Source organism: Pristis pectinata, chromosome 13, assembly GCF_009764475.1.
Source record: "Pristis pectinata isolate sPriPec2 chromosome 13, sPriPec2.1.pri, whole genome shotgun sequence".
NCBI lineage: Eukaryota > Metazoa > Chordata > Chondrichthyes > Rhinopristiformes > Pristidae > Pristis > Pristis pectinata.
Window position 1 is genome coordinate 40,919,753 of NC_067417.1, and position 144,179 is coordinate 41,063,931.

Sequence of the window (144,179 nt, forward strand, 5' to 3'; positions counted from 1 at the left end):
GTGTTTTCAGCATTATGTTTTAATTTCAGATTGCCAGAGTCTACAGTTCTTTTTGATTTTTCACATAGTAAACCCTCCTGGGAGATGCAAAGTGCAATAAAAAAATGTGAAGAAAAGGTTGTCATTTCCAAACACCGCTGTTTTGTTTGAAACTCATACCCAGGAAAACTGCTAATTGGAGGGTGTAGGGTGTTGCTGCATATTTCCAAGGAACATGGACAAAAGTCTTGTGTTCAATAGAACACTCTTTATTAATTCCTTCTGAAGCATTCCTTCTGCATGATTTGCCAAGGAAAACAGCTGGCTTATAAATTCAGGTCACGGGGGAAAGAATTTTCCAGGAAGTTGGGTGGTGCAGAGCAAAGGGATGTGGGCCAAAACAAGAGCATGGGTCATGTATCAGGGGACTCTGCAGTCTTTGATAGGAAGGGGAGGGGTGGTCAGGAGGTGGGGGCTTAAATCAATTTGGAGAGTGGGGTTTGGAAGTAGGGGCAGATGTGGTGGGGCCAAGAGATTGCTACTGTGCGAGGTAATTTTTGTTTATAAACAAAAGACCTACCTGAGATAGTTTTCCAGGGCAGTCGATGCTCCATTTTGTGTTTCACAGAAGATGATGTCACAGGTAACACAGACCAATGTAGACAAAAGTAACAAAGCCACGTCAAGGCACAACCATACAGGACCTGGCACCTTTATGCATCAGTGCATCTGACACAGAGGATCCACAAGGAAAATTGCAAATCACATGCCATGGTGTAGATCCATGATTAGCTTTTCCAAATAGTTTTTTTTAAGAACTTCAATCACGTGCATACATGCACGATGCTAATTGATAGATTTTTTAGTAACTTGTTCCTGTTACATTTGGGTTTGAACTTTAGTTCACACCAATTATTTTCAGAGTTTCAAAGATACTGATTCTTGCTGGCATTCATGTCCGCAAATATCCTTTTCACATGTGAGACTATTAAGCCTCTATAGGGGTGGTGCTTGAGGCTAGGATTACCTGAAAACTCAATCCTGCCTTTAGCCAACACCTAGGTACCAATGCATCTCCCACCAGCAGCACTTAAAGAACTCAGCAGTAAGCCATGCTGAATCCCAAGTCTGCAGTGGACAACTGCAGCAATCTAATCAATGTTTGCAGGGCAACAACAAGGCAGCACCCCTTCAGAATTGCACTGAAGTGTCTGATTCAGCAGGGATAGTAAATGCAACTGCAGAAACTCTGGAGGGCAATGGATAACAAGTTGAGCAAGTGTCCTCTCTGAAGGCCCAGTAGTAAGTTACAGCACTTCTATCCAAGTGTAGAGTCAGGGAATCATCAGTTTTGGCTTCTCTTCCTGCACCTGCAAGCGGCCTTTCTGGTCTTCCTGAAGCATCCTATTTCTCATTGTCACGGTGGCTTCCCCACCACCATCCAGGAACGCGGAATCAGTTTCTGCATGTAATTAATGGCTCGCACATTTTCCTCTCAATCTTCCCCTGCAACTCCACCACTACCTCCAATTTGTCAGACTGCTTTTGCCCTACTGAATACTGGTAGGCTTCTCTCTTTTCTGCCCACCACAAGCTTTGGTTCCAAGCCAATGGCTATAATCTGCTCCCTTGGCACTTTCTGAGACTGAACCAGACCCTATGCACACTTGGTATCATATTTGGCTTCAAGGTGAGCTTCCAATCACATTTCCATGTCATTGGAGAGACTGTCTAGTTCTACACTTGTTCTGTACCTGCCTCACCTCGTCAGCTACTGGAACTCTCATCCAGGTATACATTACCTCTGCTATCTATTCCAACTCACCTGCAGCCTTCCTCCCTTGTTCAAAGCTGGAGGTCAGGCAAAGCTCTGCCACCTGTGTCCCATAAAGCTGTGGTTCACATTCCGCTCCGGACCCTGGAGTGGGCAACAGTGGGTAGTGCAGCAGGCTCAGAGCTCCAGCTACCACGTTTCAATTCTGACTTGCAGTGCTGTCAGTGTGGAGCTTACAAATTCTCCCTCTAACTGCGTGGGCTTCCTCAAGTGCACCTGTTTCCACCCGTACCCCAAAGATCTGCTGGTTGACAGGTCAATTGGCCAGGGTGAACACCCATTGACTGGAGATTTAGAGGGAGTTGATGGGCATGTGAGAGAGTTACAGAAAAATTACTGGGAGAATGGGATTAATAGGTTGCTTTGAGAGCCAACACAGACTTGATGGGCTGGATGGCTGCCTTATATGTTGCTACATAATATGTGAAAGTACGAAATGTGCATAGAGCACAAGCTCTGGGTGGATACTATGGGGTGGTGCTGAAGGAGTACTGTGTTGTCAAAGGGATCACCTTTCAGGCACAACATTAAACTAAGCTTTCTTCCGTCCTCTCAGGTGGACATGAGAGAACCCGCAACGTTACTTTATAAAACTTATGGTGCTAAATATTTCATTTTTTAATTACTTCTTCTGAGTACTTGAGGATCTTGTGCAGTGGACAAGTGCTCTTGGTGTGTAGGCTCCTGCAAGGGTAATAGGAGAGAACTCATTTTCTCACAGTATGTTACATACTTACCTAAACATTGTTTTGAAGGGAAGCCATAGATATGATAACGTTGTATATTATTATAAACATTTGGCAAAATGGTTATTTCATAGTTAACCTCATCGATTGTGTCAACTTCCAGAGCTAACTGGTGTCAGGATGAGGGGTTAGTATGCAATGTGCTCTTGAAGATAAAGAACATCACTTAGTGTACAGTAACAAAACAGACCCATGAAAATTATTCTGCAAACACACTAGGGTTTTTTTAATACAAAGGTGACAATGAAAGAGGTACACTTAATATGCACACACTTCAGCTGTCTGCCCCAGGGCAGCAGATGGCTTCTGTGCATTGTTATAGAACATACACGAGTAGATCTCGCAAACAACAACTCTTCATCAACTAACGGTGAACAAATCTGGAAGTGTAAGGTGGGACCCTGGGTCTGTGCCTAAAGCATACAAACACCACATAACTATCCAGTTGGGTCCCAATATGGTAGGATGGTTTCCACAAGTCAGATGTTCTAAAATACATTATAAAATACAGAGACTCGCTTTGCACCTTGTTACAACCCAGACAGAAGCACCAAATTGTATTTAGCTTATACCCGTTATTTAGTTAGAATTAAAAGAGCTGATATTCCATCTTCACGCTTTGGGTGGGGAGCCCAGACCCTCAACGCGAGTCCAGGTGTGTGCTGTACATGACTGTCTCCACCCCGTAACAGATGGGGAGTCATGCACAGTGCACACCCTGGCCTCCACAGCAAGGTGAGACTACCCTCAGGGAGGGCACAGCCAGAAGCAACCTCTTCCTTTCCAAACCCTTTACCTCAGTGCCACCCTTTTCTGCAAAAGATGATACATATTTACAACCAGCATGTGTGCAGACACACACCCGCACGCACACACACACAGACACACACACACACACTATATAATTTAAAAAACAACTAAATTACATGACAACAGTTGAACTGTCCAAAAGAGAGGAGATTCTCTTTCGAGTTTGGCTTTATCTTAAAGGAAAGGGCTTTCTCACAGAGTGGGATCTGCAGTATCCTGTCCCTGATATTTACATTTTTTGACCGGGCAGTGTCAAATTTATTCACAGGGTCTGCACTACTGTCAAAGCACGCACTGTCATTTGATAGCCCACTGTTCTCAGCAATTTGATCGATCAAGTGCTTTGGACTTTCCAGACCTGTGCCTTCACATTTCTTGAGCGACTGCAGTTTTCCCTTTGCTAAGTCAGTGTTGGGCTGCGTGGGCACAGTGGGTCCGGCGACTTTGCCATCTAGGGCGGCCGGACATCGGTGAGGACGTGGGCAAGGGGGTGGCTTCTCGATGCTGATGTCGGTGACGTGGACTGGTGCTCTGAGGACACCTTTGCTGGTGCTGTTGTTGTTGCTTTCGTTCATCAGGTTGATAGGCCTGTTTCCAAAGTAATGTGAAAGCTGCTCGGATTTCCCGGCCCATCTGCTGCAACAGAGCGGTCCCACTGAACCTCTGACTTCCACCGAGGAGCTCCTAACCTCGCCCGTACGCTGACAGTTCCACATCTCATGAAACAGTTTGCTGCCAGCACCCTGTTTGCTGCCAGCGCCCTGTTTGCTGCCCTTCTTGGGACATCCCGACATGACAATGCTGTTAGCCTCATGACCAACACTGCTGCACGGAGCTTCCTTCACACTCAGCCGCGGTGCGGTCTTGACCTCCACTTGATCCTCCTCCTCCTCTTCATCTTCTTCACTTATCTGCTGAAGGACAGACACATTCTTTGGCATGACAGACGTTTCCAGCGAAGATCGGAGGAGGATTCTCATCGGCGATGGGCCGTCTTCCGCGCTACTTGCGAGTTTCACAATATCTTTTGCGTTACTGGTCTTGGTCTTTTCCGCGTCCTTTTGCGCGGCTTCCAGGCATTTTGCAGGTCCCTTTGAGTTTGCAGAGTGCTTTATCGAAAACCCATTGTGTATTTCACCCAAGGGGCTGCTGTCAGTGGTATCTCCAAAGCTACCAACTGGCGCTGACAGAGATGGCCTGAAAGAGAGAGAGAACATCATCTGAGATGATTTAATGTAAATAATACAGTAGTACAAGTCATGCACCCAATGAAATACGTCGTACCTGAAACACTTCAACCAGAACACTTAACAAGGAGAAGTATTTCCCTCGTCTGTAATAGTGTTTCCAGTTTGGTTAAATTTGGTAGTTCAATCAGTGAGCTTGCCTGCAATGGGGAACGGAAACCTTTTCCATTTAGGATACCAACAGTGCGAGATAAACTTATCTCACCTTCAGCCTTGTGGAGAAACATTCCCCAGTCCTTAAAGGTCAGGCAAATACCTCCAATACCCAATGCCTCTCTACATTCAACAACCATCTGTATGTTTATTTGCAGCTGAACTCTGGTATTGATCAATGTCTATTGGTAACGTAGCTGAGATTGGCCATTTTATTTCATATGATTCTCACAGCACTCTGCTTGGCTTAAATTCCAACCCAAGTGGCTTGGTGAAAGAACAGGCATTCCACCAGCTCTTGGTTTCCAACTACCTTGGATAAGTGACAAATCTCATAGGTTTAGAGATCAAATGTGACTGCGGCCGTTTAGTTCACTCAAGCTAATGATTTTTATTATTGGTTAGTTTGATAATTGCATCTGGATTGGAAACACTTATCATCGCAGAGATGTACACTGGCATCAAGTAATGCACCCTTGCTGACGTGTTCAGCATTGTATGATCAGAGAGCTAGGCTCCAGGTTTGAAGAAATGATAGAACTCCCAAACATCAACATGGATACTTGGACTTACCCTAGTTAGGGTTATCCAAGCCATGTTCTGTGAGCCACACAATGATAAAAGCCAGGCAACCTGGATCTAGTTCTGCTGCATTGGTGGATATATGAACTGGGAGGTTTGAAAAGAACACAGTTTTCTTATGTGTGGATAAGTCCTACATCAGAACACCAAGACCGGTTAGAGAAGCAACTGAGTTATCTGCAATTCAACAGGAACCTAGATTTACGCTGTAGAAGGGTTCTTGAGGTGTGACGGTAAACAACAGCACTGCCCCCCTAGACAGAATGCTTCCACTTCACGGAGGGAGTCTGGCTCCTTGGGCCAAGTTGCTTAACTAGGGAGCCAGGTACCTCAACATTTAAGCAGCAGTGGATGAGCACTTGAATCACCAAGGCATTGTAGGCTACAGACCAGGGGCTGGTAAATGGGATTAGTTTGGACATATATGATGGGCTGAAGGGCTGGTTTCTGGGCTGTATGACTCTATGGTCCACAAGGAGGAAACTGACTGCATCAGTCTGTGATTGATTTGTTTTTTTGTTGAGCAAAGGGACTTGGGGAGAAAGGCAAGTATGTGGAGTCAGGTCATAGCTCGGCCAATGACCTTACTGAATGGTATAACAGGCTCTAAGGGCTAAATGTCAACTCCTGATCTCATTAGTTCTTATTTGCCTCCTAACAGGATAACAATATTGGTAAAATATTGGTTAGCCCCGAGACCCAGCAGAATAATAAACACATTGCAGATTTTAATCCAAGTGCACAGATGTTTCAGCTGCTAATGAAGGATTTGCTCTGTGAAATCTGCGTTACCTGCACGGTACATGGGAGGACCAGTTGTAGTCCAGATTAAGGTTCCGACTCTGCGTCTGTTTCTCCTGCTTCTCTCTCAGTATCCGCTCTGCCAGCAGGAAGTAGCTGGCTGTGACGTGATTGTACTTGTCAGCTTCCAGAGCCCTGCAACAAAGCAAAGAAAAATCGCATAACTACTGGGCAAAATGGCCAAAGAGAACAGGAACTTGATCTCGCCCTTGCTCCCATTGAGAACTTTGATTCTTCTTTAGAAAAAGATCCACACCAGGTCAACAGATTTGTTTATTAAGTGGATGCATCAGTTACGTTCAAAGACTAATAGTTCCGATCCCACACTGGCACATCACAAATTCCAGTCCAATACATGCGTGTTGATGGAAGTGGTAGGCATGTCACAAAACCTTAAAAAGGTTCACTGATCTATTTTCAGGGAAGGAAGCCTGGCAGATGGGTCAGCGAGAAACAGTAGTCTCCCAGCACATTGTCACTTTTAAAATGCCCCCTGAAATCAGCTTCTCAAAACAAAAGATGCACAATATGCAAGGATTTATCATGTGCACCAACATGCCAAGAACCACATTCTTTAAAATACATTAGGGGAAACTGGTCTGTACAGATAAATTTAACTGCAATTTTATCTTCCCACACAAGTAGTTCAACCACACACAAACAATCTCCATCCTCTGACATTTTAGCCTCAGATTCCTCAACCTCTGTCTCTGTCTCTGCAGATGTTAGTCCTCTTCCTGAAATTAAGACCTGATTAAACTGCGGAAATTGCTCAGTTCTAGCCTTCCTTTCCAATCATTAGGCTTATTAAAATCAAAGCCTGACATTATCTAACACTTGATATGCATCACTGGCTCTCATGAACCTTCTTACTGTCCAGGTAATAAGACCTATTGTCTTTTATCCTTTTGACTTAAAGAAATACTGGACCCGACTCCACACGGCACATCAAGAGGACTTCCTGCATACTTGCAGTAGCAATACCGAAGTGGGCTGGGTTTCTGAGCTTCACTCTTCTCAATTTCAACAACAAAAAAAAAATACAATACCATGGAAAATTAGGGTCTAATTGCACAACCTACGCCTCTCCTTCAGGGCCCACTGTACCTCAGAAGCCTGACTGATGCCCCTCTTGTAATGCACATTCACTCGTGCATGACCTGGACCATCTGCAGGGTACTGCTGCAGAAAGCCCTGCAGAAACAGGACTTGAGGATGGGTTTGGGTTTGCAAACAGCAGAATTTTGTATGGTCAGCCAGGGATCAGCAAGGGCGAGGCTGGAGAGGTGGACTCCAGAGGGGGCGGCAGCTTGGAAGGCATTTTCTGCTGTAATGGGAGGTAAGAGCAGGACTGCGGCAGACAACGTCAGTCACACTACACTTCCAGCACAAAGCCACACCTACCCTTACCCTGAGAAACGAACTGCAGAAGCAGGGAGATATCTACATCAATGAAGCATTGTTAACATAGGGGACACTCATTTTTAAATATTAATACTTCACAGCACACCAACATCAGGGTAGGGTATTAACCATTAGACTGAGACTGGCAGAAATGTCATCGATAGGCAAGGGAGGAGATTGCTGAATCGTTGGCTAGGATCTTTGAGTCCTCCTTGTCCACAGGAATGGTACCGGAGGATTGGAGGGTGGCAAATGTTGTCCCCTTATTCAAAGAAGGTAGTAGGGATAGTCCAGGGTATTACAGACCAGTGAGCCTTATGTCTGTGGTGGGCAAGCTGTTGGAAATGATCTTTAGGGATAGGATCTATCAGCATTTAGAGACTCATGGACTGATTAGGGACAGCCAGCATGGCTTTGTGAAGGGAAGATCACGTCTCACAAGCCTGATAGGATTCTTTGAGGAGGTGACCAGGCAGATTGATGAGGGAAGTGCAGTAGATGTGGTCTACATGGATTTTAGTAAGGCGTTTGACAAGGTTCCTCATGGTAGGCTTCTTCAGAAGGCCAGAGAGCACGGGATCCAGGGAGGCTTGGCCGTGTCGATTCAGAATTGGCTTGCCTGTAGAAAGCAAAGGGTTGTGGTGGAGGAAGTGCATTCAGATTGGAGGGCTGTGACTAGTGGTGTCCCACAAGGATCGGTTCTGGGACCTCTACTTTTCGTGATATTTATTAATGACTTGGATGAGGGGGTAAAAGGGTGGGTTAGCAGGTTTGCAGACGACACAAAGGTCGGTGGTGTTGTGGATAGTGTGGAGGACTGTCAAAGATTGCAGAGGGATATTGATAGGATGCAGAGCTGGGCTGACAAGTGGCAGATGGAGTTCAATCCGGAGAAGTGTGAGGTGGTACACTTTGGAAGGACAAGCTCCAAGGCGGAGTACAAGGTTAATGGCAGGATTCTGGGTAGTGTGGAGGAGCAGAGGGATCTGGGGGTTCATATCCACAGATCACTGAAAGTTGCCTCACAGGTGGAGAGGGTAGTTAAGAAAGCTTATGGGTTGTTAGGGTGCAGAGGAGATTTACCAGGATGCTGGAGCTAGGGCTTTACTCTTTGGAGAGAAGGAGGATGAGGGGAGACATGATAGAGGTGTACAAAATGTTAAGAGGAATAGATAGAGTAGACAGCCAGCGCCTCTTTCCCAGGGCACCAATGCTCAATACAAGAGGGCATGGTTTTAAAGTAATGGATTGTTAGATAAGCATATGGAGGAATTTAAAATAAGGGGATATGTGGGAGGAATGGGTTAGATAGTCTCAGGCGTGGTTTGAAGGTCAGCACAACATGGTGGGCTGAAGGGCCTGTATTGTTCTATGGATCAGAGTATGTGGACCTTTGGAAGTCCAAACCTCAGAGAGCCGAGGACCTCAGAGCTCCGTCACTGGGTAAATTCAAAACCAAGATCAATAGGTTTTTGGCCAACAAGGGTTTGGAGATCAGGGGGAGAAATGGAATGGAGGGAGAACATCAGCCATGATCTTACTTGATGGCAATAACAATGAATAACACATTCCTATGTTACAATGTGGTATTATCTATTTTCTGAAGATGATCTCTGGGCATTGCTTCAGTTTAGCCATGCAGTCCTCTCTGGGAGCACCAGGTGGCATCATGAGCTAAAATTAGCTATGATATCATCCTCTCTTCTGGTGCAATATCTAGTAAAGATTAAATGACAAGGTCATGATTTCAGGGTAAGGAGAATAATGAATCAGAAATAAATCTTGGCTTTCTCTTTCCCTAAAAGGGATGATATCACAGTGAGAAGTTAACAGGAGTGCTTGACTATAGCTTCAGAGCTACAAAATGGAACTACTGTTACAGCAGCTGATACGGCCCAAGAGTTGATCTGACATTAGCAATCCCTTACTGTTTCTGATAGTGATGTCTTTCAATCGATGCAGATGTACATTCAGCAGCTTAATCACCACAATTCAAGCAGCAGGGAACACTTTCCAGAGTGCTCCGTGCAAATTTCCTCCCAACTCACACATAACACAAAAACAATCAATTTAAATAAGAGTACTCTCAGGGTCACCTGAAGGCCCCACAAGACACCCACATCTGACCACTGAGAAAGATACACCCTGCTTCCTCCCATTTATAGCCTAAAGCATTTACCTCATTGAAATGGTCAGCCCAATCCAAAATGCCCCACCAGTTTCCTTTATGCTCCCCTTTATTTTGAAAATTAGGCATCATCATCTAACCAAGGAGCAGATTAACACACATTCACTCCTTAAATGAGAGAAACTCGTTGAACAGTTATCTCAATGGCCCATCAGCTGAAGGCTTCATTAATCCTAAAATGAGCAATTTCACTTCAGTGTCATATTTAGGAATATATTAGCAATAATGACACGACAACCTCATTATAAAGCTCTCAGTCCGACTGCCCTGGAGCCTTGCTCCCAACCTTGCCATGGTACATTACATGCTACATTAGGGAACAAATAGGTCTGCTCAGTGTCACAAAGGAAATATTTGCCTGCATCCCAAACAGAGAAGGCAGAAAGTCTCAGCCCCAGTAGAATCCCAGGCTTCGGACTGCAGCCCCTCACTCCCGTCAGTCCAATGGGAGCACTTCCACGGAACTTGGTCAGGTGCTGAAGTCGGTAGTGCTCCAGGTCCACCCGAGCAGACAGGCTGCTACAAGGTCTGTCAGAAGTGGGTGTACAGCGAAGGGAAAAACAGCAATGCTGGCAAAACATCACAGACGAAGATTTAACCAGGAGGAAGTTTCCTGTAAATCTTCACCTGTGAAAGGTCAAAGAATGCATGCATCACGCTCAGGAAACTGCTCAAGTGGCAGGCTCTGTTCAACGGGAAACTTCCATCCATTTGGGATAGGGCACATTCTAAACTATTTCCCTTCAGTTATAAACACTCCCCACACAGATGCCTGCAAGGAAGTAAAGGATTTGATGCACTCACTCCTGTATCAGCTCCCGGTGCGCAATGTTGCCGCACTCCATGGCCTGGATAATGATTTCGTGTTCTTCCTCAGAGAGGCTCTTGTAGGATGTGAGGGGCAGGCTCAGTTTCTTGGCTGGTGAAGGGTCAATGCCTTGAAGCCACGGATGGCCTTCGATCTCTTCCAGAGATGCTCGCTTCCTCGGCTCCCTCTGCAACATCCTGGAGATCAAACTGTAACAACACAGATAACAAACCAAAACTTTACCAGCAGAAGACTACCACGATGCTCCATATTTCCTTACAACGTAGGAGGCGGCTATTCCGGCCCATCAAGTCCATGCCAGCTCACAGAGCAATCTGTTTAACCTTCCCCATAGGCTATTCTCCCCACAACTCCAACTCCCCCCAGATTCCACCACTCACCTATAGACTAGGGACAGTTTACGGTGGGCAATTAACCCACCAACCCTCACAGTCTTGGGTAAGTGGGAGTAAACTGATGCACTCAGATGATATCCACGCAGTTTCAGGGAGAACGTGCAAACTCCACACAGACAGCACGAGAGGTCAGGACTGATCCTGGGTCACTGGAGCTGTGAGACAGCAGCTCTACCAGCTGCGCCACTAATGGTTATCTGTATTCAGTGCACCCTGACTCAAGCTTATCCCCACACCCTCCCAAAGATTCAACTCCAGTTCAATGGAATGGGTTGAAAGCCTGCACTGTGTAGTCCTGCTGTAAAGAGGCTGCAGATTCAGGAACTGACTGCAAGCCACAACTGTACCCAACCCATCTCTTCAGCTGATCCTCTGCCATAAGTAAATGTTTTATAGAAACAAAACACACAATAATTTCAGGGGCTTTTGCCACGAAAGGACAACTGCTTTGTGAGCCCCCGGATCCAGGTGAAGGTGCAGCGAAGGTTCTGAGGACATCTAGTAAATGACAGGGCTGTTGCCAGATTGCTATTCCACACTTAACACCCTCTAAAATGTGGAGCAGCTTGGAGATGGGGGGGGGGGGGGGGTGTCTGGGTGCACAAGTGATCACACTATAACTTGATCCAGGTGCAACCTTACCAACTGTGCATCTGATCAGCATTTCTAAAAATATCACCCACATAACAGAAAGCCCCCCAACTCAGCAGCTCCACAGATAAACAGGGGAAAGCTCTTCAGAGGAAATAGAACTCAATGTTTGACAGCTGTCAGGGGCCTTGATCTTCCCTGGTGCCACCTTTTTAAGCATAGCTTCCTAGGTTCCTGCTGCGATAAATAATTGTAAAGACAGGAGAGGCACTTTACAGCCTCCTGTTCCACTTCAAGGAAGATCCTCATAAACAGTGTCGTGGGGAGAATCTCAAAAGGAGGGCAGAGCCTTCAAAATAAAGAGCAAAGCAAAAGTAACAGCAGCAATCCTGAAGCAGGTGAGACTCTATCTAACAGCATGAAAGAACAAAACTACCCATTTCCTGGATCCCAGTGCCCACAGTCCCAGAATCATAGAGCCAAAGAGCATGGAAATAGGCCCTTCTGCTCACCAAGCATATTGACTGCCCTCCCTGCAGTTCCCCTAATTCTGTCCTTAGTATCAGAATTAAGCACATCGAATTTCATCTTGGTGCAAACCAAATTATTTGCACAATTAAGGAATGATGGGCACATTTAATACCCTCTCACTTCCAACCGCATGTGAGGCAAGACAAAGCTTTGGTGGGGGGGGGGGCAAATCTTGATCTCAGTATCAAAGCAGCATTGCAAATTCTACCCATTCACCCTCACCATTAATAAAACCAACAGATTCACGTTGTGCCGAGCAATTGGAACTTCAGACCCACAAGCATGCACATGCACGACATTACACTGGTGTCCATCATCACAGAATTATAACCCCTGAAATTTAACCACTGCCCTCTCATTGTACAATATTGAATGTATCATACAAGATGGAAATGGGCTATGCAATGTCATAATGTATTAAATAGGAGTAATGGAAACAGTTTAACAATACATAGGATAGCATCACACTCAGTAATGTGGAGGGGCATCTTATACAGATGCAGAAATGTTATATACTTGCGCACATCAATGGAATAAGGGATCTTACATTACTTTTTTTTACATTAATCTTGTTCTGAGAACAATAATATGTTTCAAGTATTCCCTGTGGATCTCAACAATGAAGAAAATGTTGTCTGTCACTTATGCAGAAATACAGTTTTGTAAGGCTTTTAAGAGCTTTGACAGATGTCCTGGTGTTAACTCATTGACACAGTGTGCATTTCGGACAGTGCTGGAAATTGTTCGATGCATCTCTGAGGGTTAATAAGTCAGCCGGTGAATTAGTGGTGTTGTAAGGTTTACAGTTGGCAATCATTAAATATTGACCTTTTGACTGCAGTTTCCATTTGCTGATGTGCAGTGCCAGCAGCTGGACTTGCTCGAGTGGACACACAGAAGAACAAACTTCAGATGTGAACACCAGGCCCTCAGTGACACACAGGGGCCCATCCACCCAGTTAGTTTTGATTTGTCTCAGGAACACTGAAGGACAGTCTAAACCCTTCATCATTTTGCTTCCTGCTTCTTCAGAAAAGTTGGTATTTGTCCCACCTACTTCAGTAACTGTTGAATACCCAGTAACCGTCGTGGAAACGCTAACTTCTTACAACATTGCCTGGGGTTCAGCTGGTAGCGAGTTCAGGAGTAATTCCAGGAACTTGGACACACGTTCCTGACTGTGCCGCCAGTGCAGCGTCGAGAGAACACTCTGCTGTTGGACGTCCCACCTTCTAGAGGACATATTAAAGTGCCTAACCAAAATCACTGGACAGATTGGAGGGTACAACAGTGCAGCAGGTAGTGCTGCTACGTCACAGCTCCAGTGACCCAGCCTCTTGGCCTCTGGTTCTATCCATGCAGGTTTCTCACAAGCGCTCTGGTTTCCTCCCAAATCCCAAAAACTTGCTGGCCAGTAGGTTAATTGGCCGCTGTAAATTACCCCCAGGTAGGAGAGTCAGGAGGCAGTTCATGGGCATGTGAGAGGTAATAGGGAAGTAAGTGGAGGAACGGGATTGACAGGATAATTCTTAGAGCTAGCATAGACTCAATGGGCTGAATGGGCTCCTATATTGCAAGGCACGAGATGAGATCAGCACATTGCTGCTTGTGGGGGTTTGCTGTATGACAATTGCCTGTCAGATTTTCAACAATGACTACACTGGAAAGCTCTTTGGGATGATGTGTCATCACTGAAAGGTACTCCTGTGATGCGAGTCCTTTGCTTTATCAGTTTTGTGCATAAAAGTCAGAAGAGCAGAAACCTTGAGCCCACACTTTGGGTCTTTTTCTGTGGTTTTGTGGATGGCAGGGAGCTTCATGGTTCAAAGATCAATACTGCCATCAACTTCCATGTTTATCCAAATGCTGATGCTATCAGATTTAAATACTGTGATTTAAAAACCTCTTGGCCCATGAAATTAAAACAGGAAAAACCAGCAATAGGAAACACAAGGGCGAAGGGCAAGGAATTAACTTAACTGCATGGGCTGGGCTGCCTGGTCTCAAAAGTCCAATGCTGATTGCCTCCCACCAGCAATCTCATTCTCACATTATGATATTGTGCTGGGAATATCGACGTACATGGGAAATAGATGAAGAATTCACAATTAGAATGAAAGCACAAAAATATCCACCAAGTGCAATCCTTTTTCCCTTGTCATTTACTGGTCCCCTTCACATTCTTGGGTTAATCCCAAATAGTTTTGTTACTATCCATTCTTGGGATGTGGGAGTGGATGGCAAGACGAGCAGTTATTGTCCGTCCTTAACTGTCCCTGAACTGAGCAGGCAGTTGTGTGTCATTGCTGTGGTCCTAGAGCCGCAGATAAGACAGAGCACAGGTTTTCCATCCCGGAAAGGAATTTAGAGAGGCAATTGTGTTTTTGCAACAATCTGACAGTTCTGTGGTCACTATTTCTCATACTGGCTTTGGCAATAGAGGTTTATTTAATTATACCAATTTAAATTCTGCTGCTGCTGTGGTGGGATTCGAACTCATGTTTTCCGAACAATAGTCCGGGCTCCAGATACTAGTCCAGATACCGTGGTAGAATAGGCTTTCAACCCAACAAAAGGTGGTCATTACCTGTAATGCAGGTAAATATGACAACCACTTTGCGCACAGCGAGGTCCCATAGACAATAATGCTATAAAAGACCATTGGTTTCTTGGCTACTGAATATATATATTGAGCAGGACACGAGGAGAATTTCTCTGGTCCTTTCCAAATAAATGATTCAGAACCCTTTCAGATTATCTGCACGCGTCTCTAGTACATAGGCTCCACCTCACAGATGTCTGTGCCGCAGGGCCAAGGCCAACACATAGCTGTGCAATGTAGCGATTTCAGTCAGGGTACCGTGAGCATGTTGCAACTGGCCCCAGCATGTGGGGCGGGCGGGCGGACAGTGACGTTGGCCTGGGCGGGACCGTGAGGAAGAATCAGGATGTACAAGCTTGTTGCACACAGCACATTCAATATTCAGCAATCTCTGTGCTGAAACCCTCTGTGATCAACCTACACAAACATGCAGGTTTAACCAGATGAGCTGGGATTATGCAACACAGTGAATGCTGTGCAATGGAAAATGATCAGACGAGAAGCAGGACTTTTCCTAACATAATCCAGGACTGCAAAAGGCTCACAGTTGAAATCCTTCCATCCCCACCTCACAATTTCTTTGAGACTTCTGTTTACAGGCAGCACGACATAGACTCATTGATACGATCCAAGGAGAAGTGTTGTATATACCTTGTGATTCCTAAACTGCCCAAAAGATCTGCTAATTGGCAATCACATGCTGGGAATTGACCACACCTCTGCCTGCTCAGGTCTAGGGTTCCTCTGGAGGAGTGGGGAGTTGGCTTGAATCCCATACGGAAACGGCGTGATCCCAACCGATTGCTACATCCTGTCCAACGAGGACACAGATTACTCAAGAAGATCAGAATATCTGAGTTCATCTAAATTAACGACTGAAGATGGTCAAGGCTGAAACTCCCAATGACCTTGTGTCTCTTTCAATGACAGAACACAGACAATCTCTTCACAGTTCAGTGAAATTTCTCAAGGGATGGAATGTTCTTTGAAAGAGAATAATACATCCACCAACTCACCGCCCACACCAGCAAGTATTGGTGACGTCAAAATTATAAAAAGAGTACAGTTTAGTTTATTTACTGATAAAATTATGGATTTTGAACATGATTTATTTTCTGCCTGCTTTGAGATCTTTGTCTGCTGTCCGTCACTTTGCAGGCAGGTGGCCAGCTATTGAAGGTGCCCATGGGCTGAAGCAGACCCCACCCATCACCTGGGCACCAATGGAGAGCTTGAACATAGTTCAGGTCAAGCTCTTCCTTTAACTCTCTTATCTGTGCAGAAGCACATCATACCCATAGGAACAGGGTAGGTCACTCCAAACCCAGAGTCTGCTCCCCCATTCAAAGTGATCTGGCTGATCTGTACATTAAGCAGATCTAATTTGCTTTCATAAACCTTCAGTACTGCTGCTTAATAAAATTGTGCAAACATCCCTCCTTCTTCCTGATAACCACAGTGAAGATAAACAACAAATAGTGGAGTCAGACTCAAACACCTCAAATTCCCAGGACAACCCATTTACCATGTCACATTGAGGAAAGGATTAGAAAAACTGTCAGTGTTTATATACAAGACACTGGAATAAAAATTGTGCCTTGAGGTGGCAACCGACAGTGTACGGAATACAAGACACAGGCCCCGGGGATCATTCCATTGTGCTCCATCACATTCCCGTTGAATGATTCTCACGTTCCCTCACCTCAGTGCCATTCCCACAGCTCCTCACATTGTGTGCGGACAGAAACCGAATAAGATGCACATCAATAGCCACAGCCAGCACCAGGGATACAGTGCCAACAACATTTCACCACAGCTGCCTGTGGCACCTGTCGAGAAGCAACGATGGAATCAGGAGCTAAGAATGCACAGCAGCCCTCAAACACTGACTGAAGTAAGTGCCGACAGCAGATCTTCAACCACCGGTGTGATGCAGTCTCTCAGGCTATGTGTGTTTTCCCTTGGTCTCCTACCACATGCAAGATGCTTCCTCTACAACTCCAGACATCTTTTAAAAAGTGATTTTTTTATTTTCACCAATTACTTTTCCTCTGCTTCTTTAGATCTCAACTCTTGTCAATTTGGAATCTGGTTTGTCGTCTCCCCTACATTGGGAGCTGAATAGAAAGTGCCCACACAGTGTAGCACTCAGCAGAGGTAGCTGGGCCGAGAGGGGATACAGATTCTCCAGCTTCTACACCACACTCCTTCCTCGAATCAGTGATTGGACACTCATGTTGCAAGCGCACAATCTCATATATGTGCAAATGCTCAGTGATTAAATGCAGTACAATCTCTAGTTAAGTTATAACCTGATGAAATACAACAGCTGCCACAGCAACCTCACCCATGCAAAAGCAAATTTGTTCAAATACATTTAAACTAATGATAAATATTTAGACAGCTCTAATGTACAGTATAACCCCAAACCATGTAATGGAAAGTAATAATACATTTGTGTTTCGTTTTCCACTGGTTGGGTGGTACAGTGGCACCACTCGTAGAGCCACTGCCTCACGGTTCGTGACCGTGGGTTCAATCCTGATCCCTGGTACTGTCTGCGTGAAGTCTGCATGTCCTCCGTGACTGTGAGAGTTTTCTTCCACATTGCAAAGACATGCAAGTTGGTAGGTTAATTGGCCACTGTAAGTTGCCCCAGTGTGTAGGTTACTGGTAGAATCGGGGGGAGGCGCAAGGGAAGTTGACAAGAATGTGGGAAGAATAAAATGGGATTAGTGTAGGAGGGTGCTCGATGATCGGCATGGACTAGATGGGCTGAAAGGCCTGTTTCTGGGCTGTATGACTCTATTGTTGCAGTGGCCTGGTGTTATTCATGAACTTTGAGTCCTTCTCTAATTTTTTTCCATTCTGATGTTTGATGGTACTTGCTCCATATCTAAGATGTGGCTCGTGCTTTCATGTTCACAGACTGGGGAGCTCTTGGGTTTGGGTCGGTGCTTTGCTCACTGGTATCAAGGAAGGCACAAGAAAAGATGAAGCATTTGCTCTGGCAATCCCCAGGAAGAGCGAGGTAAGGTTTGAGGGAGAGGGGGGCACTCACTCCTATGAGCATCAAAACACACACAAGATGCAATGAAGACATGACCACGATGCTCAGTATTGAATCCACACGGGAAGGTCAGACACTTTGCTGAGATGCCAGAGGACAACAGCCCCTCAGCCAATCTGGGACAGGATTCCCCCTGTCCCCTTTCTCCTCCCTCCATCAGGATAGGACAAGAATCCCACCAGCCCACAGCTAGGATAGGACAGGACCCATACCGGCCCTACCACCGCCCCCCAGGACAGGAAAAGACCCAACTGGCCCCAGTGGGACAGCATCCCAACAAGACTCAAAGACAGATTGACTGTGTATTGGAGAGAAAGCAGGGAAATCCAAATACCTGCTGCTCTATCTACATTCAGGGGCTGCCCAAGTCTTGCGGACAGGAGGCTATGACACAAGGGCAGAGTTGCCTGATATCCCAAGCCTGGGAGACTCCTGCTGGCAACCCACAGCTCCCCACCCCACTCGCTGCTCCCTTCAGTGGGCCTGGCTCAGGTGAGGTAGGCGATTCAATCCTCTTCTCACCCTGCCACACTGATAATGAATTGTTTGAAAATGAGATCCGAGAAAGCTGCTCATGAGGACAGCAACACTCAGCCCAAGCATGAGGTTAGGTTGAACCCAGCCAAGCATCCAACACCAAGAACAACTTGCTGCGGCATTGCAAAGTGTTTTTTTGCAACAGCACTATTGCTTCAAAATGCTCCAAACTGTATTAGTGCCTCCAATGGATTAAAACAATTGAGCACTGCACCCCTCATCCAATGCAAAACGCATTGGGAATGATCAATAATAAGCCATTGCAAGCAAAGTAAACTGAATTCAGTACTGCATATACTGTAACCACAATCCCAAAAAGATATTGTTCATTATGCCCTCTTTGGTCTGCCCTGACAGTAGCTGATAAGGGGACTTGTTCTATAAAGAGCTGATCTAACAGCAGCCTGCGGTCACAATTAAGTGAAGAACATCCTGTGTGGGTTAGTGGAACCAAACAGCTCACTCATTGCTGCTGTCATTTCAGTGGAAGGTCCTCCCCAACCCTGGTGCAGAGCTCAGGCAGCTTCCGGTGCGGTGCCCAGCGAACAGGTGTTAACAACTGTTGAAAGGAACAATGCTGATCTAGATCTTACTTTTACTCTCACCTTCCAGCTAGACCGACTAAATAACAAAGAACAAAGAGAAGGAAAGGCATGCATTTAAAATGTTTTACACCCACTGAAGCACTTCAGGTGGTACAGGGAAGACACAAGACAATTTGTGCAAAGCAAGATCCCACAAACTGCAATGCGGTATTGATGTCAGCTATGGAGCTAAATATTAGCCAGAGGCAAAACCCTCACACCGTGAATTTATCCAATTATGTTTTCATGTATCTTTTAATCAAGATATTAACATTAAATATGCAGAATATCAGAAGTTAATTACAAGCTGTCAACGTAGATTGCAATAAGAAAGTGCTCCTAGTGGTGGTGACTGGTATGGTGAATTGGGGGTGGGGGGAGGAGTGCAATGGACAGGGACTTTCAGACTGAAGGTTACCAGAGGACATTATAGGTGGGGTTGGGGGATAAGGAGCTGCATATAAAATTGGTGCTATTGGGTAGTTAGAAAGTATAAACCAGAAATTTGGAGTAAAGGGTAGATTCCAAGGATGGTTGAAAGTGAGTTAAAATAAAATTGCTCCCTTAAAAACAATTTTTCATAAATAATGTTTAAATTATTATTGACAATAGTAAAAAGGTTTTAAAAGCATGATTAATTTTGAATAGTTTTTGAATGTCTCCAAATATTAGAGCCATAAACAACATTCTTACTGTTTGACAGTCAGCTAAGCCTGGGTTATGGCTTAGCCGGCTGTCAATGCAGTTCTGTGGGCAAGACACATCACATGGTTCCTAGAAAACCAGGCTGGAAGTCACATTATTCAGAAAATTTCCACTTGATGGTCTGCTCAAGTTAAGTACGAGCCCAACATCTAGGGGAGAGTTGCACTTGAGCTGCAGAGTTCCAGACCAATTGCACATTCTATGGAATACAAAAGCTGTAATACATGATTGAGCTGGACCACAGTTGGAGTAGCATGCAGTTTTGGGCTCCAGGACATTGAGGAGACGTCAAGAAGCAGCATTGTGCAGATTCATTAGAATGCTGCTGGGTATTGTGCAGTGTAAATATGAAAACTAAATGTTTTCTCACAGGGGAAGGGAAGTTATGAACTGAATTAATAGAGGTGTCAGAAGGTCATGAAAGAATGGAACAGAATAAAACAGCCACCTTTCAGTGGCGTGGAATTAGCAGTGTAAGCATATGATTAAACACAAGAGATTTAGGAGAGGAGAAGCTATTTTCTGCACAGTGATAAAGGCTGAAGCAGATGGTTGGAAGGAAGGGAAATGAAAACAGAAGCAAGCACTTGGGAAAAGGATTGACACTCAAGGATAAACAGTAGTGGCTGTATTTTTTTTAATAAATAATTTTTAAAAATTTTAAATTAAAAGTTAATAGTTCTTAAGGAATAAATAAAAGTAAAACATTTTTACTGTAGTCCTTTACTTGATTCCAACCATCCTAGGACACTCCTACTCTATGATGCATACATTCAAATCCATTGATAACATCAATTTTTTTTTTACACTGCCACATGCCAGGTCCTCTTCAGCATCACAATTTCTAAGTAATTCTATGCGAATTCTAGATTTGGGCCTGAACCCACAACCTCCTGGCTCAACAAAAATAGTTGAATCAACTAAGGCAGGTGGGCAATAGACAACATTCCTGTGCTCACCCTTCTGCACTTTAGCTGAGGTTGACTAACTCGACACAGACTCGATGTTGAATATGGGGCCTCTGAGCTGTAAATGGCCAATACGTTACAAACCTGAATAAGTTAGATAATTCATGGATTTCATAATAAGGGTTTTTAATAGCAGTTGAGTTCAATGCCTAATAGGTGCATGCTCTTATTGAAAATGAGAGCTCAGGTGTAGTCATAAGGTAAAGTTTCTGCTGACTGGGAAATTTAATGCATTGGGTTTCTTCTGCAAAGAAACATAAAAACTGTGTTTAAGTCAATATGTCAAAAAACTTCAATCATATCCTTATAAAAGAGACTAATAACTCACTGACATTTGTACGTTTCAGGTTGGAGTCTCTCAAAACAGCTCGATCTGGATTGGCATTGCTTGTAGAATGCACAAACCATTGAATATCAATAAGATTTTCAGACCTGGCTGAGAGTGGAAGCTTCTGCTGAATTTAATAGGTTTCCCTCAGTTTATGGAAGAAATTATATCTGCTGGAAGGGCACAAAGGAAAACATCTGCACAAGGTCCCATTATATGATCTATCACGGGAATAAAAATGGATTTGATCTGCAGTGGCAGACAGTTTCCTTGCCCAATTACAATGAGAATGTTAATTTACATTAAATTGTGACACGTTCTCTACAGCATATTCAAAGTGTGATGATAGGTCAGGGAGGACACAGCAGAAAAATTCAAGGCCATTTCCTCTGAGTTTTTCTTTCGCACAGTGCACCTTTACTACACGTAACCTTGAAGGCACCCATTCCTAACACTGGCACACCTTGGGTACACCCTTATGTAACTGCTTCTCAAATGGGAAAATCACTGTCATTTTAGAAAACTGGTTTTAATTTTATTATAGTTTCATTAATAACTCAAGTTCCGAAGTCTGAGGGTTGGCAGTCGCATCTGAAATCTGAAGGACTCCTTACTTATTGAGTGATTCAGATTAACACCCTAGTGAATGGAAAAGTAGCAGCATCACATCATCAATCCCAAAGTGTATACATGTTTTGAATTGCGATCATACTAATATTAGTCAAGAATGGATTTCCCCAACTTTAATTAAAAATATCAGAACAAACATTTGTAAGCCAGCTTCTGATATTTTCAGACTAGGGGAATGGAGTTCAAAATCAGCCATACACTTTGTAGAACAGGACATCAAAGGGCCCAACAATTACTATACCCCTTTAATCATGTCAGAGAGGAGGTACAGGAGCCTGAAGACCCACACTCAATGATTCAGGAATAGCTTCTTCCCCTCTGTCATCAGATTTCTGAACAGTCCATGAACACTACCTCATTGTTCCTTTTTGTTTTGCACTATTCACATAATTTGTAATTAATAGTTTTTTATGTCTTGCACTGTACTGCTGCCACAAAACAACAAATTTCACATCATACACGACAGTGATAATAAACCTGATTCTGATGTCTGCAACAATGGAACTTTTTTTGTCAAGTGTCAACCTATCTTCAGTGCCCTGCATTTTGCTGTGGTAATGATGACAAACTGTCATTGCAAAAACTTGCTGTCTGCTTTACAGTGCACAGTTAAACACAGAAATTCAGAAGCTGTTGGCAGTGATAGCCTGCTCCTTCACAGAGAATACTGTTGAAGTTAAAGGTACAGAATTGGTAACTTTTACACATATCCTTGGAATAAAAAGCACCGAGTATGATTAATCTCATTGAATTAGGTGGTCAAGATTTTTAATGTTGAATAACCTCCCTATCTCTGAAAACTGTTTGTCTATGTGGATTGTTGTACTATCAGAATAATATTTAATCTACTTTAATTTCATGTGCCTGCCTATCCTTATTTTTGCTTTCTACAAAAATGCTTAAAAAGATTAAATTACTTCCTAGTTTGAGAATTCTTCAATATGATTAGGTGCTTGCCAGGATCACTACAACTGAATGTCATGGATCTGCTGTGAGAAGCGCCCAATTCAAGACTGCTTTAGGAAAAGGGAGACCACAGAGCCCTCTCGAGCTTTGCAGGCCAGTTTCTTACAGATCAATGGTGAATGATGTCTCTACAATGCTTTTAAAAAAAAATGAGGACCAAGAGCTTCTCTCCCAGAGTTCGCAAAGTACAAGAACTATGAAGACCATCATAAAGGACTTCAAAGGCGAGAGCAAAGGCTCACCATACAATGATCTCTACCAAGGACAAGCATCTAGATCGCAATGTACTTTAAGGTGTCAATGAGCAGCACATCACAAGTGACAGATCCTCAACTTTGCCATAAATTCTGGGGCAATTGATGGAGTAATACATAGCACCAGGAATTGATGGTACCACAGCACCAGGAATGAGGAGGTCATTCTGAAGGACAACTGCACAGAGTTGATCTGCTGTACTCTTTTCAATTCCCTGTTCATTACTGCAGTTCAGTCACAGTTCTGGTTACCTTTCATGCTGCTGCAATGTTTCATACAGACCCTCTGCAGCTTTGAAATTCCATTACACCTTCAAGATCTCAATCGGATTCCTTTGAAAATAAACTGTCTCAGAGTTATTCCCCTCTAATGCAAGCTCTTGGGTCTCACACTGCTACAAGCACCTAGCCTTATATAAAATCCTCTTGAATATTGCAGTCTTAACTACACAGGATGTCTTAGTCATCAAGTGAGTAAGGATGAATCAGTGACCCCTTTGATGTTTTTATCGCATTTCCATAACACTCAGACAATAAAGTAGGTTTTTCCCATCCTTGCTATTCCTGCAAGACTGATTTTATTCACCGTCAGGCCACCGTTTCCCATTATCAACATCAATGATCTAGCTCCTGCGAAAGCCTCTTAAAGGGGAAAGCTATCTCGAAATAGCCCCTTCACCTAGGACTCTGCCAGTGACTTTGATTCAATGCATGGATTTGTGTTAAATAGTTCAATCGCCATGCTACTAAAATTGAAGCGACCTACTCATTGTAGTGACTCAGGAGAAGAGAGAACCTATTAAAACAATAAATGGTGAGTGATGGGTTTAGAGAATATGGCCCAAAGATGCATCAAATTAGAGGCAGAGTGTAATACAGCTCAGAAACAGACCCTTCAGCACAACTTGTCCATGCTGACCAAGGTGCTTACCTGAGTTAGTCCCATTTGCCTGCGTTTGACCCATATCCCTCCAAACCTTTCCTATCCATGTACCTGTCTAAATGTCTTTTAACTCTGCAGGTAAACAGCAGTGTATGTACAGTGTAATGTCAGATTTCAGCACAGAAGGTCAATAACATCTGTGTATGATTTGAAAAAGAGTATAGGTTATGTCAGACACGCGAGAATGCAGATGCTGGCATCTGGAGCAACACGCAAAGCGCTGGAGGAACCCAGCGGGTCAGGCAGCATCTATGGAGGGAAATGGTCAGTCAATGTTTCAGGTCGAGGCCCTTCATCTGGATTTCATTTGCAGGTTACATCACTTCATCTACTCATCCATGGTTCGTGGGCATTGCTGGCAAGCCCGGCAGTTATTGCCCATTCTTTAACACCCTTGAGAAGCTGGCAGTGAGTCACCTTCTTGCAGTTTGCCTGGTGAATGTGTTTCTGCATTGCCATCGGTGTTCTAGAGCCCTGATCCAGTAAAGAACAATATCTAAGTGACAATGTTTGAGGTAGTGGGACTCCCAAGGTCTCTTCCCCGTCACTCCTCCTCTTTGATCTCCGTCACACCACCCATTCTCTGCAGTTCCTCCATTCCCTTCTCCTCAGACATTCCATCCCACCCTTCCCAAAGTCCCCAGTGTCTCAATCCTCTCAGCCCTCAAACCCTACACCAGTCCCTAACTCTCACAGTTTTGGAAGGTGACATGTGGTTGCAATACATTGTATGGATGCCATGCGCAGTAGCTATGATGCATCGATGGGGGACGGAGGGAATGAATGGATGGAGGGTGGTGGATGGGGTGCCAATCAAACAGGCTGCTTTCCAAGAGTCATAGAGCACAGAAGTAGGCTCTTTTGCCCATCATATCCATGCTGACTATCAAGTACTCATCCCATTTACCAGAGGTTTTTCTGTAGCCTTCTACGTGTTGCAATTCAAGATTTTGTCCAAATACTACATTAATGTTGCGAGAGTTTCTGCTTCCACCATCTCAGGCAGTGCGTTCACCCTTGAGCTGAAAAAAATTCTCAGATTCCCCTCTAACTCCTCACCCTAAACCTATTGCCCTCTGATTTACAACTTCTGTTACGAAGAAAAGTTCTTGTAATTGGAGGGAAGAATTACATCAGGTTACGGAAGTACTCTTGGAGCACAGGTGGAGGGTCCTGGTAGGGACCTGGATGTGGGGAGGAGGAGTCGGAATGAGTATGACCAACACCAAAAACTGAAAGGATTTAAGGCTAAAACAAGCTTAGTAACCAAGTGGCAGTGTGTACTGTAGCGCTACAGTCCAGGAGTGAGGGTGGGGGGGGGATAAATTACAGATCACAGGTAGTCCCCAAGTGTTGTAGAAAATTAACACATTCAAAGCTAGCTTACTGTTGCAATGCAAGGAAATGAGGTCTCTCAAGCACAGAAAGATCCCAAGAACAGTCAGACAATAACCAAATAATGTGTTGTATTAACGTTGGTCGAGGGATCACTCCTGGGCAGCACAGTGGGGAGAATTGCTACACTTTTCTGTAAACGAGCATCCCAGTAATTTAAACCCGACACCCAGGCATGACAGCTATGCTTGCTGGAAAATAGTATGTTGTGACACTGCCTTTGAGGTAGGAAGATTTATGCAGGATTAATATTCAAGGCCACTTACTCCATTGACACTGTTGGGAGGAAACTCACGGATTCATTTCCCCTTCAAGCCCCAGCAGCCTCAAGACACCAATAACAGGAAGCAGTGAAGAGTGTATCCTGCCTGTCACAGGCTTAGCACTGTGATGCATTGGAATGTAACCCCCGAGACTCAGCTGCTGAACTGTGGGGCCTCGAGAACCAGGCAGCATTAAGTTTTATGCCTGTAACACCAGCACATCAAACACTACCTCTGGATCACTCAATGATCACGGCACAGGAGGCAGCCATTTGGCCCATCAAACACAAACTGGCTCAATCTTAGAACAATTCCACTCCCCCCCCCCCACCCCCCCCCCCACTCTCCATAGTTCTACCATTATATTTCCACCTTGATTCACAGGTACAGGACAACTCAAACACTGTGCCAAGACACGAATGATGCATGCCCTTTGGTGGAGGGCTGAGACTGACAAATCTACCCCTTTCAAGGCCTCAGATGGTTTGCTCAGGGTCCACATTTTGTTATCTTTCTTCCTCTGTTTCCCCCAAGCCGATCAACTAGCTGCAATCGCAATAATGATTCAAATGCTCCCATGTGGCTGATTCATGGTCTGAATGCCAGGAAGCCACTTGTACCATTCCTGCAGTTCAGGAGACTGGAGCTGGTGTTTAATCAGCCCATCACATGATTTGCTTTCAAAATCACATTCGGTGTGGCAGCTAGGGGAAAGCAAGAATCAAGAGCAGCTTGTGGTGAGCTACAGGCTGGTTCAAGCCCCTTTCCAAGTGCTTTAAGTACCTCAGACAGCAGCCTGTCAGATGAGGAGGAGTCAATTCCTGACTCAGTCTCAAAGTCCAGACGTGCACATCAGCCTTCGCCCCTTCCATTCATGTCAGCAATGAAAAGGCAGCAACTTCATCCCAGAGTTATTTTAATTAGTTGTCACTGAGTCACACGGATTAGTGCCTACTGAAGGAGTCGTAAAGCCAAGGTCCTGTCTGCTCTCTTGGGTGGATGCAGAGTTCTTGCAAAAAGAGTAGAGGAGTTAACTAGAGTGCTTTTACTCTCCCCCTTGATATTTCATTGTGGCATAGGAGACAGCTGCTTCGACTCATCGATACTCTGCTAATTCATACAACAATCCCACTCTACACTAATTTTCCCTGCAACCTTTTCTCTATACATTCCCCTCAACTCTTCCCCATTCACCCATAAGCTGTGGACAACTTACTGTGGCTAATTAACCTGCCAACCTCCAAGTCTTTAGGATGCGAGAGGAAACCAGAGCATCTGGGGTGGTGGCAGGGGGTGGGGCGGGGAGATTGAACCCACGCAGTCACAGGGAGAATGTGCAAACTCCATACAGGCAGTGCCCAAGGTCAGGATCAAACCTTGGACACCGGAGCTGTCAGGCAGCAGCTCTACTAGTGTGCTACTGTGCTGCCCTAGCCAATATTTATCCCTCATTCAATACTTATTTTTAAACATAAAGACATATTTCTGTTTCTGATGGCTTCTTGTGCAGTAACCCATTGCCATGATTCTGACTTTACAACAGCTTCATAGAGTATTTCATTGGTTGTAAAGCATTCTGAAGCCACCTAAGGTTCTGGCAGGTGCTATGTGAATGCCAGCAAGTTTTCTTGCCCCATGGAGCACAAAGTCAATGCTGCTGGAACAAGCCCAGATGGAGTTCCATTGGGGGACTGAGCCAGTGGTGGTGTACTCTGGCAAGCACTTCCATCTACCTGGGAATCTGCTCGGAAAGCCAGAAAACAGAGTGTCCGCAGGTTGGGTGCTTCTCAGAAGTTCTCCTTCTCCAGGTGACTGCACGATTCCCAAATGGTTTTTTATAAACCAAGTTACACCATTCCACAGAGGTCTGAATTGGAACAAGATGCTTCAGTCGGGATACTAAGTGCCTATTGTGGCAACGAGTTGGACAGACAGGACTGCTCAGGGCATGAGCCATAATAGAACAATAGCTGACCACAGCCAAGGTAGCAGTTAGGGAGTTCAAGTAGTCCTCGTCTTCTCCAGTGAGGAAAGGTCGTCAACACTGAGGGCAAGGAACAGGAGGGAGCTCCTGTTCTTGCTGCAAGACATTCAGTAGAAAATGCTTCATGTTGCTCTTATGAACAGAGCACCAGCCACATGAAAGCTAACATACCCAAGTAGGATTGATGCTTTGAAGGCAATTTCCTGCCAACTCTCCAGAACTAACCTGCAAGAAATTAACATGGCAAGTTGTCTGCAATCCACATTGTGATGCCATCCAGGACAAAGAAGCCTACTTGATTAGCAACCCATCAACCACCCTAAACATTTAGTCCCTCCACTACTGGTACACAGTGGCTGCACTGCACACACTCTACGAAACGCACTGCAGTTACTTTCTAGGCTTCTCCAACAGCACCTCACAAAACATGACCTCCAGTGTCAAGATGGACCAGGGCAGCGGGAGCAAAGGAATACTATCCCTTGCGTGCTCTTGTCTGCACACTATGTCGCCAGTGTTTCATTATCACTGGGCCCCGAATCCTGGAATTCCCTCCCCAGCTGTACAGTGGGGGTAGCTTCACCTGGATGACTGCAGCAGTTCAAGCAAGGGGCTCCTCACCACCTTCTCAAGGGCAATTCATGCTGCACTGCCCAGATCACCCCCCCCCCCCAAAAAATACACAATTCTCAGAACTTGCAGGCCATTGGACAAGGTTTTCCCGTTATTTTCTCTTTCCTTTCTGTTTAAGGTGTGCGGTCCTTGCAGTCCTTTTACTGACACTTATTCCCCACCATGACCAGAAAATGTTTAGAAACACAGCAGGTCTTCATTTTCCCCAAGACTGGAGTTTCTCTCAGAATTATTTCAGTCCCAAGGCTTAAAGACCATTCAGGAACCGAGAGACATGAACGGAGTTAAGTCTGTGACAGTAAATGGTCGCAATTCCAATTCTCACATGCTGTGAAATCAATTTCGGACAGAGTGGCAAAGTGAGCAATCTGCTGCTTACTTCCAACTGGCGGCTTTAATCAGGTGAATGGGTGCGAAGTGGCAATGGATTGGGGTTTCTGCCAGGACTGCTTACTGCTGCTAGAATGCTTTGGATATCAAGAGAAGCTACAGCCACACAGAGTTATTGCTCAATAACAAAAGAAAATATTGTTCTGCATTCATCCAAGCCATGGTGTAGATCTACTGATGCTGCTGATAGGGTGAAGGCTAGTTACTTGCACACTCTTCAGCCACTAGAAGGTACGCCCCAGTCCAGGTGATTCAGTCTGTCATCTTATTTCATTAGGTATTCCTCCTGTTCTGCCATAGCTCGGCTCAGATTAGAAAGCTAGCGTGGCAATTCATATAACAACTTAGAATCCGTTTCTCCCCACAGCCTACCTTGAACCTTGATCATTCACCTTGAGTTATTCCTAAGGCACCGTGATTATGCAAGCTGCAGAACAGTATGGTCATGCTTATTTTGCAAATAAGACAGACAACCATGCAGCAGATTTTTAACTACCCAAATTACAATTTGTAGCTCAGAAATAAAACAAAATTTGTCATTTTTACCAAAGAAATTAATCATTAAAGCAAAAAAATACAGCTGAACAATTGCGATCTTTCCAGAACATAAAGTTAACTGCTCACTTGAAACCAGGCTGGTCACCAATGCTGTTATATATTGGTCAGCAATATAAATTGCCACTTAGCACCTCAAGCTTTATGGTATTTGCTTTGCTCCCTGTTCCAGATGACACAGTAGCTGATGTTATTGTTACTGCTCCCAAAATGACCAAGCTGCAACTCTCATACATCAGCAAGGTGGATGAGTGTAACTGCTTCCTCAGTACATCCTCTTAAACTGGGCCACAAATAGCCAATTTCCTCTGGTATAGGAAGCATGACGCAAACAGGCAATAACCAGCATGAAGCACAGTGAAATCAGCCAGGTCACATTCTGTACAACACACTATGTGATAATTCCTCACAAGGGTGAAAGAGCAGCACTGCAAAGTTAGCACTCAGAACCCCCAGACTTTACTTGATCACAGGTATCTGTCCATAGTCATGAATGTAAAGCAGCAGAATTTACCACAAAGGTGATCTATAACCTGATAGCTCACCTAAGAAGCGCAGTGGTTTTGCTGTACAGTGCCACAATTCCATCTTCTGAAAAGTAACCTTCGAACTACAGTTAAAGTGGACAATCCCGCAGTCAAGCACAAGATTGCTCAGGTTCCTCCATCATCTACCCAATGTGAAGGGTGGTGTAAGAAAGCATGGTTCTAGCTGGCATGAACAGATCATCAAGACCCACTGCGAGAACAGGAAAACTGTTTGCAATTGTTGGCAGGATAAGCATCAACAGGCGAGGGGAGAAGGAGAGCTCCAGATCTCACTGGCTGAGTATGACCTTTAAAAAGCTAATGTCATGGTCTCCAATTCCTTGGAGGTTCTCAGTTCAAAGAACAATCTTTCAATTTTCTCTGTCCTGTTTTTGTACTGAATCAACCAATAGGAAACCACTTCTCTTGGCTGAGGAGTCCGAGACTGGAAAGTGCTGCCAAAATAAAAAATTAGAGCTAGGTCTTTCAAAACAAAAGATAAGGTACACTTATACAGGCAAAGGGGAGGGGGCATTCTCTTCTACAAATGACAGTTTATACTGGCTCAATTGATGTAAACTCAGAGGTGGACAGGAGTTTGTGAACCAGGAGTACTGAGGGATATGAAACATTGGGCACATGGAGTTAGATCACAGGTTTGGCATGATCTGATTGAGTAATCCTGAGGTCTACTCATGTTGCTATGCCATCATCTGCCAATGTTCCACATAAAATTAGACTCTGCTTGGTCACACTATCTCAGCTCTGATATGCAGTCACACGTGTGCCATCAGTTTACAATTTGGACCATTGAGCTGATGGGTCATCGTTAATCCCAAAATGTGCCACAGAGCAACTTACAGGTTCTGATGCACGTCTACAAGGGACAAACAGTCCACTACAAGCCCAATTTGTAAAGGTGCACCCACCAGACTGGGAAATTTAGAATCGTATTTTTTGTTAGCAGAACAATATGACGGGACATTTCTTACATCGTGACTTTAACGTGCATTGAAAGCACACAGCTTTCTGGCACTGCTGTCAGTAACAGGTACCTTCCAACCTCAGAACTGGAGTGGAGGTGAGTCATCTTCAACCCTGAGAGGACGAGCGAGTGAGGGTGAAGGTGATGCTGTAGATGAACATGTCATATGAGGTACCCTGAAGGGTCAATTCAGAACCCCTTGTAATAACTGCCCAGCTCACCAGCACTTTCAACTTCTTAAACTGCACCATTCAGTGGTCCGTGTCACTGAACCATGCACCGTTTAATCTACTTTTCAGGAATCTACCTTTAAAGGTCATGTCAAAGGTAAAAGAAGGAATATTGTACCAGCCCGCCCATGAAAAGCTAAGGATGGACAAAGGTATTTTACAGCATTCCAAATCACATCGATTCACCTTTGCAACGCAGAAAATCCGGCAACTGATTGGTACACACCAAGACCCCTCAGACAACAAGGGAATAACGGACAGATCTTCTGGACATCCCAAGATCCCTCAAACAGGGTGATGTTAAACAGATATTCTGTACACACTGGACACCACAAACAACAGGGTGATAATGAACAGACGATCTGCTTGTTCCCACTAAAGTACAAAATTCTGCGAATCTGAAATAAATGGAAAATACTCAGCAGGTCGAGCAGCGTTAATGGTGGTGAAAGGTTATTGACTGGAAACCAGCTCTGAGAATTTCCAGCGTTTTGTGTTTGTGCTTTTTAGGTGTTGACTGAGGGACAATCATTGACCAGGCCATCTGGAAAAGCTCTCCACCTCTTCTTCAATGAGATCGGTGGGATCTTTCGCACCCACCTGCAATGGTAGACCTGGGGTCAACACTTCACTCAAAAGACTGGATCGCTGACCACTGAGCACTCCCCCAACACTGTGCTGGGGTTTCAGATGAGACGACGTGTTCAAGTCTGAGTGCTACCACTAACTTGAGGCATCAACCTAGTGGAAACAGAACAAATGCAAACCCAGAGACAGAGACATCTGCTCACCACCCCCCCCCCCCCCCCAAAGTTCTGAGAGTTGACAGATATATTATGGTCTTGGGGCAGTAATCAGATGCCAGAGAAGCTTAAGATGACGAGTAAAGGCAGTTGACGGGCTTCCCCCCACGACACATCTAACTGTGAAAGAGCCGTTAACAGCACCTTCGCATCCCCAGCCTCAGATGGGAGTGAAAGGGAACAACCAACTACTGGATCCACAGCGCCAGCGATCCCACACTGACAGCTGGAGTCACGGCCAGGTGAGTTACTGTGTGTTCTTCAGCTCATTCACACAACGTAACACCAACACTTCACATCTGTCTCTCCTTTTACGTCGGTTCACTCACTCCACGCTCGACTCTCATCTGTCACGACACTCGCTCATTTCAAGCAACCTGTTGTAATTAGCAACTTTAGACGCACCCAGTGAAACGGTGATATTTCCAGCCATGCACCAACTCTCCCACATACCAGGGGCATGTTGAGAGTGACACATGGGATCAGCAGCATTCCAAATAACCGTCCTTATAAAAGTCACCAGCTGGACATAATTGGCACTATTTGCACTAAATACAGTTTAATGAGCTTGCTCCCTTCCTCCCACTATCTCAACCATCCCCTTTGACCACTATCATTAGCCTTATCATTCAAATGAACCCAACAGCTGGCTTCCATTACGCCACTTCAGAACTTCAAACCAGTCATGCATGTACAGATGTGTGTGGTGTACAGATATGTGACGTCCCCATCGGGCCTAAAGAGGGACTGCTGTACACAGTGTGAGGCAGCTTGTACTGGGTTTGTACACAAATGTACTATGAACAACATAACCATTAGGACACTAATCATGAGCGTCTTATTAATCTTGTTTCACTGAGGCCAGGCTTCTGTAAAAGCAATCTTGCTGGAGTAACACTGGACAAGGGAGAGCAAGCTGCAATACAAGGTTTAAAATTAACCAGTCCTATGAATAACCATCCAAGAAAAGAATAATGCTTTAGGCAAGGCATATTCTTACCTTATACAAATCCTTCAGAGTTCATTTCTGATTCCAAAAATAAGAACCCAGACAAAGAATGCTGACTCACCCCTAGTTCTGGCTTGAATGTGGCTAATTGCACGCTGTCTAGAAAAAATCCTTTTCAAAAAACAAGACTTACAACCATTTCACACGATGAACCTGTATAACCCCACCCCCCCCCCCCCCAGAGAAGTTTCATCCTAAACCTACAGTCTCAACCAGCTGGGAGGACAGGAGTAGAAGCTGGATGGGAACACCAGCTGGTCCAAGTTCCCCTCCATGTCACACAGAATCCTGATATGAAACCTATTACTGTTTCTGGGTCACAATCCTGGATCTCCTTATCCAGGAATACCATTTAGGTACCTTCACCATGATAATCACAATAGTCGAAGACCAGCAAAAGCCACAGGTTGGGAGAGTATGCATCGATATATGCTATGTCATAAATTTCCAATGTCTGCATGTTATTTTGCTCTTCTTAATATGCACACCTCAGCTTGATGAGCCATCAGGAGGCTCCAGTGAACTATGGAATAAAGCCATGTCCCACGGGCTTGCAGTGCTTGCCAAGTCAGTGTAGCCAGGTTGCACTGAGAGTAGAGAGAGAAGCAAAAGTCAGGAGGCACTTTTGGAGCGGAGGTTGGTCACCCACCAAAGGGCAGACCTCGGTCACCCACCAAAGGGCAGACCTCAGGTTTCTTCAACAACTATTCCACCTCCACGGATGGATAGGCATCTGTTCGATGGACTCGTTGCACTGTCCCAGCATCGACTGTATGGGATAGGGGTACAGATCTTGGATACACAGAGCAGTGCACTCTCCAGGTTCAGCAAACATAACCTGGATAGTTATCTGCGTGCGTCTGTGGGAAGGCAACTGATTAACATGATCTCGATATCGCAGGGTTAGCCAAGGAAGCAGGACACAAGGAGGCCAGTACTTACTTCCTGCAGTCGGCAGAGATGTGCTGTGGGACCGTGTAGCGACAGTCCATGATCATGGTGAGGGTCTCACTGTCATTGACCTCGTGGAAAGGCGGGCATCCACACACCAGCATGTACAGGATCACTCCCAAACTCCAGATATCTAGAGCAGAACGAGAGGGACAGATACAGTCACAATCCAATCTGTTAATAATTGTGTAAATTTCAAAAAGTAATCAGCAGCCATTTTAATTTTATTAAATTAATCGTTGGTTGAAATATATGCTTATATCCTGAATTGCAAAGCAACATTCTCTGCCATACCATATCCTCTTGCCATTGGTTGGCCCACACATTAAACAGAAACTTTTTGGATTGTCAGTATAGCAGTGGTCACAGGGCGCAAACTGTTTAAGGTATGAGAATCAACAACAGGTTTTGACACTGAATACAGGGAAGTCCTGTCTGCTGAACCTAGTCTGCTCCTGCATCACTGCAGGAAAAACTCACTTCCTTTAAACTCGACATTGACGAAACTGAGACATCTAACGTAAGCACTCCCTGACGGCAGTTATCAGGTGGGTATCGAGTCAAAACCAAACCCCGATGAGGTCTATACTCTGCAGCCTTGATTTAATCTGCAGTGAGAATTCATGAGTCCAGCCTCCTGTGATCGTCTGACTCAGGTGACTAACAGCAGCCTTAGTCTTGGGACTTTCCCAAGGGAGGTCATAGTCCACAGAAGGTCAGAAAGCAGATCCATTCTTAAACAGACCTTCAAATGGTTAGCCCTTTGTGATAGGCCACCACTAAGCAGTGGGAACTGCTGTGCAGTCTCTTATGCTGCATCCATGGTAGAATGACTGTGTGGTATTGCTAGTGCTTACACTGAGGGCAGTCCTTTGTGAGTGAGGAGGTCATATTGACACAAAGTATTATATGGCTAGACCACAGCAGTTCAGTTCTCCCAAATTAACAAATAAAAATAAATAACAAGATACAATCTAAGATAAAGATAAATCATTAAGGAGATGCAATTAATTGGATGGGACTAGAACCACATCCATACAGTCATACAAGAGGGAAGCAGGCCCTTCGGCCCAACGTGTCCATGCCAACCGAGATGGCCATCTACATTAATCCCATTTTCCTGCATTTGGCCAGTATCCTTCTATTCCTTTCCTATCCAAGTGCTTTTTAAACACTGATTGTACCTGCCTCTACCACATCTCTGCAGCTTGTTCCATACATCCACCATTCTTCATGTGAAAAACTTGTCCCTCATATCTCCTCTCAGTATTTCTCCTCACCTTAAACATACATCCTCTTAGTTTTAGACTCTCCTGCCCTGGACAAAAGACTGACTATCTACCCTATCTATACCCCTCAATTTTATAAATCTCTAAGGTCACTCCTCAGGCTCCTGTGCTCCAGCGAGAAGAATCCCGACCTCCTCAACTTCTTGTAACTAATGTCCTCCAACCCTCAGGAAAAAATCCAGAAAGCCCTCACAGTGCTGGTTCACAGCAATTGGCCCACAAATGATGAGAGAGCTCAGTGACACAGGGGGAAATGGTGTGAAAAGTTAACAGGTCTTGATCACTAAATTACACAATGAGGACGACTGAGTCCCGCTGTTCATTCACACACCTATTACTCATCACTTTAAAGAAACCTTCCAGAACAGGGGCCACAACAGTCCCAAGGGTCTGGAGGCAATTCCCCAATGGTGGACCAAAAAGTGGGAGCAATTAATCTAATCAAACAGGGAACATTGGAAATAAGCAAGAGAGGAAAAATAAAACTGCTGTCCGGTGTGGAACACGTCCATTCTGACAGAGAGGCCATAATTGAAACATTTCCTCTCAATCACTTGCTTTTGGAATTTCAGGTTAGCAGCAATCAGTTCCAGTTCTCCATCCTTGAAGTAGTGACATCTATTTTGTTACATAAATCAGAATTTCAAAATTAGGAGTTACCAAATGATGCACTCACAGAATCAGAACTAAGAACATTTCCTGATTATTCATTTTCTGGGATCTGGGTGTGGTTGACGAGGACAGCATTTATTTCCCATCCCCAGTTCGCCATGGGAAGGTAGTGGTGAGCAGACTTGAACTGCTGCAGTACGTCTAGTGAAGGTAGTCTCACAGTGCTAGTGGGTCAGAAGTTCCAGGATTCAGACCCAGCAACAATGAAACGTTGGCAATATATTTTCAAAGTAAGGCTATGAGTGACTTGGAGGGAACGTGCAGTGGGGTTATTCTCATGTGCCTGCTGCTCTTGTCCTTCTTGGTGGTTTGAGAGGTCCTGCCAGAGTAAACCCAGGCAAGTAAATCCAGGTGGTATGCACGATGCATCAATGGTGAAAGGAGTGTGTGCTTAGGGTGGGGGACAGAAAGCTCAGTAAGTAGGCTGCTTTGTTCTGGATGGCATTGAGCCTCTTGCATGCTGTTGGCACTGCACATCCAGGCAAATAGAGAGCATTCTACATTCCTGAATGTGCTTTGTGGATGGTGGAAAGGCTTTCGGCATTAGGGAAAGAGGTACTTGCCACAGGATATCCAGACTCTTTCCACCACCCCCCCCCCCCCCCCCCCCCCCCAGTGGAACAACTGTTTATGTGGGTGGTCCAGTGGAGTTTCTGGTAAATTTAAATAAAAATGTAGATGCCCCAGCATAAATTTACACTAATCTAATTTAGGAAATGAACTCTGCCGCTGAGGCCTATCGCTGCTTTGTTGCTAAGCAACGCCTGGTGGCTTCCTTTGTTGGCCATCCTGTCTATTGTTGATGCCGTGACAAGAAAGAATATTGTGGAGCCAGAGAGCCAGATAACAAGCGCACACTCAATGACAGGCAGTACACACAGACGCGTGGATACACAGACCCACACGCATGCAATTAGCTGCGCAAGGGAGGTTAAATGTTATGATTTATATTATCTTGAATTAGGTTATAAAGTCAAACCTTTCCTTCTGTTTTAGTTTTCAACATGATCAGAAAGTCCATCAGACTCCAAGATGTCCCAACATTATTTAGCTGACACAAACAAGCTGGGATGGAAAAGACTTCATTCCTTTGTGGGTCGAGGCATCCTTCTTAAACTAAGTGCAACCTCATAATTTGCATGAGCCTGAGCTCTCATGCAATATGATATAAATAAATATTTGCTTAAGTGCTTAAAATGCCTCAAGCGTGAGAGATTCTGAAAGGCTACAAACTCAGACGATGTTACATAATCAGAGCTTGGGGTGATGTGATATGTAACTGGGCATCTCAACATACCATCTCCTCAAATTAGATTTTCTATTGGGTTTCATCAGTGAGCTCTGACCTTCCCAGTTTTTTTATGGGAAGGTCAGAGCTCACAGATGAAACCCAATAGAAAACAGTAATGGGAAGTGAAGTTAGTGTATGTTTACACATGTGGGGGTGGAACACGGCAAAGGCTTGCATGTGTACACTTACCTAGAGTACATGTCCTTTCTGAAAGGTTAAGTGTGTGAACTAGTGCGGTAAATCTATATATAAACATGGAAGCACCATCATCAATGTTATTGGACACAGGTAACAGACAGCCTCAGCTCTAACATATCTATATCCACCCATGTACAGATCCAACCCTCTGCCACATCTTTACAAGTCTGTACAGCTAAAACTCAGTGCTGAAGTACTGGAAGCATTTCTAGGCTCTACACTTTAGGAATGATACATTGGATTTGGAGGAAGCACACCATTGATTAACCAGAGAGATAACTGGATTCAAATGGTTAAGTTACAAGATTAGACAAAATACGTTTGTATTTTCTGGAATTTAGAAATTAAAGGGGCAATTTGAATGGCATTTTCAAGGCATTTAAAAAAAAACTGTTGGGTAGATAGAGAGAAACTATTTCTGTTGGCTGAGAAGTTGAGAACCAGGGCACTAAGTCTAAAACTTAGAACTAGGCAGTGCAGAAGTGAAGTTTGGAAATACTTCTGTACATAAAGGATGGTAAACGATGGTGAAAGGATGGTAAACGATGGTGAAAGTTTGGAACACTTTCACAAGTGGGGAACCAATGCTAGGGTTCTGAGATTGATAATTTTAGTTAACCACGGATATTATGGGATATGACAAGAAGATGGAGGTGGGTCACAGATTAGCCAATATCTCATTAAGCGGCAGAAAAGGCTTGAGGGGTAAACTGCTGACTTTCTGTTCCCATGTTCCACTTCCAGTCTCTGAAAGTTCAATGCAGCACATTCGAAAAAGCAGAACAAATGTGGCCTCTGATCTTTTTATGGCAATTGATTGTTTTCGTTTGAACTGCAAAACGGAGAGAGAAAGATCTGAGCTTTCACTTTGATAATATTTTATGGGAGAAATGAAACTGCTGACCCTGCTGCAGATTAATTATTAAATACCTATTAAATATTTAGATATTGTACAGTTATTTTCTGCTGTAATGACAGGATTGTTATTGATTTCTTGCACACCCATTTCAGTTCGGGCTAAAATCTCTATGATTAATGGTGGTCTACGATATCAGATTTCCCATAGTCATTCTCCAGTGCTCAAGCTGCTTTGCAAAGACATCATTAGGGAGCCTCCAAGCGCTGGTACAACAAACAGAACTTCAGAAAGCCTCTCCAGCACCGTCCGACTATACGGTACATGAAACGGGAGCCCTCCTCAGATTATTCTTCATGCAAGAGCAGCTCTTTGTTAAGTGTACCACATAGGTACAAAAAAAAACTTCCAAAACCAATAGCCTCTCAGTCCCTGCCCACACTCTCCCCTGGGCACAAGGGAAGGGTCAGATTACACAACCTCTCCAGCTTAAAACAATCCATCACGTCAGTGGCAGAAAATGCAAAGGTGGCCTCATCGTGGCCATTCATTTTCGGCACTTCTTTTGCCTCCCCATCCAGTGGTTACCCAGCTGCAACCCATGGGTTGCAAACAGCTTCGAGGTACCAAGTTGCCCCCTTAAATTTATCACAGAGTCCTGTGGTCCTGGAGATTCGGAAAGGGGTGTTGTTGCACGGATTTGAGCAGCAGAGGAAATATTCCCAAGGAAAGCTGTTTGGAGAGGGCGCAGGAAACATCTGACCAGTAGTAATGAAGTCAGAAATATTATAATGCTGGAACAAAGTTTTGCCTGCAGTTCTATATAGCCACAGCTTTTTCTTGCTGTGTTTGTATAGGACTCCAGCCACTGCCTACATGCACAGAATAAGTCAACTTATAGCTTGCTTTTATTCCCAGGTACAAAATGGATTGTTGCTGCACTTTTAGCTTCACTCCCAATCAGTCACTGCGCTCTCTCCCTCTGCACAGCTTTCATCTCTCTCAAGAACACAAGTGCACAAGAAAATCGCAGCAGGAGTAGGCAGCTCACCCCATCATTCGATGTGATCATGGCTAATCTGCCCCAGGCCTCATCTTCTCTTCTGTGCCAGTTCCCCACAGCTCTCAGATCTTCAATCCTTTAGAAGTTTATCCACATCCTCTTTAAATGCCTCTGGTGAATTAGCCTCCAGAAGTGGAGAATTCCAGGAGGTTCCCCAGTCTCTGTGAGAAGTTCCTACTCACCAGCCCATTACCCTGCAACTACGTCCCTTAATTTGAGACATTCCCACCAGTGGAAATACCTCAATATCTGCACCATCAGGTGCTTGTATATTTCATAAGATACCCCTCATTCTTCTAAACTGCAAAGAATATAGATCCAACTTTTCTTTTTAAAACCACTCATGACAGAACAACCCCCTCATCTCAAGAGTTAGCTTGGTGAATCCCTTCTGAACTGCCTCTTATCTTCGTCTTTCCTCAATCCTGTAGTTTATTGCTCACTAAGCATTTTCCTTGAAGGATATTCCTCTCCCACTCTACTGATTTGAACAAAAGGCACATGAAATGGCACACAAGTCTATACTGACACTAACCACGTAGTATACACACAAGTAATTGCCATCTGGATAAGGTATTAAGGGCATCTACTATTTTTTCAATCACAATCCTGGCTCCGAGAGAGGAAAGAAAATATTGGAGTGTTTAAAAATAAATAAGTTATTTAGTAATTAATATCTGTGCTAGTGAGAACTGGGGGCAACACATCATTTATCCATCTAATTCTTTCCAATAACTTGCCTGTAGCATCGTTTATGGAGGAACATTGCTTCTAAAAATACAAAGTGGTGGTGGAGTTGGAAGCAAGCCTTCAGAAACCTTTTTCGCAAAACCACCCAACTGCCAAAACTTGCAACTACACTGTGACAGTTGAAATAGCAAAATCTGAATGGGAAATGTTTACAGCAGTAAGTAGTAACAAAAGAGTGTGACTAAGCTTTTGGCAATAGGAATGAAACCCCATAGAGAGGAAGTGCATGCCTTAAACAAGGTTTTTTTTAAAATAATATGAACATTATACTGATGAGGTATTAAATAAAGGCTTCTAAATCCTTTCTGCAGTTCTACTGGGAAGTTAAGTGCCTGTTGGGATAGTGGGTGGATTTCCTATCACTCACACAACCTGCTCTGTATAAAGAGCTCCTCCGTTTTGCTTTGTTTCAAGGATTATCGGATTCAAGTCTGTGCTTGATAGATTAGGTTAAAGCATGGATCTGAGTCAGAAACGAAATCTAGCATTCCTCCAACCCATAGTCAGAATGATTTCCCTTAACAGCTGTTGACCACATTGGTACAACGTGTAGTTGGGGCACGGGGAACTCTCCTTCCCCTTTGTAATCAATGGACATTCATGTACAGCTCAAAAGCTCAAGACACAATAAAAGTTAAAATTAAATTGCCAAGCGAGAACTGCGGCAGCCTCCTCTCCAGAGCATTAGGTAAGTATTCTCTTCTTTGAACTGATCACTCTGTATAACTTGGCTCCGTGCTGGGTACATATGCAAAAGGACTTCTCTCCTGGAAAGGTCAACAATCAAATCATCTGAAGTAATAATAATAATAAAAGAGAAATGGATGGTTCTTAACCTTGCAAATAATCTCCAAAGACAAATAAAACCCATTGCCTTAATACATCTTATGTTTTCATACAGCGACACCACTGCCATTTACTGGGGTCATGTGGCTATATCGTGATGTCTCAGTGTGGGTGTACCCCACTACCAACATGTGGGTGGGAATACTGGGTGTGTGCGTGTACCCCAACGACATGTGGGTGGGGTACACGCACACACCCAGTATTCCCAGAGGCTGACTATGAACCATCCTTATTCACAGTCACTCCACATTCGTTTTAGTCTCATTGACTGTGGTTACCTCCAGGTCCATCCCATGTGAGGTTAGCTGATTGGCCCCGAGGGAACCAGTCACGTAACCCTGGTCCACAAAAAGTGCAACAAAGCCGCCTACTCCGCACAGACAGTCACCCTCACCTCTTAACTGCCGAGTCCAAGGCTTAGAAATCCCAGCCTCCATAAAATAAAAATCCAGTTAAGATGTCCTATAATGTTTTAAGGTAACTAACCCATAACTTGAGAGTGCCCTGGTTGACTAGATTCCCCAAATGCTGCCTGAGTTCCTATAACCAACTTTCCCACTCTCCCCCACCCCAAGCCTCAAGAGTAGATGGGTTGCTTGCTCCCACTCGATCCATTCGCCAAGTGTGGATTGGCTCTCTGCATATCCCTAAGCCCTTTCCTAAGACCAGATGGGTTGTCTGCACTCACTTGACCACCTCCAAGTACATACTCGGCTGCCTGCACTCCCCCGATCATCACTAGAAAGCTGATTGGTTGCCTGAACCAAATTTCCAGTAAAATATCCAGTGAAACCTGGAAATGAGGTGGTTGAGGCATTTTAAAATATTTGCTTTCCCATCCATTCTCAACCTATCCATCTTTGGTTTTCAAGCTTACCCTCCTGAGTGTCAGATGCGTGAACCTTAACAAGCATTTACATTCAGCTTCATTGGCTTCTTACTCCAACTCTTTAGCAGTTCCTCAAAGCTGTACAAGTCGTCCACAAGTCCACCACACACGTACACTCCTCCGGTTAACATTAAGTTACCACCCAGTCACAATGCCCGTTTCAAGTCCAACTGACCAGCTCAGAACCCACCCCAACCCTGCTCCATAATGGACGACAATTTATAATCAACCTTAATTCTGCTCAGGATTGAGGTTGCGTTAGGTGACTTGTAACTCAGCAGTCAGCACTCTCAAGTATTGATTCAAGCCTCTCTCAGGTGCAAGGAGTGCTATTCTGTCAGGGGGTGCTACTTTTCCAATTGTGCCATCTCTCTAGAAAGTAGCAAGAAAGAGCAGTGGAACCCTCCTTGCCTGTCCTGTCAGTATTTACCCCTCACCCAACATAAGCAAAAGTAAATCATCTGTTCATTATCACTTGGTTGTTTTTCCGAGTGTGCCGACTTAGAACTGACTGCCTAGTTTTCCACACTTTAAGAATAAATATTCTGCAATAAAAAAATTACCTGTTGACTGTGAACTACCTCGGGTGGTTTTAAGTTTAAGAACAGTGCTACAGCAATGCAAGTTCTTTCTATCGGTCACTGTATTATTGCCACCAACCTATCCCAATGGCTCCAAAGCAAATGGCCTGGAACCAAATATGCTGGTTCGAGACTTAATCAACAGAGAGCAAGTCATTAATTCAGTTTTATTTCACAGACAATACAAACAGGGTTCCCTGTATATTATTGTGCAGGACACACATCAATTCATCCCAAGCCTCAAAGCATACTGTAGCTATTAAAATGAAGTGAAAAGTATGAATCACTCTCTCAAGGGTTTTATTTGGATGGAAAAAGATTCCCCACGATTACTCTATAAAGGTCAAATGTTCTCTACACAGCGACATAACCCATTTTCCCCAAAGAAAAGATCGATACAGCTAAAGCTCTTAAACACAGAATATCCTGACCAAGACTAAAGACTTTGCATTTTAATCCAAAGCATTTAATAGGTCATGTATTTTGCAACTTTCAGCCATACATCTGTCAGCCTGCTTCATGGCACACAGACCTGAGTGCTGAGGCTTGCGTGTGACTGGTCAATCTATGTCCAGCTCTATTTTGCTGGAATGAAATTGTGTTGCAATTAGATAAATATCTCAAAGAAAGATTTAGTTTCCATTCACATAATCCAATCTCCTTCCCACTACATAAAAAAACTAAAGGGCTGTCAAAATAGGAAACAGATGGTATACACAGACACACACACACACACACAACAGTGGCCACTGTGTAAGGTTATGTCACATTCCAGCCACTGAAAAGTACCAAATAATAAGCTGGGCAGCATAACTCCGTGTAGCATTTGATGTAAATTTCCATTTTTCATTCATTTTAACTCTTCCCCCTTTTTTCCTATCGTGCTTTTTGTTTAGCCTAATCAGCCAGCTGAAAGAATTCATGGACACATTCCAAGGTTCTGTTCCTTGGCACCAATCCCTGTGCCTTGCATTCCTCTTAACTGTGTAACAAATTTTCAGCAATTTCCTTACACATTCATCTGTACTGCACATTTTGAGAGGTTAAAAATAAATTCATCTGAACAACACATTTTGAGTATCCTTTCAAAACTGCTCACGGCCTGATACACACCATGTTGGGGCAAATGTTCCCGACCGTACCACTGGGAAAGTGCAGAGGATGTAAATGCAGAGGATCATGCCCTCTCCCCAAACATCTGGAATGCAGTTAAATGGCCAAATCGGTGGGATCATAAACAAATGTTCTTCCAGCAAAGTTTCTGGGGGATGGGTTCAAATGTTAATTCCTGTCACTCCTCATGCACACGCTACATTTACAGTGAACAAAATTCTCCTTCCTTTCCGCACACAACAGATTTTCAAGGGTCGGTTGCATTATGCACTTTCAAGCACTCCAATGATTCAGGAAATTGGATACATATTCTCTATCTTGATGGGATCTTTGGAAATCGAACCCATCTAGCATTTCTGTCAAGGGAAATGGATACTTGAAAACAAAACCTTCATTGATTACATCCAGAAAAACGGACATATGCAGGTCTTTGAATTTACTGCCTTTTTGGAGAGAGAGGCACACAAGTCCTTAATGTCATAGGACAAACGTGCATGCATCAGTATCATCTTTTTAGCCACTCCCTTGGGATCCAGGATAACTTCATTTCACACTGGTTTTTAGGGGCTTTGTGGTGGCTAATGAGGCAGTTGTGGGAACGGGGGGCTCTTCCACAGATAGGGCAGATAGTGGCTGAGTGGATGGGCAGGTGGGTAGCTTGAGGGAGTGTGCTCCTTCTGCCACTCATACAGGGCTTTTGTGTGCTTCAAACTAATGGCCCCCAGATTCTCAATAACATCCCTAATGGCCCCAACACCTTCAACAGTCAAAAGGTTAAAGTCAAGTTTATTGTCATATGCACAAGTACATTTACGCACAGGTGCAATGAAAAACTTACTTGCAGCAGCATCACAGGCATATAGCATCACATAAGCAGTATTCACAAGATAAACATAAATTATACACAGTTTTTACAAGACAGGATACAATTAGAACCAAAAATGGCCATCGTAGTCCTTAGGGTTGTGCAGGTTGGTTCAAGAACTGAATGGTTGAAGGGAAGTAGCTGTTCTTGAACCTGGTGGTGTGGGACTTCAGGCTTCTGTACCTCTGCCTGATGGTTGTTGCGAGAAGATGGCATAGCCCAGATGGTGGGGATCTCTGATGATAGATGTTGCCACCTTGATGCAGCGCCTCCTGTAGATACTACCGATGGTGGGTTGGGATGTGCCAGTGATGTATTGGTCTGAGTCCAGTACTTTTTGTCCACTACTTTTTGGTCAAGTACAAGTCCAGTCAAAAGGTTGCCTACACAGGAGTTATACAGGTATTTGATAGTCACCATTGACCAAAGGGTCTGTTTCTTTGCTTTATTGAGGAGCATGCTTCCCCCCCACATAAAAATAATACTACAGTAACTTTGGCAGCTCCACTATGGACTAACAGTACCACAATATTAGATTTAAACTGTCATGATTTATTCACAAAGTTCACACTGGCCCATGATGCTGCTACTGCTAGAAATAGCAAGACCTCCCCCTGAAATGGAAAAGATGACTTTTTCCTCTAACTCGTTTATAATATTACGAACAACACACAGTCTCTGGTAGACCAAGCAGTCACTCCCCCCATATTGGCCACAGGCTAGCAGGTTTCTTGCTCCCCCACTTTCTCCAGCTGTTAGTTGTCTTCTGATGAAGAGCCCATTTGCAAAACACCACTGATGTACCAATGTGAAAACTGCATGGGACAGGGTGGATGGAACAATGAGCCTTTCGCTGTCCATCATGGGTGGGATTGCTCAGTAGTCGAGTTACTGGCCTAGTGTCCTGAGGGCTGGGTTATCGATCTGAGGAGAAGTTTCACCAATATCAGCATGGCAGCTCAGGAATGTAACCAATTACAATCTGAAATAAAGACTTAATATCAGAAGATAACCAAGAAACCTTCAGATTTGTTATAAAAACCCAACTGGTTCACTAATATCAGTCGGGAAAGGAAATCCACCAAGTTCCATCAGTCTGGCCTACAAAGACTCCAAAAGCTAAATCAACTCTTAACTGCCCTCCAAACTAGCTTGGCTTGTTATTCAGTTCAGGAGCCAACTAGAGATAGATAATAAATGTTGACCTTTCCAGTAACATCCACATCCTGTGAACAAATAATAATAAAAATAATCTGGGGCTTTTTTGACTATTAACACTGGTATTGTGAACTCTGCAACATAACACAGATGGAGTGGTTTCCAAGACACTTGGAGACAAGGTTATTGCGTAAATATTTCTACATGAAACAGTTCTGTCACACAGATACAGCGAGAGATGCGTTGATTTGTTATTATCCTACATAGTAAATCTATAGACATTCTTTGTGAATAACTTCTGTGTGCAAGTGGCTCATATCACAAACTTGCCATCACATGGAGACGAGATGTTTCAAATGGGGTCAAACAAAGTGCTTTGTGTGAAGATGATTAAATCAACAAATCCAGACATGTTACTATCAGGGTCTTGCATCAACTTTCTGCCAGGGATGCAAAGTCAAACCCAATTCCAATGAGATCAGTTGTCACGAAGAGTAGCTAATTCCTTCCTGTGTGTTAATGCAGGGGGGTTTCTATCTCTGTACCAAGGAGTCAATCGGTTCAGACAATGGGTGTGCATGAGAAACAAAACTGGCATTGTGCCCAGGAACAGCAGGATCTGATCTCCATGGATTCACCAATTAGCTTCAACATTCAACCTTAAATAACACAGTGAAACAAAGGGGTTTATTTATGGCCATTGTCTGTACAATTTCTTTTTAATAAACCTTGGGGGCTATTTAGTGTAGAAATTTTGTCAAGCTTAACTTTTTAAATCTCATAAGCTAGAAAGACTGTTCACCACGGGGAGCAATGCTGTTGGTGCAGAGTAAAAGCTTTACAGAACCAAAGACCCACTGTACTGCCTGCGTCTGGACAGGGAAGATATACAGAAATGAATTTTCCCTTCACGGACCAACTAGCGTCATGTTGCCGTGGGAGTGAAATGGAAACCCAAAATCTGATCGTTGACGACATTTCTGTGATACACAATCACTTTGATGGATGCAAGTAAGTGAAATAAACTTTTAGTAACATCAAAATGCACAATAATAATCAAATGTTCCCCAGATCAGGGGAATAGTTAGGCTATTAGAGCTGTGAAACATAGGTTTCTAATTATTGCACTCAGGTTCATAAATAATGATGGACGTTACGATGGGTCATTCACATCACATCTCATTTCCAACACCACTTATTAACTTCCAAACAAAAATTTCGAAAACAGAAACGTCCAAGGATTGATGGATGCACAAACTGCTACCCATATCTACCACAATGTGCATCCTTCCCCCAAATCCATTTTCACATCATATCCTAATGATAATTACTCCCAACCCAACAGGGGGTCAAAAGCTTTTGACTGATTAGTGCCAACACCATCTGGTGAAATGATATTCAGACTTCAAGAAAAACTTATTAGGCAGTGAGCTACATTCTTCACATTATTACTTGCGGTTGCTCACATCCTGAATGGTCATGTAAAAATTGTGAATCTCATTTATTTGGGCACAGAGTTATAAACAACAGCTGCCAATCTGCTACTGGATTCCTTTGCGATTCCAGCGGGATAGCCATTTCCTCACCAAAATCCCACTACCCACTCTCCATATTATCGTTGTTACCAGCCAAACTTCAGTTATGACTGCTTTTTTTCTTTGAACCAACTAAATCCAATTGAAAGCACAGGGATTTTCCATTTGGGAAACCTCTTCCTTGGATTTCTCTGAGAAGTGATCTGCCTACCCATTCTATAATAATTTTTTGTCTACATGAATTACAGATCGGGCCAGATCTTTGAAAGCAATGAATTTTCTTGTATTTTTTTTAAATGAGGAATTTGGGGTCAGTGGTGGGTGGTCTGGACCCCTTCATTCACAGTCATGGCCCATCATATGGGACAATTAAAGGTCAATTGAGGTAAGCAAGTCAAATCAGAAAGATGTGGAGAGGTTAGCAATTTTATTTTTTTTCCCAAAAACATTCTTATTATCTTGATTAAGCCTATGACTATAAAGAAAGATATTGATGTTATCGTGACAGCTGAATCATGAATAATTGGAACGTTGTTTTTTTTTCCCCCAGCAGAATCAAATAGATCTGCATCCCAGAGAGGGAAAGGCAGAGGATCAACTCATTTGAAATATGATGCAGAGAAAGACTAGTCAAAGTCTCGTGGACTGAAAGGAGAACCAGTCAGTGTTCTGGACCACAGTCGGAGATCATGATCTTCAACTGGAAAATGCTTGAACATTGTGCAATGTGGGCAAACAATGGATAAGAAAAGGCAATCAGCTCGGCTGACGCAGAAGGGAAAGGAGGGATAGTTAACAAGATAGATGGGTGGGATGTGGTTGGTGACAGGTGAAGTTGGAGAGAGCACGTCCACTGGGTCACCAGAGATCAATAGTGACACGATGGGACTTGACTGACCAATCAGTGGTGGATGGAAAGAGTGAGGGAAGGAGAGGCTTCCACACTTTACACAATACCAGTTAAAGTATCAGACATCAAAAGGACAGAGCAATATGTAGGATCTCTCTTTGAAGAAGAATAGAACACAATGTGAAACTGCCAAAATAAGAAATAATTCCACACAGCAGCTGTTGATTTAAGCTGGTGAGGAACACAGATTTTTTTTTATGTGCATCACAAGTTTGTTTCATGTGCTTGAAACTATTGCTGTTGTTAGTAAAGTTAGATTTGATTGTCAACAGTCAGAAAACAAAAGGAAGAAGTGAACCTGCTGGACTTTGTGGTTCAGAGAGTATCTGGACTGGGATGAGACAGTTTTGGACAGTTTGGATTATCGTTCATTTAGGATAATCCACATTTTCTGTTTAAATTTAAGAAAATTGAAGCAAACATGTTAGTTATTGTAATAACTTCATTCATTATTCTAACCTCAACTAAATTGGTAAATACCAGAGAGGTGCAAGTCTCATCTCACCAGTTTATTTTAAATCATAATCATTTTCATTAGCTTGGTATGTTTGCAATCAGTAATTTAAGAGGCATAGAATTCCTCTTCAAGTTGAGCAGCCACTGCTCTGCAACCATCAGGGCAGTGTTGAGGAGGGGATGGGTGGGGGGGGGGGGTGGTGGGGGGGCGTGCAGTGAGACTCATTAAGGTTCAGGACTGGACTTCCAACATGCTTCCTTGGGTGCAGAGTTAGAGGTGAGATGGTGGATGAACAAAGCTGGTGAAACCAACTAAGCAGCTGTTATACAAAATATTCATTTCCATGGAAATGAGAGAGAGGGAAAAAAATTAGATTGCTTCTTTAATGACCTCCTGTTCTGTAATGCCAGCTTTGTGCTTTGATAATGAGCTGGAGATCAAACTCTCTTTTTATCTCACATAGAAGTAAAAGGGTTAGAGCTTAACTTGGAATCAATCATTTGATAAGATCATTCCATCAACTTAGGTTCCAATCTATTAATTTCTCACAAGATGCTGGAGGAACTCAGTGGGTCAGGCAGCATCTGTGAAGGGAAATGGACAGTCGACATTTCAGGTTGAGACGCTTCATTTGGAACCGGGTGAAGGGTCTGGATCTGAAACGTTGACGGTCCATTTCCCTCCACAGATGCTGCCTGACCCACTGAGTTCCTCCAGCATCTTGTGCATTGCTCCAGATTCCAGCATCTGCAGTGTCTCGTGTCTTTACTAATTTCTCACCTCTATTGAATGTAGATTTTCCTCTGCAGCAGGGGGACAGATCACAAGCCAAGCCAAGCCAAACCAAGGACATCAACCTCATTGGTCCTGGGGATTCAACCTGAAAGCATCCCCCTCCTCTGTTCTGCAAGCCCTCAGCAAAGGAATCAGTGCGATTCATTTGGGTCAAAGCAGCTTCCTTTGCAAAGGGAGTCTGATTGCTCATCAAGTGTCTGCTACACTCATTAAGCAATGGTTGAAAGAAAGCTTAAAGGGTGAAGAAAGTAGACCTGTGCAAAGAAGGATCACACCAGAAGTCCTGGTGAGTTGCCATTTGGCAAAAGAACAGTTCAAATCAGCTTTCTGTAGCTGTAGCCTGTATTTATTTTACATTATTTTTAGTTGAATCAAACCTGATTGAAAAGTATACACTATCCAGACCTCTGTTTGATCCAGCAAAATAACATTCCAATCAATCATTCCTTTTAACATACACAAAGATCCTCATCCAAACACACAGTCTCATAGACTCAGTTCAACAGCAGAGGAACAGGCCCTTCTGCCCACGATGACCATGCCAACCATCAAATACCCATCTACACTAATCCTATTTACTAGCTTTCTGTGTCTCAGCAATTCAAGTCCTTGTCTGGACACTTCTAAAATGTTACAAGAGTCTCTGCCTCCACCATCCCGTCTCCTGTCCATACAGTTCCACTCCTAACCAGATTTATATTTGTTGAAATACCTTATAAGCCATTTTGAAAGGAGAATTAATCAACAAAACATTATGGTGTGCAAACCACAGATTTGTTTACGCTAGCTGGCTGGACAGGTATTGTCTTTGATAATTAAAAGAACAAGTATTTACAGGACCTCTCTCGGGATTTCAGAATTGTCAGTGGTTTACAGCAAATGAAGTAATTTAGAAGTGCGAAACAGAAAAACGTAAAATGCTGGAAGCATTCCAGAAGTTTGAGAAATCTCATATTTTTTCCACAATAGAGGAACCCACTTGGTCCACTGAGTCTATGCTGGCTCTCGTAGCCGGCTGTCTCCCATTTCCTCCCACGTCCCAAAGACGTGGGGGCTGGGCAGTTAATTGGCTGCTATAATTGCCCCTGGTGTAGGTGAGTGGTAGAATCTCAGGGGAGTTGATGGGATGAGTGTTTGATGGTGAGTCGAAGGTCCTGTTTCTGTGCTGCCCAACTCCATGACTCACTACCTGGGGAATCTGTCACTTGGTAAGATTATTACTTTAGCAAAAGGCAGGGTCCACTCGCTAGGTTATGAGTGATGTTATCAGAATGAGACGTGGACCCACAACCCTCTAGTTCAGAGGTGAGAGCTCTCCCAGTGAACCAAGGCTAACATCTTTGGATTTAGGTCCCACCAAGCATTGCAAAAGGTACTGAGTGCCGCTCTCCTCACTGGCTGACTGTTACCATTCAAATTGTCAGAGTTATTTCAACAACTACAACACACCCTGGCCAACCTGCACCACTGCAGATGCTGTAAATCTGAAGTAAAACAAAAAAAACCAATGCAAACAGCCAGCATCTTCAGAAAGAGTAACAGTTAATGTTTCAGATGAAAGGCCCTGGACGTAAAAAGTTGATTGTTTCTTTCCACAGATGCTGCCTGACCTGCTGAGTGTTTCCATAGCATGTTCTGTTCTTATTGCACTACTCCATGTCTTCCTATGATAATGAACAGAGCTCCTCAAATCTTCAGTGGCCCAGTTGGTTCTGGAGAGACTATTATTCTGCAATAACACAGACAGGAACAGTGATGAAGTTATAAAGAAGCCAATAAAGTCTCATCATCTTGCCCTGTCTGGTGCATTTACACAAAAAGGAATATCATAATGCAAAGAGGATTTAAAATGTCAAGTTCCCTTCGATTAGCAAAGATGGCGAAGAGAGGTGGTGGTGTGGCCCTGATGGTTAGTAATGATATAAAATCAATAGAAAGGAAGAACATTGGGTCAGAAGAAGTGGAATCCTTATGGGTGGAGCTAAGAAATAGCAAGGGTAAAAGGACAATAGTAGCAGTTATATATAGGCCCCCTAATAACAGTCAGGATGTGGACTATAAATTGCAGTTAGAAATAGAAAAAGCGAGTCAGAGTGACAACATTAAGATAATTATGGGGGATTTTAACATGAAGGTGGATTGGGAAAGCCAGCAAGGCAGTGGATCTCAGGAGAGTGGGTTTGTAGAATGTCTACGGGATGGCTTTTTGGAGCAACTTGTTGATGAGCCCACCAGGGGATCGGCTGTTTTGGATTGGGTGCTGTGTAACGATCCAGAGGTGATTAGAGAACTAAAAGTAAAGGAACCATTAGGAACTAGTGATCACAATATGATCGAGTTCAGTTTCAAATTTGAGAAGGAAAAGCTGATAATTGGTGTATCGATATTTCAGTGGAACAAAGGAAATTACAGTGGTATGAGAGAGGAGTTGGCCCAAATTGATTGAAGAGTAAGCTAGCTGGAGGGACGGCGGATCAGAAATGGAAGGAATTTCTACAAGTAATAAGGAAAATGCAGGACAGATATATTCCAAGAAAAAAAGAGGTTTTGAATGGAAAAAAGGCACAAATGTGGATAACGAGAGAGGTTAAGGCTAAAATAAGAGCAAAAGGGAGGGCATACAAGGAAGCAAGAATTTGTGGGAAAACAGAAGACTGGGAAACTTTTAAAAACCTGCAGAAAGAAACTAAGAAGGTCATTGGGAAAGAAAAAGATGAATTATGAAAGGAAGTTGGCAGATAACATTCGAAAGGATACTAAGTTTTTTTTAAATATACGAAAAGTAAAAGAGAGACACGGGTTGATGTAGGACCAATTGATAATGGTGTGGGAGAGATTATAATGGATGATAAAGAGATGGCAGAGGAACTAAATGAGTATTTTGCATCAGTCTTCACTGTGGAGGACATCAGCAATATACCGGATAGTCAGGGGTCTCAAGGAATGGAACTGAGTTCAGTTAAGATTACTAAAGAGAAGGTGCTGGGAAAGCTAAACGGATTAAAGACAGATAAGTCTCCAGGACCGGATCAGGTGCATCCCCGGGTTCTGAAGGAGGTGGCTTTAGAGATTGCGGAAACACTGGTGATAATTTTCCAGGAATCGATAGACTCTGGCATAGTTCCAGAGGACTGGAGGGTCACAAATGTAGTTCCGCTGTCTAAGAAAGGTGGGAGGCAGCATAAAAGAAATCACAGACCTATTAGTCTGACATCGGTGGTGGGATAGTTATTAGAAGAATCGATCCTCAAGGATGAGGTTATGGAATACCTAGAGGTGCAAGGCAAGATAGGTCCAAGCCAGCATGGTTTCGTGAAGGGAAGATCCTGCCTGACCAACCTATTGGAGTTTTTGAGGAAATCTCAGGTAGGGTGGATAAGGGAGAGGCGGTAGATGTTGTGTATTTAGACTTTCAAGAGGCCTTCGACAAGGTGCCGCACAAGAGGCTGATTAATAAGATGAGAGGTCATGGAATTACAGGTAGGATATTGGAATGGGTGGAGCATTGGCTGGTTGGCAGAAAGCAAAGGGTGGGAATAAAAGGATCCTGTTCTAGTTGGCTACCGGTTACTAGTGGTGTTCCGGAAGGGTCGGTGTTGGGGCCGCTTTGTTTTTTTACTTTGTACATTAACGATTTGGATGATGGAGTAAATGGTTTTGTGGCTAAGTTTGCAGACGACACAAAGATAGGTGGAGGAGTAGGGAGCATTGAGGAGACAGGAAGGTTGCAGAGAGACCTAGATAGTTTAGGAGAATGGGCAAGGAAATGGCAAATGAGATTCAATGTTGAGAAATGTGCTGTTGTACACTTTGGAAGCAGAAATAAACGGGCAGATTATTACCTAGAAGGGGAGAAAATTCAAAGTACAGAAGTACAAAGGGACTTGGGGGTACTCGTGCAGGATACCCAAAAGGTTAACCACCAGGTCGGATCTGCAGTAAGGAAAACAAATGTTATGTTGGCATTCATTTCAAGAGGTATACTGTATAAAAGTAGGGAAGTGTTGATGAGGTTCTACAGGGCATTAGTGAGGCCTCATTTGGAATACTGTGTGCAGTTTTGGGCCCCATATCTTAGGAAGGATGTGCTGATGTTGGAGAGGGATCAGAGGAGATTTACGAGAATGATTCCCGGAATGAAAGGGCCTACGTATGATGAGCGTTTGTCGGCTCTTGGACTGTACTCACTGGAGTACAGAAGAATGAGAGGGGACCTCATAGAAACATTTAGAATGTTGAAAGGACTGGACAGAGTAGATGCGGCCGAGCTGTTTCCCTCGGTGGGTGAGTCCAAGACCAGAGGGCACAATCTTAGAATTAGAGGGTACAGGTTTAAAACAGAGTTGAGGAGAAATTCTTTAGCCAGAGGGTAGTGAATTTATGGAATTCTTTGCCATGTACAGCAGTGGAGACGTTTAAGGGGGAGATAGATAGTTATCTAATTAGTCGGGGTATCAAGGGATATGGGGATAAGGCTGGAAATTGGGGCTAGAAAGGAATAGGTTTTTTTTTCTTTTTTTTCCTTCTCATGGACGTTCCCTCATTTCTTTTTCCCTTTTCTTTGGAGCAGACTCGATGGGCCGAATGGCCTACTTCTGCTCCCTTGTCTTGTGATCTTGCAAAATGGGAGTGGGGGTGGGTATAAGTTAATGGAAGTACATTGTGGGTATACACATCCCAGTGGAGTACTGGAAGGCTACAATATGGAACTATTCGAGTGCATCAGAAATCAATTAATGTGGGTTTTAAATTGCTTCTGCAAATGCAGCCTCCAGGAATGCAGCTAAAAATAATCTGCATGGACATTTTGTCTGTGCATTAGCAGTTCCAGGAAAGATTCAGTGATGCGATGGAAATGTCTCCTCCCAAAGAATAATGATTAAACTGCTCTGCTCGCCCACCCCCACCATACCACAGAGCAAGTCATTAGATTTAAGAGCAAATCAATTCAAGACAAGAACAAGAACTCGGCCAAATGCTCGCAGAGCTTAAAGTCAGATTTGTTCTGGTAGTGATATAGAAAATGCTGTGTATCGTAGCAAGAAAGAGCGGCAACAAGGGACCAAACTCTTCAGCTGACACCCCTGTACATCTCAGTTCCCACTGCACAGCCCCCAAAGACACCATTTGGAGATTTTGTTTTTCAATGAGACAAGAAATAGAGGCCAGTGAGCATAGACTCCATTACAAGTATTAGCCTGGGATAGTCAGATGGGGCGCAAGGTCTTAAACTGACCCTCCAGCTCCAATTTCACACTGGGTTCAAACCTATGCCCCACATCTCCATTTAAGAGTTCAATCCCAACCCCAGCATTCATTTTATTCCAAAAATGATACATCTTCTCCACAGATTCCATCCCAAGTTCAACAACTATTCCACCAACTGAACGACCTGAACTAATTCTGCATCAAGCCCCTCAAACTCATCTTACAGCATTTCAAGTCACTCGAGCCCAGGTCTCTAGAGCTGTGAGGCAGCAACACCACCTACTACGTCACCCTGGTTACAGCAAAGGGCTTTTGATGTCTAGGAAGTGATTTGACAGAGGACAAAATATTGGTGCACAGAGCTCAGTAGCAGAAGACATTCACCTCCCCCTTCTTGCCAGTCTGCAAAAGGTTCTCACTAATGGGTGATAAATCTTTCGGTTTTCTTTGTGCAGTTCTTCCCTGCCAGGCTGTCGAAAGTCACAATTTCCATTGCACTTCCAGTTTCAGTGACAGATGATGCTGAGCTTTAACAGCATCTATGTTGCACAGTCAAACTACTGTTCATTTACACTTGGTTGTCCATCACACCACATCACATTCACAAGATGAAGTGCACACTCAGGCCAACGTCATCCCGCTGATCTCTTGTGGGTCAAATGTTGGTAACAGTTAAAATCTCTATTGAAGAACAAGAAGACCTTGCTGCACAAAGTCCAAAGATCACTTAATGTGGCAGCACAGGTAGACGGGGTGGTGAAGGAGACGTGGGATGCCAGCCTTAATTAGCCAAGGCATAAAAGAGAAGAGCATGGTACAATTTTATAAAACTTTGGTTGAGCCACAGCTGGACTACTGTGTTCAGTTCTGGTCACCACACTATAGAAAAAACGTGTTTGCACTGGAGAGGGTGCAGGGAAGACTCACTAGGACATTGTCTGGGATGGAACATTCCAGTTACAACAAGAGGCCGGATAGGGTGGGTTTGTTTTCCTTGGATTGGAGAAGGCAGAGGGGACCTCATGGAGGTCCACAAAATTATGAGAGGCTCAGATCCCCTTAGCAGAGATGTCTAAGATTAAAAGGCATAGGTTGAAGGTGAGGAGTAAGGGGTTTAGAGGGGATCTGAGGAAGAATTCCTTCATCCAGAGGGTGGTCGCAATCTGGAACACACTGCTCAAAAAGGAGATGGAGACAGATATCCTCACAACATTTAAGCAGCATCTGGATGATCACTTGAATTGCCAAGATATAGCAGGCTACAGACTAAGTGCTGGTAAATGAGAATATTGTAGGTAGGTTCTAACGTCTCCACTTCTCCCTTATCCAGGCCTGGATTTGCCCTTGGAAGAGAGAAAAACTGAACATGAACTTGTTACACATGTCCCAGAAGTCAGCTTTTACATCTGCTTCCTTCATGCACATCAAGTCGCCAAGAATAGCACAATCCACAGAGATATGAAGAACTCTGCTGTAACATAGTAAAATTTTCTCACGAAACTCATTCCTTCCTCCCTTGGGAGTTGGTCATTTCAATGGGTTGGCGTGGAACACTGCGATTTATAGTGTCAGTCAGCTTCGATCACCCATAAATTCAAACAGTTCCCACTTGCAGTAGTTGGCCTGCCGAGTTAACCAGTTACCTGCCAAAATGGTCGCAGAATGGGACAGAACAAATGAGACTGAAGCTCTTACCAGGGGAATTCAATCGGACAAGCTAGCCGAAACAAAACCTAGTTAAAGGTGTTATAGATAAAGCTGGGGAGGGGGGTGAGGAAAATAGGGGAAAGAGGGAAACACTAGGGAGGGGAAGAAAGGGACGAGGAAGTAAAACAGGATAGTGGGGTGGGGGAAAACAGGATGAGGGAGAAAAAGGAGAATGGGGTGAGAAAGAACGAGGGGGCAAATGGGATAAGAGGGAGGAGTGGGAGGAAGAAATGAAGTTCTACTACTTGAGTGCATTTATTTGTATCATAAACAGAAACCACAGGGGACCATTGAAAAAGGGTCCATTTGAAGAACACGGAACAGTGGGCTGTCTCAGATTTGGACAGCTGCTCGTGGCCCAAACTGTGAAGGATGAATTCTGGTTCTAACACCCCCAACACATTTTTAAGTCAAGCTCCAAAGCACCATCAGGTTGTATGATCTGGGCTCAGGTGGAACAGTATCCTGGAAAAGGTCAGAGTGGGGGTTAAGTGTTAAAAGCCAGCACATTAGAAGGGACAAGACTGAAGGAGTCGAGGAGATGGTTCAGCAAATTCAAATTGGTGAATCTATGGAGAGGAACTTCATAGGATAACTGGCACAAGACTGACAGATAATGGAAATCGTAAACAAAGGACCACAGATTCTGGAAATCTGAAACTAAAACAGAACATGTTGCAAATATTCAGCAGGCAACATGTGTGGAGGAAGAAACAGAGTTAATGCTTCAGATCAATGATCTTTCATGAGAACATAAGTAAAAGAAGTAGGTTGCGCTGCCTGTTCTGCCACTCAGGGGGACCATGACAGTTCACGTGCTTTAAGGCAAATTTCCCATTAGAGATGGAAAAAGTTAAAGATAACAAGTTTCAAAATGCAGAGAAAGTGGGGAGGGGAGGAAAGAACAAAAAGGAAGATCTGTGATAGATTGCAGGCAGCAGGGACTGAATGGCAAAGGGAAGACTAATTAATTCTGATCTGTTTGCATTCCCAGTTCCACAAGGATCTTTCTGCATTCCTCAGTATTCCCATGCCTGCTCTAAGATTTGTTAGAGTAAGTTTTGTCCCTTACAATTATATCTTGCCATAAACAAAAGAGATTTTCTTTAGCTGTACACAAGCCAGTGCTCAGAAATAATTTCTTTTAAAAAGGATGCTCTCTTAACTATCTATTAACTGATGTCTCCTGTTGTCTGCTAATCCCAAAAGCCTTTTCTCTGCACATTACAACTAGGTCATGTCCTTCTAAGGAATGGCTCTACCCAGTTCATGCACACACTATAAATAGTATTTCAAACGAGAACTGCTTACATTTCCTCCTCACAGGAATCCATTCCTACAATATTTAAAAAGCTCCTTCTTTAAAAACATTCCAATATATATTCCAGCTCTGTTTATATCTGATACAAACCAAAGGGAAGTCAGAGTCTAAGTCTGCATATCCTCAGAAAAGAAATAAAGCAAATACAAAAGAAAGCAAAGCATTCCCCATTGCCATAAAATATTTGGACAGTATAACTGGATAACATTAATATTTATTTAGCTTTATATAGAACATGAAATATTGCATGTCGTGGTTTCAAAGCCTGGTTCTCCCAGATCAAAAGCATTCTTTAGACAGAGCTCTATTCATATTAAAGATTGCTCATACAGATATGGTTTTAATTTTACTCGTTTACTATTACAAAACAAAAAGGAATCAAAACATTGCTAACTGGCGCCTGCTATAAATGACCAACTACATTAAACTAGCTTTAAGTTTTCACCTTCCAAGTAGAAAGTTCCCTTTTCATTTTCCAAAGTGCACTCCTTAATGATCTGTAGAAACGAGTTTCCCTAAATGACCAAGGGTAAATATTTTTGAACCGAGCTTCTGGAAACATGGGCAAATTTTTTTTTATATATATTAAATTTCATCTCATTGGATACACTGGCCAAGAAGAGGCCAGCTTTGACCTTTGGTCTCCTTCAATTCAGCTGCGAGGTTAGCAGTGGGGCTGCTCTGCAGTCTCGGGGTGGAAGGTTTTAGCACCCCCGAGCTTGCTCCACTACTCTGTTGAATCAGTGCCGGTTCTCACTTCAGCTCCATTTCCCCACTCCTGCTCCAATCGTTAAAAGCCTTTGCCTAATAAATGTCTACTGATCTTGGCTTTAAAAGCTTTGTTTTCTTGGCATTTTAGGGATGAGAATTCCAGGTTTTTAAGTCACCTCCAGGATTCAGTTTAGAGACCCCAATTGGAAAATACATACAGGCAGTGATGGAGGGAGCAGGCTTCGCTGCTGGTAACTTCCACTCACAAATACTCCATCTGCCTGCACTGACAACACTTGCACAAAGAGGACAGTGGATGTTCATGAAACCAAACCCAAGATTCACTGCTTTTACTGAAAGATAAAAACTAAATGATGTTGTGAAGATTTTTTTTGAAATCAAAAATTATATATTCCTGTTCCTGGTCATTTTTGTTTTGTTTTTAAAATGCTCCCTGCTACCACATTATGCAATGGAAACAAAGGAGGGTCTACTGGACTAGTTTATCACCGAATATCCCCACTGTCTTCTGATCACAACATCCAATTGTCCTGCAATTTTTGCCTTCAGTGCCTTGCCTGACTCATCCATTTCAAGGACCAGATTCCCACTTCCTTGCCTCCTAGCCAGTTTTTGACGGTACTAATTTCAGCTTTTGTTCCTTGGACTACAGCTTTAGTTTGAAGCCAAGTTTCACAATTTATCTTTTCTATATCATTTAACCATCGACATAGGACAGCGATCAAAACATCAAGCTCATACAAGTGACTAAAAGCACTTTATACATGTAATAAAGTACCAAGATCAGCAAACAATAAATTTATTTTCCCATTTCCGAGTTTCCTCCCTTCCTTTCTTGACTGCACTAATGTTAGTGTCAGTGGGAAAATGGACCCGAGGCACAGGATCAGCCATGATCTGAAATAACTCCAAATATTGGAAGCACCTGGATGGTCTGGCAGTATCTGTGGAGAGAAAATCAATTAAAAGGAAACGTTGGTTCTGCATATGTCACTACAGATACTGCTTGACCTGGTGAGTATTTCTAGTATTTTCTGTTTTTATTTCACATTTCCCACATCTCCAGTAAAATGCTTTGGAAATTAAAAGTATTTGTTAGTCCAGTTTCCACAGGCTTCTCAGTAAATGATGGGAATTCAGATTACACCTGTAAAATTTTCAGATCGACTCCAAGAATACTCTGGAACGAGAGGAACCTGTTCTTTCAGACTTTGAACTATCTGCCACCATTTACGAAAGTTGAAACTTTCCTCCTACTTCAGTCACAATTGTTCTTCATTGTGTGATCAAAGCAGAGAAACATATTGACAACACATACAGGCACGGTCACAGCCTTGAAGCATCCCTGGCTGAAACAGAAATAATTTCAGCTATTTAGGAGCATGACCCAAAGCAGAGAACATCTAGATGGAATTTTCATGATGGTTTAATAGTTTAACAATTATTTTGTTTTGAAAAGCTACAAATATTCCAAAATGGACCAAAGCTGCTATCCCATCACTCCCACCTTCTGAACCACACAAGTAGCAAATTGCTGGACAGGAAAAAAACAGCAACAATTAATCATTTTTGGAATTTTTCTATATATAGTTACACTTAAACTCATTTATTAATTCAGTACTCACACAAAAACAATCCCCATAACTGACCCCAGAAGGGCTGGAGCTTTAAGTAGTAGAGCAATATTGCACGGGAAGTATTTAATACATGATCATGATCGTTTATTCTAAAAGTACATTGCTACGACAAACTATTTAAATGCCCGATGATTCACAGGACAGAGCTGCAGATGAACTTCAAAGATAAAGCAACTGTAGCATGGAAGTTTATTTTGGTATGTGCAAATATTCAAAGGCTGTGCATCATGAAACGGCTTTCCCGCCTGAAGGCCACTGAAAGTGTTATTCTATTTTTCTCTCAGGGGGTGATCAATGTTAAGAGAAGGGAAAAGTCCCAATTAAAAAGAGCCACGTTCTCTTGGGTAATTTGCAACAAAAGCCAAATGTGCACTGGGAGAATCCTTCAGTATGTAAAATATCTGAGGGCTTATCTTTTAGCTATACTTCTGTGCAGTTGTAAAAGGCAAAGTTGCATCAGTAAAGATTCTGGTCAACGAGTGCTATTAGTGTCCATAATGGAAAGAAAACTTCCATCCTGACCTGCTCCACCATATCTGTGACTGGAGTCCCACACTATTACAGCTGACTCCTACCTCTTGTAGTAAGCCATTCAGTTGTACCAAACAGAGAAGTAGTTTTCTTGCATGGCTCAGACCCAAGAGTAATTGAGTGCAGAGAAAAGAGAAAGAAATGAAAAGACATGACGACAGAGGGGAAGAAAAGATCAGGAAGGAAGAGAACAAGAGAGAGAGAATGAAACAAAACAAGACCATAGGAAACGAACAATGAATTTGAATTGAAAAAATTTTCTCAGCAAAAGATGGTTTTCACAACAGAATCTCAGAAAGATGAATCAATAATAAGCCACAAAAGGAAGAAAAAGGGTTATTTTTCCTCCATTTGGATTCTAGTTTGGATTATGTGAACAATGAAGTAACCACTCATGATATTGTTTTTCTTCTTAGGTGTGACAAATGTCCAGTCACTGCATGGACTGACAGTGATGTGAGACCACATCCCTTTATTCCACTTTAATGGGGGCTTGCTACACACCATCTCTTGGTCAATCCATCCAAAAAATGCAACTTTCATAATTTAGTCACTTCAATCATCTACATTTCTCAAATGCAGTTCACTAAGCATTGTACATCTAAGGAGAACACCGACAAGGACATTCGCTGATGTGACTTAATTTCAATAAATCCCATGCAGACAAGAGTGGGACTAGTTTTAGCAACCACAGAAACTGCAAGATATTCAGTGGCATCTGGAGACATTCTTTCCAGAAGGAAGGTACACAAGGTCAACTGGGGTGGGGGTGGGGGGTGGGGGGGGGGGGGGGAAGGTGGTTGATCATTGGATTAGAATGGAATGGATACTCCTGTGGTCTGTGCAATGTAAAGAATCACTAGCTCACCTACAAAAGCACCAGGTATCAATAGGCAGAAACAATGAGCTATTTAATACCTGGATTTCCTCCTTATTCACAGACTCCTCTTGCTTCAGGGATGGACTGCTTGACCCACCTTGAATATTCCCTGGAATGTTGAGTTAGAGCTTCAGCAAGAGGAACTGCCTTGGGTGCTCTATTTTTGTTTAAGGAACTTTTTTTGTAGTTATGGGAAAGCTCCATCCAGTTGTGCAGAATTACTGGAACCAATAACTTCTTGCGAACAGTTAAGACTTGAGGCACTTTCATATAATTTCATGGCAATTATGTAACTGGGGACAGCAAGGACACCAAACAACAACAAAACAGATTACCTGGTCACGAACAGGGGTGTTGCCTGTGGAACTTTGCTGTGTGCATATTAGCCACCATGTTTGCTACAACATTAACAATGCTTAAGAAACTATTTCATTGGTTATGAACTGTTTTAGGCATCCAGGGTGATGAATTATATAAACGCAGGCTTTTCTTCGCTCTATTTATTCAGCACCAACTTCAAACTCGCACTGAAGCCACTTGGATCTGACTTTCATCTGAGAACAAATAACAATTTTGTGTTTGGCTTGGATTGCTTCCTGCGAACTTTGTACAACTCAAACTAACTTCGGATAGCATCATTATTCCTATTTTGCGCTTCCCTTTCAAGCCACTGAGTGAATTCCAACAGCAATAAATAAAAGTAAGGGAGACAGTGGGAACTGGTAACAGCATTCACAAGCCAGAAATGAAAGATTAAAAAAAGCCTCATTCATCTTTTGCACACATTCAGGTTCATCATTGTCGAGGCAGATGCTGCCAATTCCGCCACTTGCTCACAAATGGAACAACTCCCATTTTATGGGAGGAGAGCTACATTCCAGAACATCTCCTAGGGCTTCAGATACAGAGAGAGAAAGAGGCAGAGAGATGGGACAGAAAAAATGGAAAGAGACCTACATTTACCCAGCATCACTGTGCTTCCAGTTCATGAAGTCCACTTTGAAGTGTGGCCAATTTTACAACACTGGCAGTTTCTGACGTTGCACCCATCAAACCTGGGCTGCCTCCCACCAGAAGGCCAAGGGCAATAAGTGCATGGGAACACCAACAGTCCCGGGCTCCTCTGTAAAACCTGATCTAGAAGGATATTACCATTATTTAAGCTAATTTCAGAAGATGGCTCACCCCCACCTTTGCAGAGGCATTCAGGGGTGGGCAATAAGTATTGTGTTTGTCAAAATAATATACATACATACACACACGACTGCACAACTCTTTTCTCTTCTTAGTGAAGATTGTTTTTTTTAACCAACATATCAATTATTATTTTACTAAATTTTTTTCTGGCAATAGTTGATTGTCAGTGCCTTGAGCAACTTTGATTAAGGTCAGTGAGTAATTGCACCAATCACGGGTCTGTGTTGTGCATCTGTGATGATACCCAACCTGGGCACTGTGTTGCTACATCAGAAGGTTTGATCTATCAGGCACTGCATTGTCTGCTGCTGACAGATGGTTTGGGGAAAATGGAGAAAGTGAGCCAATGGCAAACAGTCACTTCCATGTTTCTGATGTTAATTCAAAGACGTTCCAATCCGACAAACAACCATATCCCTGAATGCTTCAGCTCATCAACCTGACTGACTTTGACCCGTGCACTTTGCGGAAACAACCGTGATAAGTCACTGACAGCTTCCTGTAGCTGAACTGGAATGGATGCTTTGAGAGTATAATTAAGAGAATCACTTCAGTATGCAGATAGAGTTGTAACACCAATCTCCACTAATCTTGGAGACACCAAGTGCAGTCCAGGAGTCTCCCTTCATATCGTTCTAGAGAAATGGTGATTACACTGCGTCATCAGAGGCATTATCCCATTCTTAACAAGTTAATTAATCAGACGTTTTAAGTGTTTTTTTTATATATTGTGCCACTGGAAGCAAGCTCAATTCAGTTAAGTGGTAAGAAGGCATTATTATAGCACAGCTTCAAGTAGTAATCAGCAGATTATTCATTTGAGGTGCAATGAAGTATGATGTAAGCATACTAGTATCCATTAGGAATTACTAAATTATCACTTTATTTATATGAACAGGCATTCCAATAAATTGTTACGTAGATGGCTCAAGCAATACTTAATCTCAAACATTCCTGTACAAACTCATTTCTCATTTATTCATTTTCTAGAGTTCCAGCAGACAAAACCTCTTCCCATTCATTCCAGTTGGCTATCATTCCAATGGGTCAAACTTCTTCCCTACCCACGAGCAAGGTGGTCTTCATCTAACAAGCATTACGCTGAAGCGAATCCAGTTAATAAACTGTCCCCAGAAAAGACAGGAGAATTTACCCATCAAATGATTGTGTAAAATGCATGGTTTTATTAAAAGCTGAGAGCTTTGCACTACTGTGAAGAATTAACTGCAATGCAAGGAATGTTTCCATTTATATTTACTAGAAGTTCACAAAACTCCTAATTCAATCATAGTATTGCCTGCATTAGGATACAACTGTACTGGCACTGATATTTCAGTCTTCCTCACTCAGAATAGACTCTCTTTTGATCTTTGAGTTGCACTACCTTGACTCAGACAAGGGTGTTCAGAGCACCTTTATCAAAGAGAGCAATCTCACCACCGATAGCTTTCTTTCTCTGCAATGAATGAAATGGCCGCCGCTATGAATTCAGAAATCAGTCTCCGAAAGGCAAAGCACATTTAGCAGAAGCAGTGGAGCTAAATGAACCTGTGCCACACGCAGTTCTGTAGAAACCTACACGTCTGCTTTCGATACAAACAGCGCTGACATTTATCCGATTAAAGATCTACAATATAAGAGTGTGTGATGGAGAGAGAGAGAGGGGGGGAAACCACATTTTCAGGAAATTCTCAAGTCATGGGTGCAGTTCACAGAAACAAAATGCTTTCAATTGGTACGGTGAGTGCAGTGGCAGTGTAGCCTGTGTACCTCATATCTTTCTCACTGTCTGATGTGTATGCAGTTTAGCTTTAATTGAAATGTAAGTGAGATACAAATTGGGCCAGGTTAATGTCAGAATAAACTAGACCATGTGACAGAGTGCTGCGGAGCTCAATATGCAAACTATTTTTTTTACAAAAGTATCCGTGTCTGCAGTTTCCCATCTGAAACCCTGCAGGGCTCTGCTCCCTCTTCACTGCCAAGTTCCTTTACAATGCACTTGCAGTCTGAAAAGGCACTCGATATAAAAATACCTTTTCATGCAAGCTGAAGTTAATTATTTGCAATTGTTCAGTTATCATTGTCTTAAAATGGCTGCAATGCTGTTTGCTGCCATTCAGCCCAGGGATATAACATTCTGCAAGGTGAATCAGTACTCCGGGAGCTCCTATGGACAGCTATAAACTGGAGCACTACTGCTTATTCACCAGTGCAGAGCTATGGAGCAGTAGCTTTAGTAATTCACTGTATTAAACATGTCGTTTCCCTTTGGAGCTTCTGCTTGGCTTTAAAACCCTGTTGCCTGTATCCTTACTCACACTGGATGTAGTTTGGCCATTGCTCGAGTGCTTGCTGAGCTACACTGATTCATACACATCTCAAGTGTTCTCCAGTCTTAAAACACTCCAGGAGTTCAGTGTTCCTCGAAGTCTGAACATTTCCCCTGTTCTTTCACCCTGCCACTTCTATCAGCTCAGGCCCCACATTCCAGAATTCCTTGCCGAGCTTCTCCACCTACCTGCCTCCATTAAAAAAAATGCTCCTTACAGCTTCCTCTTTGAACCATGTGTTGATTGCTTGCCCTAATCGTGGAGCAGTACAGCATGGAAACAGGCCTTTCAGCTCACCGAGTCTGTGCTGAGTTGACCCTTTTACACTAATCCTATTCTAATCCCATTTTACTCTCATCACATTCCCATCAACATCCTCCCAATTCTATCTCTTGCCAACTTACAGTGGCCAGCTCGCACGTTATTGGAATGTGGGAGGAAACTGGATCATTTGGATGTAAACCCACATGGTCACAGGGAGAACATGCAACCTCCACACAGATTGCACCCGAGGTCAGGATTAAACCCGGGTCTCTGGTGCTGTGAGGCGGCAGCTCTCAAACCGAAGCTCTCCTTCATCGACTCAGTTTCCTCATCTTGGTTTGATTATGACTCTATGAATCATAGAGAGATTTCACTTGGTTAAAAAGCTTGTTGATGCTGAGAGTGTCATGATTATGGAAAAAAAGTGACCACTGTTGTTTTCCTGGAGAGTAAGTGAAGGTGACGGAATCTCAGCTGTGGCAATGAGCCAGAGGAAAGCAGAGTCTGTGACTGCAGAGCCAAAGACACATAGCGGCAGGTGTGGCAAGAATGACGGGCAGGACAGCTGCAAGAAGCCAGTAGCTACAGTGCAAGAACTGCTGCACTAAGGCAGAAACATCAAGAAATGATCCTGTGTTTACATAACACATCCTTCAAGCAGCTCAAAGTGCCTTACATCCAGTGAACTTTTTGTTTTTAAAAGTCTGAGTTGGTTCTTCAGTCAAGAAAAATATAAAATCTGACTTCCATGAGTGGAACACTTTTAATATGTAAAACTGAAGGTTCCTGTGGCTCTGCACGAGTTTGAAGGGGCTGACACACCAGGATACATCTGCTGAGGAAAGTGTTGCTTTATTTTTGCTTCAGCTGGTGCAAGTTACTCCTAGTTAGGTTACGTAGTACATTCCCAAATTAGCTACAGGAATATGCACAAAATGAACATGTAGCACAACGAAAACAAAATATTCTATGTTCTCAATCCCACAAGTGCTGCAACTGGGCGGTGTCTTAGTCAGGACTCATGGCCACAGTATATACTGTAGAGAGGAACAACAGTGCAGAGCAGTTGGCAAGAGTGCAATAGAGCAACGTGCTGAGGGTGCAAAAAGTTTGTTATGTGTCAACTTGAACTGTGAAAACCCACCCTGAAGCATGGCTATAGCCAAAGGTCCTCTCTCTGATGCTCACTTTCATGGGTTCAAAGTTCACCAGAATCTTAGTAAAGGACTAAGGTTGAAAGAGCTTGCACTGAAATAGCCCCTTTCACATTTACCTCAGCTCAACACTTCAACCCTTCACAGCCAATAATATCTTTGCAACTTAATGTTGGGGTTGTAGAGAAAGGGGGCTGTAAATTCACACAGCAAGATCTCACTGATAACAAGACGACTGTATCCAGGTAATCTGCTTTAGCAGTTGAGGGAGAAGCAGTAGCCCGAGAGCACTGCCACTGTCTTCAGGTGGTAGGATGGAACCCTCCACATCATCTATCATCATCTCATCTGAAAGGAAAATGGCCAGAATACAGCACCTCCTTCAGTACTGCACTGAAGCCTCAGCCCAGGTCATGCGTCAGAGTCTCTGGAGGCTACATCTTGGATACAGTTAACCACAGCAGGCACCCAAAAGGTCCATCCACGGCTGTTGTTTCCAACCTCTTAGTTCTTCAGATTTGAACCAGTAAGATGATTCTAAAGTGAACCTTTGCTGCAGTCGGTTCTCCACACAACCCACGGGCAGGCCACCATACAAACCAAACGGGAGTCAACTATCACCACACCTGCCTGGACTGCTGCAGTCAAGTTATTACCCAGTGGTCTCAAAGATCAGATTCTCTGAAAACACAACACCGGAACCCTGGAATTATTTAAAGATTGAGCTTCGTCCAGCTCATTTATCTACCATTTAGAGCAGCGCATGATTCAACAATATTTTAGGTAGTGACTAAGCAGTCAATCTTGATTAGTCTACAATGGAACCAGACCTTGTGGGAGGAAATTCCTGTGGTGGAGAACATTGATGCCATTGGTTGAAAACTATCTGTCCCTACCTGGTACATTCACATGCTTTCTCTCAAAGGGAAACACCGTGTCTAAATCACAATTCTGATGGGATATAAAATTCAAATAAAACATGCACTACAAAGTCCACTTACTAAAATTGCACAGCATTCAAAACATGGATGCAAATTTACTCCTCTACCAACACAATGGCAATTTATAAATTCATATTGGCCCTGTTTGTGAGCAGCATGCTGTATGGCACACACTAACAGACTCAAGCCGAATCCTTTTCGATCAACAGCATGTGGTGAGTGCTCATCACATCAGCTGGCACGGAGTCTGGCTACAATGTGGCTGCATAAAGAGATTGCCAAAAGAAATATTCATTTTAATGCAAAACAGATCCTGTGTGACCATTTCACAGCCGGCATTAAATGCAGGTTCACCTGAGAGAACAGCCAGGTACATGAAGAATGTCGCAAACCGTGCATGCACATCATGAATAAGCACGCTCCTTGGCCCCACCCAATCTTCCCTGAAACCAATTTTTAAAATCATAAAACTTAATTAATCCAATAAGATGAAAATTAAAAGAGCAAAGAAGAAATTGCAAATTTCACGTGCAATCTGACGGACCCAATTGTGTCTGTAGGTTGCAAACAGGTAGGGGACACTTTCACATTCGCAAACAAAATACAGGCCGTCCACAGTTTACAAACGCCTGACTTATGTACAGCCCATACATACGACGAGTGTTTGGGAGATGGGTGGGATGGATTTGCCAGCTGCTGCGGGGCTGCAGGCATCTTCTGCTGAGTGGGAACTCAGTTCGCGGCTGCACTTCTGACTCGCAAACCGTCTGGGTTACGAACAGTTCACGGTAACGGAATCCTGCTGCAAGCTGGAGAGGACCTGTATCTGTACTTAGTAACCTAATCTATGTGCATTAGAATTACTAGGATCTATTAAAATGACAGTGTTACATGCGTTAGGATTATTGGGATCTATTATAATGACATTTTGTTACATACCTTACCAATAAGATATACAAGATATTTATTTATGAGTCATGCATACATCGAAAAACACAGTGAAATGAGTCTTTTTGCGTTACTGAGAATGTGCTGGGGGCAGCCCGCAAGTGTCGCCACTCTTCTGGTGCCAACATAGCATGCCCACAGCTCCTAACCCGTACGTCTCTTTTGGAATGTGGGAGGAAACCCACGCAGACATGGGGAGAACATACAAGCTCCCTACAGATAGCGGCAGGAATCGAACCTGGGTTGCTGGCGCTGTACTAGCGTTACGCTAACCGCTGCACTACCGTGCCGCCCTTCACTGCAAAACAAAACATGCATTTATATAGTGCCTTTCAGAACACTCCAAAGTGCTTTACAGCCAGTGATGGACTTTTTGAAGGACAGTCACCTCCTTACAAGAGAACAGATGGTTTAACATCTCTCTGAAAGGTTGCACCTCCCACAGTACAGTATCCAATTTTCTTAGTGTAACATGAGCATTTTTAACATTCAGACTCCTGCAAGTTCCTAAACAAAACAATTCACAATTTGAGTAAATAAAGTAATGACCAGTTACCCAGTTCTGATAAAGGGTCACAGACCTGAAACATTAACTGTTTCTCTTTCCACACGTGCTGCCTGATCTGCTGTTTTTCTAGCATTTTGTATTTTCATTTCATTATTTGAAATGCACTTTTTCTCCCCTGTGAATGTTTGGAGTTATAAAAGAAATTATAATCACCTTTTAATATGTTACAAATTTTATATCTGCACACATTTCTGGCAACTTTTCCATGACAAATTCCTTTGCCCATTTTTATAATTGAAACTACTCAGATAAACAAGCTGTAATTACAGCCTCCCTTAACCAAGACTGTAGAAGAAGGGTGTAATTACTGTTTTCACAGGTAGTCTCAGTTCTAATGACAGGCATGGTCATTTAAAGTGGGATACAAAAGAAAGGAATGAATGCAAGACATTGAAAAGGGAGACTGACATCCCTCTGCAAGCTCTCATCCAAAATAACCCAATTTCTGTCCACACCTTAGATGGACATGGAACCTAACTTTACATTCAGATCCTGGTTACACAGGATTGACATCGGATGCACCGCTTAACACAAAAAGAAAGGGAAATTGCTAAATTGCAGTTAAAGGGCTGAGGACAGAGTTGGCTAAAGTGGACTGGGAAAGCAGATTAAAGGGGAATAGGGTAGTTTAGCAGCAGCAGAGATTTATGTAGATATTTCATAAATCTCAGTGAAGGTACATTCCCGTGGGAAAGAAAGGCTTGAAGAGAAGGATGCATCATCCATAGATAACAGAGGAAATTAAGGATAATATCAATTTGAAAGAAACGGCACTCAATGTTGAAAAGATCAGTGATAGTACAGAGTAGGAAGTTTTAGAACCAGCAATGGATGATTCAAATTTATAAAGGAGTGTGAAGGTAGAGTGGGAGAGTGAAGTAGCAAACAGATAATAATCTCAAAACAATGTAAATACATCTCAATAATGATGGACAATCAAGGGGCTATAGGGAGGATGCAACTTAAAATGATCTTTGTGTCAAGGAAAAAGCACTATGCAAATGAACCCAATAACTTGCATCTTTGGTCTTGAAGGAAGTGGCTGCAGTGATAATGTACGTGTTGTCTGTAATCTACCAAAATCCCTGGATTCTCGTGAGGTCCCAGAGCATAGAACACTACAGCACAGTACAGGCCCTTCGGCCCACAATGTTGTGCCGATATTTTATCCTGCTCTAAGATCTATCTAACCCCTCCCTCCCACGTAGCCCCCTATTTTTCTATCATTCATGTGTCTACCTAAGAGTCTCTTAAATGTCCCAAATGTATCTGCCCCCACAACCTCTGCCGGCAGTGCATTCCATGCACCCACCACTCTCTGTGTAAAAAAAACTTACCCCCGACAACCCCCTTTATACCTTCCTCCAATCACCTTAAAATTATGTCCCCTCGTGTTAGCCATTGTCACACTGGGAAAAAGTTGGAGAGCTGTAAATGTGACACCGCTACTCAAGAGGGAGACAGAAAGCAGGAAACTCTGGACCAGTTACCCCAACATGTCATTGGGAAAATGCTGGCATCCATTATTGGGGAGGTAACAGCAGGACACTTAGCAAGTCATAAGACAATCAAGGAAAGTCAATATAATTTTATGAAAGGGAATTTGTGTTTGACAAATTTGCCAGAGTCTTCTGAGGATGTTACTAATAGGGTAGATACAAGGAAACCCATGGATGTAGTGTAGCTGGATCAACAGAAGATATTTGATAAGGTGCCACACAAAAGGCTATTGCATGAGTTAAGAGCACATGGGGCTGGAGGTAGTATATTGGCACGGATGGAGGATTGGCTTACTGATGAAGAACAGTCAGAGTAAATGGGTCATCTTCAGTTTGGCAGTCAGTAATCAGAGTGGTGATCAACAATGGGACCCCAACTATTCATAGTCTATATTAATGACTTGGATGAAGGAGACTCAAGTGTATTGTAGTCAGACCTGTGATGATACAAAGATAGGTGGGTTGACTAGTGCTGAGGAGGACACCGAGAGTCTGCAAATGGATAGAGGTAGGTTGAGGGAGTGGGCACAAAGTTGGCAGATGGACTTTAATGAGGGAAAATGTTTGATTTTCCAGTTTGGACAGAAGAAACAAAAGCAAATTATTATTAAAAAAGACTACAAAATGTCAGGATTCAAAATAAATTTGGTGGTCCTAATGAATGAAATGCAAAGGGTTGTTAAGCAGGTATAGCAAGTAACTATGAAGGCAAACAATTTGTTGGCCTTTATTGCAAAGGATAAGTAGTATAAAACATTGGAAGGTTTTGAAGCAGTTTTACAGGGCGGTGATGAAACTACACTTGGAATCACGTGTACTGATTTGGTCTCCATGCATAACAGAAGACACACTTCCATCGGAAGCAGTGCAGAGAAGGTTCACTGGGTTGATTCCTGGGATGAAGGGGGTTGAATGAAGAGAGGTTGAACAGACTGGGCCCAAACCCACTGGAGTTTAGGACAACAAGAGGTGATCTCATTGAAACGTATAAGATTCTGAGGGGGATTGACAGACGGAAGGTGAGAGGATATTTCCTCCAATGTGGGCAATTAAAATTCAAGGGCATTATTTCAGATTAAGGAGTTGCCCATTTAAGATGGAGGAGCAACTGCTTCTCCCAGAGGTTGTCACAGTTTGGAGTTCTCTACCCCAGAGATCAGCAGAGGCAGAGTCACTGAATATATTCAAGGTGGAGACTAATGGACATTTGAATTACAAGGGAGTTGGGGTGGGGGGAGGGGGGGGGTATGGGGAAGAGAACAGAAAAGTGGTGCTGAGGCCAAGGTTATTATGGAATGCTGGATCAGGCATGAGAGACCATTCAGCCTCCTTCTGCACCTGTTTCTTACTCTTATGATCGTGCATGGGCAGGCACGGTAGCGTAGCGGTTCGCCTAACGCTTTACAGCGCCAGCGACCTGGATTCAATTCCGGCCGCTGTCTGTAAGGAGTTTGTACGTTCTCCCCATGTCTGCGTGGGTTTCCTCCGGGTGCTCTGGTTTCCTCCCACATTCCAAAGATGTACGGGTTAGGAGGTTGTGGGCATGCTATGTTGGTGCCGGAAGTGTGGCGACACTTGCGGGCTGCCCCCAGAACACCCTATGCAAAAGATGCATTTCACTGTGTGTTTCAATCTATATGTGGCTAATCCTACCTTATCTTACCTTATGGCTGAGTCAAATGCAAGTTCAAACCAAGGTGGACAGGTTATTTTGTTAGGTGATGCTACCAAGCAATGTGGCGGGAAGGCAGGCAAATAGAATCAAGGTGCAGATCAGTCACAATGTAAATAGATGGCAGAAGAGGGTAGAGGAGCTGACTAGCCTACTGCCGTTCCTATGTTACTGCCTGTGAAGAATCTGTTCACTGTGCTTTAACATTGTACCTATCACCTACATGAATCATAAGACGATTTTTTTTTTAAATCAAGTATTTTCACATTGCAAGACCAATCCTTAACAACTAGATTCTTTATTAGTCAATGGTCTAACACATGGATGCAACCTTCATCTGATTTCTCAAAGCTAAGTTGTTACTATGTTTTTCTTCCTGGGTTAAGCATATTGGAATTAACAACTGGATCTGTTTAAGCTGTGGAGTAAACACTAATTAATTCAAGCTGGTTAAACCCTATTCATGATTCACTTGGCAAGCGCAGTCTTCTCAAGAAAATCTTGGCGGCATCCCTCATATTATGATGTGCGGCTGCATATTGGCAGGCAGAACAGAGGCCTGAAACCTGGCTAAAGCATGTAGAAATCCAACATCTTTTGTACTATTTGCCGCTATTGGTTGAAAGAGGGGTTGTTGCTATCGAGACAGTTTCCAAGAATATGCAGTATATGCGTAACGATGCGTATTAATAACTAGCTGGGGCTTCACGGATGTCCACACGAGAACACGGACAGGGCCTTGGTTCAATATCTTAAAGCACATCAGCATTTCCAACTCCCTCAGCGTTGCACAAGATTTCCGTGCGCAGATTCTGGAATGGGACTTGAACTTTCAACCTTCTGCTACAGACTTGGTGGTTCAAGCCAAGCCAAAAATAACCCCTGAACAATGGAAATGACACACAGGACATTGTTCACCCGCCACTAGCTGTACCAGAACAGGTGCTCTCCCTGTGGTGCATCATTCCCATTTTGAATAACTCATCCCATTCCCTTGGAAATAACACATCTCTACCTCAGTTACCATGAGTTGTGAAGTACCCCATTGTCTAGCCCAGGGAGGACATCCATACTTCTCTTCAAATTAAACCTGTGGGATCTTTGGCTTCCACCTTATGGGATAGATGGGGCTTCCACCAAATGTCACATTTAAAATGTGGCACCTGTAGCCATGCAGCCCTCCCCAGTACTGACAGATGCTTCAGCCTGGATTGTCCTTCAAGACCAGAACCTACAATCTCCTAGCTCAAGATGCTACAGCAGTAGCCCCAGGGGACAGCTTAATTAATATTTGCCTGTCACGACGGAGTAGTGTTTGAACAATCTCTGTGTAGGTCGTCTTCTGTGAGGAAGTCATCCAAATTGGCACTGCGGGTGATCAAACAAACACTTTTTTGTGGGTTACCTCTACAGTTTGGTTGCTGATCTTAAATCCTCTCTGATCTTCAGTAAAAACAGGTTATGAAGGTTTAAAGAGAGAAAAAAAATCAGCTGGGATGACTGGCTTTATTTCTTATTATTTTGTTTACTGTTGTGAAGTTGAATTCTGATGGGCACATGGGGGACACAACTGGTACCTATATCCTAACAAATTACCTCAGCGTTGCTGACAGGAAGGTAAATGACAGAGCTGCAGTGTGAGACAATCTAATGCACAAGGTATTGTTCTGGGACCATGCATAAGTTTCCTTATCCAGTTGGAGGAAGGATTCAGCTTTGGCTTACTCAACTCTCCAGGTAACATGCTGAGGTGTGGCTGGCTTCTGCACATTGTTTGGCAATACCCCGCAACTAGACTCGCTCCCCTTCTCTGACCAGGATTGCAGACTGTATCAGGTCATTTTTAAGCAGGGCACCCTACCGGCCGATGGCTCACCCTTCAATACCCTGTCTTCCTGTGCCTGCCTTAACCCTACTACCACTGGAGGACTCGTCCACATTCCCATCGACTTCAGAACAGATTACCCCAAAGAACCCCTGGCCACCTCTCACTGTAAATGTCAGCTCATTCGTACTGTGCCTCGGGGGGATTCATGCTACTCTGCACAATGCGGCTTATGTTGACGCAAAAGTCAAAAATGCCACGCATTGGCAAAGTGTATTGAACAGCTGTCCAGTTAGTGCTCAGACTGTTCAAGGAAATGTGGAACTATGTCTGGAGAGCACAAAGTTACAAATGAATAAGTCACAGTAAGCAAATTGTTTAAAGCAGTAATAAGAATGGCCATTTCAGTGCCTGGAACATTAATCATAGTATTACTCAGCGTATGAAGTATCACATCACATGCAAAACATGCTTTGCAATTTTATTCTTAAATATATCAATAAGAGAATACAATTGTGAAAAATTACTGATTGCCACCAACCTCCTCCTGTTATTAATGATTTAATAGGAACCTGAGGGGCAACTATTTCACCCAGAGGGTGGTCAATATATGGAATGAGCTGCCAGAGGAAGTGCTTGAGGCAGGTACAATAACAACCTTTAAAAGACAGTTGGACAGGTCCATGGATTGGAAAGGCTTAGAACGTTATGGGCCAAACACTGGCAAATGGGACTAGCTTGGATGGGGCATCTTGGTGGGCATGGACCAGTTGGGCCAAAGGGCCTGTTTCTGTGCTGTATAACTCCTATGACTTTATTACACCCGCCAGAGGCATCAAGTTTAAAATGCTCACTTTGCTTCACACTCTTCAACATGGTAGACATCAGCTCATACAAACATGCTGTGTTCAGGTACGCGCTATGACTTTCTGCTGTCACTTCACATTGTGTTCCCTGGTCAGTCATCTAACTCACCCTTATGCCCATGAACTCATTACCCCATTTAATGGGTTCTGTTTTATATATGTTTGAAGAGGTTTCCCCCCCCCACCTCCCCCCCCCTCCCCACTTCAGTTATATTCAACTCAACCTACAGGCAGCTGGTTTCCAGACTGGTGTACACCCTGCTAGCTGACGTACTTGAAAGAACAGTAAGCGAAAGGATTCAGAACTGGGCTGAAAATAAACTGCAGAAATGAAACACCAGCCTTCTCATTAGATTCAGGAACCGCACAAGCAAGGTTAAGCAAACAGACCTGCACCTGATAAGACAAGAGCTGACAGTGCTCATCCTGGAGGGCGATTCTGTTTGAGATCACTAATTGGTAGGGAAGGCACAGTGAAATGACAATGAGGGATGCCAACCTTTTGCACAGTAAACCAGCAGGGGAAGCGTGAAATGGGAAGACGGGGTGGGTGGAGGAAGCAACAGAGAAGATAATGCACTGTGAAGAGGAACAGAGGTGTCACGATCACCAATTATGGACATTATGACATACATAAAGGGACCACAAGGCAAGGCACTGTCACCACTCCTGGAATACAAAGGTCTAAAGTCTCTAAGAAACAGCAAGTGTCTTCTCACAGGTGCCATGTGGAGGCGATGCTAACTAAAGAGAAAGGAACTTGCATTAAAAACATATTCCCAAATAAATATCGCCTTCCTGTCCAACCTCAACACCCTTTCATAATTTACCTTTGCGGACAGCAGATCTCCAAAGATGGCACTTTGCTCGATGCTGGTGACCCCAACCAGCAATGTGTAGAGAGCATGAACTTCCCTCGCCCAATGCCCTAAATTAGAGCTGGAATGTCAATCATTAAGAGACAGCAAAAGATAGCTGATTGCCAGAACATCATAACATTGAGCAGAAAGTCAACTCTCTTGAATAGGTGACACATAAATCAATATGTGGCTTTCTTTTTTTAAAAAAATTGCAAGGTACATTTTTTGGGGGGGAAAAAAATCATTGATATCCATCAATTTCTTCCCCCTTCAATAACTACAATACCTTAAATATAAGACATTCTTCTGTAAGTTTCCTCTAAGCCTAGCACCAACCTCACTCTCTGCACCTTCCTCCAGCCCCACTTCCCTCTGTGATAACTCTGTTCATTCACATTTATTCACCCACCCATTCACTCCTTTTTGGAAGCAGTCTAACCATCTCAGCCTTAGGTCTCTGGAGTTCTTTCCTCCTCTCTCCTTTTAAGATCTCTTAAACCTTTGTCACATTTTCTATTCTCCCCATTTCAGAGTTAGTGTCCAGTTTCCATACATTCCCTGGTGAAGCACAGGGGGTTCTTCAAAACAAAGGCCCTATATAGCAGCAACAAGGCCTGCTCTATGGCAAGCTATGTGGCCCCTGTCTAGGTGACCTCCTGAACAGATTCAAATCACGTTTGGGGACCAGACAGGAATTTCCCCAGACTTTTTTCCTTACTGGCCTCAAGCACTTGACTGTGTCCTTACAAAAGTCTCTCCCATGGGAATACGTGACAGAAGAGATGAAGGAGGGAGAGAGTAATGTAACACGGTGCTGGGATGTAGAGCTGGAAATACTCAGCAACCATAGAAAGAGATATAGTAATTGGCTCAGGTCGAAGAGGTTGAATTTTAAAAAAGGGTATTCAACCTGAAACCGTTGACTCAATTTCCCTCTCCACAGCTGCTGCCTGACCAACTGAGTATTTCCAGCACTTCCTTTTTTTAAATTTCAGATTTCTAGTATCTGCAGTCTTCTGTTTTTCCGGGAGGACTGTGCGTTTTCTCCCGATTAACCAGTTACCGCGAGTCTGGGATGGGGATGACAGACTAGTTAGTCTTTTGCCACTGGCAGTTTCAGTGTTCGTACAATGGCAGCTAGTAGATCTGTGCCCCTTGTCTTATGAAGCGTTTAATAGCTAACTTGTATTCACAGAGCACCTTTATAGTATGATTTCCAGTCAGATTGAGGGAAGGAGATAAATCCTCCCTTTGAATCCTACCATTAATTAACTATTGTTTCTACTTGAGGATTGCTTTATCTGAAAGGAATCAATAATAGCTCTGCTGCAAACGCTTCCAGCATTTTTGTTGACAGGCAGTTGCGACTAGTGAACTAGAAATCTGTGACCGTAAATAACCTACACGGATACTTGTGCATCATTGCAAATAAAATCACAGATATAAATGGGGCGCACGGCATCTCGAGTCAATGTTCAAATAAGGCAACAGCAAATCTTAAATACGCTTAGCACCAAATTGAAGTTATCAGGAAATAAAATGGTCAGTGTTTCTACACTGTCTGCCCACAGAACTGGCAAGGGCATCTGTAGGGAAATGTCACAAGGTCTTTTGAAAGGCCCCTCAGGGGACAGGTCAACTCATAGCTGGTAAGAACTTTCAGGGTTACTGGGAACTCCCCTCTGATGTAGTGGAGTGTGAGTGGAAGCATCACCTACTGAAATTTTTAAAATCAGAATGAGGCGCAAATTTAAGTTTGTGCTCAAAGTCTGCCTACATGTGGGTGATATATCCACCCCTGCGAGGAATGCTGATACCAATTTCCTTACTCCTGACTGGGCCAACCACCCACCCCCTCTCTGGTCAGGACACTCAGGACATTCCCAGTCTACAAACATCCAGTGTTGGCCTCTTGCTGCACAGCATGAGGCCGAGCTCCTCTTTTGGCCCAGAAGTTGTGGTCAGAGTCAGCCTTCCATGCCTGCCAGGGACCCCAGAAATAACCTTTGAATTTACACTGTCATTCCCCTGCAGTAAACATGCTGTCCAGTCAGAATGAGGCCCTGCAAATTCACCAGGACTTGTGGCCCAAACGCATCATGGGGCCAGAACAAGTCCTATGTACAAGTGCCGAGAAAAGAGACTTTTCTGCTAAGACATGACCCCAACTCACAAATATAGGGACGTACAAATGGAGGAGTAGGCCATTTGACCCCTCAAACCTGCTATACCATTTAATAAGAGCACTGATTCATTGCAACCTTGATTTCAGATTCCCGTCCACCTGCAGTAACCTTTCACCCCTTTACTTATCAAGTATTCATCTACCTCTGCCTTAAAGATATTCAAAGGCTCTGCTTTCACTGCCCTCTGAGGAAGAAAGTTCCAAAGATTCATGACCCTCTGAGAAGGAATCTTCTCATCTTGTTCTCAAGTGGACAGCACCTTATTTTTAAACAGTGACCCCCAATTCTAGGATCTTCCACAACAAACATCCTTTCCACATCTACCTTGTCAAAACCTCCCCAGAATTGAATGTTTTATCAAGTTCTCTCTCACCCTTCTGAAGTCCAGCAGATACCAGCAAAGCCTGTTCAAATTTTCCTCATAAGACAACCCACCTATTGCTGATTTTACTAGTGAACATTTTCTGAACTGCCTCCAACATAGTAAGTCCTCCCTTAAGAAAAGTGGCCAATACTGTACACAATACTCCAGATGTGGTCTTACCAATGTCCTACATCACTGAAGCACAACTTCCCTGCTTCAATGTTCAATTCTTCCAGCAATAAACATTGTTGGCTTTCCTAATTACATGCTGAACCTGCATGCCAACTCCATCAACCTGGGTTCAATCCTGACCGTGCTATCCGAATGGAGTTTTGCAACATTCTCCCTGCAACTCTATGGGTTTTCCCCAGATACTTTGGCTTCCACCCACATCCCAAAAAGGTGCTAGCTGGTAGGTTAATTGGCCAAAGCAATTTACCCCTATTGTAGGTGGGGAAGTAGGAGAATTAGGAGAGACAAGCAGAATTAATGGGCAGGTGAGAAGGAATATATTACAAGGAAACAAGTGGGGAAATGGGATTGTTCTGTGAACTGGCACAGCTTCCTTCTACAACAATATGAATATGACCATGAGGTAACATGACTCTGCAAGAGTCCGGTATCAGAGAGCAGTCAAGAAAATGGCCAGAAGCAGGAGTGGAAATTACTGGCAGTAATTTGGCTACATAGGCCATAGCACCAAGATCCCACAAAGTCTGTGCTGTGCTAACTGCAGTACAGCCTGTGCAGGTCCAAGTCAATGGCTATGACCGGTGGAGCTCAATGTGTGACAACGGCTATGACCGGTGGAGCTCAATGTGTGACAATGGCTAAGACAGATGCAACTCAATGTATGATGTGTGACATCATACCTACAATTGCAGCAGAATTGGAAACAGGATCACAGCAATAGTATGAGACAGGGCAGTGAGACCGCCATTGGGATCTTTGGGATGCGTGTACCCTCTCCTACAAAACCAGCTTAAATCACCAACGGAATTCCAGACGGAAAAAACTAAAGTGCAAAAATAAATTAGCACTTGCTGTAACTAGAGGTTGCATTTGGGGTGGGGCATTTCCTTGCAGCAAGGCCCCACACATTGACAGGGTCTGCCACAGCATTAAACTGCTACTTGGGCAGGGCCACACACCAAAGCTGGCTGGGTCACACCCATTGTCTTTAATTGACATGTGCCACCCCATATCATTTGAGGTAGTGGTCACCCTGCTCCTGCACGAGCTAGTAACATCTCTGGTGGAAACTTATCTTTGCTTGGCAAATGATAAGCAGGTGAGAAAAACCACAGTTGGGAGGAACTCCTGCCATTGGCAAGTTTTAAGTTTTAAAGTCCTGGAGTTGCCTTCCCTCAATTTCAGCACAAGGGTTATCAGGTGCTTCTGTTCTGAGCAATGTTAACTTTCTCTCTTGGTCCTTCCTTCTGTGAGGAAGGCAATGACTTATCCCATGGTAACTCTTCAGGGCGAGAATCTACACCCACATCATCGCATGTGCTTTAGTAGGGACAGGACTTCAACCTGTGTGAAGGACATCAGCCTTGATATTGCGACATCTCTCCTCCTCCTTGTCCCCCCACTCACAGTCACTACCTCTCCAACACACACAAGCACGCAAATACAAAGCTCCTTTGTTTTAACCGAGGCACAAGGACATTTCAAAATGACTGCAGCGTATTTTTGGTGCCAGTTCAGCATGGATTGCTGAGAAGGACATTGAAAAAGATTCTCAAGACTACCCAAGGCCAATTAGTTAGGAGCTGTCTCTTTCAATCACCATTCAAGTCAATACAGCCCCTAGTCCAATAGCTTGATGCTTGGAGAGGAAGCAGGAGGTTGAAAAGATTAGTTTTTATTCATTCTCAGGATCTGAGTGTTGCTAGTGAGGCTGGCATTTATAGTACAAAACATTACCCTTGAGGAGCTGGTGGTCTCCTTGAATTACCGAAGTCCGTGGAGGAGGGCCTTCCCACAGTGCTATTAATTTGGGAGTACGGCACGTGAGAGTCCACTGTTCTTGCTCTTATAGGAGGTAGTGTTCAAAGCTCGTTAAATCGCAGAACGCAAGGCAGAAAACAATTTTCAGAAATAGCAAATGAAAAGTACTAAAAATAAAAGTGGCAGGAAACAGTCAGGTCAGACAGCATCTGCGGAGACATTTCTGGTCAGAAACCCTTCATTGGAACGGAATAAAAATTGGTGCCGTGGAAGAAAGTGGTCAGAGCACACGTGCTGACACATGGGGAATACTTGGATAAGTGGGGAGGCATTTATCTCCCCAGTCTACAACAGAATACCAATTCAGTTTAACATTTTAATTGCACAGGAATTATTTTATGTTTACTGTTCCTGACGGCTCCATCAGCACTGAACACTAACAGTGAGCAGATCCTTCATCCTCCACCACCCCCCCCCCCCCCCCCCCCCCCCCCCAACAAGTTGTTCTTGTCAATGGATTGTAATCTAAAGAGCATCATCTTGATAAGATGCAGATTAGAACAGCTCAGGCATAGGTCACGCACAAAGGACACGAGCCAGAACAGTTCCTTTGATTGACAAATTCCAAACCTGTTTATTTGCTGATAATAAGATAAACAGATGCCAATGAACTCCAGTGTAAGAATTCAATTAACCAGCTCAACTTTTTAAAATCTTTGTTTGCACTTAAGATATGAAGAGAAAGCGGGTAACAGAAGTGTCAAGCAAGCACGGAAAATAAAATGGGTATTAAAAGGGTGTTCCAGTTCAACAATGAGACATCGATTAGCAAAACATCTTACTAAATACAGAACAATACCACACTCCAAAACAGGTTATGCTCCTGAGTCACTGGTGCATAGGAGATTCATAGCACAGTTGAGCTTAGTTCAGCTGAAGCTTGAGGCAAGAAGATTGGATTTAGATAGAAACAAAATTCTAATTTAAGCAATGGAGAGAAACACTTTAAACAACATGGAAGAGTTTGTGTATTAACACCAGCTAGCAAATCTGACATCAAAACAGAAACTGCTGGGTACACTCGACAGGTCAGGCAGCATCAAAGGAAAGAGAAACAGAGTTAACATTTCGATTCCCTTCGTCAGAACTGGGAAAGAGATGGAAAAGATAGGTTGAAGTTGCAGCGAAGGTGGTGGGAGGAATTCTCGGCTGCTCTCCACCGGGACTTCATTCTGTCTCTTCTGCCCTCTTGACCCTCAGTTGATTTGTCTTCCATTTTGGTCTTCGATAAAGTACCATCCCTCTCGTCATCTTCTCTGCAACTTAAAACTATGCTTTTTAATCTCCTTCTCGGCTCTGAAGAAGGGTCTCACACCCGAAACTGTTTCTCCCTCCACAGATGCTACCTGATCGTGTTGAGTGTTTCCAGCATTTTCTGGATTTAATCGCAGATTTCCAGCATCTGCATAACTTTCGGTTTTCAGCAAAACTGACAGCAAGAAATCAGATGTTGGAGGAATATTGGCACAAAAGGGTTTTTTTTTTGAAAACAGGAGACAATTGTGAAGGTGCAAATCATTTCACTCCTGCATGAGGTTTATGCCAGAAGCTCATCCAATGGAGACTGATGAAAGATGACCACAGGATTTTGATCAATTGAGTCAAGAAATGACATCTTTCCCAGGTTAACAAGTGGATACAATGCCAACGAGAGGGTCAAAGAGACACAGAAAACATGCAAGTAGGTTAATTCCGTAAATAATGACAGTACGTCTCTGTGGAGTTATCACGCGAGTTCCTCTGGGAGCTGTTTTGGTGAGATAATTAGCCTCTGTAAGTTGCCCCCAGTGTGTAGACGACTGGTACAATCAGGAGAGGTTGAGAGGGGAGAATAAAACGAAGTTAGTGTAGGATTAGTGTAGGCGGTGCTTGAGGGTCAGCATGCACTCATTGGGCTGAGGCACCAGCTTCCATGCTGTATCAGTGTACGACTATGTGAATTACATTTTCTTTTCAAAAAAAGGAAAGCAAAGTGAATGTAAATAAGTGATGTATATGTATGACATATGGAATAAACAAGATGCACATTTCAGCAGTTCCCAGTGACTTCTGGCACAACACAACTAAAATAAGAAACCACACATATATTCTACTTGCCAAGTGAGTTACAGCATTCAATCTGCCAAGAGGATATAACATTTCCAGCCATGCTCTGGGTTGTATGGAACAGTTTTTTTTTATTATCCAATAAAAACTCACCAGTTGAAGGTTTAAAACTAAATCTCAACCTAAAGCTGACAGAGTAACTTTGATCTCCTCAATTACTCATCTCACCAAACTACTTCAGTGCTTCAGCAGAGTGGCTAATGGAGTGCTCTAATGCAATGAGTCTTTCAGCCATTTCTCCCAGGCGCGCAAGGCCCCAAACCAAAACAAAACAAAGGCAGATGTTTCACAGGAACCAATGCGAAATCTGGGTGACAAGATCTCAACAGACGGGTGACTTCCGCTGCTACACATTAGGAGCTTACCGCACTTTCGACACAGGATTCATCAAGGATCAATCCACTTTGCACAGTGCAAGCGAGAGAAAGGGTTGCTGGGCTCAAGGCCATACAGTTAGCTACAGAGGTACCAAACTACACTGGTGGTGTGCTTGGTTCATTCAACCTACTGAGGGACCAAGAGGGCTCACTGCCTTTAATGTCAACCTGTGCATTACAGAATAAACAACCATTCTTGTTACCAATGCACTTCAGGTGTCTCACTTTATTACAGACACATTGGACAATAGAAACTGTCCTGAGGTTTTTCCCACCCCATGAGCTTTATAAATTGGCCCCTCCCCAAGGTCATGTACAAGGGACCAACAGCTGCCAACCTAATGAAAACTCCCTCCTCCAATAGTGTCAACATGGACCCAAGCAGTGGACTTGGACTGGGATAAGGAGCTTCCTCTGAAGCTGGAACTCTCAGCTCTGGTCCAGATTTCAGGCCGGCTGTGAGCAATATTACAAAAAGCTGCTGGTGACTTTTCTATAAAAGGTGGTCCAAATAAAAACCCTCCCCTTGCTGGACCATCATTTCAATATTGCTGTTAACTAGTCCAGGACCCATTGAAGCTTACAGCACTCTAGGCCATTCAACCCTTCACATCTGTGCTGTTCTTTGAAGCACATCTCCAATTAGCTCCTTTCCCCTGCTCTTCCTTCTCAGCTCTGCGACTGTTTTATACGGGTCACAACCGAATCCCCTTTCAGTCTGTGCATTTCAAATCACAACAACTTGCTTTCCAACAAAGACAACCCATCGCTGATTACCTGAACGCAACATAGCGTCACAAAGCACAGAGAAAGAGAACCCAGAAGAGTGTGACCCAAGCTGGCCCTGTAAAGGTTTGGTTGAGAATCAGGGACGAGAGTGAAAGTGAGCCTAGGAAGACAAATGCAAACGAGGCCTCAGTGTGCACCGAGCCTAGTCCAACCTCATTTCAATATGTTCTACCGGTCACAAGTTTCTCAGACCTGCCAATAATGTAAAGGCAAACACGCATCATTTAAATGAGACACAATCAGTGATCCAGAAAGATGCTGTTTTTTTAAATACAAGAGGTGTTAACTGTATTCTTTATGCAGACTCCGCTACTGGAATTGAATAAGTTCAGTGAATGCATCACCTCCTCTGCATTTCAGAAACTGTTCTGCACAAAAGGGGAAAACATTTAGAGTTCTGTTTACAAACACTAATAAAACCTCCCCATGTTCCTGCTGATATTACTGAGATTCAATAGCCAGTCATAATATGAAGCTATCAACCTTCACAGAGCAGAGAGACCCACAAGGCTAACAGTACAAAACAAAAGAGGGCCAAATATACTAGAGCTCGTTTTATGTTAATAGGACGAGGGCTGTAAAAACCAGAAAGATCATTAATGAGACCACTATATTGGCACAAGACACCCATGAAATGAAATGTTTAATTTGAATGGTTTTGGCACTTTGGTTTTGTTTCAAAGGATGTCACTATCTATTGCTGACTGGCCACCACCAAGGCTTGTAGCTGGTTTACCTCCTTGCGTAAACTGGATAGGGAATGAACACCTTTCTAAATCACTAATGTGTCTCATTTAAATAATGTGTGTTCACCTTTACATGATTGGCTGGTCTGAGAAACAAGTGAAGGCAGGCACGACACAGAGGCAACACTTGAACTTCTGAGAGTGAAGACTATAGGCTCAAGGTCCACGTCCAGGATTGAGCACAATCTCTCCATCCGGCCTGAATGTCTGGTGCAGTGCTGAGGGAATGCTGCACTGTCAGAGCTGCAAGCACTCCTGCAGGTAGGATGCTAAACTTGGGCTCTATCTGCTCCCTCAAGTTGATGTGAAAGCTCTCAGCCCATTCAGAAAAGAAACACAGCATTCATTGTTTAACATCAAGTGCAAAAATCCCCACAAAATAATGATCAAATAATTTGTTTTAATGACAGGGGAAATATAAATAGTTACTGGAGCACCTGTAGAGCCAATGGTTCTCCTTCCTCATTCCAATCACCAGATTGAAAAGCAGTGTTGGAGATCTGAAATAAAACAGGGCAAGGAAATACTCAGCAGGTGAGGCAGCAAAGAAACATCCAGGTAGCTGCCACCTGATTTTATTGCTGGGTAGGGGGTCATGGGAATTATTTTGATCCTCGTCTTTAACCTGGTGGATCAGAGTGCGGTTGATTTTAACAATTGGTTTGACAAATTACTTTTGCATTGATTGGGATTTGGCTGTGACACAACAGGATATTGCCGCCAATAGCATCCAAGGGCAAAAGCCTAATTGATTGGAGAACAACAATGCTGACCCCAGCGGAGCGCTCGCCCTCCCGGTGGAGGCTGGCTCCTGAGCCCACGGGGCCAATCTCCAACTTGTTCACGCAGGCAAATCTGGAAGCAACACGCACTAAGTGGTCAAGTGTGAATGCTGCTGAATCAGTTCTGCTTTGATAGCAGCAGAGACTAACACAGGCTCCTACAAACCACTGCAAAACGATACTAATGGAAATGGCTTAGGTGCCAAGCAGAGGGATTAGCATCAGGTTGCTGCTACAAGGTAATCTCAGTTCCTTGTATGATCAGGGCTTGCCCAAAAAGCCACCCTTACCCAGGTTTCAATGAGGACCCATTTCAGAGCACTCACGGAGTGAACCTGCGGGTTAATATTTAGAAGTTGAGCCTTACTGTAATACACACACAAAGTTCATCAGCAATATTACCAAGGCAGGCTTTCTGTTGCCTGCCAAAAGATATAAGTAATAGACAGAGGTGGAATAAATTCAACACGGATGAGCTCATGGATAATGCACTATAAAACCACTAATTTTAGAGTCAATTTAAATGCATCTCGAACTAAAAACAAGATCCCTATCCATGTGTCCAAGGATATAATTCATATTATCTAATAATTACTTGCAAGGAACACTTAAAAAGTGAAACGTTAAACAAAATAGCAGCACGTTGCTGAGGCTGTCCCCTAATAATGCGACCTCTTCAGTTCTTTAATAAAATGGTGGATTGCAGGACAACAACATGGTCATTGGAGTTTGCAATGTTCAAACACTGAGCAGGCTGTAGCCCTATAAGCACTCAGACCTTTCCCTATAAGGAGTGTGTATATAGTTTGGCACTTATATACTGCCCCATGCCAGATACACTTCCACATTGCCCCGTCCCAGATACACTGCAGCACCCCCCATATCAGATGTGTTAGTGTCTGCCTTGTTTCAAGGGTAGCACTCTTGCTTTCCAAGTCAGGGGGATTTTGTGCTGCAGTCACACCCCAGAGTCTTGAGCACTAAGGCGAGGCTACATTGTTGGAAGTGCTGCCTCTCCAATGGGCCACCCAGTCCAAGGCCTCAACTACACACTCAAGTGGATGTAATGTGCACCTCTGGAACTTGCAAAGAAGAGCAGGGGGGTTTTCACTGGTGTCCCGGCCTAAACCTGCCCTCCAAACAGTGCATGAAACAAACATATTTCATTGAGGAGTGCAAGTTGACTGCTACTTTTACTATGTAACAGCAACCACAAGACATGAAGAACTATATGAAATACAAGGTGCTCTGTAATATTCTGAGCTTGTGAAAGGTACCATATAAATGCAACTTAACAGCATCTTCCTCTGAAACCCAAGCTTTTCACATAGCTGTGTCACTACAAGGAGGCATTTTGTAACAACATCTTCTCACACTGTGAAAGGGTTGCCTGACAGAAAGTCCAGAGCTGACTGTCGTAGAGAGAGGTATCACTTCTTTACAGTGAAGCAACTTTGATGATCCACAAGTGGGAGAAGACGAGAGTGCAGCAGCGATCGATACTTGTGGCCTTGGCTTGACAAAGGAGCATTTACCAGACAATCAGCAGGGTACAGTGACTGACCTGGGTGGCAGAACTTAGGGCCGAATAATGTTACAAAGAGCCCTCTGTCTGATTCAGGGAAGTGTGGCTGAATGGTTCAACTGCTGCAGAGCAGCACGTCGGGGACAGCTGCTGCAAGGATGGGAGGTACAATGGGGGCCAATGTCACTCGCAGATTGTTCATTGTATGAGGAGAAGCTGGCACTGACACTTACTACAAATAGGCCAAGTTTTACTGAACTCCCCCCTCAATTAGAGGATGTGCAGGGCACTTTGAGATGAGTCACAGAGCCATGTTTACCATCTAACACCCAATCACAATGGCTTCCTTGCAGCTCACCATTTGGTTCCATCTTTACTCCTATTTGAGACGAGTCAGAACGGATGAAGGGTGGATCTCTGAGCCACCGACAGTGTTCAGACAGAATCAATGATCCCCAATATTTCTTCCAGCAGCTCAACTGGGCAGTGCTCCTGGCGAACCCAGCCAACAGAATGAGGTGGTTAATCTGATCTCTGCTCAGGAACAATACGATTACCTTCAGAACTTCTGGACTGCAGGAGACACAATGTACAAACAAGCAGGGTGATTGTTAACCAGCCATTCCTACCGTGCCCTCAGGTCTCTGGTAGAACTTCAGCCTACCAGACTCAGAGGCAAGGATGCTACCACTGAGCCAAGGCTGGCACCAAGGATTCAATGAAGGGGACCAAGTGGGCTGAGCTACTGAAGGAGAGTAAATCCCACTACAAATCTACTGCCTCTAGGAACGGAAGAGAAGGGGAGCTGAAAGGTAGGGCTCGAGGAGGGGGAGGGGGGAGGTCAAGTGGGAACAATCCCAGCACACACTGGACGTCAATACCCAATGCTCAACGCCAGAAGCAAGTTCTTCGATAATAAACCAAGGTCGGTACAATATTTAAAGGGTTAAGCCTTCATCTTAGTGTAGCTGGGTCACAAATATCATCTTGTTGGCCTCTTGAAGACAACTCCTTCCAAGTGTCAATTTTGACCCACTTCAACAGGGGGGAGAAAAAGAAAAGCACCATTTGTTTCCATACGATGATTCAAAGATTCTTTGGGGTAAATACGGTTTAAAAATCGACCCTAAAATAATAACTGAAAACAACAACTGTCAGATGTTGGCACACTAGGTGCAACTTAAGGAAGGCCCAGATTGCCAAGGTTCAGTCTAAAGCAGCAACACAGGACAGCTGCATGCTATCTCATATCCAGCTGAACCTGGACAAGGCACCATGAGCTTAAGACAGCTCGGCAGACATCCCAGCTGCCAGCTGTCTGGGCGACAGCCAACAAAGACTAATTTGAGAGATTTTCAGGGTGCTGTTGAGGAGATGCAGTACTTTAAGTAGCATGGTCTTCCAACCACCTGCCACCATGTCCATAACCTGCTTAGCAGGAAGTGGCTGTAATCAGATGCACACCCCGGTGGCAGTGTGGAATTGCATACACGTACACAGGAGCAAACAGAGGTCAGAGTTGCTGCAGGGTTTAAGGTTTTGGGACAACTGACGCCAGTGGAGTGACTGAGTTACACCAACAGTTGTGATATCCGACTGGATCAAAGCTACTGATGCACTTTGTCAAGCTGACTCACATTTTGCAGAAAACTGCACACCACAACAGCTGTCCAGGTGAATTTAATTCTCCAGACTCCAACAGAAGCTCAATCTGATCTGCACCAGCCACCACCCCGAGAGCAGAAATGTGCGGCAGGAGGCAAACAACAGAATAAACATCAGAAGCTTTTTTTATTTTGGCAAATAGTTGCCACCACAGCTATTTAGTCTCCTTTCACTAGTCGATCAAAGCATCAAGTACAGAGATGCACTATTTACTCCCAGTAAACTCTTATGATGGAGTAGCAGCTTCAATGCGGAAAGAAAGGCTGATATCAAAATTTTTTAAATAACTGGCTTCCTGTATTACACAAAAACACTGCCCTTTCACATAATTTTTCTATTTCTCAGGGGGATTTGAAGAGCATGATTCAATAATCTCGGCGGTAAGAGAGAGATGCCAAAAACCAGAGAGAGCAAGAGAGCTATGGGCCCTGATCTGAAGGAATGAGACAGCAGGTGAGAGGACGAGGAGATCCAAAGGACCAATGATGGCAGTAGAATGCCAAAACAAGACAACAACCTCACAAACACCTCAACTCAATGAGAATTGATCTAGGTCACACCCATAGTCCAGCTAAACACAATATTAAAAATACTGCAGTAGGAGAAAGTGAAAAATGTGGTTCCTCTATATGTTCAATTTACATTTAAAGCTGCAACAAGAGAGGTCTTGTTAAGTCTTTGCCTCTCCCTCGATCTTTTGTTAAAACTGCATATAAATTTACAGCACAAGGAGTCAATGAAAACAAGCAAAATGGTGAAGTCCATCAATAGGCATTAACCACCACCTACTAACCACAGATATGTCAACATAATAAATCTCTGTCTGCAATGTTCAATTTAAGTATGAAAACTGTGCACAAATACCGTAAAACCCAAATGTTCAGGACTCGTGACTGGAAAAATGTTGAGAGGTTAATAATAAGAGAGAGATTGAGGAATCAATGCAGTGGTTAGGGAAACCAAGTCATGTTTTTTTTATTGGCAACCAGAATTTGGAATAAATGCTGGACTAATTTATTAACCCAAGCCACAATGAAACAAAAGCAAAATATCGCACATACTGGGAATATGAAATAAAAATATTCCTTGAAATACTCAGCAGGCAACATAGCCCTCTGTGGAGAGGCAAAAGGAGTTTAACACTTCAGGCTGATTGGATTGGCAGTGACAGGTCACAATGAATGCCCATGCTCAATACAGTTTACATCAGTTCTCCCCTTAACTTTATTTTGGATTACCAAAATAAAGTTATTACCCGGCCAGGCACCCCCGTGTAACAACCAAGTTCTGTTTGTACAGACGTCCTTAAGTCTATTTTGGTCCATAAATTGGAAAATACAAACAAAAGAAAAAAAAAATCAATGTGGCAACCACCCCTCCACAGTACTGTGTGTTTTTGATGTCATTCATTACAAGATTGATAAGGGATGAACAATTACTAAGAGATGAAACTAGTTCCGTCATTCGTAGGAACAAACATACGTATGTATGCATGCCGGACTTTTGGATTTAATAATATTGGGAGCTCACTCATGTGTACAGGTGTCCATAAGTCAGGCGTTTGTAACCTGCTGACAGCCTGTACTAGACAAAAGCCTCTGTAACTACACTAACTGCACAGCTGAATGCTTCCAAACATGTTGGGGAAGGGGTTATCGTAGGCAAACCTCAACATCTTTCCAGAAGCTGTTTTGCCCTTTGTCCATTTTGACACTGGTCACCACTTCTACAGGGCACAGCAACACTTGCAGCAGGTAATAAATTGGCCCACAGGGTTGGATGTGAAGCAGACCCATCATATAGATCAAAACAGTCATAGTTGTGAAAACAATAACCATCATCAGGTCATATGAAGCATTGAGTCCATCCACCCAGTGCCCCAGCAGGTTGTTACATAATGCCCCCTGACACAAGCATAAACCAGTATGGAGAAGGGGATGCTGGCAGAGGAAGAACAAAGCACATGGTACTTATTGCTCTGTGTGAGAGAGTGAGAGAGTGAGAGAGTGAGAGAGTGAGAGAGTGAGAGAGTGAGAGAGTGAGAGAGTGAGAGAGTGAGAGAGTGAGATATGACCCAGATGTTACAAGGTATTGCTCAACACAAACAGTATTTTTATTTATAAATTGTTTTCTTTTGAAATGCACATTCTACACATTTGTCCAGCCCTTGTGGACTACAGTCAAGGTTATGAAATACTCGGCACATGTAATTGGAAACTCCTGCAGATGTCACGGGACAACTGCAAGTGACGGCTGCGAGTGGTGCTCAAGACACAAGGTGTTTGGACTTGGACAATGTCGAATGATACTTTAATATTTACCCTATTGATTTCCATGCCATGCTGACTACATTTTCTCTCACCCAGGCTACTCCAAGGAGCCCATTAAGATCATCATAATGATAGCGGCAGCAATAGCAATTTCCCCTCAGACACTCATCAACTAGAAAAGACATGGAGTCATGGGCTGCCTAAACCATTAAAATTTCCTCCCTGGAAGTAGTTGTGCTTAGGAGGCCAAAAAAAAAGGGAGAAAAGGACTACAAAATATTAGCTACAATATACCAGTACTTTAAAAGGTTTTGTTTAGAATTGATGAATACTAACAAATGGACTGAGGTGTTGACAGTATTCATTGAAAGATAGTAACCTTGCTGCTCCTAACATCCAAATATTCTTGTTTTACAAATTTAAAACTTCTAAGAAACATGTTGTGAAGTGAAACATGTCTGAAGGAGCAATAACCCAGAAAATAATTCAGTCACGCCACACAGTGTGGTTTATCTTCAGAGTATTCATTGATCAGACTCTGGTACTAAGATCAAGATCTGTAATGTCACAAGTCGTTAACAACTGCACTGGAGTAGTTGATTATTTCTGACAAGTATAATGATGAATTATTGCATATAATTTGATGCAAATAACAATGACTATTAACCTACCTGACAATCATGATGCTATTGATGCAACTTATTCTAAAGGCAGAATGCCCTTCTCACCTTTCTGTACCAACAGCAGGAGATTATTTTATACTCTGTGGCAGGGTAGAAATGAATATTTCATCAAATATCATAACTATGGAAATGCATCATGAACTAAAGCAGAAATCGTTATAAACAGAGCATGGTTAAACACAGATAAGAGAATAAGCCAGATGGAAACTGTCCTCTGTTTAGTTCTCTGGTGGTTAAAAATAACATCTGTTTGAACATTTTTAGTGGTTTTTTTTGCTAAAGAATTGCATCACATGTCAACCACACCCTGCCTGCAACGGAGCAAAACTCTCACTCGCCACAATTTGCAAGGGCAAGGGAGTAAAATGCCCAAAACCCCAGACTACCTCTATGTTCTTGAACAAACAGAGGCACCACAGTAAAGTTGCAGATACAAGTTCTTTCTCCCCTTCCTCCCAGCCAAGTAGAATCATAGAGTCACACAGCACGGGAAACAGGCCCTTCAGCCCACAGAGTCTGTGCCTAACACCAAGCACCACACTTGGGCTAATCCCACTTTGTTCTCCCCACACTCCCCCCAGATTCCACTACTCATCGACAGACCAGGGGCTATTTACCAGGACCAATTAATCCGCACATCTTTGTGATGTGGGAGGAGAGAGGAGCACGTGAGGAGGAAACCCACGCAGTCATAGGGAGAATGTATTTTTTAGAAAAAAAACAAAATTGCACACAGAGAGCACCAGAGGTCAGGATCAAACCTGGGTCATTGGAGCTGTGAGGCAGCAGTTTTATTAGCTGTGCCACTGCATTGCCCAGTACACTGGCATCAATCATCTTCTAAAGGCAATGCACTGATCAGTCAGTATCCATGAATAGAAGGGACTAAGTTAGCCTGCATGGTGCAACACTGATTGCAAAATATGGTATTTTTATGTCAAATTTTCCCAGTTTGTCTCACTTCTGTCCCATAAAAGTGGTTCATCTTCATCACCCTGGCATAACAGTGAGGTGGTTGTACACCCCACACCACATCTTATGGACTGAAGAGGTTGCATTTGGGGTGGGGGTGGGGTTGAATGGAGTGGCAGTGGGCAGGAGAGGTTTTCAGTTTTGTGTCAGATTTCTTCAGAAGCGCAGAGTCTCACACACTAGAAATAGTGAAATGATACATAACGAAACTCGACAGGGGAAAAAAAAATCATATAGAGAATCAGCCCCAACAAACAGCCTTACTGAAATCATATTAATCAAGCTGAAAGGAAAAGTTACCCGAGATCAAAAAACACTTTACAAGAAAGAAAAACGCACACACCTATTGCAATCTTCACAACATAAAATGTGAAGAGGTGGCAGGGTACTGGGCAGCCCCACTCCATGCTGAATGTGGGAATTGAACTGAAAGCCCTTTAGCCATTTCAGCTCTCCTTGCTTTCCTACCTGTTATGGAAGTGCTGATTCTCCTGGTATACAGTCACCACAGCCTTGTACTACCTCCAGCAGAAGTTGACTCGACTGTTTGATTGCCTTTGACAGCAAAATCCTGTTTGACTCTAATTCAGTGTCTGTTAGTAAACAGTGATCTGATGCAGGACTACTGGCTTATTTATCCCCTTAACAGCACAGGAATATTGGGATCCAATTATACCACCTCTTTTTCCAACTTGGTCTAAATCAGCTAATTCAGCAGAGAACCTGCAATCATGCAAAATAGCTGAAGCGAAAGATTTAACCTGCTATGCTCGTCTGTTACCCTTTCTACTTGGGTCTGGACCAATGAGTCAGGGCTGCAGCCACCAACAGCATAATCCTGGTCAGGAATCACCTGCTAACTCTGCTCTCAAATAACAAGGAGTGCTGCCAGATAAACCAGAAGGTTTCAACCACAGGTCCCATGCCCTAATCCCCCTCCCTATTTCACCCAGCCTACTTTGGAGGGCAACTCTTTTCTTTCCCTCTTCCTTCAACTATGATGAAAGAAGATCCAAGTGTAATTCATTCCCAAACCATGGCACACAGTCTCCAAGGGACTGCTTTTAGTGTGGCAGCAATGGCCAGTGAACCAGCACAGCAGGTTAACTATGTACAAACTAAGAGCATGAAAGGGACATCATCTGCTCTGGGTTTACCCCTAAATTTACAGCACAGATACAGCCATTTGTTCCAAATGGTTGATGCCAATATTTAAGCTCCACACAGACCGATTCCTACGACACAAGAGACAGGAGCAGGAGTGGGCCTCTCAGTCCTTCAACACTGCTCCAATATTCATCAGGATCATGGCTGTCTTCTACCTCAGTGCCATTTCCTGCACTAATCCCAATCCCCTGTCATTTCCCTTTACTATTCAGAAATCCATCTGTTTGAATAAATGCAATGGCTGAGACTTCCAGTGCGGAGAATCCCAAGCATTCACCCACCCTCAGTGAAGACGCCTCTCACTGCTCCAGCCCTAGATGACCCACCCCTTACTGCGAGACAGAGGCCGGTTCCAGCATCCTCAGCCAAGGGAAGCATCCCACGAATCCAGCCTTGCCAAACCCTGCAAGGATTTTGTAAATGTCAATGGGATCTTCTCTCATTTTTCTAAACTCTACAAAATACAAGCCTGGTTTACTCAATCACTCTTTGTATGGCAAACCCGCCATCCCTGGAACCAGTCTTGAGGATCTTTGCAGCATACCTTCTATAGCAAGTACATCCCTTTCTTTTTAGGTCAGGTGACCAAACCTATAGCCAATACTGCAGATGTGGCCTGCTCTATCCACACATCATTATACGTCCTTCTTCCGTCTCTAGCTTCCCTTTAAGTCCATCCATAAACATTCACCTCAACAGCTCTGTTCGATAGCAAGTTCCATATTCCAACCACCATCGGGTTGCAACAGTAACAACACTTCAAATAAAATAAAGTCCATTGGTTGCAAAGTGCTCTGTGACATGCCAAGTTTGTGAGATACTGTACAAATGCAAGTTACTCAATCAGGTTTACAACATGGGCAGCCATTCAAATCTAGGGCGAGACAGTCAGGAATGCGATTAGTGCTGACAAACAATCATATTTAACTGAGAGGGGTTTGTAATCCAATGATGTGATTATTTAAGCACATTGCATGTGTGGTATGAATGACATGCAACCACACTACAGCTACTGTACATGCTCTGGCCACCTGAGACCACATCATTTATTTCCTGGTTTATTTTGTTTTGGAAATGCCACTCATCGGAATTCCAGAGGGACACATTCCACTTGAGGCAGCTCTACCAGCCTCACTGCCGTCACAGCACAGTTGGCTGCTTCAATAGCTCTCACGGCATAAGAGTTAACTGAACGTGAAATCAGGATAACATTTGATGTTTAATTTTCCCCACATAGAAAGTCATACTACACTAAGTGTCATTTATAACACAGCAGGAAGTGGAAGCAACCAAATCAAGGGGAGATTCCATAGTCGGAGACTAGGAATCTGTTGTGATTATGGTAGTTGAGGAATGGGGAAGGAAGAACCTAGCCAAGGGGCAACTGGCCTCCCCACAGTGGCTTAGCTGAGATCAGGAAACAACCTGAAAATCTGAGAAGTTAAAGCTGTACTTTTGGGTTGATGCCATTCAGCATGCTGTCTGCTTAAACGTGTCCTTGCAAAGAAAATAGGCTCAATAACGAGTTATCGACATTGAGAATGCCAAACTGCACACTTTTGTTTCACTCCTATCCTAGGCAACTAAACAGGTAATACATAACTACAAGTTGCATCAAGACAAACCAAAAGTCAAATAGAGAAGATGGGAAATGACAAAACTTTTAAGTCTTTGAAGATAATAATCCACTTGGAAAGGGGACAATATTCAGGTAGGTAGTATATTTCGTCAGGATATCAATGTGCCACTAAGGCCCTGGTTGCCTACTGTGCATTCCCTGGAATAATTCCAGATTGGGCCCAAGTTAGATGACTAAAATAAAAAAAAGCAACAATAAAAAAAAATTCAGCTGTTTTTAACAAATAGGATTGAAAAATCCATCTGATCACTGGCTCGTTTGTTTGCTGGAGGTGGGCAGAGGTGGGAAGCATTTCTGTGCAACCATAAAACGATGATGATCACAATGAAGTAGTTGCAAGAAGTAATTGCACTGTAAAGTACCTGTGCGTTTAAAGAGAAAGCCACAAAAGACTTCCTGCTTTTTGTAAATCAGGCCTCACCACAATCAGTCCGGCTTGTTTAGTACACAAATATCCCTTGATTAAGAAATTATACTGTGAAATGGAACTTCTGGATTCTAGCAGTCCCTGCAAATAAGGGACAAGCTTGCCGAATAATATTGAACCGTTTCTGGTCACCTTGCACAACAGAAATATCCACGGCTTAAATTAGTAATACGTCCCAATGCACTTGACAGGAGAATAATCAGACAAAAAAAAAGCGGCACCAAGCCAAGAAGACAACATCAGGGCAGGTGAGCAAAAGCACTGTCAAGGAGATGGCTATCAAGGGACATCTTAGAGTAGGAGAGAGGCAGACAGGCAAATGAATGGAACTCCAGAGCTTAGAGCCCAGACTGCTTAGGACTCAGCTATCAAGTGTGGGATGAAAGCAAAGCAAACACATAGGGCTTAACCTGGAGAAATGCAAATCTCAGAGGGTTGTAGGCATTACAGAGACGGAGAGACACAGCCCAGGAGGGACTTGAATACAAGTGCAGGAACTTTAGGTCTGAATGGGAGAGAGTGCGGCTCAGTAAGCACTGGGGCGATGAACGAATGGGACCAGGTGAGAGTTAGGGTGCAGGCAGCAGGGTTTTGGGTGGCTTGTAGGTGATGTATGTACTACTAACGACTGGAGCTAATAACTGGAGAGAAAAAATACACCGATTCCAATGCACTGCACTGTCCAGCTATGGCAAGAAGCAAAGTAAAATTCAACACCACCTGTTCCCACGTTCCCACATAGACCCTTGTTCTTTGATGAGAAGGTTTGCTTAATTTGTCTTTGGGGGGGGGGGGGGGGGCAGCATTATCGGATTGCTCTAATATGGGCCTCTATTAAACTCACCCGTCATTTGCGCTGCTGCTGAATCAGCTCAACGATAAATGCCTGAGAGACCTGCAGCAGGTAATGTTCAGACATTTTAATGTAATCTCTTCTGACAGGATGCCAAAATAAATGAGTAAGCCTGATCACTTACTCATTTAAAAGTTAATGACCTGTCAATCTTATAAATTTCTATATGTAAACAGCTGTTTTCAAACTGTGTGTGATACTTTACTATTCTGTAGTATTATTACTGGTCAGGCAAACTGGGAACACAATAGTATCAAAGTAGAATTATACTAGTGCTGATGACAACTGTAGTACTTTTCCTGAATCTGTGGGTGGGAGCAAAACCTTCCTGTCTGACATCCTGCTTCCATTCAATACTTGAATGGTCTAGAAGCCATATGCAACTTATCAGAAACTTAACCATGTTTTGTTTCTGAATTATTTATAACAATGGACTTACAAAAACTGTGTTTAAAATGACAGAACTTTCCCCAGAATAAGTCATCTGGCCGTAGGTATTTAAACAGTTCAGCCCACAGCAACAAGGGGCCATGTACATTTCAATGCTGCTCTGCATTTTGTTTCGGCCCATTTTCTGAGATGTTCAAGTTCCCTACTTCTGGCACCAAGAAGCACTATTCCCAGTGACAGTACAAAATGGTCGGTTCCACATTTTTGAATGTGTCTCAGTCCTAACTTCAAATTTACCAGCCATACTCTGAATTGCTCACCCTATAAATCTACAGTGTTTCTGCATGAATGTTGCAAGTTAGTGTTGAGGCAAGAGGAGTATTGCACCTCTTGACTATATTGAAATTAACACATGGATAGGACTGCTCCGTATTAAATGAAAATTGTAATCCCTGGCTGTGCAGAGTCACTCCACGTAGTTTGTCTTTGAATTATCACACAAGTTGTTTCACTCTTGCTATGTAACAATTATGCTGATATTAAATAATACATGTAAATGACATCTTCAGAGTCCAAGTGGGAAAAGCCAAGTCAGAAGATTATCCCATTATGTACAGCACTGTGGTTTAACTAATCCATTACTGTGAATACATTAGGATGCATAAAGAAATTCACCCCACTTTACTCCTCTGGTCAGCCCCGTATCGTAATGAGAATTTAACGCGAACATTGCCTACCTGGAGGGAAAACCCAAATGGAAAGCTTTTCTTTATTCCCACCCCCCCCCCCCCCCCCCCACAGCATGGGCACCATGGACTTCCGTCTATGATAAATTTCAGTAAATGGCTGCTAATAGGCATCAACAGAAATCCCAAAGGCCATCATTAAATGTGTTTACATTTTAGGGGAAGGCAAGGGCAGGAAAAAAAAAGCAAAGATTAAGCATGCACGATTCCTTTCATTTAACCCTAAAGTGGAACTCACACACAAAGCACAGTTGGTTACACAGATATTTCATCGGGCTTATTATCAAATGTGCTCATCGGAACCGGAGCAGATGCCAAACATGCTCCAGCAGTTAAGGGATTTGGAGAAAAGTAGGTGTTATACTGGCGGGAAGAGTGACAGAACCCTAACGTTACCTTCCTGTCAACGCTGTGCATTATATATACGCCTCTTGGGTGTCAGTAAATGAAGCTTTACAAACACGTTTTAAGATGATGATGTCCTTTTAAATATGACGAAGGGGGGCCGATACATTTAGTTGTACAAAAAATTGAATCAAACGTGGATCAGAAGACACAACATTCCTTCAGTTTCGCCTCAAGGTCAACAGACCCACGGAATCATCTTTAAATTCCAAACTACACTAACAAGCCGTTAACTGGTTAAATTTGATTCACATAAAAAAGCTTTGCATTCATATTTTCAGATTGCCGTGCGTCCCATTTCCCCGCCGCCAATAGAATGCTGCTTAAGAATCCATCGGGCCAATCGGGACCCTCGCATTCAGTTATATCTGTTTTACCTCCTGTACATCTCGATAAGCAGTTACTGTAGGCAATCGATTGCCAAGCACGCTGCTTTGCACCACAGAGACACTGCGGGCAGCTCCCCCGTGTCTGAACAAACTTCTACTTTGATTTTTATTTGAAACTTTCTCACAAAGAAGGGCACTTTCTAGCCTCTCTACTAGAGAGTTGGTGGAAAGGAGGATGGGGCTCCGTCCGAGCCGTTTTACTCACCCACCGCAGGTGCATCGTATTCATCGCCCAGTAGGATCTCGGGCGCCGAGTAAGCCAGCGAGCCGCAGCTGGTGGTCAACATCTTGCCGGGTTGGAAGTGGTTGCTAAACCCGAAGTCGGTCAGCTTGACGACCCCTTGCTCTTTGAAGAAGACCACGTTCTCCGGCTTCAGGTCGCGGTGCACCACATGCAACTTGTGGCAGTAAGAGATGGCGTGCACGATCTGGGCAAAGTAGATCTTGGCTTGCTCCTCCGAGAGCCCCCTGTCGTGGTTCATAATATAGTCAAACATGTCTCCGCCGTCCCCCAGCTCCAGGATCAAGTAGAGCTTAGTCTGGGTGTCGATCACCTCGTACAGCCTCACCACGTTGGGGTGTTGGACCAACTTCATGCACCGGACCTCCTGCAGCAGATGGCCCGTGGCAGACTTGTCCAATTTGGTCTTGTCAATGACTTTGACCGCAACTTTCTCCCCGGTGAAGACGTGCCGGGCTAACCTGACCACGGCGTAGTGGCCCTTACCCAGGGTCTTGTCCAGATCGTACAGCCCGGCGATCTTCCCGTCGCAGCATTGCCTTGGTCCTGCCATTGTTGAATGTGGTTCGCTCTCCCGCCGCAGAGGCACGTCCCCGGAGGTAGCTTCAACGGGCAGCGGGCTCCGGGACCTGCCGGGCCAGAAACAGCAACTCGGTCACCCTGCCCCGCCACACACAAGGAACGAAACGCGAGTCACTGCGGACTTCGACTGCCGCCAGAAAGAGTCAAGAACGACCCGTGCATTGTTTGTCTCTCTTCCCCCCCCCCCCCAGATGCTGCCTGACCCGCTGAGTATTTCCAGCATTGTCTACTTTTAAAATCCATAATAAAGATGTTTTTTTTAAAACCTCCAATGCACCCCTTGTTTGCAGGATTAAAATCCAAGCGTCTCCTCACTTTACATTTTTTATAGCTGCCCCGCCCCCCTGAACACAGAGCCGCCGCCGCCCCAACCCCCAAATAAAGAAATAAATAACTTTATTAGTGCATGCATTTCAGAAATTGGAGCAGGACCGTGGGTCTCATTTAATGCGTTGGTGGCGACCGAAAGAGGCAACAGACGGACTCACCGCTGCCGTCTATTACAACTTTAAGCAGGGTCTGGGGGAGGGGGGGTGTGTTCAAATAGCAACGGGTTGGGAAGAGCATCCGTGCGCCTTAAAGTGAAGCCCCAACTTACCTGCAGTGCGGTGTCCGGGACCTGCGTCTGTGTAGTGTCTCTCCCCCAGCAGCAAGCAGGCTCTACCTGCTGAAACATTCGCCAGGCAGTTGCAAGGCGGAGAGCTTCAGCCCGACCTCCTCCTAACCATGACTGGATTGTTTAAACTGCACAACTCCGGCAGTGGCTCGGATCCGGATCACTCTCCGCAGAGCTCGCTCTTTCCTCTCTGTACGGCTCCTCGCTCTTGCTGCTTTGCGGAAATCCGAGCTCACATCTGCGTCTCCCTATTGACGTCAATGATACTGACCACTAGCGTCGGAGCAGCTTGCGAGCAGCCCCGCCGAGCCCGGGAGAGGGCTGAGCGTTACTGCAAGGACACAGCGCTCTCTCGCTCGGTGCTGATACAGCGCCCGCTAACCTGCGGCACATCTAGGCCGCTGTAACACAAGCCATCTCCCCGGCTGGCAACCCAGCGCCAACCATCTCCACATCAGCCTTGTAGTGCAGAGGTGTACGTCAGTCCAAAATCTGCTCCCATGCAAGATCCCATCCGGACCAGACACCCCAACCCTTTGCAGAGGTCTGGGGAAAGATCTAACTGGATACCTGTCACTGGCATTATGGGCCGAATGGCCACCTCCTGGCCTGTCATAGTCATACAGCACGGAAGCAGGCCCTTCGGCCCAACTGGTCCATGCCGACCAAGATTCCTACCTCGGCTCGTCCCACTTGCCCACGTTTGGTCCACATCTCTCCAAACCTTTCCTTGTCCACATACCAGTCCAGGTCCCTGTTAAATATTGTTAATGTACCCGCCTCAACCACTTCCTCTGGCAGCTCGTTCAACAAAAATATCAGATGGCAATCTCCAACAAGAGCGAGCCTAACCTCCTCCCATTCAGTTACCAATGCCCCGTGCCCAACCATCAAAATCTGCCGAGCGCCATTGACTCCAAACTCAACCGGAGCACTCACACAAATACTGAGTGAAAGTAAAACTGCAATTGCTGCAAATCTAGAATTAAGAACAGAAAATGCTCAAGCACTAAGTAGAAAAATAGTTTATTAACAGGGTTAATGTTTCAAGGTGGAGATCCTTTGACAGAAAAGGATCTTTGACCTGAAATAATAACCTGTTTCTTCTCTTCCACAGATGCTGCCTGACCTGCTGAGTGTTTCCACCTAAATAGTGTTTACATAAATAGTGTGCCTACAAGAAAACTGCAAGCAAGTGACTCAACTCCTGATACCCCAAGGCCTTTCCACCATTCACAAGGCACAAGTCAGTTGTGCGATGGGATACTCTCCACCTGCCTGGATGGGTGAGTGCCAGGATGGTTAGTTGGGTGAGTGCCAGGATGGTTGGTACCATCCAATACAAAGCAGCCCAACTGATTGGCACATTAAACTTTCATTCCCTCTACCTCCAGAAATCACAGAGTGGCTACAATGTGTGCCTATTGCTAAATACAGATTGTAATCCAGTTACTCACTTAGGCTGCTCCAGCAACAACTCTCAAACCAGCAACCTCTGCACCAAGAACGTTGTACAGATGAAGGGTCTCGACTCAAACCATTGACTGTCCATTTCCCTCCACAGATACTGCCCGACCCTCTGAGTTCCTCCAGCACTTCATTTATTGCCCCAGATTCCAGCATCTGCAGTCTCTTGTGTCTCCAAGAACATTAACTCTGTTTCTTTCTCCACAGATGCTGCTCGATCTGCTGTGTTGCCAGCATTTTCTGTTTTTTATTCAGATTCACTGCCTCTGTAGATTTTTGCTTTTCAATAAAACCAAAAAACTTGTTTATGGTTATTCCTTAAATCATTTTTACAGAGCTTTTAACAAGTAAAATTCAATGGGATAAATACTTCCCCAGTCTCATTGGAAGCTTTAGTCAGAGGTCTCTGGTAGTATGAAGAGGGTTCCATCTATTTCGTTGGAACGTCACAGCAGGCACTTTACACTAAAACCTCAGAATGCAAATGGGCCTGTATTAACTGATAAGGCATAATCCATTGGTTAATGAACCTTTGATGTCTCCACTGGGTGGGTGGTTCAACCAAAAATGCAGTGGGGAGAGGAGATTCCTGGAAATGGCATATTGTGACAGATCCATCAGAGTGAATTTTAACTTCACATTAAATGTTTTGGCAGTTGGCACACGTTCTTCACAACTCACACTCCATTTGGTAAGGTGGCAAACAAAATGAAGATGTAATTTTCTTCCTGGAGACTTTGTAAATACATATTTTTATTTGCAAATGTTAGACCTAATCAGTATCATAGTTAATTAAACACAAACCATGATAATTCTTCCTGATTTGTGAATAGTTGAAGGAAAACTCTCTCTCTTTACACCACTATAAACATGCAAACACACCAGGATGTGCGTGACAGGTGAAGGGGTTACTGCCTGATAACTGTATGTGTGTGTGTGTGTGTCTACTTATGTGCATGTGCACACATCTGTGTCCATGTACATGCATGTATGTGTGTATATGCATGCACACATGCATGCATGTGCATGTGTGTGTATACAAAAACATATTATACAGGATATTGAACTGTTTTCAATCACACATGTAACTGGTGTCAAAAAAATAAATGTTTCATTTGGTACCTTTCCAGACTGAAGTTTCCTCTTCAGCACACAGACTGACCTGGGCACTCTCGCTGGGTGACTCGTGTCCCTTATTGTTGCACATTTGTACATCAAGATACATTGTGGTGGAAAATGTCAACCATTCCCATTAGTGTTGAGATGTGTCTTTCTGAATACCGATCTTTTACTACTATTTCTTGTCATTTCTTGGATAACGTTGCCAACATTGCTGCAAAATGAGTTGCAACTGGTTTTAAATGGAGATGAAATACAGCAGTACTTAACAATAGTGGGTGTGTGAATGCTTGCCAAATATTGACAGGGCTCATTTTCTAAATTGTTCTCTTCGATTGAAAGCACCGTGAGTTTTCAGAAAAGCACCAAGGAACATGATAGCATGAACTGTATCCCTGAAACACATCTCTGGGATCAATATTTCCAAGTCAGCCCACTAATGGAGTATTTTTATTTATGTTCGGTCCACGGCACAATGTACATAAGTCGTTCATTAAATATATCATTTAGATTTAGCTACAAGGCTTTTGATTTTGTAATCACAACAGTAAATAACTGGTAAAATTAGTTTCCATTAATTGGTTAAAGGCCATATTTGAGCATTACAGATACAATCTTTTACCTTTAAGGAGATTAGGATAATAGAAGCATCTGCAGCCTCCCCAATCGGCTCAAATAAACAGTTCTCTGACCTGAGAGCCCATTGCCACTGCTGCAAGAAGGATCCATCTTGATCTTCAGTCAGATATCTATCTTTATACTTTTCACTATGGTGGCTCCCTTGTAACTCTCCCTTCCCTCTCTCCTCTAAAGGCCAGAACAGTTCTTTGCATTCTTTCCAAACTACAGCCCTGCCACCTCTCTCTTGTCTCCCTTGTGCTGTAAGAACTACAAACAGGGGTGGGTCATCAGATCTCTTGAGTCCACTCTGCCATTCAATAATGTTGTGGCTGATTGTTTACCTCAAGTTAGGCTTCTTGTCTAACCACCACGCCCCTTGATTCCAGTAGAGTCAAAAAAAATCTATTGACCCCATTGTTGAATGCACTCAATGACTGAGCAGCCACAGAATACAGAATTCCAAAGAGTCACAACCCCCCCCCCAAGTAAAGAAATGTTTCCTTGTCCCCATCCTAACTGGTTTGCCAGACACGATGTTCCAAGGGTGTCTCTCCCAGGTATCTTAATAGGATGTCCTGAAATCATTGTAATTATCGGCTTGGCTCAGTTGATAACATTGGCAGAGTCAACTGACAGTGATTTCAAACCACACTCCAACAGTGAACCCATAATCTCATCTCACAATGTAGTTCTGAGGGAGCATAGCATTTTGGAGGTCTTTTCAACAATCCATTGAACCAACGCTCTAATGACCAGCTTTGGAAAGGTGGTACACTAATGCAGCATTTAGTGGACCACTAATCCAGCAGACCAGGATCAACTTCGATCTCGGGTGCTGCCTGTGTGGAGGTTCCACGTTCTCCCTGTAACTGCATGGGTTTCCTTGGGTTCTCTGGTTTCCTCTTATACCTCAAAAGTGCCAGTATGTTAATCGGGCGCTGGAAATTGCCCATAGTGTAGATAGTGGCAGGAGAATCAGGGGGAGTTGTTGTGCTGTAGGAGGGAATAGGTTACAGGGAAATAAGTAGGGGAATGGGGATGATGGAATGCTCAGGAGTTTGCATAGGCTTGATGGGCTGAAAGGCCTCCTTCTATCTCACAAGAAATATGAGATTATGGAAAATGTTCTGACCATCACCCTATAAGCAGATTATCTGTTTACAAATGGCTTACTGCTTATAACCCCAAAAGGAGTACCTACATGTACAGGCTGTAAAGTGTGACATGATGCTCTATGGATTTAATATGAAACTAAAAAGATAAGTGTTCTTTTTCTCTGCAAATAATTCATTAGAAGATGAGGATGTAAGAGAGAAGCAAGTCAAAGGAGGGCCCTGTAAAATAAAGAAGTTGTGAGTGGATATGGAAGCAGAAAAAAATAAATGCAAGCATATAAAGAAATGGAACCATCTGAGAGAAGAGACAAGAATATGGCAGGTATAAGGGAACACAAGATAAAAAACTACCTTTCCTCTAAGCAAAACCATACCTTTCATTAGAGTAAGCAATGGCGAACAAGCAAACCGTTGGGAATATCAACTGGCAACACAGGCTGATTGTTTCATTAATTAATTGTTTAACAATTCACTTGTGCTCTTTGGTTGAGTTGCTCCGCTCTTGGAATACAAGTCACTGTTCATTGTAAGTACTTTGGCTTCTTTTTGATTCAAACATACAGTGAAATACATAATCTGGTAATTTTCACTGAAGGAAATCCATCCTTTTCAAAAAGGTGACTATATTTGAGAATGAACTTTTTTTGGACTAATTTGGGATCTGATTTCTGAGTTAGTTGTTTAATAGTGCATAAGGACACATTAAATAACAGAAGTCTGTACTTTTTAAATAAGTCATTTTCTTATATGCCATCTCATGACTTGAAGTTATAAATTATTATGACTATTAACATTTCATCAATAACTAAACTAATTCAGCTCAGCCATCTTCATCTCTTCACTATCATTATTCCCATTTCTGATGACCAACGCCATAGTAATGCTATCCTATTCTCTGCCACATCACCATTCTGTCCTCCATCCTGCCTGATCACCCCCATGCTCCATCATCATCCCACCCCTTCCCTGTTCAACAAAGTACAAAGGAACATAAGACCACAGCAACAGTGGCAGGTCAAACTGCCTCTCCAAACTGCTCCATAATTTAATAAAATCATGACTGATCTAATCTAGGCCTCAGCACCACTTTCCTGTCTGCTTCTCATAATTCTTGATACCACTTTGGTCCAAAAATCTATCTCAGCCTTGAATATGTTTACTGAGCCAGCCACCACACTTCCCTTGGGCAGAGAATTCCAATGATTTTCTGAGGGAAGAAATTCTTCCTCCTCTCAATCCAAAATGAATGCCTCCTTACACTGAATTAATGCCCCCTAGTTCTAGATTCCCCGACAAGGGGAAACCCCCCTTTCAGCATTTGCACCCATTAAATCTTACATGTTTCGCTAAGTTCACCCCTCATTTTTCTAAATTCCATAGGCCCAACCTGCTGAATTATACTTCATAAACCAATACCTTCATCCCAGTAATAGGCTGAGTGAACATTGTCTGAACTGCCTCTAGTACAAGTATATATTTTCTAAAATAAGCAGACCAAAACAAGATGCAGTATTCCAGGTGTGGTCTACCCAACACCCTGAACGGTTGTAACAAGGCTTCCCTATTTGTCCTCCACCTCCCTACAAACAAAGGACAACATTCCATCTGCCTTTCTAATTATCTGCCATTACCTGAATGTTAACTTTCTGTCATTCATGAATGAAAACACCCAAATCCCACTGTACAGTAGCATTCTGTAGGCTATCTCTAGTTGAACAATATTCTGATCTTCTGTGCTTCCTACCGAAGTCTTCACATTTCCCCACATAATACTCCAACTGCTGATGTTTTGCCCATTTAAAATGATTTTAACCAATCCATATCCTTTTGCAGTCTTTTTGTGTCCTCCTCATGACTTGCTTTCCCGTGTCTCTTTGTGTTATCAACAGATTTGGCTACAATGCATTCAGCCCCTGAATCTAAGCTGGGATGGTTTCAGTCTCTTCTGCGATGAAAACAGATACAAATATTTGTTCAAGGTCTCTGCCATTTCATTACTTTCCATTAGCCCTTCCCCAGACCGATCTACAAAGAGACCAAAATGTACCCAACTGACCTTCTTCCTTTTTACCTATGTGGAAATTTTTCTGTGTGTTTTTATATTTTTTTAAGCTTCTTTTCATGATCTACTTTCTCTGTCTTTATTATTTTCTTTTATTCATCTTTTTCTGGTCTTTAAACTTTACTCAATCTGATGGCCGACCAGTAACCTTCACCCCAATATAAGACACTTATTTCAGATCTAGGTTTCTCACTCTCAAACTGAGTGTAAAATTCTGAGATACAAGAGATTCTGCAGATGCTGGAACCTGAAGCAATGCACACAGAACGCAAGAGGAACTCAGCAGGTCAGGCAGCATCTATGGAGGGAAATAAACAGTCGATGTTTCGGGTCAAGACCCTGCATCAGGATTGGAAAGGAAGAGGGCAGAAGTTAGAGGGCAATGTGGCAGGGGGGGTCAGCATGGACTCTGACTGTAAAATTCTATGATTGACAAAATCAATCTAACTCATTCAGTTTTTTGATTTAAAGAAAACAGTCCTCTGTAATTTACTAACAATTACCTTGTTAACACACAAGTTCCTAACCACTTGAAACCTACAGCAGTTTATCCAAAGATGCTATCAACAGACCACATTCCTTGTGGACACATCATCACAGTGTGGAGTTTCCAGGCAGGTTCCAGCCTAGTGAAATCCCACTCCAACACCTACGTTCAAGCGTGACACCATTGGCTGTTTGCCCAATTTCAATGCACAAACTCTTCTGCTTCAAGTTCCACTCTGGGGACTCGAGCACATTACCCAGGTTGCCTTCTTCAGCGCAATACTGAGGAGGGGGTTCCCTTCTCTCTATTCTGCCCAGCAATCCCCAAGAGGCCCCACCACTGGAGCCTGCCCAAGCACATCACTGCTGTCCAACACTGTAGGATTGGAGGCCAGACTCAAACATGCGAGTGAAGGGCAGCAGTCTGCTCTGAGGTCACTCCAGTCCCTCCGCAGGCCAATGGAGATGGCTTGCAGGGCTCTAATACGACTGGCAGATGTGTCCACTAGAGCAATGTGTATGAAGAAGCAATGTGTCCTGAACTTGACTTGGGACATGCTGTTTAACATTTTGAACACTTTGATAAAAGAACCTTCCGATCATATACATATCTACACTCAAAGAAATCCTGTAGGTGAGCCTTGATGGAGGTGAAGGGAAGGGGTGGGGTGGTAATGCTTGATAAACAAATGGGACATCATTGTTGATCCTCACTATTGCCAAGAAAACATCCCCTTATCTCCCCCCCCCCCCACACACACACACATCTCCAGAAGAGACTGAGTACCAATCAGGAGTAGAAAGTTTGGTTGGTTATAACTCTGCCTCACTGAGGCCACTGATGCCAATCCTGGCTGCCAGCCATGACGAGAGCAGTTAACTTGGCACAGGCCACGGGAAGAATGTGGGCCTTAATGATTCAGTCCCACAATGTCCTCTCCCCGAAAACCTCACTGGAGTGTGCAGGGTGAGTGTCTGTACTTTGCCCAAATTAACGTTCACGTGAACAGTTTAGTCCCAGGTGTGACTGTGTGATGGGATCGAAAAAATGTGCCCACCCACAGTGTCATTGGATGCATTTAGTCACGGTAACTTCTAGTCTTGGCCAGGACATTCAATGTTTGGAAAATATGTTTAAGGAATTTCAATTGTCCATTACCTTACCTGGAACACAAAAATCAAATGTGTGCAAAATGATGTGGTGATTGGGTGAGGAATAATTCCTGCAGGAGTTTCCAACGAGGTGAGGTTTGCACCATTATCTTTCATGAGTCAATGATACTGGCTGAGATTATGACACACCTCGATGCAATAGGATGCACACCCATAGATGTCTCAAGGCAAACTTTGGAGGGGAAGTGTCTGAAGAATCTTGTTTCAACAACGCTCCTACTGTGTGTAATTCCTGAAGTGTTTCTCTGCTAAAGGGAGTGCCAACCAAGGGTCCCACAGGAATAAAGCTGACACTCGAAATGGTGACATTGTCAATTATTGCTGAGCAAACCAAGAATCCCCTTGCCTCCCAGAAACCTTCCTCTGGGGCCCTCCTTGGTGGGTGCCCTTCCTCAACATACCCAGTAAAGCTGCTAGGGGAAATGACTCTCCACTCATTGTCTGTCAAAACCAGCAGCCCTTAGACAGCGGGTGGCAAACCCCTTTCTGAAGGGTCACAGGTTCATTTTGTGGGTCACACTCACCTTGCTGCTCTGCTCCCCTGTTCAGTAAGATTACGTCTGATCTTTTACCTCGCCACCCGCCTTCATGCACTAAGCCATTTTGCCATGATTCCCTTCGTACCAAAAAATCTATTGCTCCAGGCCTTGGATGTATGCAGTGACTGAGCCTCCACAGGATGGAGAATTCCAAAGATTCAGCCCTTTCTGGGTGAAGAAATGTCTTCTCACCTCTGTCCTGTATGGCCGACCCCTTATTTGGACTCTGTAAGCCCTGGTTCCAGAAGCACTCACCCTATTCAGCACTGTAAGAATATCATATCTATTGATAAGATCACCTCGCGTTCCTCTAAACTCAAGTCAGTACAGGCCTACTGTGCTTAATCTCTTCTCATGCAACAGCTGCCCATCCTAGGAATCATTCCGGTGAACGTTTATTGCACTTCGTCTATCGCCAGTAAATCCCTCCTTGGAAAACAAGACCAGTCTAGTAACAAAACTCCAGGTGCCACTCCACCAAGATGTCTTTTCTCTACCATTCAGATCCTTGTGTTGTAAAGGTCAATATTTCCTTATTGCCTGCTTGACCTGTAGATTAACTTCCAGTCATTTCTGTATAAGAGCCCCCAGGTCTATACATCACCACCTTTCAGTCTTTCAACATTTAACAAAAATACTCTACCTTTCTCTTTCTTCTACCAATAAGGATGGCCTCACATTATATTCTACCTTGCACATTCACTTCATCTGTCTGTATCTCCCTGAAGCCTCTCTGCATCCACCTCATAGCCTGCATCTATGCTGGTTCTAAAGAGTAATCCCATCAGTCCATTTTCCCACATTCTCTTTAACTTGTTATCTCCCATACGCCCATTAACTCACTCCTGATTCTTCTAACAGCATCCCACATGAGGGCTAATGTCATGTAGCCAGTTAACTTACCAACCGGCATGTTTTTGGGATGTGGGCAGAAACAAGAGCAGCCAGAGAAACCAGTAAGGTCCAAGGAAGAACATGCAAGCCCTACACAGACAACACCTGAGGTCAGGCTCGAACCTGCGTCACTGGAGTTGTAAATCAGCAGCAGTACTGACATGCCACTGTGCTGCCCATCATAACCTAGGAGCACAAGGTCTTGGGGGACCTTGTGTAACTTCTCACCAATTTTCAGGAGGTGTTTTGAGAGCTAAATATCTTCACTATTTCCCCTTCCAATCCCTGACCTGCTGTGAGGCCTCAATAAACACACTCTTGCAGCTTGTGTTGTGATACTTACTCTTTGCAAACTGCCTTTCCAGTTATTACTAACAAATTGGGTTGATTAAGGCTCATCTGTGTCCTGAATCTCCTGTGCATCAACATTTCTGTATGTTATTATGCAGAATATTCATATCCTATAGCTTAGAAAAAATGTTGATGATATTCAGTCAGTCTTCAACAACCTGTTTCTTCAATGCCTTCTTGCAGTGCAAATTTAACTTCCACATTTGAAGTTTGTTGATAAGGAGAAATGAAACAGTGCTCTATTCCATTGCTTTTCATAAATTGTTCAAACTGAAACAATCCAGATAGTGGGTCATTATTTAATATGACTTAGTCTAGGAGATAATGTGCAGCAATAATTAATTTAATTCCTCTATTGTGCATTCTGTGGCCGTGTGTGGCCATGTAGGCTTTACTCCTTGTCTTTTGGAATCAGTACTGACTAATACCAAATAGTAGCCCACATCTTTTTCACAATAATCTATATGGACCTGCTGAAATGGTCTCACAGTCAACTTCCACATCTGGAGTAATGCTTTAGAAGCTTGCATTCTGTAATCCTGACTTGCTGTACATTGACTGGCTAGGTCTTCCATATCTTTAACCCTACCAAGTTCAAGTTCAAGTTACTTTAAAAACACATGAAGGAATGAAATGTCGCTTCCCCCAGACTCACACAACAGAAGACATACATGGAACAGAGGACATACAATAAACACAGGGAAAAAAGTTGTGCAAGTACAAATAGTGCAAAGGACGGTATGTACAGAATACAAAATCAGTGCAGGGTTAGTGCAAAACCGAGTTGGACGAAGAAAATACAGAACTCGGTGTGTTGCACTAAATGTATAAACGTGCTCAGCAGCAGCCAAAGTTCTTATATGCCATTGTGCAAACCAGGGCTTTTGACGCGGCATTTGTCTGAAACTGCCTCTGGAGCCTGACAGCCTGGGGGAGAAAGCTGTTGTACAGTCCAGTCGTTCTGGCCCGGATGCTCCGGTACCACTTGCCTGACGGCAGTGGGACAAATAGGTCGTGGGAGGGATGAGAAGGGTCATCTATGATTCTGCAGGCCTTGTGTGTGCATTGTGTGTTGTAGATATCCAGGACGGAGGGAAGAGGTACACCAATGATCTTTCCAGCTGTACTTGCAATTCTCTGCAAAGTCTTACGGTCAGAGATGTTACGGTTACCGAACCAGGCAGAGATGCAGCTGGTCAGGACACTCTCAATGGTACCCCTGTAGAATGTGGTGAGGGTGGGGAAGGCAGGTTTGCTCTCTTCAGCCGCCATAAAAAGTGGAGATGCTGCTGTGCTGCCTTGGCGAGGGAGGAGGTGTTGGTTGACCGGGTCATTAGACAAATCCCTTCAGCATTACCTTCAATTTTACTATAACTAAATGTTTGGCAATGAAACAACTTTATGTCTTCATTCAGACCTGTGTCTGAATCGGTCCATCCACATAACGTGTGTTCATACACATGCCTCCAAATCAGGTATTTTTGGCTCCAGTTATTTCCAGGGCTGCGATGAAGATATCACCATCTACTGCCTGGTGAGGGTAAATTTCTCATTCTGTAATAGTTGTGCCTTCTTCATAAGGTAATCTAGATAACACATCTGCTGTAGTGTTTTGTTTTGGGTGCTCTGTACTCTATGTCACAACGTCATTGAGACAGAAGAATGGCCCATCTGTGAGTCCTTGATGCTGCCTTTGTGGGAACAGCAGACTTCTGACCCAGAACAGTCAGCAGAGACTTGTGGTCAATCATGAGTGTGGATGGTCCTCCCAGCAAGAAGTAGTGAAATCTGTAACTCCAAATATAATCACTAGAACGTCCTTCGCTATCTTTTGCTCAGTGTGCATGACACATATACAGTGGGCTTCCCATGGCCACTGTCCATGCCATGGCTGGTCCCTGTCGCATCTCCATGGTTGGAAGGATCGCAAGCCAGTTTTAGTGCATGGTTGTTGTTGTAATGCACTGGAAGTGACTCACTGCTAAGGCTCTCCTCAAACAGATCTTCTGCTGGCCTTCACCCATCATGTTCTTTAACAGTTGATGAAGTGGAGTCAACACTATAGGACCCTGCTCAGACCCCACTTGGAGTACTGTGCTCAGTTCTGGTCACCTCACTACAGGAAGGATGTGGAAGCCATAGAAAGGGTGCAGAGAAGATTTACAAGGATGCTGCCTGGATTGCGGAGCGTGCCTTATGAAAGCAGGTAGAGGGAACTCAGCCTTTTCTCCTTGGAGCGACGGAACATGAGGGGGGACCTGATAGAGGTATATAAGATGATGAGAGGCATTGATCGGGTAGATACTCAGAGGCTTTTCCCCAGGGCTGAAATGGTTGAGAGTACATAGGTTTAAGGTTTTTGGGGAGGAGGTATAGAGGAGGTGTCAGGGGTAAGTTTTTTACTCAGAGAGTGGTGAGTGCATGGAATGGGCTGCCGGCAACGGTGGTGGAGGCGGATACGATAGGGTCTTTTAAGAGACTTTTGGATAGGTACATGGAGCTGAGAAACATAGAGGGCTATGGTAAGCCTAGTCATTTCTAAGGTAGGGACATGTTCAGCACAGCTTTGTGGGCCGAACGGCCTGAATTGTGCTGTAGGTTTTCTATGTTCTATGTTCTAAGGGGTTGAAATCTGGAGCAGTCTCAGATCATCCCGAGAAATGAGCAGAGCTCAGGAACATTTACAGATTTTCTCCCCCTGATGATGGCTCCTTTGGTGTTAATTGGCTGAACCCCAGTCACCCACTCACAGACCAAAATAAACCAATTCCTTCTGTACTGAGGCACATTTGTTTTTGTTAAGCTTGACATCATGTTGATGAAGTCTTCAGAACATTTCCTCCAGGATCTGAAGGCTTTCCACCTCCATGGCTGTTGCAATTCGGATGTCATCCTGATTACACAAGCAACCCCATGTCCATGGTCAAAAATCAAAAAGAGCAGCAAATGTAGGGAATGTGAAGTAAAAACAGAAAATGCTGTAAGTACTCAGCAGGTTAGGCAGCAACATTTCCAGTTCTGATGAAGGGCCTTTGACCTAAAACATTGCATTTGTTTCTGTTACCACAGATGTTGCCTGACCTGATGAGTGTTTCCAACATTTTCTGTTTTTATTTCACTTATCTATAGTCACCTGCAATACATTTTGTGTTGATTTTACCTCACAAGGTAGCTTGATATATGTGCACAACTATTTTTAGGTGTTAATTGTCAAATAGTGTTGGGTTTCTTCATCTACATTAAGCTGGACATAGGCATGAGACAGGCCTAATTTAGTGAAGGTATTTGCTCCGGCCAATTCCACATATTAAATTGTGAGCAGAGAACATTGCTGATCAACCATTGGTCTTCAGAATCTCTGCCGTCCAGGCAAACTTACCCAGCATGTTTACTGCCATGATAGGTGTTATACAATCACCCAACAACACCTTTACTGATACCCTGTGTAGCTGCAGTTTGTTTAGCTCTTCTTCTCCTTTGGCTTTTAGTGCAAAAGGGGTCCTGTAGTGCAGCAGTTAAATTATTGAACTAGGTTATATGCCCTTTTTTCTGACAGTTAAAACATTGTGCTGTTTTGACATGGATGTGATAGTTGGTTCCATTTCATTGCGAGCAGTGATTTGTATCAATCTCACACATTTTCTGTGCTGTAGTGTTCTATGGTTCTATGGTTCATACCTTTAGGTTCAGCTCTGGAACTCCCACCTTCATTACTACTTTATGACAGTTAACTGCAGTCACGTTGTACCTTGTATTGGAGGAAAATCTTAAGCATTCCTCAATGCCACTTCCTTTGACATTGCACTTTTACACATAAGGTCAAATAAGAGGTTCTGTTGTTTAACAACTTTGATTGGATTGACTCATTGATTAAACTTCAAACACAGTGCACAGTCTAAGAAGGTGTCAGTGATGCTGTGTTAAGGCAAGTCCTTCCAGGAGGCAATACAGTTGCTGAGAGTCTTGTCTGACTCCTGATTTCTAGATCTGTATCTGTTCTGTGCCTTATAACTCTATTACTCTATGAGATCTGATTTAGTAGCTCTCCACAAATTTGATGGTGTAGAATTGAAATGATTCTGTAATTTTTATACTACTTTAAAAAAAAGAAACACCTGTAGTGTTAGAAGACTTGCTCATGTAATCTATGTTTCTGAGCCCATTTAGTTAACAGAATAGCTTTCTTGTGCTCCAGAGTCGCAGGAGAATTCTCCCCATTGCCGTCAATTTCCACAGGGATACTTGCTCTTGAAAAAATTCCGATGCGTTCTACGTATGAATTGCAAGGTTTGTGCACCCAATCATACACACCAAGGCTGAAGTCTGAGCAGCTATTTTGTTCTCTTCTTCTCCTGATGCCTTTCCTGCCAAATCTGATGATGTCACACTGGAATGTGCAAAGTTTCCCATTACTTTACTGCTCATTGAGTTTATTGGCTGCACTATTTGAATTATTGCATTAACCACAATGTCTTTCTGTATGTGACTCTGACACAGTTGGATGCATTAGGAGCTCTCTTATCCCAGTGCCCTTCCACAAACACACACCTGAAGTTACTCCACCGTATCCCTGCAACTCCACAAGATTTGCACCAGCTCTTGCTCAAAGCACTGGCCCAGGAGCTTCTCAAGCTGCATTGTGTTCCCTTCTTATGGAGCACTTAGCGTGGGATCCTCTCCAATGTCAGGTCTTCACTCAGGGTTAGTCACCACTATGCCTCAAACTGCTGCTGTGGTCACCAGAAATGTTGTCTCACAGGTGACCTGTCCAGGGTGAAACAGCCCATTCTTCATCTTCATGTGACATCTACTCTTTACATTCTCATCACCGATTTCTAATACACATGTTGGTTGTGATTCTAACTGCAAGCGGCACTCGGAAGTATAATGAATGAGTAGGAGACGTGGAGAGCTGCTAAACCATGTGATTCTGCCCTCTCCAACCACGGTGAGCAGACACCGCACATATACACATACACCACAGACTCACCAACACGAGCAGTGCTGCTCTTAAACTCATTGCAATAGCAGCCACTGGAAGCAGGGGCAACATTGCTGCCCTTGCCACCATCACACTGCACAATAAACAGCAGGTGGTGGCTTTTACTAACTGACATGGACAACCCAAGCACTAAAATGAAATATGTAAAGGTGAAAATTGAAATTCCACGTTATTTGGGGACTGAATAACATGAGGTTCTCCAGTGAATGATCTGCCCATCCTTCCTGCACACAAGCACTTGATGGAGCGTCAGGGGGAAGAGCCCCATTCTCCACTTACAACCTCCATGCCTTTCCAAAAGTCCAATTAGGGACCAATAAGGCATGTCCCCACCAGGAAGTGACAACAAACATTAGCAACCCACTCCGTACAGAAGGAGGTACATAGAAACAAGTAGCAAACTTATCTTTGTACCTTTTATACTAAGTAGTTGATGGACTGCAGTAAATGTGGGCACTGGTGGGAGTTCACAGAACCTCGTGGACACCGAAAAAGTAAGCTGATGCTAATGGGAATTGAAGGCTCTGGGGAACAGGCACAGAAGAGGAAAAGAAGCCTGGGACAGATAAGCCACAATCATATCGAAAGGTGAGGAAGACTTGAGGAGCTGAGTTCCATGTTGTCTGTGTGAACATGGACTAATGAAACCATCAAGGTGGCAGCACCTGATACAGGAGGTTGTGGCTGGCTGGTCAGTAGCCTGAATGGGTGCAGGGCATCTCCCCCATCTCCCACATCTACTAGTACATGACCAAGAGCCACCTGCACATGTGTTCTAATTCTTTCCGAGACAAATGGAAGGCACATTGCTGGTTGGGTTCGTGTGATTCATAGAACAAAGTAATGTGCAATCGGTGTTCCAGCATTGGAAGGAACTTGTGAGAAATGAGATCTCCAGCAGCTGCGTCAGAGCTGAAGTAAATCTGAATTGTTAACAGTAATGATAGGTTTGTGTCTCACCAATATCTTTAACCAGTGATTGCTGCTAGAACTGATCCCTAATCACAGGACCCTGGTGGTCAAATCCAATTACTGCTTACCCAATATCAAAAGCATTGGCATCGTACATCAGGGCTCTGCTTCTACTGAGGTGTCCATCACCTTCTGATGTTTTGCCTATGTTATCTGGGAAGAATTTCAAGTCATTTATACAGTAACCTCTACAGTTTATGCTGGAATACCTCACTGCACCATGAAGAAGGACTAGCGTACTTTCACAGGATTAAGAATATGACACTGCTGATGAGCTCTCAGAGAGATGGGGCCCTTTAATGATTTACTACATCACTACCTTCGTCAAGTACAGGTATGGAGAGCTGCATCCCCAACTGAAGGATAATAACACGTTTTGCCCTCTCTCATAATGGCATGAAATGGAAACCCTATTGCATCAAGCAGGATTAACACATGTGTTGCTATGTTTGACTACTCATATATAGTATTTAATAAATGGTGATTTGCACCATTTACAAATAGTGATATGAGTGTATTAATGAGAGCCAGCTACAAAAAGATTAAAAATAGTGGAACACTTCCCTGCTAGATATTTGATACTGTTTGCATTCTTTAAGTCAGGGTGTACAAAATTATGAGGGGTGTAGATAGGGTAGGTAGGAAATTTTTCCCCAAAGCAGAGGGATCTAAAACCAGAGGGTGTAGGTTTAGGGTAAGTACTGAGTGGTTTAGAGGAGAGCTGAGAAAGATTTTATTTTCACCCAGCAATCTGAATGCACTGCTTGAAGCGGGTGGTGGAGGCAGGTACCCTCTCAACATTTAAAGGGTACCTAGACAAGTACTTGAATCGACGAAGCATAGAAGGCTATGGCCCAAGTGCAGGTAAATATGACTGAAGTCGATAGGTACATGATGGTCGGCATGGACATGGTGGGCCAAAGGGCCTGTTTCTGTGCTGTATGACTTCATGACTCTTGACTTAACAGTGGCTACATTGGCATCTCTGAGTGCTGGTGTTCAGACTTCTGCACAATACAAAGTGTGATCATATTCGTGCTTCTATTCTTTCCTCCCTGTTTGGAATCTTTGGAGCTAAGGATCTGGTTAGAATGGGATATCTCGGTGGTTGCTGGCCCCATATCCTGCATTGACAAGTACATGACCATTAGTACAATGTTATTATTAGCTCCCATTCCTTTCCTGGGAAAATGAGGGGCACATTGATTCACAGACGATTCACAGAGCAGAAAAGTGATGACTATCCAACATGGGGTTGATGTTCTATAGCATTTCTTGCTGTACATGTGATCAATAGGCCAACTGATCTCAAATCAGAACAGTTAGAATAATTTGGTATCAGAAGTCAGTGATTAACAAAAATCATTAATCCCTTCATTTTGGTACCATAATCAAAATCAAAGGTGGAAAATATGCAACAAGAAGGTAATCAGTTTCAGTGATTTGGGAAGGAATCTTATAAAAGTGCACTAGAAACTGGATCATAATGTTTTAGATTCATAACAGATTAGCAAGGAGAAATCTAAAGTTCTTAACTGGAACAGAACTACCTTAACTGGGATGAGAAGGGACCTGGCCAGCAGAAAGAAGCATCAAGTATTGGAAGGTAAAACTGTCACAGAACATTTTAAGAGGAGATGTTTTTGGTACAGGTTGTTGCATTCTCACAAGGGCGAAAGGTCAGGAGAAAGAATAATGGGCTACAGGCTGTGCAGGATCGGGAGACTTGGGTGTATGTGCATATATCTTTGAAAGTGGCAGGATGTTTAAGAAAATGGTTACAAAAGCAGCCTGGATCCTGCGATTCAAAAGTAGAATACAAAAGCAGGAAATTTATGTTAAACTTAAACAAAATACTAGTTTGGGCACAACTGCAATGTTGAAACGATTTGAATCACCTCATTTTAGGAAGTTCAAGCCAGGGCGCAGAAAATATTCGCTAGAACAGTTCCAGAAATGGGAGATTTCAGCAACAAGGTTAGACTGGAGAAATGGGGGATTCCTCTAGGAGCAAATAAAGTGAATAAAGATTTGTTAGAGGTGGTGAAGACCATGAGAGGTTTAGACAGAGTGAATAGAGGAAAACTCTTCCCATTTAGATGGTTCAAGGACCATGGGGTGCAGATTTACAATCTGGGTCAAAAGACACAGCGGGGATGTGAGGAAAAGCTTTTTTTGTAAAGCAGGGAGAATGATTAAGACCTGGTACTCAGTGAAAGTAGGAGTGCCAGAAGCAAAATTCAATTATGGCTTTCTGAAGGGAATTATATAGGCACATGAGGGGGAGAAAATGGGGGAAACAGGGTGGGATGGGACAGAAGAGATTGTTCTACCAAGAGCTTGCATGGACTCAATGGGCTGAATACTCTCCTTCAGTGCCACAGCAATTCCATGATTCTCTGGGAAACAAAGATTAGCCAGGAAAACAGTAAATGAGCAATAGCACAACTTCTAGCTGGGCCCAAACTAGGCACACTATAGTAAAGAGAGCCAAAAGTAAAAGAAAGGAATTTCATGACCAATGCCAGGTACAAACCAGTGGAGTTTGGCAGATTACAGAGAGAGTAAGTTGAATGTGAAAAAGGATATAAAAAATGCAGAGAGATAGAATATGAGGAATGGTTAGTGGATAATGTAAGAGGAAATCCCAAAATCTGCTATAAACATAAAGAGGGTAGAAATATAATTAAAGGAAACGGTGATCTGATTAGGGACATGGAAGGAAATCTTCTTGTTGGGCGGGAGCACGACTGAGGTCCTGAATGAGTGATTTAAATCTCTCCTCACAAAAGCTGACTGAAGTTCATGTTGATGTTGTAGCGACTCACCGCACCGGCATCGAACCGGCTCCCGACATCGCGACGTCGCCGGAGGCCCCGGTCCAAGATAGCGCGGGGCCCTCCTTCTTCCCCAGCATTGGGCTGGGAAAGCCCGCGCGCGGGAAGCTCAGGTGACCTGCGCGTGACGTCAGCGCGGGAACCGTAGCGCGGGAAGTTCTCGGCTATTAAAGGTGCACCGCGCCCCGGGTCGGCATTCGACCTCTGATTTCGGAACCAGCGACTCTGTGTCTTCATTTCGTGGTGTGTAGCTAGCCGCTACAATGTAAAGAAGGGCATTTACAGGTATATGGATAGAATAAAAGTAGATGGCAAAGGTGCTGTATGGATTAGCATCTCTTAAAGATGACTTTATCCAGATGAAGTGGTTCACACTCCAGGATGTTCTGGGAAGCATAGACTGGAGCAGAAATTCTGACCACTATCTTTTGATCCAGTTTCACAAAGGGGAGTGGGACAAAGCTGGTGACAACAGAGGAGCCAGGCTGATGGAAAAGGTGACATATTTTGTTGTCAAGGACCAATTTAATTCTCCTTTAGAGCAACAAGAGAGAGTTGGCTCAGGTTCATTTAGGGCACATCATCTCAGCTGATCAAACTCTTTGATAAGGTAACCGAGAATACTGGTCATCCATTTGGTATCTGAAGGACAGTGGTAACTTGGGTGCACAATAGGGCAAGGGACAGGTGTCAGACAGCAGTGCATCGCCAATTGTGCCCCCAACTATTACCTTTTGTGTACAAATGATGTGGGCTTGGGTAGGTATGTAGTTTCAAAGTTGCTATCAACACAAGATTTGCTAACATAGTAAATGGTTGCAGACAGCTGAAGACGCAGGTATTCCAGAGAAATGGATGGACAGATGCTGGGTTTAACTTGAGTGTTTACATGTGAAGTGAGATATTTTGAGGAGAACTAACTTGGGGAGAGAGCATAACCTATTTTGAGGCAGATCCCAGAGCTAATTTATATAAGGTGTTTATGGAAGTTTATGGGGTATTCAGTTTGGCAAAAAGGGACACCGGATATTAAAAAAACAAGGGGATCACCTTACAAAATTCCTACAGGGCTTGACAGGATGGATGCAGCATGGTGTTATTCTGAGGAGAGACGGAGATGAGAGGAAATTTGCTCACGCAGAGGAAGGTGAAGCTTTGGAGGTTGGTAATTGGTTTATGATTGTCACATGTACCGAGGTACAGTGAAAAACATTGTTTTGCATGTCATCCATACAGATCATTTCATCAGATTAGTACATCAAGGTAGTATAAGGGAAAAACAATTACAGAATGCAGAAAAAAGTGTTACAGTTACAGAGAAAGTGCAGTGCAGGTAGACAATAAGGTACAAGGCCATGATGGGGTAGATTATGAGGTCAAGAGTCCACCTTATCGTACAAGAGGTTCGGTCAATAGTCTTATAACAGCGGGACAGAAGCTGTCCTTGAGCCTGGTGGTACGTGCTTTCAGGCTTTTGTATCTTCTGCCCAGTAGGAGGGGGGAGAAGAAAGAATGTCTGGGGTGGGAGGGGTCTTTGATTACGCTGGCTGCTTCACCGAGGCAGCGAGAAGTATAGACAGTCCATGGAGGGGAGGCTGGTTTAGTGATGTGCTGACCTGTGTCCACAACTCTCTGCAGTCTTGCAGTTCCTATGATACTACCATAGATTTACACAATTTACACAGATAACTAACCATACAAACACTTCTGTTTTGGTCTATTACTTATACTTATAGCTGAAGTGGGTGCTCCAAGCATAGTAAAGGTCATGTGAAGAAACAGATGAAAATTCAACTTGTGACCATGTGCCACAACACATTGCGGTCTGTTTATTTCTGTAGCTTCAGGAAATGTATTTCACACAAGGAACTGAAAGTTATCAGCAAATCTGACAGCTGTTGGTTGTTTTAATAAGGCGCTTCTGTGATAATAAGAATGTTTTTTATTACTTTAATCTCATGTGCGATGGTGATAGAAACAGGTTTATCCTGTGTAGTTGTCCTAGTAGGGGTAGGCTCGATCAGCTGTGTCTACCCCTGCAGACATAGGCTCACCCTTTGTGTTGATGTAGCACTTTTTATAACCAGATGCAACCAATTCAAAGCAATCTCAGACCAAGACATTTTCTGGATATTGTAGGTTTTTAGATAGGATTTAAATTCTTGACACGCTACTCACTATTCTGATGCCTTGGTCTAACCATAGTATCTGAATTGTATCAAATGGGACAACGTCACAGTCAGTAGTTCATAAATCTTTATCATCCCTCAAAATTCTACATAAATTTATCTATGAAATCTCTCATCTGTCAATGTAAAATTGTTATTTTTCTTCTCAATTAAAACTGACGTGCAACCTTCTTCATGTCCATGATACCTAATGAGAGGGAACTTGGGAACGGTGCGGCAGTTAGTGCTGCTTCCTCCCAGCTCTTAGGGACCTTGGTTCAATCCTGAGCACTGCTGCTGTCTGTGTGGGATTTCAATGTCCTCCTTGTGTCTATGCAGGTATCCAAAAGATGTGCTGGTTGGTAAGCTAATTGGCCACTGTAAATTGCTCTTTGTGTAGCATGTAGCCATGTGCATGGGAAATCATGTCTCATAAATTTCATTGACTTGTTTTGAAGGAGTGACCAAGATGATTGATGAGGACAGGGCAGTACATATTTTCTACATGGACTTTAGAAAGGCCTTTGAAAAGGTCCTGCAAGGTAAACTGGTCTGGAAGGTTAGAACACATGGGTGAGTTACCAAACTGGATACAAAATTGGCTTGGTGTTAGGAGGCAGAGGGAGGCTTGCTTTTCAGATTGGAGGCTTGTGACCAGTGGTGTGCCAGGGTCCTCTGATGTTTGTCATATTATGAAAGATACGGATGGGAACGTAGGTGGAGTGATTAGTAAGTTTGCAGATGACACTAAAATTGTTGGTATAGTGGACAGTGAAGAATGCTGTCTGAGGCTACAACAGGAGATAGATCACCTGGGAAAGTGGGCAAGGGAACAGTGGATGAAATTTAACTCCGACAAGTGCAAAGAGATGCATTTTGGGAAATTAAACTGGGGCAGGACATACACAGTGAATGGCAGGGCCCTGGGGTGTGTTATGGAACAGAGAGACTTTGGAGTACAAGTACATAATTCCCTGAAAATGGGAGCACAAGTAGACAGGCAGGTGAGGAAGGCATATAGCATATTTGCCTTCATCGGCTGAGGCACTGAGTAAAAGAGTGGGGTTGGTCACGTTACATATGTACAAAATGTTGGCTATTTAGGCTGCATTTAGGCTGCAAATATAGGCTGCATTTGGAATATTGTGTGCAGTTCTGGTCACCACACTGTAGGAAGGACGTGATTAAGTGAGAGAGGGACACAGAAAAGATTCACAAGAATATTGTGGGGTGGTTGGAGTTATCTGGAGAGATTGGAAAGGCTGGGGCTGTTTTCCCTGGAGTGATGGAGGCTAAGAGGTGACATGATAGAGGTGTATAAAATTATGAGAGGCATAGGAAATGGTAGCTAGCCAGTGTCTGTTTCCCATGGGTAGGGGTGTCCTAAAACTAAGGGCATAGATTTAAGATGAGGGTTAAAGGAGACCTGAGGGGTAAAATTTTCACGCACAGAGTAGTTGGTGTCTGGAATGAGCTGCCAGAGGAGGTGGTGGAGGCAGGAACAGTAACAACATTTAATAGGCATCTTGACAGGCAGTTGAATGAGCAGGGGCACAGATGGGATAATGGAATTAATGCAGGCCAGTGGGATTAGTATAGATATGCATGATGTTTGGCATAGGCCCATTGGGCAGAAGGGCCTGTTTCTATGCTGTACAATTCTATAACTCTATATGGCAAAAGAATCATTGGTATGTGAGAGAAGTAATTTGTAGTCTTACAGGAAAATAAGAAGGTAGGTGAGGAAGAAAAATACAATTTCAAACAATGTGAGAGGTTTCTTAATAAATTAGAAATTTGAGGGAGAGGAAAAGATGTACTGACTGTGAGGTTCCATATCACTAGTTATGGTTCAGATAATATAGACAGGTCAAGGGACCAGAACTGTGCAGCATTTCAAGAAGTCCTAAGTAAAAACTTGTAATGGGACCTGATCCTTCTTGGTCTGTGATCACCTTGAATTGGTTTTGTTTGTTTACAGCGAAGTGTTACATCACTACAAAACCACTAGTACCTCAGCTGAGTGGTTATAAGGCAAACCTCTCAACCATGAGAGCTGAACCTGATCCTTTCCTCACATGACATCTCTGCCCCAGGCAATGCCTGGAGACTGCCCATGTGAATTAAGGTCCTGCCCTCATCTGTGCCTCATTTCCTGGGAACGTCTAGTTTAGAAGTGCGGCTGTTTATGAAATTTCCATGTTCATCATACCTTACACAGCTTCTCACTTAATACTGACACAGACACTTCTGAAAATGCATTTCTCTCAACTCTCAATAGCGTTGATAGCATCCTTGTTGTTTCAAGCTGTGACAGCCTCAACCCAATTTTGCTGTTTACTGGAAAGCTGATAATGGGGATATAATAGTTTTCACAGCAATTACGACAGAGACAGAGATCCTTTCTTTGCAACCATTCCAATAACACAAGGGTCCTGCATAGAAAACGTGATATCTGCTTTCCTCCAATTGGGATGCTGAAACTACCAGACCAATACTAAATGTGAATACTGTAATAAAAAGATTGTCTGGCGCAGTGAAATCTGATCTTACAATTACTATTCAGTTTATCAATCCACCCATACGTTTGTTCATTGTGTGCATTGTACCTGGTCTCTATTGATTTTCATCCAACTGATTACATTTCAGTCTCCACAAAACCAGACTTTAAAACCAATTTGAAGTATTTTTATTTGGATGCCGCAGTGGACGCCTTCCCCCAACCCTGATATTTTTTCTGATCGGAGGGTTTAATTCTGTTTTATTGGGGATGTTTGGATGTAAATAGAGATGATAAAGAAATGTTCTTGTTGCACAGTTTTGAGGAACGGCAGCTTTAGTGTGCCAATGCAGACCCACGTAGTTACACTGCCCCGCTTGGGGAGAGAGAGGCAGAGATAGAAAAGTGCAAAAGGGGAAGTGTCAGTGGTGAAGATGCAGTAAAACCCACATCAGCCAAACTCAGTCACATTTTCTGCAGACAGTGCACTTTTTGGCAATTTAAAAAATTTGTGTTGATAGACTGAGAGATGAATTTTAAGGAAGACGTGTCATTTGGCTGCATTGTTGAATTGCGGCAAGCTGTTTAAGTTTGCCTGAGACAGCAAGACTGGGATAGCGATTTCAATTCATTATCAGAATGGCTTGCCTGGCAAACTGGTATCTTGCTTACACTGCCAAACAGCAGACGTGAACTCTATCTGTCAGTCTGAGCCCTGAATTCCGCAGGGCTCTTGAATTGATGTTGGTTTTACAAAAAAAAAATCTCTTGGATAACTGACTTTCCAGTTTGCAAACTGCAAGATAATTATTACTGGATTGACAGTTCAATTCTTCCATTAAATCTCTGCATTCATTTCATTTCACATCACATTCTCTATTATCCATTTGACTGCAGTGCAATAAAATACTACTAGGATACACAGGTAATCCATAAATTGAGTGTAAAACTTTGGCACCCAGTATGTGATATGAACTTCCGATGTGTTACATTATCACCCAGCTGTTGATGTAACTTTTCTCATTCCGTGTTCCCATTTCAGCAGCAGAGTTTTGGATGAGATCAAGTTGTGGCAGGTAGTAAGAATGGTCAAATCTGGAGATCATAACAACATGGATGAAGGTTTCAAGCACAAATGGGCAGTGCCATGGACAGAAACAAGCAATATAGAAACAGGCATCATCAAGAATGCTATCAAAATGCACTCACTCACCAATAACTGCCCACCCATGCAAGTTTGGACATCATTCGGTCACTTAGCTCCAACCAAAGAAATGAATTCCGGAGACAAGGCAGGAAGGACCACCTTAACACCAGACAGCATCTGACTGGATGTAATGTCAAGGATCAGTGATAAATTTGAATTCAAGGGCATCAAGGGGAAAACACTTCAATGGCTGGGTCGAACCTTGCACAAAGGAAAATGGCAGTGGCTGTTGGAAATTAGTCATCTCAGCCCCAGGGCATCATCACAGATGATCCTCAGAGCAGTGTCTTAGGCCCAACCATCTTCTAAAAGTGGGGATGTCCTTCAGTGGTTGCAAAATGTTCAATTCTGTTCGGATCTCTCTCAGAAGATGAAACAGTCTATCTCTGACAAGAGGGATTCTAACTACCTATCCCTGATATTCAGTACCACTACCATCAACATCTTTGGGTAGCCATTGACCGGAAATTCAACTGGACCGGCCACATAAATACTGTGGCTATTAGATCAGGTCAGATCTGGGTATTGACAGCGAGTGACTGACTTTATGACACCCTAAATCATCCCACCATCAACAAGATACCAGTCAGAAGTGTGATAGAATACCCTTGACTTGTCAGATAAGATCAGCTCCAACAAATTTCAAGAAGCTTGACACCATCGAGGACAAAGAAGCCTGCTTGATTGGTTCCCTTTACACTACGCCCAGTGGATGCAGTGTGCACAAAATGCAGTGCAATTACTTATTCAGCTACGCTGACAGCACCTCCCAAACCCACCACTCTACCGCAAAGAAGAGCAGTAGGACATGGGAACACCACCATTTGCAGATTTCCCTCCAAGTCACAAACCGTCCCGAACTGGGAAATATTATTTTTCCAATAGTTAAAGGATCACCATCTTCTCAAGACCAATTAGAGACTGGCAATAAACATCGGTCTTGACAGAGATATCCACACCTTGCAAATGAATAGATTAAAAAAGTAGAATTAGATGGTCTTAAAGGGAGAGGGAACATCGCGTTAGAAGCCAAGCTCAGGGTCTAGAAGTGGAGACAGTCCAGTTCACCTTCAAACAAAGGAGTCGGTGGCTGGGAACAGAGTTGTTGGTGGAGTTTGAAACAATGGCTTTGGCTTTCCAATGCTTTTCTGGAGGAAACTGAGGCTCATACAGGACAGGATATCAACAAGCAATTCGACAACACAAAGGCACTGAAGGGGTCAAGAGGTGGTGGAGAGATGGAGGTGGGCATCTCTAACATACATGTGGAACTGTGCTATTGAGCTGAACCGCTGTAGCCATTCCAGATCGACTGAGGGGTGTTACCGTGACTGTGGCCACTGCACGACAATCAATCACAGAGACTGCCTTATTACAGGGGAAAATACCTTCAGGAAATTCAGGCTTTGGATACAGTGAGAAGGGATCTGGTTGAAGAGATCTTACACAGGCAATGAAAAGGAATAATGACCCAGATAAACAGCAAATGATCAGCAGACCTTCACTTCAATGTCAAGTATCACTCTTTTGATCAGGTCATCATTTTGATGCCATCTGCACTTCCTCTGTAGCTGTTACACTTTATTCTGCACTCTTTTTATTTTACCTTGTACTACCTCAATGCACTGTGTAATGAGTTGATCTGTACAAACGGTACGCAAGACAAGTTTTTCACTGTACCTCGGTACATGTGACAATAAACCAATTCCATCAGTTATAAATTCACCCTAAAACTTTGCCTGGCTGTGACTGTAGTATCAAATTACAGGGAAGTAACATCCTGCCCCTGACAGAAGGTACAGGATAACACTTTGGGGTTACTATTGCTTTCCAGCATGGCATTGGACTGAACAAAGAACTGGAAAGTAAAATTGTGATGATAGTTTCCACTTCCAAAGTCAAATAAGAAAGTGGAGAGGCTTTCAAGTGGAGATGGTTTGAGTACAAGCCAAGAATATTTCCATTAAATCATATATGGCATACTCAAAGCTCGTACTCCCTAGATGACAAAGGATACAAGGTTAATTTAAAAAGTAAAAGGTTGTGATAAATATTAGATACAGAATACAATCAAAAACCAGGCTGATGCAAAGGTGGAGATTGACAATGAATCTATGATGGACACAGAGAGATATGAGAAAATAACAGAGGCTGACGCAAAAGAGAACTCAAGAATCACTTATAAACATAAAGAAGGTTAGAGGAATAATTGGGCTAATACAGCAAAAAATGGAGATCTTCTTATGGGATGGAAAGGCATGAATGAGGTCCTGATGAGTACTTGGCATGGTCCTGATGAAGGAAGCGGATGGGTTAATGTTCAGTACAGCAGTTGGATGGTGGAGGTGGACAAATAATGGATAGAATAAAAAGCAGGCTGAAAAGAGGTGCAGAACAGCTTCACTTTGCTCAAAATTAAGAAGTCACCTGGTCCATATTTCATATTTCCAATTTTCTTTACAACATTTCATCCCATTGAGTCTGTGCCAACTCACAGAGCAATCCCCTTCCCCACTAATTCTCCCTGCAACCTATTCCCATCAACACTTCCCCACCTGCACACTACAGGCAATATACAGTGGGTAATTAATCTACTAACTCACACGTCTTTGGTCCAGAGGGGGAGTACCCTAGGTTGCTGAAGGAAGTGAAGGTAGAGATGGTAATCTTTCAATTCTCCTTTGATATGGAAGTGGGTGCCAGAAGAAATGTTGCACCTCGCTGTTCAAGAAAGAAATGAGGAATACAACTGACAGACTAATGTCAATGGTGGCAAAACTACAGGAGAGTATCATAGAGGATAAAATGAATTTGTGCTTGGAGAAGCTTGCATTTATAAAGGACAACCATCATAGAGAAATGAACTCAGTTTTCCCTGATGAAGTAACAGTAAGGAATGTTGAAGATAATAGTACAGTCATTATGTGATTAGGTTAGGGAGGAACTACGTTCTCTAACAAATGGGTCAGCGACCAAAGGTCAAGATTTAAACCTACATGTGTGATGACACTAGAAAATTGTCAGTCAGGCCAAGATGAATTGTGCCTGGTCCAAGTTTTACAATGGGCAGGATGTAAACAGGTCACCATCATTTCAAAACATGCGTAAGATGCCTTCTAAACTTGACTGGCATAGAAAAATCTGGTGGCAAGTGAGTCCAATTCCTAAACTAGAGATTCCAATTTCTAATAATGAGGAATCAGAGAGAAAGATGCTAATGGAGAAGAAATGCTGTCAGGAAGTTTCTAGTTAACAAAATAAGCTAAATTTTGTGAGCAAGTGTTCTTCAAAAGAACCAGGTAGAAGATAGAAGGAAGGAAGGAGGGAAACTTGTTAAGGGTGAAGAGGCTCTGGCCTCTCAACACTTGGCAATGGGGAGAATAGAATGGAGGAAAGTGGCAGAGAGTCAAGGCAAGAAAGGAGGAAGAGGTTAAACAAACAGTTCAAAGGGGGGAAGAGGTGGTGTCAGTGATCAGAGAAACATACAGTACAAGGAGCCTATTTGGCCAAAAGCTCTTTGAAAATTTTGTCCAAAGCCCCAACTTCTGATAATCCTGAAAATGACCCCTCTTCACTTTCACCTCCACCTGCCTTTTGAAACTGTTGATGGAATCCTGTGCTTCCAGACTCCAGGAAAATCCTCCATGTGTAAACAACTCACCTCCCTCTCTGCTGGTAGCTTTAGGCAATTATTTCAACTCCCAATAAAACAAGGAGCAAACCCCACAACGGTTTGGCAAAGAGGAGTGAACTAAAGGGCCCTCACTGGGGCCTTGCTATTTGCATCAGGCTGTTGGAGTTTTCCGTGCTCTGCATTTTTCACACATCATTGCTGTGTCTTGCAGTACGGAGTGCAGCAGTGCATAGTGGAGATGCAGGCGGGAATCTCTGCAGAGTGCTGAGCTGTGCCTCGCTGTGGCTGGGGGCCATTCATGGCAAGGGACTCGATCAACACTAACGGTGGTGTAGGAGACTGGAGAGGGGTGGGTATTTCCATACATAGCACCTTGCCCCACGTTTTCCCTCACCTCCATTACAGCCTGTTACGATGGCTGCCATGCAGAGTGGTCTTTAAGGCTGAGAGCCACTTCCCATAGTTCCACACTAATTGACATCATTGCTTCAGCTCTCACAGGATGTTCAACCACAAAAACAACAACAACAACTCCATGGCAATTGGAATATTGTGTGCAGTTCTGGTTGCCGTACTATAGGAAGGATGTGATTAAGCTAGAGATTCACAAGGACGTTGCCAGGACCGGAGGGCTTGATTTATAAGGAGAGACCGGATAGGCCTGAACCGCTTTCTCTGGAGTGTAGGAGGCTGAGAGGTGACCCTGTAAAGGTTTATAAAATCACAGATAAGGTGAATGGTCACAGTCCTTTACCCAGGGTAGGGGAGTCTAAAACTAGAGGGCATAGGTTTAAGGTGAGAGGAGAAAGATTTAAAGGGGACCTGAGGGGCAAGATTTTCACACAGATCATGGCGGGTATATGGAACAAGCTGCCAAAGGAAGCAAAAGAAGTGGGTAGAATTACAATGTTTAAAAGACATTTGGACAGGGAGGGATATGGGCCAAATACAGGCGAATGGGACTAGCTCAGGAAGGCACCCTGGTTGGCATGAATGAGTTGGGTTGAAGGGTCTGCTTCTGTGCTGTATATCTCCATGACTACTTCACTGCTGGAAGTTGTTTTGTATCACTGGGCTGCAAGGGCTGCAAGGTAGATTCAGCTGTGTGAACAGTGTATGTGCTTGAGCAATGTATGTGTGTGAGCAACATGTCTGTGTAAGCAGTGTGTGTGTGTGTGTGTGTGTGTGTGTGTGTGTGTGTGTGTGTGTGTGTGTGTGTGTGTGTGTGTGTGTGTGTGTGTGTGTGCTGCGCGCCGCCCTATGTGTATCAGAAGGATACAATGTGATGGCTGCTTCTTCAGAGAAAAGTGGATGAGTCCTAGGTTGACTTTCAAACGTGCAGAGAATGAATTGGTGGAGTTATAGCAACAAGATTTGATTTTGATTTAGTAAATTTGATAAGTAAAGGATTGCCCTTTTCCACGGATCAATAAATACCTCACAAACTGTATAGATTGGAAGTAGTCTGTCAAATAAGATATGGTATGTTTTATTAAAAAAAAATCTCAAGCTCACAATGCACTCCCCAAGCCAAATTCAGAATGCCATTAAACCCTCCATAGATTATCCATCTAATGTAACCCAATCCTATAAGAAGTAAACATTTTATCGCTTCTCAACTCAAATGATCTGATAGCTCCATTTTTAGCACTAAATTACATTCCTGTGCCATTTACTTTATTAAATCAATTGCTGTTTAGTTCAATTATTTTTAGCTTGAAAATAACTCTGAATTATTAGCCTGTACACACTCTTGACATTGAATATGCTGTAAGTCTCAAAAATACAGGCTGTGTTAGAAAATGCAAAAGAGATAAATGGATTAACCATTTGGATAGAGGAGCATTTTTCAAAGGATCGAAGGTGATGTGGAGGTTCTGAATGTTAGGTCTGAGAACTGATTATTAGAGATTGTTGGTGGGTGGGTGAAGGGGGGAGTGATGCATTTTGCAGAGTCTGAAACTAATGGTACAAATGTTGGGATGTGACATATGAAGATGCATTCATTTATCTTGACTACTCAAGGAATGTCATTGAACTTCTTTGGAGCATTGCATTCAGTTCCTAAGGATTTCATTCTTGACTGAATGTGACAGCTACCTACCCCACCGCCTTCTGAATATCTGTTTGGAGGGCCTGTGAAACCCTGCAAAAGCAGGAGATATGCCTTCTTCTCCACCTCCTGCACTCAAGCCTCTGGAGCACTGTCCGTGCTCTCCCATCTTATTTCAAAAGTATACTTACACTGAATACAACCGGTCCATGTCTTTCACTATGTTCATTGTACCATCAATATACTAAATTCTCTTACAATGCTTCAATGCCATTCTTGTTTCCTCATTAAACAATGCACCATGAAGCACTTGATCGGCTGTTGCACCGGGCCCAGCACCTTGGAATGTGCCAGTCGGCAGCATTTGCTTGTAGTATTGGTGTTTGTATCGGTGTTGGTTTATTATTGTCACTTGTACCGAGGTACAGTGAAAAACTTGTCTTGCATTCAGATCGTACAGGTCAATTCATTACATAGTGCATTGAGGTAGTACAGGTAAAAACAATAACAGTACTGAGTAAAGTGTCACAGCTACAGAGAAAGTGCAGTGCAGGTAGACAATAAGGTGCAAGGTCACAAGATAGATCGTGAGGTCAGAGTCCTCTCATCGTATAAGGGAACCGTTCAATAGTCTTATCACGGTGGGATAGAAGCTGTCCTTAACCCTGGTGGTATGTGCCCTCAGGCTCTACCTTACAGTGGAGGGGCAAAAAGTTTCAGGCAGACCAAACTGCATCTTTCACGGTGTTGACGATCTTCCAACAGCAGTTGAGGTCTGTCTCAGTATATATCCTTAGGAACAGCTCGTTGATCAGTCACTCCTGTGTTACACAGCAGCAGGGGGCATACCTTGACAAGGACAATCCTTTTCCAGACCCATATTGTGGTATTCCTGAACATTGCCTGTGTCACCTTTAGTCCTGAAATACTCGGCAACTGGAGTAGCCACAATGTTACTCTGCTTTAAAGAGGTGCTGTTTCACTTTGCATAGAGAAGGTGGGTTTGAACAGATGCTGCCCTCTACGGAAAGGACAAACCAACAAACAGAACAGTCAGCCCTGGCTGTTCACTGGAAACATTGCAATGAGCAGGCAGCACAGAGTTGGTACGCTCCTGCTTGGAAGGGAAGAGGCAGAGGTTAATGGGATTGCAATCCGTGCATCCATAACCAGGGTCTGTCCCAACTCAACTGCTTCTGTGTAAAGGGATTCCGACTCACCAATGAATAAAGCTGAGTTGAAAGGATAGCTTTCAACTTTAAAGGAAGGCACCAAGGGAGTAACAGCACATGTGGGAATATGTGAAGGAAGCAGTTCAAAGGGACAGGATGAGGGGGAAATTCAATGAATAAACCCTCCTTTCAAATTAGCATAGAACAGAACAGCTCCTTGGAAAGTGACTCAACAACACAAGCCTAACTAACAGAGACCATTCCTGAATATACCATTTCTAGTTATTCATCTCCGTCTGCATGTGAAAGAAGATGGAAGAATTCTCACCCTGTGAGTTGTACAAGGTAAAGAAACCCGACAGGCTTTTCTTCTTTCCTAGTCTCACAGCCTTCACACTCAGTTATAGATGATGGTAATGGGGATCTATCAAAAAGATTAGAAAATTGTAATAACCGAGATTTTTCTGGCACATTCATTAATCAGCTGTCAGTCAGAAAAACCCATGAAAAAATTCTGGGTGAGTGTTCCAAAGCATAGAGTAAGATATTGGTCACCCTTCTCACAGAGTGGCCCCTTATGATTTGTATTATTATTAAAAATCCATGGAAGAACAATTTCTATGCTGTTAAAAATCCTATCATGTTGCAATATGCAGTACTGATTATCAAATTAAAGTACACTAACGTCTGTAATGGAAGGAGTATAAGTTGCTGCTGCTGAGTGCAAAGGGCTAGCTGTCACATTCAATATAATCTCAGTCCCCTGATGCTTTCCAACACCACTACATTTAAAGAGCACAAAGAATGTCTAACACACTGAATCCCGAATAATTTTGGATCTGCAAGGCTACTGACCACTAGAAATCCTTATTCTCCACCCTTCCCTCTTCTCTGCAGCTAAAAAACATGTTTTATTTCAAAGTTCATTGACCTGGAATGTTGACTTTGTCTCTCTCTCTCTCTCTCCCTCTCCACGGATGACTGGCTGACTTGCTGAGTATTTCCACCATTTTCCACTTTTACTTAAGATTTCCAGCATTTGCAGTATTTGTTTTTTGCTCTTTGTAACTGATGTGGCAGCTGCTGAGTTCGCTGCATGGTATGCGATGCCTCACCCAGTGAGGTTGCTAATGCCATGCATTTCAAGTCAACATACATTGCTTTGTAATTTATGTTGCATGCACTGAAACGTGTATCCCATGACGTGTGACATCATCAACTGCAAGTCTGATGCTGGGAAAATGTCAGGCCTGTTAATGTTGATCGTTTGTTGAAATTGCCAAAACAATTGCATAATTTCATCCAGACATGATGGCTAACATGGCTTACTCCAGGTAAAATCATCTTGGATCCTGCTGTGCTTAAAAATATGATCCAATTTCTCGGCACTTATTGCCAACATTCCAGTTGGTAATTGGTTTATCATTGTCACATGTACTGAGATATGGTGAAAAGCCTTGTTTGCATGCAATCTAGACCAATCATTCCATATTTGAGTACACTGAGGTAGTACAAAAGGGAAAAACAATAACAGAAATGCAGAATACAGTGTTACAGTTACAGAGAAAGTGCAGTGCAGATAGTCAAATAAAGTGTAAGAGCCATGATGAGATCATGATTGAGAGATCAGACGTTCTTTATTGAACAGGAGGTCCAGTTCTAATGATGGGTCATTGACCCATGATGTTAACATTGTTTCTCTCTCCTGCCTGAGAATTTCCAGTATTTTCCATTTATATTTTAAATTTCCAGCAGTATTGTGTGTTGCATTGAGAATTATTTGTCGTCTGATTTCAATTATCTGTTTAAAATTTCTGCACAGCTACTAATTTGTGATTGCACAATTTGATTTAGTCGTAGAGCCATACAGCACAGAAAAAGGCACTTCAGCCCACCATGTCCATGCTGCCTGTTGTACCTATCTACACTAATCCCTTTTACCTGCATTAGGATCATAGTCCTTATATGCCTTGGCAATTCAAGTACTTGTCTAGATGCTTCTTAAATGTCATGAGAGTATCTGCTTCCACCACCTCTTTGGGAAGTGCATTCCAGACTCCAACCATCCTCTGTGTGAAGAATTCCTCCTCAGATCCCGTCCAATGTGATGATGCATGCGGCAAGGGACAGCGGTAGAGTAGGTTTTTTAGGTGCCCAGGGTTGTTGGGGTGAGGAGAGGGACTGTGTAACTTGCTTGAAAATCAAAATAAAGCAAAACCTACAGATGCTATGAAATCTAAAATAGAAACAGGAAAGGCTAAAATGATTCAGTAGGTCAGGCAGCGTCTGTGGGAAGAGAAACAGAGCCAACACCTCATGCCAAAGATCCTTCATCAGTACTGTCTCTTTTTCTCTTCCCACGGATGATGCCTGACCTACTGAGTGTTATTTTGTCTTGCTCTTCGGGTGGGACAAATGGGGCTACCTACATTAACCATCAGTCCTTTTAATTGGCTTTGCTATTCTTGCCTCTTGTTAGTCAGACATTGGCCTATGGTCTTCCTATATTAGCTTGCTTTCTATCTCTGGAAGTTGCAGCTAGGAGAAAATTTTTGTCAACTAGATGTCAAAACAGGTTGTACGTGAGTGATAAGGAGGGGTCAACTTAAAATTGTCACAAGGAGAATGAGAATGGAAGCTTGTGACTTGGAGAGATGTCAGAGAATGGAGTGGTTGTTCCCAGTGATTGGTTGACCTGGAGGTTATTGCATCCTGTAAGGAAAATTTGCACAAATATTTGACATGCAGGAATTTAGTGGCAGGAAGTGAGAGACTTCAAAAAAATCCTGGGCAAATACCTCTGATGCTCAAAGTAAGGACAAAATTCTATTTCCCAACTTCAGAGGTTGTTCCCAGGCAGCTTAGAGTAGAATCAAAAGTTATGGCACAGGAGACCATTGGGATCATCATATCATTGGTAGCCACAAATGAGCCATTTAGGCTAATCCCACTTCCCAGCACTTGATCCATTGCCTTGTGGTCTTGGTTCCTTAAGTGGGTCTTTGTTCTGCAAAATCTGTGAGTGGGAAGGGAGGGTCGCACATAAATCTTCCACTCTTCATAGTTTATTAGAAAAACCAACACAGACCAGAAGCAGTCCATTGTCACCAGTCATCATGCAGACCCAGAGATCTCCACCCCCCACTGACCAATCTGCCCGCTCCTCACTCTAATAGAAATGTCGATCGCCAGATTAAATGAACTCGGGGGCTGTCAGCATTCGAGGCTGACTTCTCCTCAAAGATCAGGTTATGGTTATTGCAAATACTTGGGAAATTAGCATAATTTCTCCAGAGCAGATGCTTTATCCGTTATAATGCAACAGAAGCATGCAATAGGACCTAGTGGGGAAAGAAGCAAAATCTGCAGGAGAATTATCCCTGAGATGCTCTTGTGACCTAGTTATTACCCAGGCCTTAGATTAGCATCTGTGCAGGCTAGGGAAGGATGGTAAACACCTGGCCTCTTACTTCTAAACAGTGGATGACATAGACACACACTACTGGCACCGTCTTGGCTTCAAAATATATCACCATTCCTTCCTCAATGTCAGTCAAAGGTCCTGGAAACTTCCAACCAAACAGCAGCATGGTTGTCCACCACACATATGGAGAGTGGTGGCTCATAAAGAAAACACACCACTCCCTTTTCAAGGGCAACTGAAAATGGACAATATATGATCCTTTTGCCATCAAGACCTAAACCCCCGTGTGAATATATTACAGAATAGTTACATCTTTTAATTGCCATTTTGTTTAGCCAGCAAAATAAGAACCTCAAGGAATAAAGACTTCATGTCCAAAACAATGTTCCTGACTCCAGCATTTCTGCACTCATGAGCTATGCCAGTCTCCTGCAAATGGAATATTAAAACTCCCCTTGATGAACTGGCAGTAGGGTGGTATTCTATTTATACCAAGGACTATTAAGTTTTAATTCCATTTCAAAATTGAACCATTAAAGTGAAAATTCATCACAGTGCATTTTTTTTTACTTTAACACTTTGAATAATCACTGAGCTGATTCACTCTCTTCCCTTGGTGAATAAGTAGACGCAGAGACTGTTGATTAGGCACATGCTGGTTAACACATATACACCCAAGTCATAATGTTTCCATTAATAAATTTGCTGCAGGCACAGCACCCGTGGATTATCATGAGATCTGATACATAGACCATGATAGCTTTCACAGATCTCCTCAATCTGCATCCTATTGGAAAAAACACATCTGTTTGGGTACTTAACAATTTTCATGTGAATGCGGTCTTTGACCTAGCAAAACGAAACAAAGGGGAGTTGATGGGGCATGAGAGTGAATAAGTTGCAGGGGTCCAGGGAGATAACGGGGAATGGGACTAATGGAACAGGTTCCGAGGGAGCTGGCAGGGACCTGATGGGCCAAATGGCCTTCTTCTGTGTTGTTTGAAGTATGAAATAGTTTTTCTCATATGTCTATGCAACATAAAAGGAGGCCACTTGGCCCAGCTATGGCAGCTCTCAGAGCAATTCCATCAATCCCCTTCCCCCACTTATCTCCTTCTAACCTATTCTCTCTCACCTGCCCATCAACTCCCTACCCACCTGCATCAGAGGTAATCTACAGTGGTCAATTAACCTACCAACGGGTACTTCTCTCAAATGTGGGAGGAAAGCAGAGCATCCAGAGGTAAACCCACACAATCATAGGGAGAACATGCAAACTCCATATAGACAGAAGCGGAGATGAAGATTGAACCCAGGGATTGCTGGAGCTGTGAGGAGATAAAATTCAAAGGTCCCTTCATAGGAGCCACGCCTTACAAACGTTTGCACCAAATCACATCAGTAGATATTAGGACTAGTGATCAATAACTTGAAAAAAAAATTTTACGGGGAGGGTCCACAACTATGGTGACGTAATTCGAAGAGATACAAGAAGGCAGAATTGGAAAAAAACAAAAGTTGAAGGACTGGAAGAAATAAGGAGCAACATAGCAACAAAAGGATTTGATTGCAGGTTCCAGGGGAGAAATTCATGTAGACTTCATCTGTGAAACAAAGAACTCTACCACCAGTGTGTTCACACAGAATTACTATTCAAGAGAGCATGTGTGTGCCTGCTGATCAAGCCCTTTAAAACTGAATCTGAAAGATTTCCTGTCTTTTATTAATAACCTCTGCATCTTACTGACAAAGCCTTGTAATATAAACACAAAACAACTAGCCAGTTCTTGCCTTGTGTCCTGCAGAAAGTCTTGAAAAATGAGGCACAAATATGTCTCAGTATGAAAAATAAACATCATTATAATATTTACCCACAATCAGTCAGAGATCCGTGGCAGCAGGATTTGCCATTAACAAATACAAACACAAGAACATCCACCCCAACACAAGCACATTGCATCAAAGTTATCATTTAGTAAGAATTGGATCCATTGAGAAAACAAGGCTTATTTTAAATAAATAGCTAGGTCAATAATTTATTTCAAATCAACAATGACAGCAGTTTGGCATCCATTCCCAAATAAATCTGTGTAAATGCTTAAAGAAGACAAAGATTTTAGAGGTCTGAGCCACAGGTGGAGAATCCTTTGATGTTCGAATCATTAGGAAAACCTGCAATCAGTGCCTGCCCATCATTTCCCTTGAATGAGTGGCATGCTAATTCATTCATGTAGCCTGAAGATCCACGAGGGCCAGACTAGGTCAGGATGGCAGATGTCCTACCCTAAAACAAACCAGATGGGTTTTCGCTAGCAATCTAGTGGCTTCATGGTTACCATTACTGATCCCAGCTTTGCCTTCCATATGTGTTTAATAAGCTGCTGTTAAATTCACCAGCTACCATGGAAGGGTGGCACAGTGATGCATAGCTCCAGTGACCTGGTTTCGATCCTAACCTCTGGTGTTGCCTCTGTAGTGTTTGTATGTTCTCCCTGTGACCATGTGGGTTTGCTCCGGGAGCTCCAATTTCCTCCAACATCCCAAAGGCGTCTAAGTCGGCAGTTAATTGGCCACTGTAAATTGGTGTGTAGGTGAGTGTTGAGCTGATGGCAATGTAAGGAGAATAAAAATTCGGATTAATGTAGGATTTGTGTAAATGGGTGCTTTATGGATAGTGTGCACTCAATGGACTGAAGGGTCTGTTTCCCTGCTGTATGAGTCTATGACTCTGTGGCTCTATGAGCAAGATATAAACTGATGTCCCCAGATCATTAATCTAGACCTGTGGTTTACAGCAAGCAATTAGGAGGGCAAAAGATCTTTGGAAGAGGATCTGAGTACAAGTGTAGAAATACCTTGCTAGAATAACGTTGGGTCTGTTGAGACTGTACCTGGAAAATTATGTATCTTTCTGGTCTCTATACAGAAGGAAAGATATATTTGCAACAGAGAAGATGCAACAGGGGTTCATCAGATTGATTCCTGAGGCAGGGATCTTTGTGGTATGAGGAAAGATTAAGCTGACTGACTTTTGCACTCTTGAGTTTAAAATGATAGGTGAGCTTATAGGTAACATGCAAAATTCATATGGGACTTAACGGGGTATGTGCAGGGAAGATGTTTTCCTTGACTGGAGTGTCCAGAACAAAGGGTGGCAATCTGAAAATAAATGATTGGTCATTCAAAACAGAGATTCAAAGAAGAATTTTTTCTCACCCAGAAGATAGTTAATCTTTGGAATTCTCTAGCCAAGACAGCTGTGAAAGCTCACTCACTGTCAAACACAGCCTTGACAAATCTCACAAAGCTCTAAGTGTACATTTACAACAGAGAGTGATGAATCTTTAGATATTAAGGGAATCAAGGGATACTGGGATCATGAAGGAAAGTGGCACAGAGGTAAAATATTTTATCAAATGGCTTACTTCTGCTCTTATAAGTCCAGTTGCATAACCACTTTGTTACTGCACCATTTGGACAGAGATTTCAAAGGCCAAGAGCAGGACAACAGAATTTTAATGTGGATAAGCTCTCCGAGCTGCTTCATGGGAGGCTAATGAAACTGATTTAAAAATTGACAGCAGATCATTGATGGAGATATTAGGACAAATGAAAGTGGTAGGCTTTTAAAGAGAAAATTAAAGGAAAGAAGACAGTGGGAATGCAGAGGGTTTTAGGATGTAAGCACCAGAGCTCAGGGCCTGGATGACTGATGATAACAACCATCAGTGGTGGGGCAAAGGAGGACTAGGTAAACAAATGGCCAAAGCTGGAAGAACACTAAACTATTGGAGGGTTATTGGACTCTGAGGGTTGGAAGAAGCAGGGAGTGGATTGGTGTACCAGAGAGAGTGAGCACCATGATCAGCAACACATGGCCAGAAGCAGGGGAAAGGCGGGTAAATGACTTCCATCCATTTCTTACCCAGCTTCTATTGACAAGACTCATATCCTCCCTGGAATGAATTACCCTGAGGATCCTCCAGCCTCCTTATATTTCTCTGTTTCATTCCATATGAATTTGACGATATACTACATTTTAAAAATTGAGATTTGTCCTCCTTTCATCTAAGTACTGAGAAATGTCTAATTTATTGCACAGTGTTTCACAGCTTCCAAGGCAACTTTCTCATTCTTTTGTGATGTCACCAGACACGCCAATTAGGAAAACACAGCCCTGACAAATCTCACAAACTTCCATGAATCCATTTTCCTTAAACCTATTTCTGTCACTTACAGTGGAGTATCGGGTGATTTACTGCATGGCAGGAAAGACAGCTCATTCACTGTGCTTGAGCAGATCCATTGTTTAGCTGGCCATTCAATTCACTTAAGTGTTACATTATGCAACAAACTGTTTCAGTCCCCATCTTTCTGGCTGTGATATAAAACTCAGATCCTCTCCATCATCTCTGGTCCATGGTATTATTTCAAAGAAGAGCATGGAGGTTCTTCCAATATTTACCCAACATTCACATTCTGGACAATATTTATCCCTTATACGATGAGATAGACTCTGACCTCACGATCTACCTTGTGACCTTGCACCTTATTGTCTACCTGCACTGCACTTTCTCCATAGCTGTGACACTTTACTCTGTAACGTTGTTGTTTTTACCTGTACTACCTCAATGCACTCTGTATTAACTCAATGTAACTGCACTGTGTAATGAATCGACCTGTATGATCAGTATACAAGTTTTTCACTGTACCTTGGTACAAGTGACAATAATAAACCAATACCAATACTTCACTATCAGTGCTTAAAAAAAAAGATCGTCATTCATTTCATTGCTACTTGTGGGATCTTGCTGTGCAAAAGTTGACTGCTGCATTCCTTACTTTGTAACAGTAACTGCACTTCAATAGTACCTTTGGCAGTAAAGGACTTTACAATGTCCTAACAACTGTGAAGAAGATTATAGAAACATAAATAGTTTCTACCAAAGAATCCTAAAATCCAGCACAGGTATCCTCTTAATATTGGGACGTTGGATGTTCTTCCTTTCTTTCTTTTTACAATATTTTTATTAATTCCGCAAAGAAAATACAGAGTACATGAATCAAAAAGGTAGAAGTACTACATTGTGTTAAATACATTGTGTTAAATCATACTTGAAATCACAATACTCTATATTAATAATCACACATGATAATTAATTAATAATGAACAAATTGGAATAATTTTATTATTAAAAAAAAATCTAAACCCACTACCAAGACCGAAGCTGTTTAATAAAGGAAAGGACAAGGAAAAACCCTTCACACACGGCGATATCAGCCAATATCTGTATTTTAGCCACCACATCAAAGGTTTTGAAAATAATTCAAAAAAGGTCCCCACAGCGTTTGAAAATCTAAGTTCGATTCAGAAATTGAACAATGGATCTTCTCTAAATTTAGGTATGACATAACATCCCGTAGCCATTGAGCATGAGTAGGCGGAGTGACTTCCTTCCATTTCAGCAACACAGCCCTCCTGGCTATGAGAGAAATAAAAGCCAGAATGTGCAGGTCAGAAGCCTCCAAAGTTATATCTTTCTCTCCAACAATCCCAAATAATGCAGTCAGAGGATTAAGTTTAAAATGTATTTTAAAGAGCACAGAAAAAGTTTGAAACACCTCTGTCCAATACTTTTTAAGATTCTGGCATGTCCAAAACACGTGAAATAAAGAAGCTGCTCCATTATTGCATTTATCACAATAAGGAGATACATCCAAATAAAAATGGGATAACTTATCTTTAGACAGGTGAGCTCTATGGACCACTTGAAATTGAAGGAGATGGATGTTCTTCACCCATATTCCAGGCTTTAAAACAAACCACATAAAATGAAGTGGTCTGGACTTGTTTCTCACTCCATGTTCTCCATACCCTCACAGCCTGCAATATATCATGACATGACTGATGATGCACTGTAATGGTACTGCAGTTGCTGGATTCTAGCCCAGCATTGAAAGTCTCTGTGTAACTACCATCGTAGCTCAAAAGTTTGCATGCCAGCTGGATGTGGACTCTACTGCACAAGTACAGTCATTGAAAAGACAGGAAGGATGTGGATTGTCAACTCCTTTGTGTTGAGTGACCTCTGTGTTACAATTTTCTCAGGGACAAGGTAAAGTGCACAATGTGAGGAAAAGCAGTAGTTCTTGCTTGGCTTATTACTTACCCATTTTATTACGGAGTCACACACCCAACACCCTCCCCCTCACCCTTTTACTTTTACATGAAATCCTATAATGTGGCTCAGTTGCCTTATGAAATGAAATAAATGTTCACAAAGACATCTGAAGTACAAGGGTTCAGCAGTGAACTGGGTGGTTACCAGCAAGGCAGGGGAAAAGAGAGACTTCCACTAGTACAGCAAGTATAGTGAAGTTGAAGTTTGAAAGAAATTAGTTTCAGGTTCGTTGCACCAAGTCACTAATAAGACTGGCTGGCTTAGTGTTGGCTGTGACTCACAAGCAGCAGTCTCACCTCTGAGCCAAAAAAATTGTAGGTTCAAACCCATTGCAGAGACTTAAGCAATAAAATCTAGGCTGACACTACCGCAGTACTGAGGGCATGCTGCACTGTCACGTAGATGTAAGAGGCCCAACGGCAAGGTTTTGAAAAAGAACAGGAGTGTTATTAAGGGTGTTACAGCAGGGCACTTACAAAAGTTTAAGACAAGGTCAATATCTTTCATAAAAGGGAAATCACGTTTGACCAATTTATCACCGTACTTAGAAGAAACAATGTGTGGCGGATAAAGGGGAACTGGTGGATGTATTATGCTTAAATCTCCAGAAAGCATTTTGATAAAGTGCTGCATCAATGGTTATTGCAGAAAATAAAAGCTCCTGTTGGAGGCAACAAACTGGAGTGGAAAGAAGATTGTCTGGCCAACAGGTAAAGATGGGTCTTTATCCCATTGGCAGATGTAACAAGTGGTGTGCCATAGGGATCAGTGCTGGGGCCTCAACCTTTTGAGGAGGTGCCTGGGAACCCCCTCCCCCCAACCACCGCCCCCTCCACCATGCTTCTCTTCTTTACTAGTCTATCCCTCTTTTTTTAACCTTTTTTTTCCTTTCTCTCCTTACCCTTGACCCATCCCCCGGTGGATCTGCTCTCCCCACCTCCCCCGCACCTGCCTATCACCATCTCTTACCTGCATCTACCTATCACCACCCTGTGTCCACCCCGCCTCTTTTGTCCACCTATCACTGCTCTGCTTTTCCCTCCCATATATTGGGCTTCCTCTTTTCCTACCTTCAGTCCTGAAGAAGGGTCCTGACCTGAAACGTTGACCACCTGCTTTTCTCCATGGATGCTGCCTGGCCTGCTGAGTTCCTCCAGCTTCATAGTGTTTTTCAGCCTGGGAATTATAGTGGGTTCAGTAATTAGTGGGGTAGTTAGCTTCACCTACTGTCACAAGTGAGAGTTTCAAAGGTTGTACTGCCTACCCAATGCTAGAGTAAAGAATATCCCGACACAGACAGTTAGGAACTTAGATAGGAGGAGGAATATCCAGTTACAGGGACCTGAAAATTAAACAGGGAAAAAGAGGAACTGCTGCTGAGAGAGAATCAGGAACTATCAACTAAATGACAAAAAGGAGGATCTCACAGCTGGTAATTTCAGGGTTACAACCAAGTCCACACAGTGGCCAACCAAGGACAAACTAATCAAGAAGGTGAATCCGGGTTACAAGATGCTGTGGAAGTAAGAGGTTCCATCCTGTGAGTCATTGGCACCATTGCTGAGTACCACTGGGATGGGCTACACTTAATCTGGCCTGAATCCAAGGTCCTAGCAGAATGGAGAAAGTGGTTTGTAAAAGAGACTAAATTAATAAATGGAACTGGGGACACCAGTCAGGAATGATAGTAAAATTACTTTGAGATTTTCAGCAAGGGGTCACAAACAGTGGTCTTGATTCTGCTGGTAAAGGAAACGCTAAGTTAAATTGTTGCAGCAGAACCAATGAATAAGACAGGAAGAAAGTAATAATCTGGGCTAAAGGGCAGGTTTGGGCCTTTTGCCCAAACTAGAGCTTTGTGTGTTTACAGTGAGTATAAAAAATAGAATGACTTAGAGGCTCCAATACAGATTAGAGGCTATGACATAACAGCCTGTACTAAGACCCAGCTGCCAACTGGTCTCGGAGTTATATATTCCAGTTTTAAATTCTTTAGATAGAATAAGGAAACTGGAAGAAGGGTAGATTATTGGGTAACAATATCATTACTGCATTATTGAGAGGGTATGAAAGTAAAAAAACTTGCAGATACTGGAATTACTCTGTTATTAAGAGGGTGTCTAGTAATGGAAAACAATCAGCTGAGACTTTGTGGTTAGAATAACAAAGGACCTAACAGTATTGGGAGCTGCCTCAGGCCTTGTAGTACCAGCAATGAAATCGCAGAATGTATTAATCCAGAGAAAAGAAAGCCCCCTTCAGCAAAATCATTGCTACTTTTAAGCGAGACATTAATTTTCATCTACATTTGCCAAAGCTGAGTAATTTGTCAAGAAGCTTATGCACATCTTGAGTGCAGTTAGTTTTCTGAAGCAATATGTTATCGAACCAATGAGAGGGGAAATCAAATTAGTAATGAGCCAAATGTAGTTAATAACCAAAAGAAAATGGGATGTTTCTCTAACAGTAATCATAATATGATTGAAGCCACTCTTAAATATAAAAAGGAAAAGCAAAACACAGTTATTAAGATTCTTGATTTGGTAAGGCTACCTTTGATGGGATGAGTAACAGGTAGAAATTAGAAAAGTAATCAAAGCTGTTCTCAGTTAATGTTAGAGGTGAACAGTTGTGGGTGGTCAAAAAATCTTTTCCATAAAGAGCAGGAGCTGTGCTTACCAAATGTCACAGTGGATAAATGAGATGAGAGTTAATGTAAAGCTAAGGGGAGAGGCATTCAGAAGTTCAAAGAACAATCTGGGTCCACAGAACTCAGAGGGATGTAAGGAACATTAAAGGAAGCCAGAGAAGGAAATAGCAGGGCTCAGCCCCACCACCCAGATTCACTGGCCACGGTTACCTGAGCCAGGTGCAGAGGGCTGAATGAGCTGACTTGCCATTACCTGGACTCAGGCTGCAAGGCATAATGGAGTCTCAGTGACAACTAGGCCTCAGATGGTGTTGACCTGAGACCTTGCCTTTGGGGCACTCTGATTATCTTTGACAGGAGGTAAAGCTGGGGGTGGGTCCTCACCTTTATGTTAAAACTGGTGGGGGGGGGAGGAGGGGTGAAGCATTTTTGTGTTTTCAAAAGTCCATGATATTCAAAGATAGTTAAAACTATCAAAAACTAGGCCTCGGTTTGGAAGAGTGAATGGTGATCTCAACGAAATGAATTAAAAAATTAGAGAGTTGAAAAGGAAGGACGAATCCCCTGAACGTTGAGTCTCAATTCAGGGGTTACAGTCTGAGAATAAGGAGTAGGACATTTAGTACTGAGATGAGAAGAAATTTCTTCACTCAGATGGTGGTGAATCACAGTCGGAGTCATACAGCATTGGAAACAGGCCCTTCAGCCCGCCAAGGCCATGCTGACCATCAAGCACCCATCTACAGTAATTCCATTTTATTCTCCCCACATTCCCTTCAACTCACTGGAGCTGTGAGACAGTAGCTCTACTAGTTGCACCACTATGCTGCCCAGATCCGAATGCCAAGGGGTCTATCAGTGAGCTGGAGCAACAGAAAATAAAGCATAATGTACTGGCACTGGGCAAGTTGCACAGGAGTCCATGGCATGATGTCACATGGCAGTTGTAATGATGCCCTATCCACTGAATCTACAAGTAGAGATTCAGCAACATCATCCAAGCTATCAATGCCATTTTTTCTAACCAGCCTTTGGTGTTCATCATCCACTGATCAGAGCAAAGTGTTTGCCAGCTTACTGCTGCAGAAGTGTGGCTGAGGCCTGAGAGAGGAGATGGTGATCAAGGACATGGAATTAGAGATGCAACTGGTAATGTTTCCAGTAATCACCCATTTCCCTCACACTTCAGCCACTACCTCAGATGCTGTCTCTTGTCCTGATGCCCAACTTTGTCTTTACACAGGTGCAGTTGGCACAGCCATCGGCAGGGTCCTGTCAGACTCTATGCAGGACCCTGGGCAGCCTGCCCTCTCCCCTGCTGAGGCCACAGGAGCTGAACTATTTACTAGGAGGAAGAGGAATCATAAAGTTTTGCAGTTGCAAAGAGGTTGTTTTGCACAGTTAGATTATTGTGTTTAATAAAAACAGAAAATGAAACACTCAGCAGGTCAGGCAGCATCTGTAGAGAGAGAAAAACAACATTTCAGATCAATGACTTTTCATCCAAACTGAAAAGCCATCAACCAGAAACATTAACTCTGTTTCCCTCTCCACAGATGCTGCCTGACCTGGCAAGTATTTTCAGCATTCTCTGCTTGAATTTCAGATTTCCAGCATCTGCATTTCTTTGCTTTTAAACTATTATGTTTTTGCTTTGCTTTGGAACTTTATAAATATCATTTCTTTTCCAATTTCCCATCTTGTCCATTTTTGATGGCTGGCTGACAAGTGGGCAGACAAAAGGTGATTGGCAGTGAGTAATTGATTGGCGGGGTTCTGGGGTACTGAGTTCTAAAAGGCATCTG

General features: G+C 43.3%; 1 protein-coding gene across 1 annotated transcript; it reads right to left on the reverse strand.

The window, feature by feature from the left end:
- Nucleotides 1-2,763: 2,763 nt before the first annotated feature.
- snrkb (SNF related kinase b) lies at nt 2,764-99,122 on the reverse strand. The gene is made up of 6 exons (XM_052028175.1): nt 98,729-99,122; nt 97,513-98,177; nt 33,394-33,535; nt 10,549-10,761; nt 6,144-6,287; nt 2,764-4,566 (listed from the first exon to the last, which is right to left on the reverse strand). The coding sequence occupies exons 2-6, from the start codon at nt 98,099-98,101 to the stop codon at nt 3,477-3,479; spliced, it is 2,178 nt and encodes a 725-aa protein (XP_051884135.1). The 5' UTR covers nt 98,102-98,177; nt 98,729-99,122; the 3' UTR covers nt 2,764-3,476.
- Between the last annotated feature and the right edge of the window lie 45,057 nt (nt 99,123-144,179).

What these genes read in the sequence shown, in the direction of transcription:
- snrkb (XM_052028175.1), bottom strand. Translation starts at nt 98,101, where the DNA reads ATGGCAGGACCAAGGCAATGCTGCGACGGGAAGATCGCCGGGCTGTAC. An exon ending in ATACGATGCACCTGCGGTGG is followed by an intron (nt 33,536 to 97,512) that starts GTGAGTAAAACG and finishes GTTCTGCTCTAG; the next exon opens with ATATCTGGAGTTTGGGAGTG. An exon ending in CACCGGGAGCTGATACAGGA is followed by an intron (nt 6,288 to 10,548) that starts GTGAGTGCATCA and finishes GCTTTGTTGCAG; the next exon opens with GGCTCTGGAAGCTGACAAGT.